The 121896-nt window shown below is 44.3% G+C and overlaps 1 long non-coding RNA gene across 1 annotated transcript; it reads right to left on the bottom strand.

Annotated features, from left to right (window-relative positions):
* Positions 1 to 22513: 22513 nt before the first annotated feature.
* Positions 22514 to 71448, bottom strand: LOC142658692 (uncharacterized). Its single transcript, XR_012850155.1, has 6 exons — positions 71365 to 71448; positions 34644 to 34782; positions 30858 to 30900; positions 26422 to 26563; positions 25779 to 25919; positions 22514 to 23347 (listed from the first exon to the last, which is right to left on the bottom strand). It is a non-coding gene; the product is annotated as an uncharacterized LOC142658692 (long non-coding RNA).
* Positions 71449 to 121896: the final 50448 nt, after the last annotated feature.

Below are 121896 nucleotides of genomic sequence, written 5' to 3'. Positions count from 1 at the left end.
ACAGAGGGCAGGGATCTCGCGGCTCAAGTCAGATTCCCACGCATGCGCCGTAGACCGGAACTGGAGGACGGACACCGGAACTCTATATTCACCACTAACTCAATCATATATAAAGCATGACAATGTCAGTACCTAACACACTACCCCCTGAGGAAGCTAGATTGGCGAAACGCGCGTCGGGGCGCAACCATTTCAGGCTGCAGTGTGGGGCCATTACAACGTTCATCTTTATGGGTAAGCCTACCTTTACACTCCTTATGTTATATACAGATCTATTGCGATCTATATAGGCTATGCACACCTGACTCTCTCTCTCTGGCAACTCTATTCTCATTACGACACTTTGCTCCTGGTCTACTTCTATTTATTTAAATCGTAAACTAACTATGAAAAAAATCTTTTGCATTTTAGCAATTTTTGAAACATATGGTCATTGAGTGACTTTCTCTCTCTGTAAATTTTTATAACTTTGCTGTCATCATTTATTTATAGTTACGCTCGTATCATACTATCTAGACTGTGCTACCTGTGATCCATATCAGACAGTGAATTACTGCCAGGGAATTCTGTTTTGGTGGGCTCAATACCCCAACTTCTATTTTTCTTGAAGCCACCACACTGCGTTCCTTTCTTTATTCGGATCCTTCTTTGAATTTTATATATCAGTATTTTGTATTGTATGTCCTAATAAAATTTGTTAATTTATTATCATACCTGTGGCGTAATGACTTCTTTTTCTCTAAGTCTTCTATTATTAAAGAAATGTAGAGGCTCTTTTGTAAATCTGTTTTATGTGATGGGCCATTTATGGGTTGTCTACCAGTTTGGTTCCTTCTTCCCCCTCTAATATAGTTCCCCCATACCTCCCAACTTTCATGTATTGCAAAGAGGGAGAACAGATGCGTCGAGTGTTGCACGCCCCTGCAAATTTTTTCCCTGTTGAGCCATGCCTCTAACCCTGCCCAATCCTTGCTCAGAGACACCCAGTTCTGCCTACACAGTATTATGATCCCATAGTACCTCCCTACAGTATAATGCCCCCATAGAACCCCCCACATAGTATAATGACTCCATGGCTGCCCCCACTCAGTATAATGCTCCCATACAGACCTCCACACATTATAATGCCCCATAGTGCCCCCCACCCAGTATAATTACCCCATAGTTATCTACACACAGTATAATACACTGTAGTGCCCCCTACATAGTATAATTTCCCCATAGTGCCTCCCACACCGTATAATGCCAAATAGCTGCCCCCGTACAGTATAATTTATACAGTATAATCCCCTATTGCTGCCCCCATACAGTATATTGCTCCCATACAGTGTAATGCCCCCTTAGCTGCCACCATACAGTATAATGCCCCTATAGTGCCTAATAAAAAAAAAATAATACTGGCCTGACCTCGTTCCCATGACGAGTGGAGGAGATCCCCCTGCGCTGTGCTATGAGTGCATCGGCGCAGACAGGCGCTATGACGTCACTCCATCGTGCCTGTCTGTGCTGAGCCGCTCACGGCTAGCGTTATATAGTGAATGGTGATGCCGGGAGGTCCCAGCTTCACCATTAGATTCAACTGTATCTGCATCCTGAGGACACCGATACAGTTGAAACTGGGATAAACCTATAGCCGCCTGGCACAGTGGGACACCGCCTGGAATCTGGGACTGTCCCGCTGAATCCGGGGAGTTTGGGAGGTATGGATTCCCCTATTGCAGCCTATATTTCCAATCATGCCTCTCGGTTTTCAGAGGGGGGGCAGAGTCTCCTCACATTGTACTTTCTCTCCCCTGAGTTCTATCCAAGTGCAGCAAGTGATAGATCATTGACATAGAACTTCTATGAACGGATCATTGACATAGAACTTCATAAACGGCTGTTTGGACACATGGCAGGGTTTAGAAGGGAAAGGGCGCCATTTGGCTTTTGGAGCTCAAATTTAGTAGGAATGGTTTGCGGAGGCCATGTCTCATTTGCAAAGCCCCTGAGGGGACAAAACAGTGGAACCCCCCCTACAAGTGACCCCATTTTGGAAACTACACCCATTGAGGAAATTATCTAGCGGTATAGTGAGCATTTTGACCACACAGGTTTTTTGCAGAAATTATTGGAAGTAGGTCGTGAAAATGAAAATCTACATTTTTTTCAAAGAAATGTAGTTTTAGCAAATCTTTTTCCTATTTCCACAAGGACTGAAGGAGAAAAAGCATCGCAAAATTTGTAAATCAATTTCTCCCAAGTAAATCAATACCCCACATGTGGTCATAAATGGCTGTTTGGACACGGCAGTGCTTAGAAGGGCAAGCACGCCATTTGGCTTTTGGAGCTCAAATTTAGCAGGAATGGTTTGCGGGGGCCATATCACATTTGCAAAGCAACTGAGGGACCAACACAGTGAAAAGGCCCAAAAAGTGACTCCATTTGGGAAACTACATCCCTTGAGGAATTCATCTAGGGGTGTAGTGAGCATTTTGACTCCATAGGTGTTGTATAGAATTTATTAGAATTGGGTAGTGAAAATAAAAACAATCCCTTTTCTTCAATAAGATGTAGCTTTAGCTCAAAATTTTATTTCCTCAACAAATAAGGGAAAAAAGAACCCCAGCATTTGTAAAGCAATTTCTCCCAAGTATGGCCATACACGATTTGTGGTCATAAACTGCTTTTTGGGCACACGGCAGGGCACAGAAGTGAAGGAGCGTCATTTGGCTTTTGGAGTGCAGATTTTGCTGGATTGGTTTCTGGTTGCTATGTCGCATTTGCAAAGCCCCTGTGGTACCAAAACAGGAGAAACCTCTGAGAAGTGACCCCATTTTGGAAACCACACCCCTCCAGGTACTCACCTAGGGGTGTAGTGAGCATGTTACCCCACAGGTGTTTTGCAGAAATTAGTGTGCACTCGATACTACAGAGTGAAAATGTAAATTTTTCCATAGATATGCCAATATGCGGTGCCCAGCTTGTGCCACCATGAAAAGACAGCTCTCTAATTATTATGCTGTGTTTCCTGGTTTTAGAAACACCCTACATGTGGTGCTAATCTTTTCCCTGAACATTTGACAGGGCTCAGGATTGAAAGAGTACCATGCGAAATTGAGACCTAATTTGGCCATTTACAAAGTATTGGTTCACAATTGCAGAGGCTCTGATGTGAAGTAATAAAAGAAACCCCTGAGAAGTGAAACCAAATCTCGCCGTAATCTCGCTAGATTTGGTTTCACTTGCCGGAATCTCACAAAAAAAGAGTCCGAAGTGTCAGGATTCTGAGTACACATGACGTCCAGGCTGGATGGTCATGTGTATTCATTATTAGGACACTGTAGTAATGTTAGGGCTTGTGTATGTAGCTGCACATAGTGATATAACTATATTGCTAGTGCAGTGTAAATGAATGGAGAGGAGTGCACGATGCTGATTGGTCAGCGTCATGCACTCCTCTGTACAACGCCCACTTGGTCGAAAGTAAAAGTACGCCCACTTGGGCATTAAGAAAGCTCATTAGCATAAACCAAAATCGCTCCTAACGTTGTGAAAAAAGATCGTTTTTTTAAATAAAAAGCATTACTGTCACCTACATTACAGCGCCCATCTCCTTATGTAGGAGATAGGGCACTTATAATGTGGTGACAGAGCCTTTTTAAGTAGTTTGCACCTTTTTTATATTGACATATGAGTTTTAGGTCAGGAAAAAAATATTTTTGCTTCCTGCTCTGTAATGACATCTTGCTGTAGGGAACCACAGTCTCTAAATAGATCTGAACAACAATCAACTGGTTAAAGCGGAATACAATTTATGCATAGTCTTTGCTTAGCTTTACGCCTTCTTTTCGACTTTTACAAGTCATTTGTTGTGCAGAAACCTCTTCAGAACGTCATAGATCGCACTTGTACACGCGACTGTCATATAGTAATACATGTATTGTAGTACACAGTCTCTGTCAACATTTATGGGTCCCTTTTAACCCCTTCCCGCAAAGCGCAGTACCATTACGTCACGGTGATAGTGTGGGCTCAGGAGCTGAGCCCGCACCATCACCGCCGGGTGCCAGCTGTATGTTACAGCTGGCACACTGAGGGATCGGCCAGGACTGGAGCTTGCGTCTGATCTGGCTGATTAACCCCTCAGATGCTGCGTTCCATAGAGATCGCAGCATGTGAGGAGTTTTTACCCACCAGCACTACAGCAACGCGATAAATGGCCGGGGGCTGCAATGGCAATCAGAGGCCTAATACTTATCTCCCGGCTTCCAGTACCATCGTCAAGATGGCACTGGCTCAGAAGCTAAGCCGGCGTCATCAGCAGTGGGTGTCCGCTGTATGTTACAACAGACACCCTGCTGTAACGGCAGGAACGGGAGCAAGCTCCGATTCCTGCCATTAACCCCTTCGATGCAGCAATCAAATGCGATCGCTGCATCAATGTGGTTTGTAGCAAATCGGCAGCCGGCCATGTGATGACAAGGCTGCCAACTGATACTATCCCTACAGGAGGCCTAACAATGGCCTCCTGTCTGCCATTATGGAAGCCGATTAGGCCCCGACCGGACTCGGAGCCTGATCGGCTTGCTGTCAGTGAACAACTGACAGTTCTAATACATTGCACTACATAGGTAGTGTAATGTATTAGAACATCAATCAAACAGTTGCACCTTCAAGTCCCCTAGTGGGACTAAAAAAAAGTAAAAATAAAAGTTTCAAGTAATAACATAAAACACTATCGCCCTTTTTCGCTTATCAAGTCATTTATTATTGAAAAAAATTATAAAACCATACATATTTGGTATTGCCGCATCTGTAATAACCTGAACTATAAAAATATTATGTTATTTATCCCGCGCAGTGAACGCAGTAAAAAAAAAAACGAAAAAAATAATGCCAGAATTGCTTTTTTTTTGTTCACTTTGTCTTCCAAAAATTGAAATAACAAGTGATCAAAAAGTCGCATGTATCCAAAAATGGTACCTATAAAAACTATAGCTCGTCTCGCAAAAAACAAGCCTTCGTACAGCTCCGTCAAAGAAAAAATGTAAAATTTATGGCTCTTACAACTTGCCGACAGAAAAAATACATTCTTTTTACAAAAGTAATTTTGTTGTGCAAAAAGTTGTAAAACAAAAAAGTGCTATAAATTAGGTATCGCCGGAAATGTACTGACCAGCAGAATAAAGTTAACATGTAATTTATGACGCGTGGTGATCGCTGTATAAAAAAAAACCTATGGCAGAATTGCTGTCTTTTGATCACCTTGCCTCCCAAAAAAAGGATAACAAGTGATCAAAAAGTCGCATTTCCCCCAAAATGGTACCAATAATAACTACAGCTCATCCCGCAAAAAAACAGTCCCCATACCACTACGTCTGTGAAAAAATAAAATGAGTTAAGGCTCCAATAGGTCAGGAAAGAAAAATATGCAGTTGTGCAGGCCGATGGGAACATTTCTTCTGTTTCAAGTGGCGATTTAGCAAGGCCCTAAAATTAGGGAACCAGGAAGGGGAGGGCCCAAACATATCTGCTGAAAGCGATGGTGTCCGTATTATACCAGGACAACACTTCTCAGCAAAATTCCACAAACTGCAAAGGTTCGGAGTGTGGACCAAAAGGGGGATAAGAGAGGTCATTTATCAGTGCGACACCAGCCTGTGCAGAAAGGATTGCGTCACAACGTAACAAATATTTATGGATTATTTTATTGTTTACCCCATTATTATACCACCTGACTATGCCCCTGATGTACTCTGCCCAGCTCACATAGGCCCCACATTATAAACTGAAATACCAGTAAAACTCCAAACAAAACTACCAAGCAAAATCTACGCTCCAAAAGCTAAATGCCGCTCCTTCCCTTCTGAGCCCTACAGCGTTCCCAAACAGCAGTTTACTTCCACATACTTCGCCATGCCTGGGAGAACTTTTAACAATTTTTGGGGTTTGTGTCTCCAGCGGCATAAGCTGGGCACAACATATTTCCCAATGAAATGTTACATCTGGGGAAAAATGTTAAGTTTTACTTTGCACCATCTACAGCGAAACTTTCTAAATGCTGTTTTGAATACTTTGGGTGAAGTTTTTAAAATGGGGTGATTTATTCAGGGGTTTCTAATATATAAGGCCCCCAAAGCCACTTCATAACTGAACTGCAAAACTAAAATGTACTGCACTGTAAAAATAGCCTTTTGACATTTTCTTGAAAATGTGAGAAATTGCTGCTAAAGTTCTAAGCCTTGTAACGTCCTAGAAAAATAAAACAATATTCAAACAACGATGCCAATCTAAAGTAGACATATGGGGGATGTTAATTAGCAACAATTTTGTGTGGTATAACTGCCTATTTTACAAGCAGATCCATTTAAATTTAGAAAAATGCTAATTTTTGCAATTTTTCACTCAATTTTGGTGTTTTCCACAATGAAATACTGAATGTATCTGGCAAATTTTGCCAGTCACATAAAGTACAATGTGTCACGAGAAAACAGTCTCCGAATCTCTTGGATAGGTGAAAGCATTCCGAAGTTATTACCACATAAAGTGAAACATGTCAGATTTAAAAAATGAGGCTCTGTCAGGAAGGTCAAAAGTGGCCAAAGCGGGAAGGAGTTAAGGAACGCCAGCTAGAATGGCTTGACATCTGCAACAAAAAGAAAACAGATTAGCTTCATATTAAAACACCAATGGATCGACATGCTATCTAAAGAAAATATCCTCTACTGCTGTACATTAGGAACCAAAATGGTCTGGCTGCCAGGCACAAAATTGCACTGCAGCCGCAGACTTAGTTCCTGGTCCTCAGTGGTGGTAGTGTTTAAAGGAGTGACACTAGACGCTGCGGAGGAAGAGCTACGCATGTGCAAACTGCGCTGAACAGCGCAAGAATGACATAAGACACCATTCAAGTGATGTTGTTGCGCAACTGAACCATACCAAGGAACATATGCACACCGGCCGAGGAGTACGTGCATGATGTCAGATGTTAAGTTCCCAAACTGGAAGGTCTGTCGGAACAGAACGCAGTTTTTCCCATTTAAAACAACGGGCAGATGTTTGGAGGCGTTCTGCTTCCGATTTTTCGGCCGTTTATGGCCCGAAAAATGGCTGAAAATAAGAACATAACCTTAGAAGGATGAAACTTCCTTGGGAAGGAAGTTGGGATCTAACTTGAAAATTGATTTGCCATCCAAATTTCTGAGAAAGTGCTCCTGAATAGATAATGCTGAAAATGTACTCACTGTTATTTATTTTTGTCAAAACTTTACCTAGTCTGAATGGAAAATGTAAGAAATTGATAATCTGGATGGATTGTCAGGAGGTAATACACATCTCTCAGATCTACTGTCGCCATTGATGCTTCATTGTTTGTCAGTTTTACTGCTTATTTGATGTTTCTATATTAAATTCTATAGTGTATGGGTTTGTGCAGTAACTTCAATATTTTTCATTTGGCTTCTTTACTAGGATCAATGTGGAATAATGTCCTGTCCCTAATTTTTGCAAGAGTCCAGATGGATTACTGCCAGCTGCATCTTCTTGATGACACCATTTCCCAATACTTTATGACGCCACTTAGTCCCTTCTACACTTCTGGCATTATTGCTTTGATGAAGAGCTCTGATTGGGATTAAAAAGGATGTATCTGTTCTGAGAAAAATTAAAAAAATAACTGTAGATGAAATTATAATACTTTTCTCAAATATATATCATTAGCAAATCTGAGGATTACCCTTGGTATTAGGGCTTATTCAGATGAGCTTGAAACTCGTCCGTGTGATGACTATTAAAAAAAACATCTGTCACATGGACGCATGGCGTCATTCACACGGCGTTGTTTTTTTTTTTCCAATTCAACATTTTTATTGGTTTTAATACAAACAGTTAGAAAAACATTCGGAGAAAATGTGTCTCCATAATAAAAAGAACATGACAAATAGGGCACAGCCCATGAAGAGCACACAGTACGACAGCCATCTGAACAATCATAACGGGAAGGAGCATTGCTTAAAAGTAAAGGGAAAGTAACATACAATAAGTCAACTTACTACACATCCTAAAATGCAATGGCCATAGCATGTGAGCACAATCACAGGAAGCAAATGACCACATGGCCGTTGTTTTAACAGACCGTGTGAAGGGTCCGTGGAACAATAGAACATGTCCTATTTTCATCTGTTTTCACGGATCCCTCTATAGACTCAAGTCTATGAGGGATCCGTGAAAACGGATCCCGCACGGATGCAACGCGGACGTGAAAAACTGCAGTTTTTTCACATCCCAGTTTGCACTCATGTCTGTATCTGCCCTTACAGGGACACCATATCAACTGTAAGGGAGAGGCAAAGTGGAATGGTGAAGTGGAGTATTGTGCTCAGATCTGGCCAACAAATCAATTCACCTTTTTCACTATTTTGTCAATTTGACATTGTATAGAATACAATGGGAGAATTGATTCCCCTATTTTTCCCATAAATTCACCAAAAGGGCTTGTCCACACAACGGAATTGCTGCAGAAAATTTCTGCAGCAATTCCGTTGAAAGTAGTAGAATTTCCGCTGCGGAAAAAAACGCATAATTTCCTGCGTTTTTTTACTGTAGAAAATGGTGAGTATTTTGCGGCATTTTTCACAATGCTGGGAGAGGGTGACCTCTCTGAAAAATGCAGCAATTGTCTACTTCCGGCAGAAGGAATTGACATGCTGCGGTCCGAAAAACACGCACCGCACGTTAATTTCTGGTCTGAATTTTTAGGCAGCGGGTGGATGAGATTTGTTAAATCTCACCCACTTTGCTGCTACTGTATTATGCTGTGTATTTTCCAGACGTAAAATATTTAGCAATTCCGCTCCATGTGGACAAGCACAAAGACAAATCTCAAACCTGTTGAATAAATTCCCCTATGCCTTGTAATTGGCATCGAATCCGCAAAATGCAAATCAGATGCAAATTTTCCTCTCCTACAGCCAGGAGCATAAACTTTATTCACAATAGTATGAAAATTTACTTAACTGAAATTTTTGTTTCCTGTAGCCCGGAGGCAGCCAGCACTGCAATGAGTTAAGATATATCTTTAACCCCGAATTATACAGAAGACAAGATAATTAGCATTGAATAAATTAACTGGTGCTCACTAAAAAGCTAGAGGTCACAAGAAACCAGATGTGAAGTATGCAAAAATGAACAATTTATTAAGTGATATTGTGCAATCTTCCTTTTGGAAGGAAACAGGGATCCATGGCGTAAGGCAGGGTTCACAGAAGTACCCAAAGCTAGTGTTGCTTTGGGATTTGACCAGTTGCCTTCCCAGGCGCGTGGTTAGGCAGATGTGCTGTGGCGGTCTGCTTTTTCTGACTAGTGCAGAGCAGGGGGTGTTGCAGCAGGAGGGAAAAGACTCATAAAGTGCTCAGTTTGTGGTCCAATCTAGGCTCAGGAGTCTCCAGGGAAACAAGATGACCCACTATGAACACATGAAAAAGAATCTACAAAGAACTGATGTAACAAATAATGCGAAAGTTGATTCTATAATGCCATTGCCTGATACAATGACTTAACAATTGTGATGGTCATGAATTGTCATGTGCTGGGCACAGTAGTCCTATGCTCAATGTAAGTGATTTTGCACAGCAATGCAACAGTGAAAAATGTGCAGCTTTCCTAACTGAAAGGCTGGGTTCACACGACCTATTTTCAGGCATAAACGAGGCGTATTATGCCTCGATTTACGCCTGAAAATATGGCTACAATACGTCGGCAAACATCTGCCCATTCATTTGAATGGGTTTGCCGACGTACTGTGCCGACGACCAGTAATTTACGCGTCGTCGTTTGACAGCTGTCAAACGACGACGCGTAAAATGACTGCCTCGTCAAAGACGTGCAGGGCACTTCTTTGAAACGTAATTTGAGCCGTATTTCATTGAAGTCAATGAAGAACAGCTCAAGATTACGGGCGTCAAAGAGGCTTCGCATAATGCGAGGAGGAGCTTTTACGTCTGAAACGACACAGCTGTTTTCTCCTGAAAACCGTCTGTCTTTTCAGACGTAAAAGGAACCTAGCATGTGCACATACCCTAAGGGTATGTGCACACGATAGCAGGCATTTACGTGTGAAAAGACAGACTGTTTTCAAGAGAAAACAGCTGCCTTGTTTCACAAGTAATTGCTCCTCCTCGTAATATACGAGGCATCTGTGACGCTCGTAAATCTTGAGCTGCTCTTCATTGAGTTCAATGAAGAACGGCTCAAATTATGTTGCAAAGAAGTGTCCTTCACTCCTTTGCCGAGGCAGTCAATTTACGCGTCGTCGTTTGACAGCTGTCAAACGACGACGCGTAAATTACAGGTCGTCTGCACAGTACGTCGGCAAACCCATTCAAATGAATGGGCAGATGTTTGCCGACGTATTGTAGCCCTATTTTCAGGTGTAAAACGAGGCATAATACGCCTCGTTTACGCCTGAAAATAGGTCGTGTGAACCCAGCCTCAGGGGAGAGGACACTGGTTTCAGGCTTTCTGCAACAGAAAGCCGTAAACTCACCAGACTTCCCCAAGCACAGACCTGACAGCAGTGGACAGGGCCGCAATCAGGCGGGTTCTACTGGTACTCCCGTCAGGGGCCCGGCCACATGGATGAAGAAAAGGGGCCCGCTGGGCTGCCGTCGCCCCCTCTCGGACTGTCGCCCCCCCTCGGACTGTCGCCCCCCCCTCGCAACGCTCACGGGCCCCCACTCGCAACGCTCGCGCCCCGTGGCACACCCCTAGCAATGCTCGCGGCACCCCCTGCATACCTGTTGTAGCTTCACGTACTGGACGGGGAAGATGCAGCATGTGCTGAAGCTCCGTGTGGAGATCCTGCCCGCCAGCCAGCTCCTCTACACTGCTGACCAGACCTGCAGGCTGGTGAGTGTTTTCTCCTATCCATCCTGCTTCCCATTCCCCCTGACCCCATTTGTAGAATATATAAAGTATGTTAAAATGTTTTTTGGTATTTTTTTCATTTTGCTAGCGGTTTTTTTGCCGCGATTTTCGTAATCGCGGAAAAAATGGCGCAGTTTTGCCGCGATTATATAAAAATCGCTGCAAAAGCGTGCGATTTGTGCCGCAATTACGAAAATTGCATGAAAAAAAAGAAAACAAACCATGAAAAGTGCTGTTAGGCTATATTCTCACAGTGCGGTCAAATCACTTCTTTGCCGCGATTTTGCAAAAATTGGGGCAAAAAAATGGGATTTCACCGCACTGTGTAACTAGACTAAGGCCTTATTCAGACGGCTGCGTTCGGTCCGTGACATACGGAGCGTGTATCAGCCGTATTTCCCAGACTGACCACAATTCATGGAGCCATGAGGCTGGGTTCACACGAGCACATTAACGTCCGTAATGGACGGACGTATTTCGGCCGGAAGTCCCGGACCGAACTCAGTGCAGGGAGCCGGGCTCCTAGCATCATAGTTATGTACGATGCTAGGAGTGCCTGCCTCTCGGTGGAACTACTGTCCCGTACTGAAAACATGATTACAGTACGGGACAGTTGTCCTGCAGAGAGGCAGGGACTCCTAGCATCGTACATAACTATGATGCTAGGAGCCCGGCTCCCTGCACTGAGTTCGGTCCGGGACTTCCGGCCGAAATACGTCCGTCCATTACGGACGTTAATGTGCTCGTGTGAACCCAGCCTTATGGTTATCAGTGTTGCTGGGAGTCCTTGCCTCTCCGCGGGAATACTGTCCCATACTGTAATGATGCTTTCAGTACGGGACCGGGGACAGTATTCCCACGGGACGGGAGGAACTATGATCATAGATAACTGTGATGCTAGAAACCCGGCTCCCTGAACTATGGTCGGTCTGGGAAATATGGCCGATACACGGTCCGTATATCACAAACCGAACATGGACGTCTGAATAAGGCCACTTACTTGCCTCCTATTTTTGGTGCGGATTGCGCACTGAAAATTCACTACAAATTACAATATAAGGCCTTATTCACACGAACGTGTTATACGTCCGTGATACGCGCGTGATTTTCACGCGCGTCGCACGGACTTATGTTAGTGAATGGGGTCGTTCAAACTGTCAGTGAATTTCACGCTGCGTAAAACTCATGACATCTTATACTTGCCCGTGTTTCGCGCAGCACGCACCCATTGAAGTCATTGGGTGCGTGCAAATCGCGCACGGAACACGGAAGCACTTCTGGGTGACGCGCGTGATTTGCGCTACAGTAGGTAAAGAAGTGAAGGGAAACATAAAAGCCCCTCCTTCTTTACTGTGTTGTAACATCAAAACAGAGTGTCATAATGATGCCGGCTGCGCGAAAATCACGCAGCCACGCACCATATACAGATGCCACACTGAACTTTTGCGCACGCTAAACGCAGCGTTTTTTGCACGTGCAAAACGGACACGTTTGTGTGAATAAGGCCTAAGGCGATATTTAGACCAACGTGTGTGAAATCAGACGTGAAGAACGGCTGTTTTTCGTGGCCGATTTGCAGCCGTGCGGGACCCGTTTTGACACATCCCTCATAGACTTGAGTCTATTGAGGGATCCGTGAAAACGCACAAAAATAGGACATATCCTATTTTCTTTACAGGCCCTTCACACGGTCCGTTAGAACAACGACCATGTGAATAACTCCATAGAAATACATGGAGCTATGTAACGGCCATTAAAAAAAACGTCCGTCACACGGACGATTAACATGTTAGTCTGAATAAGCCCTAACTCATGTGAATGGGGTTTGTCAAAACCTCATGCACATGCAGCATTTCACCCCCCAAATAATTTTTTTTCAGCTTCCCAGTACATTATGCGGTACAATAAATGGTGCCATGAAAAACTAGAACTTGTAACGCAAAAAACAAACCCTCAAGTAAAAAAAAATATAGCTTTTGGAAGGTGGAGAGGAAAAAACAAAAGTTAAAGGGAAGTAGGAGGGAAGGGGTTAAATAAGCTGCATGCCTATTAGGGTATGTTCACACAATTAGCAAAAACAGTCTGAAAATACAGAGATATTCAAGGGAAAACCGCTCCTGATTTTCAGAAGTTTTTTAAGCAAACTCGTGTTTTTTGCTGTGTTTTTTACGGCCGTTTTTGGAGCTGTTTTTCTATAGAGTCAATGAAAAACGGCTCCAGAAACATCTGAAGAAGTGACCTGCACTTCTTTTTCGCGGCCGTTTTTTTACGCGGCCGTTGTAAAAAAAAACGGCCCGTCGGAACACAACGCCGTTTTTTTCTCATTGAAATCAATGGGCAGATGTTTGGAGGCGTTCTGCTTCTGATATTTCGGACGTTTACAGCCAGAAAAAAACGTCCGAAAATAAGCTGTGTGAACATACCCTAATGTTGCAGAATTGTATCGTATTTCATCCTTTACAATGTAAAGGGTTAATTTGCTGTAAATCCCCAGCAAATTCTGTAACGCACACATTAAGGAATTTGGTGCACAAAATCCGCATCAAAACCGCAGATAATTCCGCAGGTAAAATCTGCACCTAATGGTGCGTTTTTTGATAAGTTTTTAGGTGCGGTTTTTACATTTTGATGCGGAAATAGGTGCAGGTTTTATGCTGCAGATTTTCGCATGCGGAAACGCAAGATAAAGTGACATGTAACATATTTTCAAATACGCACCGCAGGTAAATTTTTGTGCAGAAAATGCGACATGTAGATGAGATTTCTTGATCTCATTTACTTTGCTGGTCCTGTATTACACTGCGGATTTGCCGCACGAAAATACCTGCGACAAATTTGCACGTAATAAGTATTGTGTGCATTTGGCCTAACAGAGTTTTTTTTTAACTCCCCCTAAGGCCCCGTTCACACATGTTGGATTTGATATGGATTCCGATGACATGCCGATAACTCTGCATCCCATGCATATGAGGTTTCCGCAACCCAGTTCACATGCTGTAAAAAAAATTCCACGTGTATTTTTGTCCGCACCATGAAAAGAAATCCGCCACAGCAATAAGTAGCATGCGACTTATATTGCATGGAAAACCCGAGAATGAGCAACTTTGAATGACAATGGGACTTAGGCCTTGTTCACACAGTATTTTGCAGGCAGAAAAATCTGCCTTGAAATTCCTTCAGGCTTTCTCTGCCTCCCATTGATGTCAATCGGAGGTCAGAGACGGAAATGCCTGAAGAAAGGGCATGTCGCTTCTTTCTCTCGCGAGCGTTTTTTCCGCTCGCAGGAAAAAGACGCCTTCGCCTCCCATTGAAATCAATAGGAGGCGATTTCGGACGTTTTTTGCCGCGGTTTCCAACGCGGTTTCCGCTGAAAAAAATGTGGCAAAAAACTCTGTGTGAACAGGGCCTTATTCTCGTGCGGATCTGCTACACGCTTGTAGCATCTGCGCCAGAAATCAAAGGGAAAGCCTCCGATTTTTGCTGTGGAAAAACACATTGAAATTTAATGGCAACGTAAGAACGGAGCATTAGTTCTCCTTACATCCTCACAAGCGCTTCCCCCTCCCTTCCCCCTTCACATCGTGTTGTTGCCCTAAGTTTATCGTGTATGTCAGGAAATCTCCTACCTTACAGTATAAACAACGTAGACGATAATTCACAGGGCTCCATTATGTCATTTTAGCCTCCGTCGGGCTGGTGGACGTCGGTTTACCTTATTTTTGAAGGATGAAATGGTGTAGTAGACTTTGTTATTCCGGAGTCCCCAGGCAGCATCACGAGTGCTCTACCCGTGGACTTTGTCCCTGGGAAAGCTCCTGACATCACTGTCCATATATGTAAAGTGACATCAGGGGATTCTCCAGGGCCGGAATCCCTGGACAGAGTGTTGCCGACGCTCCGGCCGTGTACTCAGGCTTTGCAAAGCTTCGGACGTCACTTTACGTATATGGACATCAGGAAAAGTGCCAGAGTCCCTGGGCAGAGAGCTAGTAGAAGGCTCCAGCTCTGTTCATGGGCAGTGACTTCAGTAGTTTCCCCTGGGCCATTCCCCAGGTGACGTATCCCACTGTATGCCATACTGTCCGATACGTTTCAGCTAAATAGATCAAAATCCCGAGCATTAACCGGTCACTGCCGGCTCCATGGTTTCCTTCACTATAATTGACATCAGCACCAAAATCAGTTAATGCGTATAACGTACAAATGTGAGTGCCACAATTTCCGTTGCCCATCCCCGGTAATGGAGGGGGGGGGCCCAGACATCTTGGCTGTATGGGGCCCAGAAATTCCTGATGTCAGTTGACATTCACACGTGACTTCTCTGGTTGCCATGCCCTGGTCTTGTAATGTGTTAATGGACCAAGAACCAGAGGGTCGATGTGCAAAAGTCATTATGTTAAGTGTAAATGGGTTTTATGGTACGGACTTTTAGCTCTATCATTTTGATAATGATTATTGGCTTGCGAACATTTAACCCCTTAATGACCAGCCTGTTTTAGACCTTAATGACCAAGCCATTTTTTAAGTTTTTCCATCGTCTCATTCAAAGAGCTATACACTTTTTATTTTTGCCTCGACATAGCTGTATAAGGTCCTGTTTTTTGCGGGACAAGGTGTAATTTTTAATAGCACCATTTTGGGGTACATAGAATTTATTGATTAACTTTTATTAACTTTTTTTGGGGGGGGGGGAATAGAAAAAAAACAGCAATTCGCCACACTTTTATGCGTTCTAAATTTACGCCGTTTACCGTGTGGTGTAAATAACACCATAACTTTATTCAGTGGGTTGTTTCGATTGCAACGATACAAAATTTGTATAGTTTTTGTATGTTTTACTACTTTTACACAGTGAAAACACTTTTTTATCAAAATTATATGTTTTTGTGTTTCCATATTTGAAGTGCCTTCATCCACAGTGATGACACGGTGTACCTCTATCCTGGAAGGATGCTGCAGGGACACTGGCACTTGGACTGTCGACCTCGGATCCGATCTCATCCGGATAGAAGGAGCCAGCCCTGCGCTGCTCGCCAACCGAACTTGCCACCACCGATCTCATCTTCCATACTTTCACAAGTGGACACTCGTCTCGTCCACATGCCGGCGTTCTGGCCCACACATCACCAGGGAGGGCCGCCTTACGCCGTCCGCTTTGTTGCAAACCCGATGGGAGAAGGCCAGAATTCCTCTCAGGCGTGGGGACCTGGGAAGAGGTAGCCCCTCCAGACGCCTGGCCTGGAGGGGCTCCTTATGCAGCGCCGTGCCCGACTTCCAGGCTCAACCAGAGAGGGGGGGTGCGAGTACCAAGTGCGGCGCGGAGCACCTTCTTGGTAGGCCGCTTAGTGGGCCAGGACGGTTAATTCCCGCTGTCTTGCGGGAGCATTGAGACCGTCCCCCTGCAGAGCTGGGGAGAGCTGCATGCAACACTGCCGGAGCGACCGATAGGCCGTCGCCCGGCGTAATGACACCTGGGATCCCAGCCAGTCAGGGCCGTAAAGGGCGCAGCAGCACAAAGCTGCTCTAACAGCACTTCAACAGACGCCATTACTAATGCTTCAGCTGGGCTAATACTTCCGCTGTACTTGCTGTCTGGGACGCACTGCTTCAAAGAGAGGGAGAAGAGCCCGTTAACTGCCACCCCTCCTCTGCTCCCCCTCCATAACCCCTCCTATTCTCCTCCCTATATCATCCCTAATAGGCTGTCGCCCCCATTACCAAAACCCTCCCTACTAGCTCCGTCATGGAGGCCTTCCCTTAGTCTTTTAGGCATCAGTAAGGCTTGTACTTTACACCTTGTCCTTGCAGTTTAAAGAGAACCATTCACCTGCCCATACATGTGCAGCTGAGTGCATGTTATGGGCAGGGCTGCACAAACCCTGGGGCACTTTAAATTTTTTTCCACCCTCCTTCGTTATTTAGATATCGGTGCCGTTATATTTGGCACCCGATATTTAAATAACCCCCTGAACTGTCAATGGGGCGTGTAATGGCAAGGGGGCGTGTAACATGGCTTTGACACTGTACAATCAGCTATGGACAGTGTCACAGCAAGAGCTGGAGAGAGGAGAGCATGTGCGCTAGAACGCTCTCACTCTTTAGCTCTCGGCAGACAAGGACAAAGGCTGATCTCTTGAGAGGGATCACACAGTCTTGTACTTGCCTGCCGAACTGGTAAGGGGGCGTGTAATGGCAAGGAGGCGTGTCACTGCTACGGACAGTGCAAGAGCTGAGGAGAGGAGAGTGCGCATGCGCGCGCACGCTCTCACTCTTCAGCTCTCGGCAGACGAGGACAAGACTGTGATCTCTTGCGAGAAATCACACAGTCTTGTACTTGTCTGCTGAACTGCCAAGTGGGTGTGTCACTACTACGGACAGTGCAAGGGCTGGTGAGAGGAGATCGCGCATTTGCACGCAAGCTCTCACTCTTCAGCTCTCAGCAGACAAGGACAAGACTGTGATCTCTTCTCTCCAGCTCTTGCACTGTCCGTAGCAGTGACACGCCCCCCTTGCCATTACATGCCCCATTGACAGTTTAGGGGGTTATTTAAATATCGGGTGCAAAATATAACGGCACCGATTTCTAAATAACGGAGGAAGGTAGAAAAAAAATGTCAAGTGCCCCAGGGTTTGTGCAGCCCTGCCCATTACATGCTGCACTCACATGTATGGGCAGGTGAAAGGTTCTCTTTAAAATATGTGTAAAAGGAGGAGTCAGATTAAGGAACAATAAACTATATAATATTCCTTGAGCAAACGCTCGTTCATCGGCTAATCGTATCGTTTTAGAAAACGAAAAGATTATCGCAGTTGGCAGCACGACATGATAATAATATATGGGGAGGAGCAATCGGAGTAACGAGCGCTCGTCCCGAACTGTCTAGTTGATTGGCGCTTGTTTCACCGGCCAAAATTGGCCGGTGTAAGAGGACCGTAACTGTTTTGCATGTTTTTTTTATGTCATCTTATTTTGTTTCTTATACACTCCTCAACATTGAAAATAATAACAATAAAAAAACTATTCCAGAATTGCTTGTTTTTGTAGTTTCCTATTCCAAAAAATGAAATAAAATGTGATCAAAAAGTTGTATGCGTCCCAAAATGATACCAATAAAATCTACAGCTTGTCTTGCAAAAAACGAGCTCCATCAACCGAAAAATTATGCCACTAGTAATGCGGTGATGAAAAAACATCCCCATGTGCAGGCCGGAGGGGAACTTTCCTTCAGTTTCAGGGCCATAGTATTTAGGAACTAGGAAGCTGGAAGCTGGAAGCGAGGGCGCCCGTGTTATACAGCACAACACTTTCCCAGCAAAATTTCTCAAAACTACAAAGGAGGAAAAGTTCCCAAAAGGTGCAGAGTGTTACAAATGGGGGATAAGAGAGAAAAACGTTTATCAGTGCGACAATGGCCTGTGTATAAGGGATTGCTTCACATCGTACCACACATCTATGGATAATTGTACCCCAATAATACCCCATTATTATACCCTCTTATTATGCCCTGAAGTTCTCCACGCAAATTACATATGTCCCCACATTATAAACTGAAATACCAGTAAAACTCCAAACAAAACTACTACCAAGCAAAATCCATGATCCAAATGGTGATCCTTACCTTCTTAGCCCTACAGTGTGCCCAAACAGCAGTTTGTGTCCACAAGTTATGGGGTAAGATTGTCTAGTGGCACAAGCTGGTCACACTATTGTGCGGTGAATAGGCAGATCAGTGGAAAAATTGCAATTTTCACTTTGCATCATCTACTGCGTATCAATTTCTGAAAAACACCTGTGGGGTCTAAATTCTCACTACACTCCTTGATAAATGCCTTTAGGGGTGTCGTTTCTAAAATGTGATCACTTTTTATTTGGTACATAAGGGGTTTTGTGAATGCAACATAGCGTTCGCAAACTATTCCAGCAAAATCTACGCTCAAAGTCAAATACCACTTCTTTTTTCTGAACCCTCTCATATATGTAAACACCATTTTATAACCACATATGGGGTGTTACCATACTCAGGAGAAATTACTTTACAAATGTTGGGGTGCTTTTTCTTCTTTATTCCTTGTGAAAATGAAAAATGTTGATCTAAAATGACATCTTATTGGGAAAAAAATTAATTTTTCATTTTCACGGCTTAATTCTAATTAATTCAGCAAAAAACCTTTGGGGTCAAAGATTCCTCAAGGGGTATAGGTTTCCAAATGGAGTCACTTCTGGGGTGTTTCCACTGTACCAGTACTGCAGGGGCTCGGCAAATGTGACATGGCGCTCAGAAACCATTCCAAAATCCAAATGGTGCTCCCTCCCTTCTCTTAGTCCTACCGTCTGTCCAAACAGCAGTTTATGACCACATATGGGGTATTGTTGAAATGTTGCACCTTTTTCACTGATGGGTGAATAAAACTTCTTATATTTTTGACTTGTGGAGTGCTGCCTCCTTCTCTATATTTGTATACCATTGGGGATTTACAAGTCGGATCCCTGGAGGCTTGCACCCGGATACCCTGGAGGTTCTTGTTCTGCTGTGCTGCCCATATCTCTCTTTAGCCAATTCTCCAGATACAGAATGAAGCAGACTCCCTGGTCTCTGAGTGCTGCTGTAAAGACCACTGCTGCTTTGGTAAAAATTCTTGCGGTTGAAGACAGGCTAAAAGGGAGACAAGTTAACTGAAGATGGTGGAGATCCGTACCCACCTTAACTGCTATGCGAAATAACCTCCTGTGAGAATGTAGGACTGGAATACGGAGATAGGCATCCTCAAGGTCTATTCTAGTGAAGGAACAGTCTTGCTCTATCATGGTGCCCTTATCAACGCCATACTGAACTTTTTTCTAACCAAAAATCTGTTGAGAAAGGTAAGGTCTATGACCAGCCTCCAGGTTCCCACTTGTTTAGGGACAGCAAAAATTTCAAAAATAGACTCTTGAAAACGTCTGAGATGAGGAAACTGTTTGTAAGGAGCCTTTTCTAATGAATTCTTGTAGAAGTATGAGAATTATTGTGGGTTTTTGCCATAATTTATGAAAAACCGATTAGCTGTTTTTTGAGGCGTTTTTAAGGCTTTTCAATATTCAGCCCACTAGGGGTCGTACTACTATTCCAGGCCTACAAAAACTCCTCCCAAACTCCTCCAAGTGCCTTTTTGGTAATTGTACTGGGTACTGAGGAACAGAGATTATTGATTTATTGCACAGACCATTGTTTGCGTGTTTTTTCTATTTGAAAAATCAGTTCCCCAATGTTGGCCGGGACATCTCAGCAGCAACAACCAGGAATTGAACCACCTGAAAGGAGAATTTAAAGTCCGAAGGAGACATATTGGTGCATTGATGCAAATCCTTATCAATGTTATGCGACAACGAAGAATATGATCTTTTGTTTTTTTATTTAATAAAAGTACATTTGGTTCAATATTCTAATGGACATATTTTTCTTACTTGCTGGTTATCAGGAGCAAGAAAGATGGCGGAGAAGGTCTTGGGTTCACCTAATTAATGAACTACGCAATGAAAAGGGTCACATTGGTCAACTTTATCAAGAGTTGAGACGGTGAGTTATTTTGAAAATTATATAAAATTAAAAAGTACATAGATTACTTTTTCTCCCAAACATTGAGTTTACTCAGCCCATTATGGTTTAAGTTCTCATATAGTGTGTCTTGCATCACTCTGAAATTGTTGCATCAGACTGTGAATGATTGAAATTAAATCAGCAAATGTGTAGTAAATTTACTTTTTTTAATTCAAGCCCTAATTTTTTGTAAAAACAAACCATGTTTTATCTAGAACTGCATTTTTTAATTTAGTTTTTAAAACAAAAAACCATGGCCCTTGGTTTTTAAATGAAAGAAATTGCACATGTTTTAATCAACTATGTATGTTGCACACGCTATGTGTTTTCAACTATTAGTTGAAATGCACAATGTTGTTTCTTTGTCGTAGTCAAAATATGGTAATTGAGGGTCTGTGTGTATGTTTTAATGTATATTTTTCAACAGATTTCCAGTCAAATTTATCGAATTTGTTTGCATGCCAATGGGCACATTTGACAATCTAACAGATCTGTGAACAGACCACCTATGCAGGCAGGATACAATAATGCGAGGGCCATTACTCCTGTAGAGAGGCTACTGATGACATTGCGGTCAGTTTTTTCCGCTTTGACCCTTTTGATCTAACTTTACCAATAAGGCCTTCTTGAACAAATATAGTCATGTATGTATTTTTTATAATAATCTTAAAGTCAGGCTGATGTAACTTGTTTATTATTACAATTTTTTTTTAAAGTTTTCTTTCAGATTTTTTGCTAACTGGGGAGAGTTACTCATCACTGCACCTGAAATTCCGGGTAGGAAAATGCCAGGTGATCTGGCAGCATTTACAGCCCATAGCGATGCCTTGTCCAACCCAGGAGATTTGGTTGCAGATGGCAGCAGGCTTTCAATCTGTGGCCAATTTCCCTAATTGCATAGGCGCCGTCGATGGTAAGCATGTATGTGTGCAGCAACCACCGCATTCAGGATCACATTAGTTCAACTACAAGAAGTATTTTTCTGTGGTCCTGATGGCAGTGGCTGATGCCTGGTACAAGTTTATGGCTATTGACGTCAGCGCCTATGGAAGCACTGGTGACTCCCAGGCGCTACTGAGCTCGGATTTATGGAGGCAAATACTGCTAGATGAAGTGACTCTACCTCCTCCAAAACCTCTTCCGGGTACACGCATCCAGTCCCACTCGTGATGGTATCGGATGAGGCCTTTCCACTGATAGCCAAACTGCTGCGCCCATACCCACGGAGGAGACTAGATGCCCGGAGGAGAGTCTTTAACGCTTCGTGGAGTGCAGCTTTGGGATCATGGTGAGTAAATAGAGGGTCTTCATCTGTGCACTTCAGTTGGATGCCGCCACAGTTGATGTGGTCATTAAAGCGGCCTGTGTTCTCCACACCTATGTGTGTGATCACGATAGGGCTGTCATAGAGGTTGAGACACAGACAGCTTTGTGTGACCAATGCATTAACTGGGGCTTTGGTAGGCCATCTAACCGTGGAGTACAGGTGAGAGATGCCTTCACGGACTACTTTATAAGTCCTGAAGGTGCAGTGCCCTGGCACTATTCCAGCCAGACTGATCAGCTGCCGATCCAGGAGTTAAACACTGTAAGAAATTTGAAGGAAGATTACTGGCTGCCATGTCGTGTCTATCAGTTCTTGTCAGTTCTATTTGCCTGTGGACTTGCCATAGTCCAAAGGCAAATTTTTTGTTGTTGATTGAGGAGTGTATTTCCTTCACCCCTTCCAAACACCAATATGTGGTGAATTGTTATCCTTTGACATAAAAATTTTGAACATGCTTAATTTTTTGATTGTGTGGTTGTTTAAATGTTAATAATATGAAAACAGTTTTAATTTAGTGTTGTGTTTTTTTGTTTTTGTTTTTTATATAAAAACGACATTTTAGATTTTCAATAGTAGAAAACTTGAAAAATAACACAAAAACACGTTATTATGGTAAATCAAAATAAAATCTTTTTACTGATTACAAAATGTTTAAACAAATAAAATAATTTAATTTTAGATTCCATTCCCCACCCCCTCCCAATCAACATATAGATAATACCACCCCTGATTTTAAACTTATATTACAATATATACATGTTTTATACACAACACCACCACCCAGACTAAAAATAAAATCAAAATTGGGTAAAACGGGCAGGAGAATCTTGGGTGGAGCCAGGGGGATAACTTTGGGGATAGCCACTGCTGGTGTATTGGGAGGGTGGGTAAGGGTAAAAATTATTATAAAACTGTGCACTAGCAGAGGTCATGGAATGGGAGGGAGAAGGGTAAATGTTAGGAAAGGCGAATGAAGTTTTGGGAAGGAGCCTCCCTATGGCCAGTGACCGTCCAGAGATTATTTGAAATCTCTGATTTCGGGCAGGGGGTGAGCTGGCTCGGAGACTGTCACCGCTGCGTGAATGTATGACATTAAATTATGTCTTTGTTCGGATAGCATGTGGCGGCAGAGAGATGCAATCCCATATCCAAAATAATCACATTCATCATTGCCGTCGACCCTCCGGATAAAGGAGATGGCCTCTGACTCGACCTCGAGCTGTCTGTCCAATGTCCGGAGGGTTCTCAGAGTCCCTCCTCGGGTGGATGATGTACGGGGGGGACGGGACATGATGTTAGGGTGACCACAGGTGAAGGGGCGGCAGCAGCTGTTACAGATGTAGAAGCTGCTGCTTCTTCATCTTCCCCCTCTGGTGGTGTGGCCGCCCATGAAGGCCCCGGCAGATCTTCACATTCCCCCTCTGTTTCCAGATGGCCAGCATCAGATGCTCTTGGAGTGGGTTCCCTCTCCCTCTGCTGCTGTTCCTCTTGATCATCAGGGCACTCAGCCCTACACTGTAGTACATTGCCTGATGATCTATGGGAATCCAGAAAATAACTATTATGGCCCAGTTTTTAACAATAACATCACTTTCATCCCTTTTCTTTACTGACATTTTTGTTTTTGTACAAATGTTTAATCCTTTCGAACACACCTTGCACACGACCTAGTTTGGGCTGTGAAAAACGGTCCGAGTGTCAGCCCCATTTCCCGGCCTAACCACGGTAGAGGTGAACGTGACTCCTCGCATCAGATTTTTTATGATGCTAGGAGTTCCTGCCTCCCCACGGAACTGCTGTTCCGTACGGAACAAAATGATACAGTGCTTCCATGATATAATGCAATACTAATGAATTGCAGAATATTATTATATTGAAAGTCTACTATGAATGCCCACCATAGGCATAGGGGAACAAAGATGGCAGCCATGATAACCATGATAACCATTGTAAACCTGGATTTGCATTGGTGGGGTGTGCTTTCAATGTTACAGGGGGAATACCTCCTGCTTCAAACCACTTGGTTATTATTGACCATGGCATTTAGGTGGATAAATGAGCGTATGAAAAACATAGCTATCTATCTATCTATCTATCTATCTATCTATCTATCTATCTATCTATCTATCTATCTATCTATCTATCTATCTATCTATCATCTGTCTAAAAAGAAAAATACAAAGAAGAGCAGCACCAAGGAGGAGATTAATTCCATTTTGGAAGGATTGTGTGTGCAAGCCTCAGGGCCACGACCTCCGGTCCCAAAATTTAGAAATCCAAAGAATAGGCAGCACTCCACATCATAGTATCAAAGTGAAAAAAAAAAATATTCACCCATATGGCAAAGTGTGACATTAATTTTCCTGGCCTCTTCACAACATGCTGGGGCTGAAACGTCGCACTTTGCCATATGGGTGAATACATTTTTTTTCACTTTATATATATATATATATATATATATATACATATACATACACACAGCGCATGTTGTGAAGAGGCCAGAAAAATTAAGTTTACCATTAACCCCTTAATGACCAGCCTATTTTAGACCTTAATGACAAGCCATTTTTTACGTTTTTCCATCGTCGCATTCCAAGAGCTATAACTCTTTTATTTTTGCGTCGACATAGCAATATAAGGTCTTGTTTTTTGCGGGACAAGTTGTACTTTTTAATAGCACCATTTTGGGGGACATATTATTTATTGATTAACTTTTCTTAACTTTTTTTGGGGGGGGAATAGAAAAAAACCTGAAATTTCGCCACTCTTTTTCGCGTCTTAAATCAACGGCGTTTACCGTGTGATATAAATAACACCATAACTTTATTCAGCGGGTTGTTACGATTGCAACGATACCAAATTTGTATAGTTTTTGTATGTTTTACTACTTTTACACAGTAAAAACACTTTTTTTTTAAAATTATTTGTTTTTGTGTCTCCATATTTGAAGAGCCGTAACGTTTTCATTTTTTCGCCGATGCGGTTGTATGAGGGCTTTTTTTTTGCGGGAAGACTTGTAGTTTTTATTGGTACCATTTTTGAGTAGATGCGACTTTTTGATCACTTTTTATAACATTTTTGTAAAGTCAGGATTCACAGAAAACAGCAATTTTTCCATAGTTTTTTATTAATTTTTTTACGGTGTTCACCGTGCGGGTTAAATAATGTTATAGATTTATAGTCGGGGTCGTTACGGACGCGGCGATACCAAATATGTGTAACTTTTTTACTTTATTTTGGTTTTTTAATAGTAAAGCATTGTGTAAGGGAAAAAGCTGGGTTTTTCATTTTTTTCAAATTTTTTTTTTTCATTAACTTTATTAAATTTTTTTTTTACTTCTTTACTAGTCCCACTAGGGGACTATAATATGCGATTCTCCGATCGCTATTGTAATACACTGCAATACTTTTGTATTGCAGTGTATTACTGCCTGTCCGTTTAAAACGGACAGGCATCTGCTAGGTCATGCCTGCGGCATGATCTAGCAGGCAGTCGCTCCAGGCAGACCTGGGGGCCTTTATTAGGACCCCGGCTGCCATTAGAGACACAGACACTCGGCGATCGTATCGCCGGGTGTCGGTGGGAGAGAGAGGGAGCTCCCTCCCTCTCTCCAAAACCACTCAGATGCGATGCTCGCTATTGCGCACCGCATCTGAAGGGTTAAACGGGTGAGATCGATACTAATATTGATCTCACGGCAGAGCAGGGACGCTCCCAGCCCTCAGCTGCCTCTAGCAGCTGAGAGCAGGGAGATTTGACACTCCCTGCTCTGTTTACATTATCCTGATGCAGTGCCGTAAAAAGGCATATGCATCAGAATAAAGCCCGTTAGTGGCCGCCGTTAAAAGGCGTATTGGCGGTCACCAACGGGTTAAGGGCCTGCTCACATCAGCGTTGTCTTTCAGTTAAGGGAACCCCTCAACGGAAAAAGAACGTTGATGTGAACACAGCCTAAAAAATAACTTACTGGCCCTGTTGGGTAGGAGCAGCTGCTGATGGTACGGACATGGTGAACTTTGGGAGGGAGAGGACCCACTCCTTTCTGCCTTTTTCAAATGCCTCTGGACACGGTCCCGTACACTCTTCCACTGATTCTGTAGATCTTTCTCTGTCAATTAAAAGTATTTGAATAAGTTAAAATTACATTTCAATATCCGTGTTTTCTTTAGCGGTGTATTGACAATTACCAAATGTGACATACAAACACAGAAAATAGCTAATTTAGGGTTTGTACACAACTGCGCTAGGGTTCCGTTCCGACTACGCTATTGATTCCGTCAAAACGACGGAACCCTTACACAACGGAGACAAACGGAAACAAACGGAAACCATTGCCACTGGATCCCTCACCATTGAAATCTTTTGGTTTCCTTTGGTTTCCGTTTGTGTCAGTCACGGTCCCGTTCTGATGGAACGTCGGAACGGGACCCTGGCGCAGATGTGAACAAAGCCTTATGCGTGTGTATGCATGTAACATTTGGCATGCTCCTCAGAGGCGTTCTATACTGTCCTCACAAAAACATGTTTTTTCCCTAACACGCATTATTTTGGCTATTGTGCATCTTAAAAATCTGTTAAAAAAAACTATTAGAACTTTACAAAAAACTCACCAATATCCCCCTGCTCCTGTTGTGTGCGGTTCGCCCAGTCTGGGTACAGCGCCAAGCATATTTCTTCCCAGGAATCCTGACGGAGCGCACGGTTTCTGTACCCGGACACACCTTTGTTCCAGAGAATGGGGTGGGCCTGCACCTGTAAAAAACAAACAAAAATAAATAAATTAAAGACACACAGGCGTATAGCCACTGTGACAGGGACTGTTACCAACAAGGGGTTAATTCAGTTTCTGTAGAGTAGGCAGGTGATGCAGCTCTGATCCCCCTACCAGCCCTTTCTCTGTCCCATCCTAACTCCTGGGCTTTTTAGCAGCGTATTGGGTTACAGAGAGGGGTGATTATGTTAATAGGGGAGAGCATATAAAATCATCCTCCCCCCTCAGACTTCCTCTTTGACCTTTGGATCTTCTCCCTCCCTCTCCTGTTATTGTGGTATCTTGCGGTGATGGTGGTGTAGGTTTTTATTTCCTATATATGGTGATGGTCAATTGTTATGTGTTACCTTTAGGGTATGTTCACACAGCTTATTTTCAGACGTTTTTCCGTCCGTAAACGGCTGAAAAACGGCCGGTAAATTGGAAGCAGAGCGCCTCCAAACATCTGCCCATTGATTTCAATGTGAAAGATGGCGTTCTCTTCCGACGGGCCACTTTTTTACGCGGCCATTTTGAAAAACGGCTGCGAAAAAGAAGTGCATTTCACTTCTTGAGCCGTTTTTGGAGCAGTTTTTCATTGACTCTATAGAAAAACAACTCCAAAAACGGCCGTAAAAAACTACGCGAATAACGCGAGTGGCTTAAAAAACTTCTGAAAATCAGGAGCTGTTTTCCCCCGAAAACATCTCCATATTTTCAGACTTTTTGATTTTGCTTGTGCACATATCCTTATATAAATAAAACAAAAACTAAGTAAGATAACTTTATATTTTGTATATGTGGAAGTTTGTAAAAAACAAAAACAAAAAAAGAAGGTTTTGTTGACCTCATCTTTTAGGTCATTGATTTTGTTAATAAAAGTTATTTAAATTATTTAGTAAAAAAAATAAAGCTGTGGCCGACCCCCGGGTCAACCCCACATTTAAAAGAATTATGTGTCGGTTGTTTTATTGGTATTCCTACACTACAATTTGTCCAGAGGGTTCTATATATGCTTACAGTCCTAACCCAAAAACACACAAAAAAGGGCATTGTTGTCCCTCTGGCCTTGTTATTGGCCTATGTCAAATAACAATACAAAACCATAGCGCAACATGCAAAGCTATTATTTACGCCACAACCACATACAACTTGATTTTTGCATATTAAAACAATGCGTAATGTCGGCTGCTGGTGTTGTTCATGGTATTAACTAAGGAACAAGTTTGTTGCGTTTTTCAAAGGAAAGGAATGCTAATAACAAACAGAGAAATGCACATACACTAACGTTTAGTAATTAAATTTATAGAAAAACAATGAAAATAAATAGTTGTGATATTATTAACCCCTACCCGCACCAGGACGTAACTGTCCGTCGTTGCGGGAAGTTACTTCCCGCACGAGGACGTACAGTTACTGAGTTAATCCCGGTGCACACTGTCGGCGACAGTGTGCACCGGGAACCAGGAGGTCAGCTGTCGCCGACAGCTGACACTCCCCTCTTGCCGACCAGCGGTCCTTTGCCGCTGATTTCGGCGCATTAACCCCTTAAATTCGGCGATCAGGTGCAATCGCCGAATTTTAGGGGTTTCTAACATATCGGCAGACCCCCGTCCGAAATCGCGGGGTCTGCCGATAGTTAGTATGGCAAACGGAAGCCAAACAATGGCTTCCGGGTCTGCCATGGACAGAAGCCCATCAGGACCAACCTTCAGCTGGTCCTGATAGGCTTCCTGTCAGAGTGACAGAAAGTCACTGTGCCGTTCCCGATGCACACTGTCGGCGACAGTGTGCGTCGGGAACTTGGAGATCAGCTGTCCCCGACTGCCGACACTCTCCAGTGTTGCCGATCAGCGGCTCATCGCCGCTGATTTCGGCAATTAACCCGTTACATGCGGGGCTCGATTGCGATCTCCGCATGTAGCGGGTTTGTAGCGCATCAGCAGCCCCCATGCAATCGTGGGGGCTTCTGATGCTTGTGATGGCACCCGGGGGCCAGACAACGGCCCCCAGGTCTGCCATGTATGTCAGCCTATGAGGATCAGCCTCTGCTGATCCTCGTAGACCAACTGTCAGAGTGACTGTGACGTCACACTGACAGTTGGAATACGTTACACTACCTAGGTAGTGTAATGTATTCTAGCAGCGATCAGAGCTGCTGGTCAAAAAAAATAAAGTGTAAAAAGTAAAAGAAAAGTTAATAAACAAAAATATAAAGTGTAAAAAGTAAAAAAAAGTTAATAAAAATGTTTTATAAAAGTGTAAAAATAAAAGGTTTTGTTTTCCTATAATAAGTCATTTATTATAGGGAAAAGATGAAAACGTTAAAAAAAAAGTACACATATTTGGTATCGCCGCGTTCGTAACGACCCAATCTATGAAACTATAATGTTAATTTTTCCGCACGGTGAACGCCGCAAACAAAATAAACGGAAAACTGTCAGCATCGCTATTTTTTGGTCACCACCCCTCCCAAGATATAGAATAAAAAGTGATCAAAAAGTCGCATTTACCCCAAAATGGTACGTATAAAAACTACAACCCGTCCCGCAAAAAACAAGACCTCCCACAGCTTTTTTGACGAAAAAATAAAAAAGTTACGGCTCAGAATAGCGTGTCCCAGAAAATAAATTATTTTATAGAAACTTAATTTTATTGTGCAAACGCTGCAAAACGTAAAAAAAACTATACACATATGGTATCGGCGTAATCGTACCGACCGGCAGAATAAATTAAAACGTAATTTATTGCGCACGGTGAACGCTGTAATAAATAAAGAATTTAAAGCGCCAAAATCGCTGTTTTTTGGTCACCCTAGCTCTAAAAAAGATCCTGAGGGGCCAAAATGCTCACTATACCACTAGAAAAATTCCTTGAGGGGTGTAGATTCCAAAATGGGGTCACTTTTGGCGGGTTTCCACTGTTTTGGTCCCTCCGGGGCGTTGCAAACCCGACATGGCACTGAAAACCAATCCAGCAAAGTCTGCACTCCAAAATCCAAAAGGCGCTCCCTTCCTTCTGAGCCCTGCTGTGGGTCCAAACATCAGTTTACGACCACATATGGGGTATTGCCGTAATCGGGAGAAATTGCTTTACAAATTTTGGGGTGCTTTTTCTCCTTTATTCCTTGTAAAAATGAAAAAATTCTATGTTTCCACAGAAAAATAGGTGATTTTCATCTTCACAGACTAATTCCACTAAATTCTGCAAAAAAACTGTGGGGTCAATATGCTATCTATACCCCTAGAAAAATGCCTTGAGGGGTGTAGTTTCCAAAATGGGGTCACTTTGGAGGGGTTTCGGCTGTTTAGGTACCACAAGACCGCCTCAAACCTGACATGGTGCCTAAAATATATTCCTAAAAAAAGGAGGCCCCGAAATCGACTAGCTGCTCCTTTGCTTCTGAGGCCTGTGTTTCAGTCCATTAGGACACTAGGGCCACATGTTGGATATTTCTAAAATCTGCAGAATCTGGGCAATAAATATTGAGTTGCGTTTCCCTGGTAAAACCTTCTGTGTTACAGATTTTTTTTTATTACAAATGAATTTCGGCAAAAAAAATGAAATTTGTAAATTTCACCTCTACTTTGCCTTAATTCCTGTGAAACGCCTAAAGGGTTAAAATATTTTCTGAATGTGGTTTTGAATACCTTGAGGGGTGCAGTTTTCAAAATGGGGTGATTTATGGGGACTTTCTAATATATAAGGCCCTCAAAGCCACTTCAGAACTGAACTGGTCCCTGAAAAAATAGCCTTTTGAAATGTTATTGAAAATATGAGAAATTGCTGCTAAAGTTCTAAGCCTCGTAAAGTCCTAGAAAAATAAAAGTACGTGAAAAAAAATGATGCAAACATAAAGTAGACATATAGGGGATGTTAACTAGTAACTATTTTGTGTGGTATTACTATCTGTTTCACAAGCAAATACATTTAAATTTAGAAAAATGCTAATTTTTGCAAATTTTTGCTAAAATTTGAAGTTTTTCACAAATAATTATTGAATTTATCGACCAAATTTTTTCACTAACATAAAGTACAATATGTCACGAGAAAACAATCTCAGAATCGCTTGGATAGGTAAAAGCATTCCGGAGTTATTACCACATAAAGTGACACATGTCAGATTTGAAAAAATAGGCTGTGTCCACAAGGCCAAAACAGGCTGTGTCCTAAAGGGGTTAAAATGAGTGTGCATGGCCATTTAAGTGGCATTTCAACTAAGTGAATGCTGCAAACAAAATAAAAACTTAAACAAGCTCTGGAAATGAAGACCGCTAATAAGGATTGTACAGTTACCTGGTACACATAGGCCGTGCGCTCTGAGGGTGGCTAATGGCATCTGTAAATACCAAATTTAAACTGTTTGTTAGTAAAATGTTTGCTTAGGGCACATTAATAAATATCACTGAGGCATATAAAGTTTAAGTTGACTCCACAGACCCTACATGAACACATTAATAAGTGGCTTTGCACAGAGGCGTAGCTAGGTTCTCCAGCACCCGGGGCAAAGATTCAGTTTGGCGCCCCCCCCAACCTCTTTCCTGACATCTCCTTTCCCCTCGGCGTGTTTGTTTTCCCTACCAATCAATGACTCCCGATCACAGCCAATTTCTGCAGTTTGCCGCTCAGATGTCTTCAGCTTCTCACTTTTCCAACATTTCTACACCTATAAATAAAGATAAAGTTCTCATTATACCACACACTACGCCCCTAAATATAATAGCACCATACACTGCACCTCTAATTATAATAGCACCATACACTGTGTCTCACACACACACACACACATAGAGCCCCCTGTAGATAGTGCCCCTATAGCTCACCCCTGTATATAGTGTCCCACAAATAGCTCCCCCTATAGTGCTCCACAGATAGCCCATCCCTGTATATAGCCCCCTGTAGATATAGCCCACCCCTGTGTAGTGCCCCACATATAGTCCACCCCTGTATATAGTGCTCCACATATACTCCACCCCTGTATATAGTGCTCCACAGATAGACCACCCCTGTATTTAGCCCCCTGTAGATATAGCCCACCCCTGTATATAGTGCTCCATAGATAGCCCACCCCGGTATATAGCCCCCCTGTAGACAGAGCCTCCCCACATAGATAAAGCCCCCTTGTAGATAAAGCCGCCCCCCTGTAGATAAAGCCAACCCCGTAGATAAAGCCCCCCTTGTAGATAAAGCCCCCCCAGTAGATAAAGCCACACACTTTTTTATTACAATAAAATAACAAGCTATTCAAACTCACCTTAATCCTGCTCCCACGCTGGCCGGCAGCAATGGAGACCTGCTCTCTTCTGCGCAGGTCTCCCGGGGTTGAACGAAGCATCTATGAAAGACGCTGATTGGCTGGGCAGAATGACTTTCCCTGTCAGGCAGCGCCTTTCAACGACGGAAGCCCGATACCGCTTCACTCGTAGAAAAGAGCTGAATGGCCGGGCACGGAATGTACCCGGCCATTCATTGCTTCTAATTGTACCTGTGTCTTATAGACGCAGGTGCAATTATAGTGCAGGAGGAGGTGGCGCTGCCCACCCCTAGCTACGCCCCTGGCTAGGCACATGTTGTACCTTCAAATAGTGTGTAAAAATGAAATATAACAATGTTTGGCGAAAAAAAAAACCATCAATACACAAATTTAAAAAACATAATTTGATTAATGTGGTCCTTACCTCGGAGATCAGTGCATCCACATCTATGTTCATCCTCCTGTATGTTCTGGGTGCCATTGGGAAGCTCCTTAACTTTAATTTGCCAAATGGCAGTATGCCAGATTAATAAAATACCAAAGAAAATTGCTGCTTTGGCAACACCCCTTTGGTAACACCGATTTGGGAGTGTTTCCAAAGCAGAGGCGTTTTTCAAAGCGTATTTTGAGGCGAAAACGACTCAAAAAATGCACCCAATGTTTGCCCAACGATTGGCAACGTCTTTTTACGCCTCCCATTGAAGTCAATGGGAAAAATGTCCGTCAAAAACGGCTCAAGAAGTGACATGCTCCTTCTTTTGACGGAGCGTCTTTTTATGTGCCGTTTTTTAAAACAGCGGCGTAAAAATACGCCTCGTCTGAACTAAACGCTGTATTTCCCATTGATTTCAATGGGAAGCTGTGTGTAGGCATTTCACTAGTGATTTTCAAGGCGTATTTCGAGGTGTTTAGACCCCGAAATATGCCTGGAAACACAACGTGTGAACATACCCTCAGCCTGTTGGCTAAGGCAGTGGCCATAAAAAAAATTAGTTGTTTTTTTTTACTTCTGTCAAAGGTTTAAATGGAGGGTTTGGGAGCTGTTTGAAGAATAAGATTCCAGACAGAAGAAAAGGTGTTTAACGTTCAGTCAAAGAATCTTAAAGGCTTTGGAGGAACTTCTGATGAGCTGTTGCTCAGAGAATCATAAACCAAACAAGTGTTGATGACTGGGAATTAGGGTATGTTCGCACGGCAGCGTCCGTAACGGCTGAAATTACGGGGCTGTTTTCAGGAGAAAACAGCCCCGTCATTTCAGCCGTAACGGCATGTGCAGGCGCTTGAAGGCTGCGTCCATTACGGACGTAATTGGCGCTGCTTTTCATTGGAGTCAATGAATAACGGCTCCAATTACGCCCCAAGAAGTGACAGGTCACTTCTTTTACGCGGGCGTCTATTTACGCGCCGTCTTATCGTGTGAACAGACAAACGTCAGCCCATTGCTTTCAATGGGCAGATGTTTGTGAACGCATTCAAGCCGTAATTTCGGACGTAATTCGTTGGTTAATACGCCCGATTTACATCCGTAATTAGTGTGTGTGAACATACCCTCACACTTCCAAGGACTTCTCATTGAGATCTGTCTGGAATCCATGCCGTAAGAAACAGCTCTGGATCATTTATAAAGGAGGTGATCTTCCCCCACAACATAGTCCAGGTGCAGAAGATTGTTTAAATTATATTATGAACCATTCAAATAGCTTGTCAGCAATCTAATAAATGGTGGTAACAAAATAACTAGACTGACCAAGGTCACATCTATCGCTCCCCATGATGTCGAGAAGGGAATGGACAAACCCTTCCTGAAGAAAGATATCTTTACTGAAAGAAAGCCACTCAAAAGATCTAAGTCTAGAAGGTGACTATGGCAAATGCTGATGATTTGTGCTCCCTGATAAGAGGAAGGGTTATAGAGATGGATGCTAAAATTCAATGCTAAAAAGTGAGAAAGTGGCAAGGGACTCTGATTAATATTTTTTTAATGTTAAGCAAATCTTTATATTGTTCCTTAAAGGGAACAGGTCACCTGCCCAAAAAAACTGCAGCTGACATCTAAGTTAGGCTGGGTTCACACAACCTATTTTCAGACGTAAACGAGGCGTATTATGCCTCGTTTTACGTCTGAAAATAGGGCTACAATACGTCGGCAAACATCTGCCCATTCATTTGAATGGGTTTGCCGACGTACTGTGCAGACAACCTGTCATTTACGCGTCGTCGTTTGACAGCTGTCAAACGACGACGCGTAAAAATACAGCCTCGTCAAAAGAAGTGCAGGACACTTCTTTGGACGTTTTTGGAGCCGTTTTCTCATAGACTCCAATGAAAACAGCTCCAAAAACGGACGTAAAAAACGCTGCGAAAACGGTGCGAAAAACGCGAGTTGCTCAAAAAACGTCTGAAAATCAGGGGCTGTTTTCCCTTGAAAACAGCTCCGTATTTTCAGACGTTTTTGGTCACTACGTGTGCACATACCCTTAGATTGCAGGCGCCTCACAGGTTCTAACGCTTTTTATTTGAAATTTTCTAGCCCCCATCATTGCTGAGATATCGGTGCCATTAGTTTTGGTGCCCTATATGCAAATACGGTCTTTGACTGGCACTTGATAAGGGGTAACTGCCAACTTGACAGTCAAAGGCCTCATTTACATATCGGACACTAGAACTAACAGACGATATCTCAGGAATGGTACCGGCTAGAAGAAAAAAATAAAAAGCATCAGAATCTGTGAGGCGCCTGCAATCTATCTGAGATGTCAACTGCAGTTTTTTTGGCAAGTGACAGGTCCTCTTTAAAACCACGGTGTTATTTAAGGGGTAACATTTACCTTCTGACAATATACTGTAAAACTTCCAGATTTAGTCTCCGCTCTCCTGGATTGAACCTCTGAGGACTGAGCAAGTCTGCTGTGCATTTATTTTCTCCACGAATGTAAATATCATATACGCGCTTCAGATTCCTTTTACCTGAAAGGAAAGGTGTCACAAATTTTATTTATTTTTTTTATTTGAAGTGTTTTATGGTATGGGACTATTATTTTTTATTATTTTAATGTGTTCCCTAATGTAATTTTATTTATTTGCATGTTTTTACTTTTGTGGGGGAACCCATCTCTATTAGCATCTGTGTATTTGTCTCTTCACCACACATACACAGGTTCTATACGGCACACCCGGAGCATAGGAGACTTGGGACGGGAGCCGACCTGATCTCCCAGGTTGGCGCTGTTCTAGCTGTGGTGTAATGACAGGGCTAGGGAAACAGACAAGTGAGCCCTAATCTACCCGCCACTCAGTCCCTGCCTACTTGCAACAACCCGCCCTAGGCGACGGGGTACAACTGGGCGACGGTCCCTACACTCAATAAGTGCACGAAAGACAACAGACAAGGAAACACAGAACAAAGGGAAACGGGGCAGTTGCCCACGGCAACACCGTGAGCAACAAGAGTAGTAAACGAGCCGAGTCAAACCAGGAGAGTACGAGGTGCCAAACGTAGAGCAGGAGAGTAGTGAACAAGCCGAGTCAAACCAGGAGTGTATGAGGTGCCAAACGCAGAGCAGAAGAGTAGTCAGTAAGCCAGGGTCAATACGAAGCAGGGACAAGTAGTTCAAGAAGCTGCAGCAGGGCCAGGAAACCAACAGAGAAGAATCACAAGCAAGGAGGAACAGGAAAGGCAGGTATAAATAGACAGAGGGCGGGAGCTAGCTCCGTCTGGCCAGGCTGTGATAGGCTCTCCCACTCCTAAGCCTGCCATCCTGAGTGGTGGAAGATGGAGTCAGTCTCACAGACATAGAAGCAGGTGCAGACTGAGTGCCTATGGGCGTGGATACAGAAGCTGTGCCTGGCAGATCCTTAACAGTACCCCCCCTTTCATGAGGGGCCACCGGACCCTTTCTAGATGGACCTGGTTTATTGGGGAAACTAAGGTGGAACCTCCTGACCAATACCCCAGCGTGAACATCCCGGGCGGGTACCCAAGTCCTCTCCTCAGGCCCGTATCCTCTCCAATGGACCAGGTACTGGAGGGAGCCTTGGACCATCTTGCTGTCCACAATCTTGGCCACCTCGAATTCTACCCCCTCAGGGGTGAGAACAGGGACAGGAGGTTTCCTCGAGGGAGCCAAGGACGGGGAGCAGCGTTTAAGGAGGGAAGCATGAAACACGTCGTGTAATCGAAAAGATGGGGGCAACTCCAGTCGGAAGGAGACAGGATTGAGGACTTCAATGACCTTGTACGGCCCTATAAACCGGGGAGCAAACTTCTTGGACGGGACTTTAAGGCGCAAGTTCTTTGACGATAGCCACACCAGATCCCCGACCATAAACAAGGGGTTAGCAGAACGTCTTCTATCTGCCTGAGTTTTTTGTATGCTCTGGGACTCCTCTAGGTTCTTCTGAACCTGGGCCCATACTGTGCACAGTTCCCGATGAACGACCTCTACCTCGGGATTGTTGGAACTACCAGGTGAAACGGAGGAGAACCGTGGATTAAACCCAAAATTACAGAAAAAGGGGGAGATCCCTGACGAGTTACTGACCCGGTTATTAAGGGAAAATTCGGCGAAGGGAATGAATGAGACCCAAGAAAATACACAGTCAGAGATAAAACACCTTAAATATTGTTCTAGAGACTGATTAGTCCTCTCGGTTTGGCCATTAGTTTCACGATGGAAGGCAGAGGAGAAGGACAGATCAATCTCCAACTTTTTACAGAAGGCTCTCCAAAACAAAGAAACAAATTGTACCCCTCTGTCAGAAATAATATTGACAGGGACCCCATGGAGACGCAGGATGTGTTTGACAAACAAGGTAGCTAACGTCTTAGCATTGGGTAGTTTTTTGAGGGGCACAAAGTGGCACATCTTACTGAAGCGGTCTACTACAACCCACACCACCGACTTGCCTTGAGATGGAGGCAAATCGGTGATAAAATCCATGGAGATATGGGTCCAAGGTCTCTGGGGAATGGGCAAAGAATGTAGTAAGCCCGCTGGTCGGGACCTGGGAGTCTTGGACCTAGCACAAACGGCGACGTAGGCCTTAACGTCTTTGAGCAACCCAGGCCACCAATAGTTTCTGGCAATGAGGTGCTTGATACCCAGGATGCCTGGAGGACCAGATAGTGCGGAGTCATGATTTTCCCTAAGTACCCTTAGCTGGAATTGCAGGGGAACAAACAGCTTGTTCTCAGGAAGGTTTCCGGGAGCTGAACCTTGATCAGCAGCAATTTCAGAAACTAAATCAGACTCAATAGAGGAAATGATTATACCTGGAGGCAAAATACAATCAGGATCTTTCTCCGAAGGAGGGCTGGCCATGAAGCTACCCGACAGTGCATCAGCCTTAATATTTTTAGACCCAGCCCTATAGGTAACCAAAAAATTTAATCTGGTAAAAAATAACGCCCATCGAGCTTGTCTCGGGTTTAGCCTCCGAGCCGATTCTAGGAAAACCAGATTCTTGTGGTCGGTAAGGACCGTTACCTGGTGCCTAGCCCCCTCCAGGAAGTGGCGCCACTCTTCAAATGCCCATTTAATGGCTAAGAGTTCGCGGTTGCCAATATCATAGTTACTCTCAGTGGGCAAAAACTTCCTGGAGAAGTAGGCACAGGGACGGACATGGGTGAGGGACCTGGTACCCTGGGACAAGACAGCCCCCACTCCCACATCGGACGCGTCAACCTCCACGATAAATGGCTCCATTTGGTTGGGCTGAACCAACACCGGGGCCGAGATAAAGCACTTCTTAAGGACCTCAAAAGCCTGCACAGCCTCAGGAGGCCAGCGGAGGAGATCAGCACCCTTGCGAGTGAGGTCCGTAAGAGGCTTAGCGATGACCGAGAAGTTAGCAATAAATCTCCTGTAATAATTAGCGAACCCCAAGAAGTACTGTAACGCCTTCAGGGAGGCAGGTTGGACCCATTCTGCCACAGCCCGGACCTTGGCGGGGTCCATGCGGAATTCATGAGGAGTGAGGATTTGACCCAAAAATGGTATCTCCTGCACCCCAAACACACATTTTTCGGTCTTCGCAAACAGTTTGTTTTCCCGAAGGACCTGGAGCACCTTCCTGACATGCTCATTGTGGGAGGACCAGTCCTTGGAAAACACAAGTATGTCATCAAGGTACACTACAAGAAATACCCCCAGGTAATCTCTTAAAATCTCATTTATGAAATTCTGGAAGACCGCGGGAGCATTACACAACCCAAAGGGCATGACGAGGTATTCGAAATGACCTTCGGGCGTGTTAAACGCAGTCTTCCACTCATCCCCCTCTTTGATGCGGATAAGGTTATACGCCCTCCGTAGATCAAACTTAGAGAACCATTGGGCCCCCTGAACCTGATTAAAGAGATCAGGAATCAAAGGAAGGGGATACTGGTTCCTTACAGTGACCTTATTCAAGTTACGGTAGTCAATGCATGGCCTAAGACCACCATCCTTCTTCCCTACGAAGAAGAAGCCAGCACCTACCGGAGAAGTAGAGGGGCGAATGTAACCCTTGGCCAGGCATTCCTGGATATACTCTCTCATGGCTTCACATTCGGGACAAGAGAGATTAAATATCCTACCCTTAGGGAGCTTAGCTCCTGGTACCAAATCGATAGCGCAATCGTATTCTCTATGAGGAGGTAACACTTCGGAGGCCTCCTTAGAGAAAACATCAGCGAAGTCCTGAACAAACTCAGGTAGCGTGTTCACCTCCTCAGGGGGAGAAATAGAATTAACAGAAAAACATGACGTCAAGCATTCATTACCCCATTTGGTAAGCTCCCCAGTATTCCAGTCAAACGTGGGATTATGCAACTGCAACCAGGGAAGGCCTAAAACCAAATCGGACGATAATCCCTGCATCAACAGTACAGAGCACTGCTCCAAATGCATGGAGCCAACAAGGAGTTCAAAAACAGGGGTATGCTGTGTAAAATAACCATTAGCAAGAGGAGTGGAGTCGATACCCACTACCGGGACAGGTTTAGGCAAATCAATCAAAGGCATAGTTAGAGACATAGCAAATTCCACAGACATGATATTAGCAGACGACCCTGAATCCACGAAGGCACTGCCGGTAGCAGACCTACCACCAAAAGAGACCTGAAAGGGAAGCAAGATTTTATTACGTTTCATATTTACGGGAAATACCTGTGCGCCCAAGTGACCTCCCCGATGATTACTTAGGCGCGGAAGTTTTCTGGCTGCTTATTCTTACGCCTAGGACAGGTGTTCACTTGATGCTTGTCATCCCCACAATAGAAGCAGAGACCATTCTTCCTGCGGAACTCTCTACGCTGTCGGGGGGACACGGAGGCCCCGAGTTGCATAGGTACCTCCGAGTCTTCCGTGGAAGAACGAAGCAACAGAACCGCGGGAGGCATCATGGGGGAGTCAGAGGAGAAAACACATAAACGTACACGTTGTCGTTCCCTGAGACGTCGGTCAAGTCATACCGCTAAAGCCATAACCTGGTCTAGGGAGTCAGAAGAGGGATAGCTAACTAGCAGGTATTTTAGGGCGTTCGACAGACCCAACCTAAACTGGCACCTTAAGGCAGCGTCATTCCACCGAGAAGCTACGCACCACTTTCTAAAGTCAGAGCAATACTCCTCAACAGGTCTCTTACCCTGACGTAAGGTCACCAGCTGACTCTCGGCAAAGGCAGTCCTGTCAGTCTCGTCATAAATGAGTCCGAGAGCAGAAAAGAAAAGATCAACGGAGGAAAGTTCAGGGGCGTCAGGAGCCAAGTAGAAGGCCCATTCTTGGGGCCCTTCCTGGAGCCGGGACATAATTATACCCACCCACTGGCTCTCAGAACCTGAGGAGTGGGGCTTTAAACGAAAATAGAGCCTAAAACTCTCCCGAAAGGAGAGAAAAGTCTTCCGGTCTCCTGAGAACCGGTCAGGCAACTTGAGGTGGGGTTCAAGAGGTGAGGTGAGGGGTACTACCATGGTAGCATCAGGCTGGTTGACCCTCTGAGCCAGGGCCTGGACCTGTAGGGAGAGACCCTGCATTTGCTGAACCAGGGTCTCAAGGGGGTCCATAGTGGTGTGAGGGACCAGGGTAGAGTAGGTATATGGTCTTGTGATTATGTAATGACAGGGATAGGGAAACAGACAAGTGAGCCTTAATCTACCCGCCACTCAGTCCCTGCCTACTTGCAACGACCCGCCCTAGGCAACAGGGTACAACTGGGCGACGGTCCCTACACTCAATAAGTGCACGACAGACAACAGACAAGGAAACACAGAACAAAGGGAAACGGGGCAGTTGCCCACGGCAACACCGTGAGCAACAAGAGTATTAAACGAGCCGAGTCAAACCAGGAGAGTACTAGGTGCCAAACGTAGAGCAGGAGAGTAGTGAACAAGCCGAGTCAAACCAGGAGTGTACGAGGTACCAAACGTAGAGCAGAAGAGTAGTCAGTAAGCCAGGGTCAATACGAAGCAGGGACAAGTAGTTCAAGAAGCTGCAGCAGGGCCAGGAAACCAACAGAGAAGAATCACAAGCAAGGAGGAACAGGAAAGGCAGGTATAAATAGACAGAGGGCGGGAGCTAGCTCCGTCTGGCCAGGCTGTGATTGGCTCTCCCACTCCTTAGCCTGCCATCCTGAGTGGTGGAAGATGGAGTCAGTCTCACAGACATAGAAGCAGGTGCAGACTGATTGCCTATGGGCGTGGATACAGAAGCTGTGCCTGGCAGATCCTTAACATGTGGACTGCGCATGCTCTGTGGCATGCACTGTACACCTCGACCCTCGATGTGAAAATGCACCATTTTATTGAAGAGCGGCAGTCCCTACAGTCATTCAAGGAGCTGCCGATAATTCAAATGAATTGTCTATCCCCGCCTGCTGTGAATGCAGGACTGCCCGGCAATTCATTTGTGTATGGATAGGCCGTCAATTTCTTATGATTGGAGAGTTCAATCTGACCGGGGTCACCAGCAGTCACATTGAAATTAGGTCACTGAGCTACTTTCAATATGACCACTAGTAACCCCGGTCACATAGCTAATGCAGGGAGTCTTTAGGACACTCACTTTAGGAGTCCCTTCATTAGCTTCTTCTGACGCATGGGACCTCCATGATGCGCCAGAATTATTAATAACTATTAATATTTCTGATGCATCTCTAGTTCCCGTGCGCCACAATAGAAACTAGAGTTCATTGATCTCTAGATTCTATTGAGGTGCAGGGGAGAAAACAAAAGTCTGCTGTAGGTGAGAATAATTATACTACTAAACTTATTTTTTTTTTTTTATGCAGGTTCCACTAGACCGTTTGGACTTCGTCATAGATTTTATATAAAATGGTTAAAAAGGGTTGTGTGGGGGAATGTTTATTTAAAAAAATATATATTTTCTTATGTCTCTGTGCATTTTATAATACTTTATTAGAGCTTTAGTAATGGAAGTTATCTGTATGACGTCCGTTAAAAATCAATATATAATTGAAGAAAACTTTGTGCGGTCCCCCCCATTTTCATAACCTGCCAGATAGAATAAAGCAGCCACAGCCTAGCATTACCAGGGTGGTAAGGGCCACGGTTTTCCTGCCTCATAATACCAGCTTGCGGCCGCCCCAGTGCCCGACTTTCACACCAGATAGTTGGGTACTTGATCAAACCTGGCACTTCCCAAGACCCCTGGTGGTGGTGGGTACCGGGGTAATAATGGGGGTTAGTGTTAGCATTTTCACTGGCTTACACTAAGCCCTGCCTTAGTAATGGATGTTGTCAAACAGACAACTGCCCTTACTAAAGCGCTAATAAAGTATTAAGAAAACAGAGATAAGGGTGTATTCACACAGTGCGGATTTGCCAAGCTTTTAACGCAGGGCAGAAAACCGCATCGAAAAAGGCATGCGTTTTGCCACGATTTTGCAAATTGCGGTAAAAATGCATGCCTTTTTCAATGCGGTTTTCGAAATGAAGGAAAAACACGGCAAAAAAAACGTGTTAAAACTGCACTTTGTGAATATACCCCAAGAAAATATTTTTTTATTGAAATAAAAACTCCCCCAGACAACCATTTTATTTAAAAAATAAAACGTAGATTATCGAAGTAGTCCAACGAATCTATGACGTAGTCAAAACGATCCAGTGGAACCTGCATACCCCAAAAAATTAAAGAAGCTCTGTCTCCAGTTTATAAGTGCCCTATCTCCTCGTTGGGCATTTAGAACAAATTAGCTAAAAACAAAAAATTGTCATAACAGCTGTCAAAGATAAACATATTTTTTTTTTAAAAACAACTGTTTTCTACGTTCCATCGTCCTTCAGATTAGGTAGGAGATAGGGGATTTATAATTTGGTGACAGCCTCTTCAACCCCTTCAGGAGACCCAGCCTGTTTTGGCCTTCAGGACACAGCCGATTTTCTAAAATCTGACGTGTCACTTTATGTGGTAATAACTCTGGAATGCTTTTGCCTATCCAAGCGATTCAGAGACTGTTTTCTCGTGACATATTGAACTTTATGTTAGTGAAAAAATGTGGTCGATAAATTCAGTATTTATTTCTGAAAAACACCAAAATTTAGAGAAAATTAGCAAAAATTTGTTTTTTCTAAATTTAAACATATCAGCTTGTAAAACATATAGTAATGCCCAGAGGCGTAGCTAGGTTCTCCAGCACCCGGGGCAAAGATTGAGTTTGGTGCCCGCTCCTTTTTTCCGACATCTCCTTCCCCCCTCGCCATGTTTGTTTTGTTCACCAATCAATGACGTGTCATTTCTTTTCCACATTTCTTTTATGTAACTCAAGCATAAAAACATTTGTACACTTTACAAGCAATATAGTTCTATACACAACACCAGAACCAAGCTTATTACATATATGCAGCACCATAACAAAGCTTATTACATATATACAGCACAAGAACAAAGCTCATTACATATATACAGCACCAGAACACAGCTCATTACATATATACAGCTCCAGAACCAAGATTAGTACATAAATACAGCTCCAGAACCAAGATCATTACATATATACAGCACCAGAACAAAGCTCAGTACATAAATACAGCTCCAGAACCAAGCTCAGTAAATATATACAACACCAGCACAAATACAGCTCAATTTAGTGCAACCCCTGCCGTATAGGTTTACACTAAATTGTTTCCAGCTCCCAGCATGGCCCGAACAAAGGTAAGGATATGCTGTGAGTTGCTGTTTCACAAAAAAAAATCACATCATAATCATACCACCCATCATCTCACTGAAGATCATACAGTGACTACAGTACTGATGCAGAGGCAGAATAAACATTTACATTAAGTGACTCACCAGTGACGTCTCAGATTCTAGTTCTTTTTCTCCATCCAGTCCAGACCTCTATGATGACTTCTCTCGGTCACAGCCCATTTCTGCAGTATACCGCTCAGATGTCTTAAGCTTCTCACTATTCAAACATTTCTACACCTATAAACAAAGATAAAGTTCTCATTATACCACACACTATGCCCCTATATTTAATAGTGCCATACAATGCACCTCTAATTATAATAGCACCATACACTGTGTCCCACACACACACCGTGCCCCCTGTAGATAGTGCCCCCCAGATAGCCCAGCCCTGTATATAGCCCCCCTGTAGGTATAGCCCACCCCTGTATATGGTGCTCCACATATAGCCCACCCCTGTATATAGTGCTCCACAGATAGCCCACCCGTGTATATAGCCCCCCTGTAGATATAGCCCACCTCTGTATATAGTGCTCCACATATAGCCCACCCCTGTATATAGTGCTCCACACATAGCCCACCCCAGTGTACAGCCCCCATGTAGATAGAGCCACCCCATAGATAAAGCCCCCTCCGTAGATAAAGCCACCCCCCGTAGATAAGGCCACCCCCCCCGCCCCATAGATAATGCCACACACTTTTTTATTAGGATAAAAAAACAAACTATACAAACTCACCTTAATCCCGTTCCCACGTCGTCCGGCAGCAATGGTGACCTGCTCTCTTCTGCGCAGGTCTCCTGGGGTTGAGCAATGCAAGTAGCGCGATGACGTGATCGCGCCACTTGCGTCTATGAAAGGCGCTGATTGGCAGGGCAGAATGACTTTCCCTGTCAATCAGCGCCTTTCATCGTCGCAAGCGGTGCAAAGTATCATGTCGCTTCACTCGTAGAAAGGCGTTTAATGGCCGGGCACGGAACATACCCGGCCATTAATTGCTTCTAATTGTACCTGTGTCCTATAGACGCAGGTACAATTATAGTGCAGGAGGGGGTGGCAGCGGCTGGTTTCAGTGGCGCCACCGACCCCTCAGAGAGGCAGCAGGCTGCCGACATGGACGGTGCAGCCCTGGCGCACCCCTCTAAGTTGCGGACGGGGCACATGTCCCGCCTGGCCAACCCGAGCTACACCCCTGGTAATACCACACAAAATAGTTACTAGTTAACATTTCCCATATGTCTACTTTATGTTTGCATAGTTTTTTGAACATTTATTTTTCTAGGACGTTACAAGGCTTAGAACTTTAACAGCAATTTCTCATATTTTAAAGAAAATTTCAAAAGGCTATTTTTTCAGGGACCAGTTCAATTCTGAAGTGGCTTTGAGGGCCTTATATATTAGAAAGTCCCCATAAATCACCCCATTTTTAAAATTGCACATCTCAAAGTATTCGAATCAGCATTCATAAAGTGTTTGAACCCTTAAGGCATTTCACAGCAATTGAAGCAAAGTAGAGGTGAAATGTACATATTTTTTTTTATTTTGCTGAAATTCATTTGTAATACATTTTTTTTTGTACCACAGAAGGCTTTACCCAAGAAATGCAACTCAATATTTTATTGCCCAGATTTTGCAGTTTTTAGAAATATCCCACATGTGGCCCTAGTGTGCTAATGGACTGAAACACAGGCCTCCAAAGCAAAGGAGCACCTAGTGGATTTTGGGCCTCCTTTTTTTTTTAGATTTTAGGCTTGAAGAGGTCTTGCGGTGCCAAAACAGTGGAAACACCCCAAAAAGTTACCCCATTTTAGAAACTACACCTCTCAAGGAATTTATCTAGGGGTATAGTTAGCATTTTGACCACACAGATTTTTGGCAAAATATATTGAAATTAGTCTGTAAAAATGAAAATCTACTTTTTTTCTGAAAAAATTTAGAAATTTTTAATTTTTACAAGGAATAAAGGAAAAAAAGAACCACAACATTTGTAAAGCGATTTTTCCTGATTACGGCAATACCCAATATGTGGTAATAAACTGCTGTTTTGAACCACAGCAGTGCTCAGAAGGGAAGGAGCACAATTTGGATTTTGGAGCACAGATTTTGCTGGAATTGTTTTCGGTGCCATGTCACGCTTGCAACACCCAGGAGGGACCAAAACAGTGGAAACCCCCCAAAAATGACCCCATTTTGGAAACAGCACCCCCTCAAGGAATTTTTCTAGGGGTATAGTGAGCATTTAGGCCGTGGAAATTAATATCAAAATTTTTTCCACTTAAATGTTGAATTTTCTCATTTTCACAGTGGATAAAGGAGAAAAAACACCCCCAACATTTGTAAAGCTATTTCTCCCGGGTACGGAAATACCCCACATGTGGTCATACATTTTTTTTATTACAAATGAATTAACCCTTCCAAGACTGATCCATTTTTTGCTTTCTTATTTTAGTTTTTCACTCCCCGCATTCCAAGAGCCATAACTTTTGTTTTTTTCCGTCAATAGAGTGGTGTGAGGGCTTATTTCTTGCGGGAGGAGTTGTAGTTTCTATTGACACCATTTAAAGTACCATAAAATGTACTGGGAAATGGAAAAAAAATTATTTGCGGGCTGAAAGTGGAAAAAACTGATTCCTCCATTTCATTGGGGTTTCGTTTTTACGACTTACGCCATGTGGTTAAAAGCGAAAACTTTACTTTATTCTGGGCTCAATACAATTACGGTGATACCAAATCTATATAGTTTTTTTTATATTTTACTACTTTTACAAAGAAAAATCTATGTGTGAAGTGGGTTGCATGAATGATGCCATGTTTAGTCATATTCAGTTAACCTGTGGATGCATTATACAGGACTAATCTGTGGGCTATACCATTCCACTGTCACAGGGGCCTCATGCACTACAATGCATGTGAGCAGAATTTCGTAATACATGTATATTAGAAAACTGTATGATTTCCTATTCTACAAATAAGTATTTTTTATTTATAAAAACTGGACAACCCCTTTAATAATAAGATGTCCTGCACGCTCCTTTGTCTTTTTCCTATGTAAATAAAACAGACTGCCTTTACTTTCCTTAGGATATTCATCTTCTTCTTCTGCTTCTATAATCTCATTAATAAGTGTAACGTCCGTGGTCGCTGACCACAAACTCCTTCCATCCTGCCGACACCTTTCTCTCCAGAGATGCCAGCACATGCGGCCGTCCTGTTCCGCAGTGACCACTAGGGTGCACTCGCAAGCTCAGTCCAGCCTTAAAGAGCCAGAGCGCACACATGTGTGAGATTGAGCTGATTGCTCCCAGAGCACCCTGGACTATAAGATGGGCCCTGCCTCTTCCTTCATTGCATGAGCATTGTTTGTACCTACCTGTGTCTGTCTTTGCATATGGTCCCTTGAGTGTTTTCCAGTTCCAGTGTTCTCGTTCCTGCTACCTGTCCTGTGTTACCGTGTTCCTGTGCTGTACCGTGTTGGAGTCGTGTTGTGTCGCCTACTACACACGCTGTGTTCCACCGCACCTGTTGTCTGCCTGCTGCCAGAGTTCCATCCGGGCCTCAACCATCGCTACTGTCTGAATTGCTACAGGTACCTTATCCGAACTATAGACATTGATTTTGTACCCTGTTTGGCCAGCTGCTATACCGCTACGGCGGTACGGCCCAGTGGGTTCACACCCCCGTCATGACAATAAATTTGGCGGATTTATCCTTTTTTTATGGTTCAATCTTTTTATTGGTAATTTCAAACAAACAAAACATGATCAATAACCACATATTTACATATATGCAAAGTGAAGATACACAGTACTGTTTCGTTGAGTTACTGGAATACAAATTATATATCAATAACTTGGGAATTGATCAAAAGAACAAGTACCGATCAGGTATATTCATACCTAAAACAGCATTAAAAACAGTAGAAAAAGAAAACATAACATTACAGGTATACTTTGTAGATCTTTTCTCCAGGTATTTCTTATAGAAACTGCAGGGTCGTATCACATCAATTCTCATACGTTTACAGGATTTATCCTTTTTAGAAAACTATTCTCTACTGGGCCATATTTACAGCTCACGCTGCCCTAGGCACTAAGATTAAATACGCCCCCAATTACACTCGCCAACTAACGCCATCATTTGTGATAATTGGTCAGTAGTCACAAAGGAGAAGATCAACAGATACACAGATTAGCCCTACCCCCAAATAATAGTAATAAATACAGTGACTAAATATAACCAGTGAATAAATAAAACCGCCATACATTGATTAGAAAACACCACCATATCATGAGGGGATAACGCCACCATACCGTGACTGGATAGCACCACCATACCGTAACTGGATAACACCACCATATCACGACTGGATAACACCACCATATCACGACTGGATAACACCACCATACCGTGACTGGATAACACCACCATACCGTGACTGGATAACACCACCATACCGTGACTGGATAACAGCACCATACCGTGACTGGATAACAGCACCATACCGTGACTGGATAACAGCACCATACCGTGACTGGATAACACCATCATACCGTGACTGGATAACACCACCATACCGTGACTGGATAACACCACCATACCATGACTGGATAACACCACCATACCGTAACTGGATAACACCACCATACTGTGACTGGATAACACCACCATACTGTGACTGGATAACACCACAATGCGGTAACTGGACAACACCACCATACCGTGACTGAATAACACCACAATACAGTGACTAAATAATACCTCCATACTGTTGCTGAATAAAGAAACACTACAGGGATATTAAAATTACCACTATACTGTAAGTTAATATTGCCACCATACCAAGATTGACTACAATGATCAAGTAGTCATTAGATGCCACAAAGGCAGTTGGCAGAGTATCACCACATTGCAGACTGAACAAATTTATGAAATGCTGATCAGACGCAGTCAAAGGCAGAAACAATTATTTCTAGTGACTCACAGATGACATCTTCTGTGATTGAAATTATTCGCTTTCCACGTCTTCTCAATTTGGCCCAGAACGCCATGATGACTTTGTACAGGTAAAACTCATCTCTGCAAAGTTTGATGCATAAAAACAAACAACAATAAATTGAAGGCTATGTTCACACTTGTGTTGTGCTGTCTGTTTCTGGAATCAATTTGTGTATAGGTTCAGACAGCACCAGATACGTGGAAGGGTGAGGTTTTGCACGGATAGGGGCCCAACCCAAATATAAATATATATTTATGTTTCTGGAATCAGTTGTACAACAGATACCACCGGGGCCCAATGGACCCTATTGAAGTATAATGGGATCCTTTGGATTTTTTAGGGACTGGACAACCCCTTTAAGTCCTCTCAGCCTGACTTGAGTTTTGCACCAATGGCTTAATCTGGGGCTTTACTTAGTTCTCTCCTTATATTCAAACAAATGACCCCTGATATCTGGGACATGTGACTTTTTACATTTACGTGATATTTCTATTCCATCCAAATTCATATAATATACATAAAATACATAGTATTTAGCACACATAAAAACGATAAAACAGTACATCACATTATAGAGTTAAAATCCGAAAAAGAGTTTCTACGTCCCCCTCAAAACATAATACACAAAGCCAAAAGCTTCTCTTTACATAGACAGTCCACAAATACCTTACTTTGCAAAAGGCAATGCTTCAAACTAACATGCTTAGATCACCCAAAGAACTATCAAACCGACCATGCCCGGTGATTGACAGACTATCCACCCAACAAACATCAGTCTCCATTGTGAACTGCATCCATAGTCTCATGTTTTTTTCTCCAGAGAACTTTCAAACAGACTGTGCCCAGTGATTGACAAACTATCGAACATGTTGCGAATTTTGCAGCAGAAAAGCTGCGATTCCACCACAAAAATTGCAACTAAGAAGAAAAAAAGCTTATACTTACCCTGCTCTTCGTAGTCATGGCGACGCCTCCCTCTGTTTTGACCATAGAACAAAATAACGGCACCAGGACTTCAGAGTAAATGAAACAGGGTGGATTTATTCCCCTCAAGTGAGCGACGTTTCGGTTCATCACAGAACCTTTCTCAAGCTTGTTTCATCTACTCTGAAGTCCTGGTGCAGTTATTTTGTTCTTTGGTTGTTTTATATTCAAGTTGGGGAATTGATTCATCCTCTGGTAACGAGCACATGGCCTAATATATATGGTATGTTGGAGTGCTATTTTCATCTGAATTTGGACCGTATATATATACATATATATATATATATATATGTATGCATATCTATTATCTCATCAGATATAGGTGTGTATTCACATATATACCTGTGGGAAAATGCTTATGACAGTCGGCTCCAGATTTCCTCTGTTTCCCCTGCCTCTTACACACCGGGTGGAGCCATTAGGGTATGTTCACACGGCCTATTTACGGACGTAATTCGGGCGTTTTTGCCCCGAATTACGTCTGAAAATAGCGCCTCAATAGCGCTGACAAACATCTGCCCATTGAAAGCAATGGGCAGACGTTTGTCTGTTCACACAAGGCGTATATTTACGCGCCGCTGTCAAATGACGGCGCGTAAATAGACGCCCGCGTCAAAGAAGTGACCTGTCACTTCTTTGGCCGTAATTGGAGCCGTTATTCATTGACTCCAATGAATAGCAGCGCTAATTATGGCCGTAATGGACGCGGCGTTCAAGCGCCTGCACATGCCGGTACGGCTGAAATTACGGGGATGTTTTCAGGCTGAAACATCCCCGTAATTTCAGCCGTAACGGACGCCCTCGTGTGAACATACCCTAAACAGTGAACACATGCTGTATTGTATCTCACGACACAGGTGGTTCTCAAAGCCTGCCCCCTCCTCCCCTGTATGTGCATGAGTATGTGATGTCATACAGAAGTGCACAGACAGGTTATAAGAAGGGCCACAGCCCTACACATCTCTCTTGCTTCCTGCACCCATCCAGAAGTATTTCTCTCTTGTTTCTGCCTCACCAACCAAGGAAGGACCACATGCACCGCTGAGTATCCTCCCCTTCTCCATGTGCTTTCTCTCCACCTATACAATGAGTATTTCCCCTGGACATTATACTACCCTTCTCCCCATAAGCCATTTTTTACATTTTTCCATTGTCACATTCGAAGAGCTAAAACTTTTTTATTTTTGCGTCTGCATAGCTGTATAAGGTCTTGTTTTTTGCGGGACGACTTGCAGTTTTTATTGGTACCATTTGAGAGTAGATGCGACTTTTTGATCACTTTTTATCACATTTTTTTAAAGTCAGGATTAACAGAAAACAGCAATTTTTCCATTGTTTTTTATTTTATTTTTTACGGCGTTCACAGTGCGGGTTAAATAATGTAACAGCTTTATAGTCGGGGTCGTTATGGACGCGGCGATACCAAATATGTGTAACTTTTTTGCTTTATTGTAGTTTTTTTTAATAGTAAAGCATTTTGTAAGGGGAAAAAGTGGGTTTTTCATTTTTTTTTTTCACTTTTTTTTTAAATTAACTTTATTAAACTTTTTTTACTTTTATACTAGTCCCACTAGGGGACTTCACTATCCTCCGATCGCTATTATAATACACTGCAATACTTTTGTATTGCAGTGTATTACTGCCTGTCCGTTAAAAACGGACAGGCATCTGCTAGGTCATGCCTGCGGCATGATCTAGCAGGCATTCGCTCCAGGCAGACCTGGGGGCCTTTATTAGAACCCCGGCTGCCATAGAAGACACAGACACTCGGCGATTTTATCGCCGGGTGTCGGTGGGATGAGAGGGAGCTCCCTCCCTCTCTCCAAAACCACTCAGATGCGAGGCACGCTATTGTGCACCGCATCTGAAGGGTTAAACGGGTGAGATCGGTACTAATATCGATCTCACCCGGCAGAGCAGGGACGACCTCAGCCCTCAGCTGCCTCTGGCAGCTGAGAGCAGGGAGATTTGACGGCTCCCTGCTCTGTTTACTTTATTCTACAGCAGCGCCGTGGAATAGCGGCGCTGTAGAATAAAGCCCATTAATGACCGCCGTGAAAAGGCTAATCGGCGGTCATTAAGGGGTTAAAATACTCCTCTGAGGTATATTGCGAAACTCAATTACAATAATATCATTCAAAAGGGGTGTAGGCTTCAGGTTAACCAATCAGAGGCAATGTGACATTACTCTTTAAAATCTAATATTTTCATCAGATGCTGAGGTCAGGTTTGCAGGTGACTTATTACTCTTAGCAAGAGTACAATAGATTGTTCTTCTAAGATGGGGGAGTTTTACTCACATATGTGAATGTGTCTCCCTCTCTTATCTTACTCCCTCCCCTTTCCTTCTTTCCACAAGCTTCGCATGAGAACCAAGGACACATAGTTAACTTAGAAACATACAAAATCAGCAATAATATACTTGTCTTAAAGAGAGAATGATTTTCTTATTCACTACAAAAGAAACAAAATGGAGACTCAATGCAAGATGGCTTCTGCACAAAATTACATAATTATACATTATTTTAATCACTTTCACAGGGTGTACTGATGCTATATTGTGAATATATATTTACTGTGTTCTGTGTTTGGTGTTTTTATATCTAAGTGTGATTTTTATTAATAAATATTACTATTATTATACTATTGTGTCGTGAACCTGCACACACGCATACTTAGTGGCAAAGCATATAGTTAGCGTTAATACAAGGAAAAAAGTTGGGCATCTAGGCATAACCCTAGTGACCCTAGTATAAAGGAGGTAGTAAGAGTGGGTGACACGAGGCCCGTGAACCACATTATGATACCAGTTCTTTAACAGGGGCCCACTAATTGTGTGTCACCCAAGGACCCACATAAACCTGGAGCTGGCCCTGTCACTATGACACAGCCTGCTGTTAGGGCAGCACATAGTGTGCCCTATGTCTTTACTTGCCGGCAAGGCCCTGGCGTGTGCGCACCCAATCTGGGAACGACAGGGACCCGAGACTTCCAGGGGTTCGTGCGGTTATTCCCTACTGTATCCGAGGAGCCTGGACGAGTCTCGTCGGCAGCCACTGCTATCTTTAACCTTCGCCAGGATGACTCCGTGGGCGAGTACACCATCCAGTTCCAGACCCTGGCAGGAGAACTGTCCTGGAACAGTGAGGCATTGGTAACTTCCCTCTGGCAAGGCCTATCGTCCGAGATAAAGGACGAACTTGCTGCTTGAGATCTTCCATCTGCCTTGGACGACCTGATTCTACTTGCTACTCGAGTGGACATAAGGCTCAGAGAGAGATCTCAAGAGGTTCAACAGGAGAGACGGCTTCCTAGACTGGCACCCAACTTCCAGCAACCCCTCTTGCCTTCTTCTACTGCTCCACCTGAGGTTCCGATGCAGGTGGACCGGCTTAAACTGTTAGTTCAGGAGAAACAGGGCAGGCGCACTTCTGGACTCTGTCTTTATTGCAGCCTCGCTGGCCATGTCGTGCGTCTGTGTCCCCAAAAGCCAAAAAACCCCAATGCCTAGGATTGGTTGGAGAGACAACCCTGGGCGTCACAGCATTTAATAGAGAACTCTCCTCCAAACTGTTCATTCCTGTGACCATCGTCGCTGGCGAGAGGCCCCATCCGGTCTCTGCCTACCTGGACTCTGGCTCTGCAGCCAATTTCATCTGCCAAGACCTTGTGGATCTTGATATAATCAAAGAAGAAAATAAATAGAAAAAGGAAAAAAGAAAAGAGGAAGGGAAAAAGAAGGGGGAGGGGAAATAGATCAGGAAATGAACACTGGGAAGACAGGCACTCGGCTCAGCATAATTATAAAAATATCAAAATTTATTAGCAAAATTAACTAGATATGACAAGGTAGCATCAATTGCAGTCCTATGTCTAAATCACAAAGTAACACAACACAAAAAACAAAACACATACATGAATTACAAACATACATAGACGTCACACACCCGGCCGGGTCAAAAATTTATTAGCCCACCTATAGGAGCATGTGTATTATCAGTGGCGGATTATCATTAGGGCGGAACCGCACAAGACCGCACGTGCCCCCTTATGCCTGGTGGCGTCGCTAGCTCCGGAGGGGGCCCCGTGCTAGCGGCACCCACATTCATTTGTATCTGAGTCCTCAGATACAAACGAATATTATAGGCTGCAGGCCACATGAGGCTTGCAGCCTATCAGGCGCTGGGAAGACTCTGCGCTTGCGTCTAGTCCGGAGGTTTCACATGCGTCCAGATTGAGCAGCCGCCACGAGAACGCAGCAAGGTAAGTAAAATATATATTATTTTTTTTAGGTGGGGGTAGCGCTGTGCATATATTCAAGGAGGGGGGGGGGATTGCTCCGTGACACTATATACAAAGGTGGGGAGTTCTGCGTTACACTATATACAAGGGGGGAGTGCTGGGTGGCCCTATATACAAGGGGAAGGGTAGCGCTGTGTGGGCCTATATACAAGGGGAGCACTGTGTGACACTATATACAAAGGGGGGAGCACTGTGAGCACTATATACAAGGGGGAGAGCTATGTGGCCCTATATACAAGGGGGGAGCGCTAAGTAGCCCTATATACAAGGGGGGAGCGTTATGTGGCCCTATATACAAGGGGGAGCGCTAAGTGGCCCTATATGCAAGGGGGAGCTCTGTGTGACCCTATATACAAGGGGCGGCTGTGTGGCGCTATCCACAGCGGTATGTGTTTGGCGCTCTTTACAGGGGGGCTCTGTGGCACTATTTACAAGAGGGAGAGGGTTGTATGGCGCTATCTATAGGGGGCTCTGTGTCACGCTCTCTACGGGGGGATGTGTGTGGTGCTAGCTATAGGGGGTGTGTAATATCTACAGGGGCTGTGTGTGGCGCTTTCTATGGGGGTGTGTAATATCTACAGGGGCTGTGTATGGTACTATGTACAGGGGGCTGTGTGTGGCACTATCTATGGGTGTGTGTAATATCTACAGGGGCTGTGTGTGGCACTACGTACAGGGGGCTGTGTATATGTGGTGTTTTACAGTGTTTGGTATTATTATATTCAGGCGCGCAGTCTTTGGTGCTATTATATTTAGGGGCACAGTATGTGGCACCATGATAATTTTATTTTCGTTTATAGGTGTGGAAATGTTGAAAAAGTGAGGAGCCGCAGACATCTGAGTGGCAAATTCTGCAGAAATGGGTCATGGCCAGGAGAAGTCATCATGAGCTCTGGACCGGATGGATAAGAAAAGAGGAAAAAAACTACTAGCATCTGAGACGTCGTCACCTGTGAGTCACTAGATATATAGAGAATCTGTCCCCTCTCCTGACATGTTTATTATAGGAAATCCTTGTATTTCACAAAAAGTCTTTCTGCAGTCCAGGACTGATAGACAATTCCCCTTGTCAGGAGAATGTGTCCCAGCACAGTGTGATACTGTCAGTATGTAGGGACACAGCCCTGTGACAACGGAAATCGTAACACTCATTTGTTAATGCTTGCTCAAAAAGGTAGTATTAAAAATAGTTACGGCGTGGCAGGGCGGCAGTGCGGAAGGGGGCCCCAAGTTTGGGTAACAACCCAGGGCCTATGGTCTACTTAATCCGTCACTGTGTATTATGCCCAAACCACGTTGCATATAATCGCAACCAAGATTATTGCATAAGTTGCAGCCATATAGAGATGCTTGGCCAAATTTTAAACACATATGATTAATGCAATCCAGTAAAGGGAAAACAGGGGTGAATGATCCAACTGGTGTATACCACGTAAGCATAAATAACCGATCAGCTGCAGGTGTATAGTGAATGTTCGTACCACCCAAGTAATAATTGTGTCGACCAAAACGGCATTAGCAGACATCAGAAATTGACCATAATATAGTACTGATTATTGCAGTATAGCTCCAATAACATATGGAGGAACTTCAGCTGCAGTCAGTCAATGCATATTTTTACAGCATATACTTATCTCTGTCAGACGCAGTCTCTGCGATGTTGGTCAGTGCGTCGTTTTCCACCGGCAGTTATAGCAGTGGCTAGGGATAGGGATTGTCCATCTTAGTTGTATGTTTCCTTTTCCTTCACCTTGTGGATCTTCTTCAGTTGCCCACTGTTCTGCTGGAAAGGCCGTTGATCGTTGCTTCGGTAGATGGACTGCGATTGCCTGACCCAGTTTTGTCTGTGACTACTAGTAGGAGTTCTTCACTCTGTTTGTCCTGCCCAAGGCCATCAACCCCGTGCTGCTGGGTTTGCCTTGGCTCCGTCTACACGCCCCAGTCCTGGATTGGATCTCCGGAGAAGTTCTTCAGTGGGGTCCTAAGTGTCTCGAACGCTGTCTGGGGCATATCCATCTGCCTCAGTCTCCTCCGCATGAGTCATTGGCAGGGTTGCCTCCTTGTTACTCTGTTCGCAGATGTGTTCAACAAGAAGGAAGCAGAGATGTTGCCACCACATCGAGCATATGATTGTCCTATCGACTTGGTTCCTGATTCGTCTCCTCCTAGAGTATCTCCTTGTTTGAAACCCAGTCTATGTCGGCCTACAATAAGGAGAATCTGGAGAGGGGCTTCATACGTAAATCCTCATCCCCGGCCAGAGCCGGGTTTTTCTTTGTCAAGAAGAAAGATGGATCCCTCCGACCCTGCATTGACTACTGGGGTCTCAACCAGATCACGGTGATGAACAGGTACCCATTGCCTTTGATTTCAGAACTGTTTGATCGCATTCGGGGGGCAAATGTTTTTTCTAAACTAGACCTGCGGGGGGCCTACAATCTAATCTGGATTCGTCAGGGTGACGAGTGGAAGATTGCATTTAATACTCGTAATGCTCACTGTGAATACTTGGTCATGCCCTTCGGCCTGTGTAATGCTCCCGCCGTGTTTCAAGAGTTTGTCAATGACATTTTTCGTGATCTCCTCTATGTCTGTTTTGTGGTGTATCTCAATGACATTTTGATTTTTTCCCCAGATCTTGTAACTCATCAGAGTCATGTCCGCCAGGTGTTGCTTCGATTAAGGGAGAATCATCTTTATGCCAAGCTGGAGAAGTGCATGTTTGAGAAAAAGTCTCTACCTTTCCTTGGCTATATCCTCTCCGATCAGGGTCTCAAAAATGGACCCTGAGAAGGTAAAGGCGGTTCTGGAATGGCCACGCCCCCCAGGCTTCAGGGTCATACAACGCTTCCTGGGATTCGCCAACTTCTACCGGCTGTTCATCCCCAACTTCTCTTCATTGACAGCTCCCATCTCTACCCTCACTAAAAAGGGCATGAATGCCAAGGTGTGAACTCTGGAAGCAGAAGCCGCATTTAAAACCTTAAATCACGTCAGCCTCTATTCTTCATCACCCTGATGTATCCCTACAGTTTTCATTAGAGTTGGATGCTTCCTCTGTCGGTGCTGGTGCACTTTTGTTCCAGAGAGGTTCGAAAGGCAAGGCTGAGGTATGTGGCTACTATTCTAAGCTGCTTTCTTCCGCAGAGCGCAACTACTCGATTGGGGATCGGGAGTTACTGGCCATCAAGCTAGCCCTGCAGGAATGGAGATACCTACTGGAAGGCGCAACTCATCCTATCCTGGTTTTTACGGACCACAAGAACTTGACCTATCTTCAGACGGCTCAACAGCTGGATCCTCATCAAGCCAGGTGGTTACTGTTCTTTGCCCGGTTACGGTTCGAACTCCACTACCGACCTGCTGACAAAAATGTGAGGGCTGATGCCTTGTCTAGGTCATTTGAGACAGAGGACACTGTGGAGTCCCCTCAGAATATTATTGATCCTTTCTGCATCTTCTCTGTTAACCCTCTGCAAGTTAGAGACATTCCTCCGGGAAGAACTTTTGTACGTCTGGCAGACAGAGGAAGAATCCTTTGCTGGGGTCACAGTTCCAAGCTCGCAGGTCACGGGGGTGCCCGTAAGAACAGAGACCTAATTGCCCGTCAGTTCTGGTGGCCCACGCTGCCAAAACACGTAATGGGCTTTGTTTCCTCCTGTACGGTATGTGCAGCAAATAAAGTTGCCCACTCCAGACCAGCAGGTCTGCTTCAGCTGCTGCCTGTGCCCGATGCCCCCTGGCAGCATGTTGCGATGGACTTTGTCATGGATCTGCCTCCCTCTGCTGGATCCAGTGTGATCTGGGTGGTGGTGGATCGATTTTCCAAAATGGCTCATTTTGTTCCCCTGACTGGCCTGTTTTCTGCTGCTCGACTAGCCGACCTCTTCGTTCAACACATCTTCCGTCTGTATATTGTCTCTGGAGAGAACTCTGCGGCCTCCTCGGTGTAAAGTTGGACTTCTCCTCAGCCTATTATCCCCAGTCCAATAGCCAAGTCGAGAGGGTTAACCAGATTATGGAGAACTATCTGTGGCACTTTGTCTCCAGGCGGTATGATGACTGGGTGCACATGAGTTCTCCTATAATAACCATACTAGTGAGTCCACCACCTCCAGTCCGTTCTTCATTGTCTACGGCCAACATCCTCGAATACCTCTTCCTGCCTCTACCATGTCCCAGGTGCATGCAGCTGACTCTACTTTCAGGGACTTTCTGCAGATATGGAAACAGACCCGATCTTCTATTCTGCTGTCGGTGGACCGCATGAAGAGAAAGGCAGACACTAGAAGACGAGAGCCTCCTCAGTTTCTTCCAGGTGCGAAGATCTGGCTGTCTTCCAGGAATATCCGGCTGAGGGTGCTGTCTTGCAAATTTTCTCCCAGGTTCCTCGGACCCTTCAAGATTCTGCTACAAATTAACCCTGTGTCTTACAAGCTTCGGCTGTCTCCTACCCTCAAGATACCTAACTCCTTCCATGTCTCCCTGCTGAAGCCCGTGGTCCTGAACCGCTACTCCAGGACTCCTAGTTCCGCAGTGGTTCCTGGCGGCTCGTCAGGCACTTTCGAAGTAAGGGAGATCCTGGCCACCAAGAAAGTGGGAGGAAGGATGTTTTATTTGGTGGATTGGAGGGGATTCGGTCCAGAAGAGAGGTCTTGGGAGCCAGAGGAGAACATTGATGCTCCAGTCCTTGTGAAGAATTTTCTCTCCTGCTCTAGTCCCAAGAGGACGGGGCGTAAGAGGGGAGATACTGTTACGTCTATGGCCGCGGCCCGTCGCTCTCACTTATCCTCCGACGACCGCGGCCATGGACACATGAGTTCTCTGCGGCGTCTCCCTCCTGTGAGACGCTGGCACTCACTTCCTGGATCTGAGACTGTCTCCCGCAGGGCGTGCGTGCCCGCACGTGCACGGCCTTAAAGGGCCAGTGCGCGCACAATTGCAGGAAGTCTACAATCAGTCCAGAATGCTGCTGGACTATAAAAAGGGCTCTGCCCTCTTGATCATTGCCTGAGCTTTGTTGTGTACCTAAAGTTTGTATTGCAAATGGTCTCCTAGTGTTTTCCAGTTCCCAGTGTTACCCGTTCCTGCTGCCTGTACCCTGTATCCCGTGCTATCGTGCATCTGTTCCGTCTAGAGTTGAAGTTGTGTCTTCCGCTGCATCTACTGTGTCACACCCCGCTGGGTGTCAGTCTACTGCCGGAGCCTTATCTTTAGCCAGAATCACCGCTACTGTCTACACTGCCTCAGGTACCCTTTCTGGATTATAGACTTTGTACTGTACCTGTTTGGCCAGCTGCTATCCTGCTACGCGGTACGGCCCAGTTGGTCCACACCCCACGCCGTGACAGTATTGACCCAGAATTGTGCTCAGTTTCTTACGCTTCTTTTGATTCCACAATTGTATTTGTGCGCAAGTTTGGTTGAGGGCACCCTGCTGGCTAAGACAGATATTGAGGCAGCGTTTCAATTGTTGCCTGTTCGTCTAGACAGTTTTAGATTGTTGGGTATTCATTGGGACAAACAGTATTTCGTTGATTGTTGTTTACCGATGGGGTGTTCAATATCCTGTGCGTATTTTCAGGCATTCAGCACATTTCTCAAATGGGTGGTGAAGCAAGTGGCTGGGGGGTCTTCCATGCTTCATTATTTAGATTACTTTTTGCTTATTGGCCCCCACGATCTTGAATATGTTCGATTTTGTTGCATACCATGGAGGCTGTGGCACGACATTTTGGAGTCCCTTAGGCTCCTGGTAAGACTGAGGGCCCTGCCTCCGTGATAAAGTTTTTGGGTATTGTTATTGATACGGATCCGATGGAATGCAGGCTTCCTGTAGATAAATTGGAGGAGTTGAAATGTGTGGTCAGCCAGTGTCGGAGAAGTAAGAAGGTACCACTTTGTCAGGTTCAGTCTTTACTGGGCAAGTTGAATTTTGCATGTCGAATCCTGCCTATGGGGCGGGTGTTCTACAGGCGCTTGGCTACAGCGGGCATGGTGAATCCTCAGCATTTTGTTCGCCTGTCAGGGGATGTTCGGGTGGATTTGGAGGTGTGGAAATCCATTTAGGGCTCGTATAATGGGCATTCTGTGTGGATTGATCCTGTTGTGCGTAGCGATGCTTTGGAGCTCTTCACTGATGTATCTGGGGCGTGAGGCTATGGGGCTTACTTCAGGGGTAATGGTGTGCGGGCCCTTGGCCGGAGTCTTGGTGGACGGCGGGGTTGGTCTCCAACCTGGCTCTTCTGAAATTGTTTCCGATTGTGGTGGCTACAGTGGTCTGGGGTGAGCAGGGTTAGGTTTTCCTGTGACAACCTGGGCGTTTAACAACCAATCGGCTAGTTCCCCACCGGTGCTGCGGTTACTACGGTACTTAGTTCTGCAGGGGTTGGCTCTTAATTCTTTGTTTGTAGCAGTGCATATAAAAAGGTGTTTGTAGTTCTGTGGCTTATTCGCTCTCTCGCCTAGTGGGACAGGTTTCGCCTGTTGGCGCCGGAAGCAGAGGAAGGCAGTATTCCTTGTCTCGAGCGGCTCTGGAACATGGTCTTGGGTCAGCATCTGGATTGATTCAGCGTTCTTTGAGTGAGGGTACTTGGCGTGCATATAAAAAAGTATGGTGTGAATGCTCATCTTTGTTGGTGCAGGTTGGTGCACACGTCACAGAGGATGATTGGGTTGCTGTGGTGTTGTATTTTGTTGGATTGTAGCATGAACAAGGCGTGTCTGTGTCGGGTGTGAATGGCTGCCTGGCAGCTTTGGCCTTTTGGTTTAAATTGCGTGGAGTAGTGGACGTCACCAATAATTTTTTAGTTAGAAAGGCTATAAAAGGTTATCGGAAGGGTCATTTGTGAGTGGATATGCGACATCTGGTGTTGTTTGAGTTGTTGGCATATTTGGGTACATGTGTGTCAGTAGTAGGTGCTTCAATGTATGAGGTTTTGCTTTTCAGGGTGGCTTTTTCCTTGGCATTTTTCGGTGTATTTCGAATATCTGAATTGATGTCAAAATCTAAATATCGGGAGGGAGGTTTGTTGTGGGGTGATGTGCGATTGATTTGGCAAGATGTCTGGTTCCTATAGTCTGCCCGGTGCGGTGTGTCCGGGAATTTCTGGAGGTACATCCAATTGACCGGGGGCCATTGTTGGTGCATTTGGACGGATCCTTTTTGTCTCAATATCCGTTTGTGATGATTTTTCGCAGATGTTTTATTTTGGGAACTAGCACCCCTTTGTGCAGATGATATCCGTCAATCGTCGTTAAGGGATTAAACAGCTGGGGTCGGAGTTTCCTCCTATCCCAGCTGTTTTCAGCAGGCTTGTATTCACCAGGCTTGAACATGAGCTGGAATAACAGCTCCTACTAAGGCTATGTTCACATCTACAAAAACAGATATAGAGGAAGCCAGAAAGGCGAAAACCCAGGGTCGGGTTGCAATATTTGAAATGACACAAGAACTTATCTTATGCTTTTATCTATATCTGTTTTTGTAAGTGTGGAATAAACTCGTGGAATTTGTAGTTTCCAAAAGGTAGTGCACTATCTCCTTTTTCTCCCTTGTTGGAGATTTAGAACATCAAGTACGAGGATATACAAAGCAAGCAGTTGCATTTCTGCAGTTTCATTTCTGTGTGGAACCACAAGTACCAGCGAGATACACACACCAGTGGAAATTTGGATCGTTCTTTCTGCATGCTAGCTGGGGGAAGGTCAAACCCTTGATGGACACTTCAGACTTTACATCCACAACTGTCTGAGCGGTAAAAAGCTATCAATTTGTCTCTGTTTTTTGTGGTGTTGAGGATTTAACCTCTTTTTTACCTTACCTACTTTAGCTTTCCATCGGAACGGAGCCATGACTAACACAAACTGAAACCATAGGTTTCCGTTTCCATCACCATTGATTTCAATGGTGACGGGTCCGGTGCCAATGGTTTCAGTTTGTCTCCGTTGTGCAAGGGTACCGTCGTTTTGACGGGATGAATACCGTAGTCGATGTAAACGAAGCCTTAGAGAATAAGAGAGAGACTTCGGACCCGCCCATTGTCAAACAACAATGGGCAGTCGGGAAAGGGTTAAAGTCCATGCTTATCCAGCATACAAGACTTGCAGCATATGAATAAAACAAACACCTGGCCCGTCCGGGCACTAACTTAATAGCAGGATTCCTCACTTATAATAAACAATGAGTACAATGTTCATTGGATTAGGCTTTCCATACTGCCTTGTGTGGATTCCAGTGCTCTGACACTCTCTGCCCTAACTGCACAGCTTTTGTGGCTCAGTAAGGGCTTGTCCACACGTTTCTGCAGCATTTCTGTTAAAACTTGCAGACATTCCGCTGCGGGAAATACTGCACCAATTCCTTATTTTTCTTTTTAGGGCTTGTCCACACGTAACGGAATTGCTGCATATTTTTCCCCCGGAATTGCGGATGGAAAATATGCAGCAGAATACAGTAGCAGCAAAGTGAGTGAAATTTAACTAATCTTATCCACACGCTGCGTAAAATTTCCGACCAGAAATTCACCTGCGGTGCGTATTTTTCGTACCGCAGAATGTCAAATCCTGCTACGGAAAGTGGACTAAATTGCAGTAAAAAAATGCAGAAAAAGGAGCGCTTTTTCCGCAGCGGAACGCCTGCTAGTTTTAACGGAAATGCTGCAGAATTCTGTTACGTGTGGACAAGCCCTAACAAGCCTACTAGCTTCACCTGAGTTGACTAACACCCGTAATGAACTGGGGTCTAGAAGGACAGGTCCCACTACCAATCCTACCAGCCATTCCATAGAAATCCAGTCCCACCGCACACATGTTACAAAAGCCTCAGCAAACTAGGTTTACTGAGGAAACCCAGCTTTCCTGGATTCATTTATCTCACCCATGTCAAAAAACTGAGTTCTACACCCATTCCAGTACTTTTTCTGCTGTGTGCTGACAATATATTAGATAGATAGATAGATAGATAGATAGATAGATAGATAGATAGATAGCAATGGTGCGGGGCAAAGCCGTAGTGGAATGCGGCTTGACTGGGATAGAATCAGGGAGGCTTATAAGTTATTGTAAGGCTTAACGCTTGTCATGGGTTTTTATTGTAAACCAGCAGGTGGTGTGGGTGGGCTCTGCAGGGGCCAAGTTATATAAGGGGCTGAATATAGGAAGTGATTCAGTTGGCGAGAAGAAGAGAGAAGTTAGAGGAGAGTAGTTCAGGCCTGAGTTTCTCCTGTGTGCACTGTAGATTCCTCCATGGAGGTTTTCTTGGCTGCGGTTCGTGAGGCTGTTCCACGGCGTGGATAGGAGTGGGTGCAGACCATGTTGATGGCTGCAGTGTCCACAGTTGGGGAAGCGGCGTCAGAAACGGGTGCCAGGTTCCGGGCCCGCCCATGAGTTCGGCGCCATTTTGGGACTCCCCAAAGGGTCACTCCTGCCGCAGCCGGCCGGAGATGATCTGCTACCGCGAGTCTGCAGGTGGGGAGGAATCCGTCACAATGGCGGGGCTCAGCGGGAGGCGGGAGGGGGAACCCCCCTCCCTCCGGACGACATGCAATGGAGAGCAGCGCAGCTGATTTCCCTGGTAAGTTACCGGCCGGTGAAGCAGCTAGGCAGGGTACCACCCCAACATCTGACCGGCCTGCTGCTTCCGCTGTCGGAATGTTTGAGCAGGAGTGTAGGTCGGCAGCCTGCTCTTCGTAACCAGGGGGCGAAGCCTAGCTCCCCTGGTGTGGAGCACGGGAGTGCTGGCAGGGATGACCGTGAGGACGGGGAGTTCCTGGAGGAGGCCAAGGACAGTGATGATGGCTTCCCTGATGCCCCTCTATGCCAGGAGGGGCTTCCCATGATGACAGTCGGTGGCTCTGCCAGTCGGCCTACGAGGATTTTGGTCGCTGTCTCAATGGCTGTTGGGGGTCCTGCCCAGGGATGGCCAGGTGAGGTGCCATCGGGTTCTGGGTGGGTTGGGGGGACTGGATTGCCTTTGGGAGTTGGGGGTGTGTTGGGCACTGATAGGGCTGTGCATGATGTGTTGTCTGGGGTGCTTGTCTTATGGTCTCAGCTTGGGGGTGGGACGCAGGGCCCGAGTGGTTCCCCAGAGGTTGTGTGGTCGGCACTGGGGCAGTTGTTTGGGTTGCCTGTGTTGGATAGGGTGTTTGCAGGTGTTAAGGGTCCTGCAAGATCCATGGTGGTTGCTGATGCAGTTGCGCCTGTGGCGATTGCTCATGGGGCGGCATGTGCTGGGAGTGCGGTGGACATTCAGGTGGACAGAGCGGCTGGTAGCAGGATGTCCGCAGGTGAAGGGGCACCAGTAAGCGGAAACGGCGGAGGATGTGAGGTTGGCGGATGCGACAAAAGGGGAGGTATACGTGTGCTTTGAGGGTCCTCTTCGGGCACACATGAAGTAGGAGGTCAAGTAGAAGATCTGGAAAGATGAATACGTTGAGATCTTCTCTTTGTTGCCTTTGGAGAAGTTTAACTTGGATTGTGTTAAGCCAGACGAGAGTACAAAGGATGCGGAGGAGAAGCGACGGTATTGCTTCATTCCTCGTACTTTTGCTAACTGGCTTCAGGCCTTTGCGATTTTGGCTACTGTGGTGGGGGCGAAGACGCCAGAGAATCATTCTGCGCTCTTTTGCTACATGGATGGGATCGGCGAGGCTTATCGGGTGTATAGGGGGGGTTGCTTGGTTGCGCTATAATGAGAAATTCCAGAAGCGTAAATCTGTTCGGCTCTCGCCACGGTGGGAACAAACGGGTATTAGTTTGTTGATGTGGCTCATGGCCGCACCAAAAGGTTATGGGGTCCTCGGTTGGGACAAGAAAGGGCTGCTGTTGGCAGTTCAATGAAGGACACTGCAAGTTCCTGTCCGACTGCCATTACGAGCATGAGTGATCTGGCTGCGGTGGCACACATAGCCTGTCCAGATGTTTCAAGCGCTGTAAAGGAAAAGGACAGGTGGTTGGGCAGAAGAGGGGCGACACCGATGACGATAATAAGGATGCTGCCTTATCTAGGGAGGTATCTAGATAGAGCGTCGGCGGAATTTTTGCTGGCAGGGTTCATGGAGGGTTTTCGTATGCTGAGTCACCAGGACGGACCTTTGACCTTCCATAAGATTTTGGCGTCGGCTCTGACTAGACCGGGGGTGGTAGCGGAAAAAATCAGAAAGATGTGGACCTCGGTAGGATAGCGGGCCCGTTTAGTGACCCACCTTGGGTGAATCTGCAGGTTTCTCCTTTGGGACTTGGCCCGAAGAAGTAGCCCAATAAATTTCACCTCATTCCTCACTTATCGTTCCCGTTTGGCGGGTCGGTCAATGATGGCATTGATCCTGCTTTGTGTTCAGTTTCATATACGTCTTTTGATTCTGCGGTTTCTTGGGTTCAGACATTTGGTAAGGGGGCACTGTTGGCTAAAACCGATACAGGCGGTGTTTCGGTTGTTGCCAGTTTATACGGATAGTGTTCCATTGTTGGGGTTTTGTTGGGAAGGGGAAATTTACGTGGATTGTTGTCTTCCTATGGGCTATTCTATCTCAAGCGCATATTTCGTGCTGTTCAGTACCTTCTTGGAGTGAGTAGTGAAGCAAGAAGCCGGCTGGTTCTCAGTACTCCACTCCCTGGACGATTTCTTGTTCGTGGGCCCCTTGGGATCTAATGTTTGCTCCATATTGTTACATATGCTGGAGCACGTGGCAGAGTTGTTCGGGGTACCGTTAGCACCCGAGAAGGCGGAGGGTCTAGCGACGATGGTAAAGTATTTGGGCATCATTATTAATGCTGTCCGCATGGAGTGTCGGTTGGCGGATGACCAGCTCCTTTATCTGAGAGAATGGTTGCTAGGGTACGGGGGGCTGGTAAGGTGCAGCTGCAGCTCGTTCAGTCTTGCTTGGGAAATTGTGTTACGTGGAGCCTTGGGATGGTTTTGCATGGGCTGCATGTGGGGATTACATGTCATGTTTTGTTTACTGTTTTTTAGGCACTGATGTCTGCCTGGCTTGGATTGTCAGCCACTCAATTGTTGACCGGGGTGCCCTGCGGGCGGATGTCCACCCAAACGGCCGTCAACTGGGTTTTGCAAGGTCGGAGATGCAAGTGCAGTGGCTGGGGCTTAGGGGCATACTACGGAACAGAGTGCTGTCGGAGGTACAATTTTGCGCAGGTCTGGATAGACCTCCTAATGATTTACTCTTGCACACAGGGGGTAATGTTTTTGCGCTCAGGCCTTCCAGGGAAATAGTTCGGGATGTAAAGCTGGATTTGTTGCGGCTATGGTCGGCATTTTCAAATATTGGTTGCTTGGTCAGATATTGTGGCGAGACGGGCCTGGCAGCAGGCGTGGTCGGTTGACAACTTGAAAAAAGCTAGGGCGAAGATTAACAAGGAGGTCGGTCACTTTGTTCGCCAGAATGATGGTATTATGGTCCGGCACTGCGATTTGGAGACGCCATCTGCTGAGTTTCGCAGAGCCGACAGGGTCCATTTGAATGCAATTGGCATTGATATATGGTGCCTGTATTTGCAGGAGGGTTTAGAGCTTGCCCTTCATGTGTGGCGGGACGGCCGACAGTAAGGTGTCACTGTAGCCAATCTGTGACAGGGAGAGGGGGTTCCTTGGAGTCAGAAAATTGATGGTCAGGTGTACGAAAATGGTCCGTGCATGAGAATGGTGTAAAATACACCAGGTGGAGTTCCAAGGGGCGTGGAGTCCCCAGGAGCAGTTTATAAATTGTATACGGTGCCTTTGGGTCAGGTGTGGATGGCTAAGGGCAAAAAGAGATTTGGAGACTACCTTCAAGGGTTAAAGGTGAGGGTTCAGAGCTAAGCCGACTGAAATATTCGATCTTTTTAAGCCAAGATAGATATAATAGATAGATAAATAGATAGATAGATAGATATGAGAATAGGCATCACATCATAGTATCAAAGTGAAAAAAATGTATTCACCCATATGGCAAAGTGCGACGTTTCAGCCTCAGCATGGGCCTTTCTCGAGCAAAAGAGAAAGGCCCATGCTGGGGCTGAAATGTCACACTTTGCCATATGGGTGAATAATTTATTTTTTTCACTTTGATACTATGATGTGGAGTGCTGCCTATTCTTTGGATTTCTACATTTTGGGACCGGAGGTCGTGGCCCTGAGGCTTGCACACAGGGCCGGCCTTAGGGTAGATGGCGCCCCGTGCGAAATTATCTTTCGGCGCCCCACGCCATTATAAAAAATGCCCCATAAAAAAGCATAATTCCTCCCCACAGTATAATGCCCTATATAGTGCCCCCACACAGTGTAATGCCCCTTTAGTGCCCCACACACAGTATAATAATAATATTTAATAATGTAATATATTATAACGCCTTCAAGGACACAGTATTTTGTCCTCTAATTGTGCCCACACAGTGTTATGCCCCCTAAGTGCCACGCACATTATATTGCCCCCTGTAGTGCCCCTACACAGTATGATGTCCTCCACAGAGTATAATGCCCCCACAGCCCCCCTAGTAGAAAGTGCTCCCTGTAGACAGTGCCATAATCCCCCACCTCCTCCTTGTAGACAGTGCCATACAGACCCCATCTGCCCCTTGTAGTGCCATACAGCCCCCCATCTGCCCCTTGTAGTGTCATACAGCCCCACCTCTCTCTTGTACACAGTGCCCCCCACCGCCCCCTTGTAGATGGTGTCATACAGCACCCACCTCCCCATTGTAGAAAGTGACATACAGCCCCCACCTCCCCCTTGTAGAAAGTGCCATACTGCCCCCCACCTCCACCTGACAGGATCCTGGCGTAGGCCGGCTTGATCCAGAGATGTCATCACGCCGACTGCGCAGGGATCCTGTCCCTGCGCCTCATAGGCTGCAGGCGCCTCTGTAGCCTGCTACAGAGTTTCCCAACCTTTTCGGACTTGAGCCACCCCTGGAAAAAAATAATTCCTCAGGGCCCCCCTACCAAAAATTGTTTCGAGAAAGACAGAAAATAGCTTAAAATAAGCACTACATTCTTAGGGTATGTTCACACAGCGTTTTTTGTAAGGCAGAAAAAATCTGCTTTTGAATTGACAGCGTTATTTGATGGGGTTTTTTTAGCGTTTTTTTTAAGCCGTTGAAGCGAATGCAAAAGACGCAGCAAAAAAATCTCCAAACGAGCACCACAGCTATTTTCTTCCTACTATTAATTTCAATTGGAGGTCAGAGGTGGAAACCACTTGAAGACCATCAGCCCCCCACTCACAGTAAAATAACCATCAGTCCCCCCATTCACAGTAAGGCTGGATTCACACACACTATTTACGGACGTAATTCGGGCGTTTTAGCCCCGAATTACGTCCAAAAATGCGGCTCAAAAGCGTCGCCAAACATCTGCCCATTCATTTGAATGGGTCTTACGATATTCTGTGCCGACGGTCATTTTTTTACGCGCCGCTGTCAAAAGACGGCGTGTAAAAGAGACGCACCCGCGTCAAAGAAAAGCCTGTCACTTCTTGAGACGTAATTGGAGCCGTTTTCCCTTGACTCCATGGAAAAACAGCTCCAATTACGTCCGTAATGGACGCAGCGAAAAGCGCCTGCACATGCCATTACGTCTGAAATTCCGGAGCCGTTTTCTCCTGAAAACAGCTCTGTAATTTCAGCCGTAACGGAGGCTGCCGTGTGAACATACCCTAAAATGACCATTAGCCCGTCCACTCACAGTAAAATGACCATTAGCCCCCCACTCACAGTAAAACTACCATCAGCCCCCCACTCACAGTAAAATGACCATCAGCCCGCCACTCACAGATGCCCCCTGTAGATAGTACCACACAGCCCCCTGTAGATAGTGTCAGACAGCCCCCTTGTAGGTCGTGCCACACAGCCCCCTTGTAGGTCGTGCCACACAGCCCCCTTGCTGCACAGCCCCCTTGTAGGTCGTGCCACACAGCCCCCTTGTAGGTCGTGCCACACAGCCCCCTTGCTGCACAGTCCCCTTGTAGGTCGTGCCACACAGCCCTCTTGTAGGTCGTGCCACACAGCCCCCTTGTAGGTCCTACCACAGTCCCCTGTAGATAGTGTCACACAGCCCCCTGTAGGTAGTGCCACAAGGCCCCCTTGTAGGTTATGCCACACAGCCCTCTTGTAGGTCGTGCCACACAGCCCTCTTGTAGGTCGTGCCACACAGCCCTCTTGTAGGTCGTGCCACACAGCCCCCTTGTAGGTCGTACCACAGTCCCCTGTAGATAGTGTCACACAGCCCCCTGTAGGTAGTGCCACAAGGCCCCCTTGTAGGTCGTGCCACACAGCCCTCTTGTAGGTCGTGCCACACAGCCCTCTTGTAGGTCGTGCCACACAGCCCCCTGTAGGTCGTGCCACACAGCCCCCTGTAGGTCATGCCACACAGGCCCCTATTGGTCGTGCAACACAGCCCCTTTGTAGGTAGTAGGGATGTCACGATGCCTGAATTTGGACTTCGATACCGATACTTCGTGTAGTATTGCAATTTCGATACCAAAACGATACTTTGCCAACAGTAATTAAAAAAAAGTTCTTTCCATTTTCTGATGTGAGGCACGTGGTGTGATGAATTTAACCTCCATGTGTCTCAAATTAATAGTAATTAACCCCATTATGTTTCTCAGTCATAATGGGTTAATGTGTGAGGTACATGATGGGGTTAATTACTATTAATTTGAGGCACATGAAGGTTAAATTCATCGCACCTCGCGCCTCACATTAATAAGTGAAAAGTTTTTTTTTATTCTTTTTTTACAGCGTACACATCATAAATGACGCAAAAAAATTGTTGTGCAGGTTATTACGGCCGCGCCAATACCGAATGTGTGTATATTTTATGTATTGAGACTTATTTTAAGGTTTATTGTAAAAAAAAGGTGTATGTGTATTTTTGAAAATTTAACATTACTTTATGTTTTTACTCTATTTTTAAACTTTAATATACTGGCATATATCAGATATTTGCCAGTACATTAGCCTGTGGACAGATAGTACACAGGCATTTGTTAGGACATACCTAAGAATGCCCTAACAACAGGAAATATGGTAAGACGGCCCTGGGGTCCTTCAATGGACCCTGGGCTGTCTGCCCATATATGGTATGGCCCTCAATCGCGTCACAGGAATTCCCTGTGACGCGATCCAAGGGTAATCCCACCTCGTCACTGTATGCTGCAGTCAGCTTTGATCGCAGCATTCAGGAGAATAGCGGCGGAGATGAGCGGTTTCTGTGATCTCCGCCGTTATAGAGCGGGGCTGCGGCTGTGTAATACAGTCATTGCCCCGCTCCTGACAGAAGTGCGTGCGCGGTCAGCATGAGGTAATGCGGCCGGCGCTGCACTAATGAGACAGACACCGAAGACAGAACACTGGGGTGTTTTGCAGTATGTCCGCCATGTTCTGCTTTCAGTGCCTCCGCTCATTAGTGCAGCGCTGGCCGCATCGCATCATCCTCGCGGCGCGCTTTTGTCAGGACTCAGGAGCGGGGCAATGGCTGTATTACACAGCCGCAGCCCCGCTCTCATTCATCATGTATTACTATACTTACCGGTGTGGCTCGAACCATTTGGGGATGTTTTTCAGGTGAAATTCCCTGCGGTTCTCAGGACGTATACACTGTGTAGTTTTACATATCCACCCTGTGTGTTCCTACCCTTATAATCAAGTTGTTCTCCCCCACAAATATTATCACTAAGGGCTTATTCAGACGAATGGGATATACGTCCGTGCAACGCGCGTGATTTTCACGCGCGTCGCACGGACCTATATTAGTGTATGGGGCCGTGCAGACATGTGCGTGATTTTTACGCAGCGTTGGTCCTCTGCGTAAAAGTCACGACATGTCCGTTCTTTGAGCGTTTTTCGCGCATCACGCACCCATTGAAGTCAATGGGTGCGTGAAAACCACGCATGCCACACGGAAGCACTTCCATGTGAACAGCGTGATTCGCGCAACAGCTGTGAAAAGGATGAATGAAAACAGAAAAGCACCACGTGCTACAAACATCCAAATGGAGTGTCATAATGATGGCGGCTGCGTGAAAATCACACAGCTGCGCATCATACGGGGCTGACACACGCAGCTGTCAAATGCATTTTGCGCAGGCAAAACGCCGCGTTTTTTGCGTGCGCAAAAGGCACACGCTCGTGTGAATCCAGCCTAAGAGTAAGGCCACACAGAGCGGCCCTGACACGGGCGCAACGCAGCGAACAACCACGACGGCACCATGTAGGAGCGGCTGTCCAATACCTCGTTAAGGGGTATTCCGGTTACATTCGCATGCGCACTGCCGCTCCATTCATTCTCTATGGGAGCGCCGAAGATAGCCGAGTGCAGTGTTCTGCTTTTTCCGGCGCTCCCATAGAGAATGGATAGGAGGTAAGTTGTTGTAATTTGCAAAATTGTGCGTCCATAAAGGGTGTATTAATTCATGGCCGCACGATTTTGCAGATAAAGGGACGGTTTACCAGCGTTAACGTGCGGCCATGAATTAATACACCCTTTATGGACGCACGATTTTGCAAATTACAACAACTTACCTCCTATTCATTCTCTATGGGAGCGCCGGAAAAAGCAGAACACTGCACTCGGCTATCTTCGGCGCTCCCATAGAGAATGAATGGAGCGGCAGTGCGCACGCGAGTGTAACCGGAATACCCCTTAACGAGGTATTTGACAGCCGCTCCTACATAGTGCCAGCGCGGTTGTTGGCCACGTTGCGACAGTGTGAGGGCCGCTCCGTGTGGCCGTACCCTAAAGAATCCTTTCTCCCCATACATAACGCTAAGTTCCCCTCCCCCATGATTCATAATAAGCTCCTACACCACAAAATAAACTATACAGAAGTCCCCCTCCCCACAAAATACATGTATAAAGAATCCCCCCACACTCCTATAGCACTTAGAGCAATGTCCCCTCCCCCACAAAATCGATCTGTAAAAAATACACACAAAGTACCTCTAACCTAGTCTCCCCTCCCCCACAAAATCGATCTTTTTTAAAAAAAAACATCCTGTTACACATCACATAAAGCCCCCTCTCTCCCCCTCCCTCACACAGCACATAAATAAACATAAATAAAGCTAAAGCCTCTGCTCTTACCTGACTCTGGAGCTCCGTGGAGGAGTCTTCACTGGGGCAGCAAGCACAGCAGGAAGGAGCTGCGTGAGGTGCTGAGTGTCTGTGAGTACAGGCTGTGCCGATTGGTGGAGCAGACAGAAGCACCTGCTGCTGCTCCTCCAATCAGCGCTCACTTCACGCAGCAGTGCAGAGGGAGGAACATTTCTCCTCTCTTCTGCTCATACCCACTGGCGCCCCCCTTGCAGCATGGCGGCCGGCGCCCTGTGCGACCGCACGTGTCGCACATAGCTAAGGCCGGCCATGCTTGCACACACAATCCTTCCAAAATGGAATTAATCTCCTCCTTGGTGCTGCTCTTCTTTGTATTTTTCTTGATAGATAGATAGATAGATAGATAGATAGATAGATAGATAGATAGATAGATAGATAGATAGATAGATAGATAGATAGATAGATAGATAGATAGATAGATAGATAGATAGATAGATAAAAATGTCCACAGTTTCAATAATTGTTATTTTATAAATAATGACAGCTTCCTAGGATTATCAAAGAAAATATACTGTGCCCATGGTGGTCATATTATGCTTGTGATCTAGATCACCGCAGGAGAATCTCTGCTTATGTAGAAATCACTTGGATTAGAGATTAGGAAGGTCAAGAGTGAAACTGACAGCAGCTTGATTTTCTCTCACTGTGCTGATAAATATTTTATTATGTGTATTCTTGGTGGAGTACATATCCTCCACAACTGATTTCTCTTGCTTTAACCCCTTAACACACGGCCAATTTTAGCCTTGAGGACAGAGCAATTTTTTTTACATTTCCCTCTTTGCATCCCGACGCTCATAACGCTTTTATTTTTTGTACGACGTAGTTGTATGAGACTTTGTTTTTTGCGGGACGAGTTGTACTTTATGTACGTACCATTTTTGGTACAAATACATTATCGTTTAATATTTTTTGTTTTACACCATACACCGATCATCATAAATAATGTTATACATTTGTTGTACAGGTTGTTACGGTCGTGGCGATACCAAATATGTCTATTATTTCATGTTTTGGGACTTATATTTTAAAAAGTTTATTTATTATAAAAAATGTGTGTTTCTGTGTATTTTATTTACTTTTTATTTATTTATTTACCATTATTTTTTTTTTACATTCATTTAACTTTTTTTTTTAATCCCATAAAGAGATTTATCATTTTTATTTTTATTTTGTAACTGCAATGTACTGGCATATATCTATATGCCAGTACATTAGCCTGTGTACTGATTGTACACAGGCAGTTGTTAGGGCATACCTCAGTATGCCCTAACAACAGGAAATATGTTCAGACAGCCCTGGGGTCCTTCACTGGACCCTGGGCTGTCTGGCCATATGAGTTGTGGTCTTTGATCGCGTCACAGTTATATTCTGTGACGCGATCAATGTGCAGTCCCCCCTCCTTGAACGCCGCGATCAGCTGTCATCGCGGCGTTCAAAGGGTTAACAGCGGAGAGAAGATGTTTCTCTCCTCTCCGCTGTCAGAGCGGGGCCGTGGCTGTGTATTACAGCCGTTGCCTCGCTCTCGATCGCGCGCACAGACGCGCGCAGAGACGGCTGTCACACAGGACGAGTATGCTCGTCCTAATGCGCGAAGTGCTCGCCGCTCAGGACGAGCATACTCGTCCTGTGTCGGCAACCAGTTAACAGTGTGTTTTGTCAATATTCTGACCATTTCATTAGATGGACAAACTACAACTCCATTGAGAGCAAATATATATTTTAAGTGATAATCAGCATTAACGCCCCTTTCACACACCAATTTGAGAAGAAAGCACTTGTTTTTTTCAATTTTTTTTTTAAATAGTACGAAAACATTTAGCATTGTATACATTTGTTTTTATGATAATGAATACCATGGCTTCCAGTGTTATTCTATGCAGCAATAAAAAAAACTATCCAGATGTTTACCTGTGAAACATATGTAAAAATGGAAACTCCATTTGGCATATATTAGGACAACAGAAACTAAGGGAAATTTACAGTAAACATTTGGATAGCATTCTTCTGATATAGCTGGTAAACATGGTGTTAAAGAGTATGCCTAAATGGAGAACACCAGAAACAAATATCCCTAAATTCTTAATTATAACCATGTATTAGACCTAATGCGTAGTGTCTCTAGGGACCTGGGCATAAAAACCCATAATGAACATGGTGACCTAAAGATTGGAGTCTGACACACCAAAGTAAAATTAAAACTATGTAACTTTATTGAATCAATATAAAACAACACACATTTAAAAACAGAGATGATTTCCACAGTGCGGAAAGACAACCAGATTATACAGAAAAAGTAATTGTAACCATGTAAATAATAGGTGACACTGTGTAGCAATAAGAAGATAAAGTTCCAACACCTAACATATCTACAGTGTAAATTTCATTAATGTTATTATTACATGAAAAGGTAAGAGGACCAATACCATGAGTAGTAGAAAGTGGATTAAACTCAGATAATATAGTAAAGAATATAAATAGCAATGTATGCACCAAGTAGTAATTGTAACTTTACATCAAGCTGGAGATAGTTCATTATGGCATGGTTACATTTCAGTCAAAGGATCCTTCATTCCATCTCCTAATAGGATATATGTGATACTGTTTGTGTGGCACTATCTTCAGGGGGCACAGTGTGCGGCATTATCTACAGGGGCACGGTGTGTGACACTATTTACAGTGGGCCATGTGTGTTCGGTGCTTTATCTTTAAGAAGAATAGTGTGTGGAATCAGGGGGCAGTTCCCTTTTAGGGGACACAGAGTTAGGCTCTACCTTCAGAAGTCACTGTGTGCGTGGTGCTGTATTTGGCAGTGTGTGGCACTATGTTCAGGGCCACTGTGTGTGTGTGTGTGTGTGTGTGTGTGTGTGTGTGTGTGTGTGTGTGTGTGTGTTTATGGGTGTGGTGCTCTATCCTCAGGGACACTGTGAGTGGCACTATCTGCCGGGGGCACAGTGTGTATCATTATCTAAAGTGGCGACTGTGTGTGTGCAGCTTTATTTTCAGGGGGCATGTGCCAATATTTTTAGGCTGTGTGTGTGTAGCTCGATTTTCAGGGCACCCAATATTTGACACATTTGTATTCAGGGAACAGTGTATGGTGCTATTATATCCACTCGTATAGTGTATGGTGCCACTATATTCAGGGGCGCAGTGTGTGGAAATATGAGGAGTTTCTGTTAGTGTAGGGGTAGCGAATGTGCTGCAAAAGTTAGTAGCCAAAGTCACCTGGGCGGCAAACTCTGCAGAGGTGAAACGTAGCTGAAATAGGTAATCATGGTTGTGTGAGCTGAATGAAGGAAAAAACGAAAGAGGACTAGTCCAATCAGAGATGTCACCTGTGAGTCACTGAATGTAAGCATTAATTTTGCCTCTAATTGTGTTGGATCAGTACAATAGTCACTGTATGTCTGCAGAGTGATGATATGTGGTACGATTGTTTTTTGTGAAACAGCAACTCACAGCATACCTTTACCTTTGTTCAGGTCATACTGGGAGGTGTCCTTTCACGCCATTCAAATTTATATGGGAGGGGTAAACCTGACTTTGCAAATGATCTCTTTATTGAGCCTGGTTCTAGTGCTGTATTTATGTACTGAGCTTGCTTCTGGTGCTGTATATATAATATAGTTACATTGACGACCCCTTGGAAACAACTCCCTGTGCTGAAAAGAATAGGACATTTGAATAGGTAATGTACCTTTAAAATGTACCAAAATAAAAACAGGTAACTCTGTGAACATGATTGACTGGCTCTGTTGAAGTCTCAACTGGGATGAAACGCGTTAGCTAATTGCACGGTGGTGAGAGACGTCATCACACCGTATACTTCTGGCGTGGTTGTATGCAGCACCACGCCACCATTCACGCTATGGTAATCGCTACACTGGCCCTTTCTTCATACTTATACAAAGTTGCAGTTTGCACTTTAAGCTTGGATGTCTCCATCACGGATGAGAGAAAAAGTATATTTCCTCAAGAAACAGAGCCTCTGCTGTAACCTGGTGCACTTTACTTAAAACGAATGCATGCTGCTTTTCACCTGCCTTCGAACCTGGGAGTGATACGGCATTGGGTCCGGATAAGGAAAGAACCAGCAACAGATGAGAATAATGGAACTTTTCCTGACCATCTAAATTCTCACGAAAAATACCCTCTTGCAGAATAATCTTGATTTCTGTAAACTGCTCAGTATCCATGCATCCCAGAAGGGCTAAATATGCTGTCACTTTTCTTTTGGGATAGATAGATCGTACGGACTGATCAATGCATATTGGATTAATCTATGCATGTGTATATATACACTACCGTTCAAAAGCTTGGGGTCACCTAGACAATTTTGTGTTTTCCATGAAAACTCACACTTATATTTATCAAATGAGTTGCAAAATGACTAGAAAATATAGTCAAGACATTGACAAGGTTAGAAATAATGATTTTTATTTAAAATAATAATTTTCTCCTTCAAACTTTGCTTTTGTGAATGAATGCTCCATTTGCAGCAATTACAGCATTGCAGATCTTTGGCATTATAGCTGTTAATTTGCTGAGGTAATCGGGAGAAATTTCACCCCATGCTTCCAGAAGCCCCTCCCACAAGTTGGATTGGCTTGATGGGCACTTCTTGCGTACCATACGGTCAAGCTGCTCCCACAACAGCTCTATGGAGTTGAGATCTGGTGACTGCGCTGGCCACTCCATTACAGATAGAATACCAGCTGCCTGCTTCTTCCCTAAATAGTTCTTGCATAATTTGGAGGTGTGCTTTGGGTCATTGTCCTGTTGTAGGATGAAATTGGCTCCAATCAAGCGCTGTCCACAGGGTATGGCATGGCATTGCAAAATGGAGTGCTAGCCTTCCTTATTCAAAATCACTTTTACCTTGTACAAATCTCCCACTTTACCAGCACCAAAGCAACCCCAGACCATCACATTACCTCCACCATGCTTGACAGATGGCGTCAGGCACTCTTCCAGCATCTTTTCAGTTGTTCTGCGTCTCACAAATGTTCTTCTGTGTGATCCAAACACCTCAAACTTCTATTCGTCTGTCCATAACACTTTTTTCCAATCTTCCTCTGTCCAATGTCTGTGTGCTTTTACCCATATTAATCTTTTCCTTTTATTAGCCAGTCTCAGATATGGCTTTTTCTTTGCCACTCTGCCCTGAAGGCCAGCATCCCGGAGTCACCTCTTCACTGTAGACGTTGACACTGGCGTTTTGCGGGTACTATTCAATGAAGCTGCCAGTTGAGGACCTGTGAGGCGTCTATTTCTCAAACTAGAGACTCTAATGTACTTGTCTTGTTGCTCAGTTGTGCAGCGGGGCCTCCCACTTCTCTTTCTACTCTGGTTAGAGCCTGTTTGTGCTGCCCTCTGAAGGGAGTAGTACACACCGTTGTAGGAAATCTTCAGTTTTTTGGCAATTTCTCGTATGGAATAGCCTTAATTTCTAAGAACAAGAATAGACTGTCAAGTTTAACATGAAAGCTCTCTTTTTCTAGCCATTTTTAGAGTTTAATCGAACCCACAAATGTAATGCTCCAGATTCTCAACTAGCTCAAAGGAAGGTCAGTTTTATAGCTCCTCTAAACAGCAAAACTGTTTACAGCAGTGCTAACATAATTGCACAAGGGTTTTCAAGTGTTTTCTAATCATCCATTAGCCTTCTAACACAGTTAGCAAACACAATGTACCATTAGAACACTGGAGTGAGTGATGGTTGCTGGAAATGGGCCTCTATACACCCATGTAGATATTGCATTAAAAACCAGATGTTTGCAGCTAGAATAGTCATTTAGCACATTAACAATGTATAGAGTGTATTTCTGATTAATTTAATGTTATCTTCATTGAAAAAAACTGTGCTTTTCTTGCAAAAATAAGGAAATTTCTAAGTGACCCTAAACTTTTGAACGGTAGTGTGCATGTATATATATATATATATATATATATATATATATATATATTGCTAGTAGGAGATTTTCTTACAGGTGTAGGTTGCAGAGATTTCTTTCATTACATCCTGAGATTTAGTCTTCATTGTATATAGGTAGTCTTTGTATGTATCCATTGGGATTATACGTATGTGCATACGTGTGATTTTTCTTGACATATAATTATATGAAATATACTCTGTTGAAGCAATTATTTATACCTGGCCAGGTAGTTTTTTAATTGTCTTTGTATTTATTGTTCTAGGTATTAGCCTATGGGAAATGGTTTCTCATTTCTTTTTATATAAATAAATTTGCTACATATATATATTTTCTATACCCTTACGAGTGCTTGATATGTCCTGGATAGTCTTTTTGTTTATTGTTTTTTTGTATTTGCTGTATTTATCTACAGAGCTTGGTTCTGGTGCTGTGTATATATATGTAATGAGCTTGGTTTGGGTGCTGTACATATGTAATGACCTTGGTTTGGGTGCTGTATTTATGTAGTGAGCTTGCCTCTGGTGCTGTATATTTGTAATGAGCTTGCTTCTGGGGCTGTATTTATGTAGTGAGCTTTGTTCTCGTGCTGTATTTATGTACTGAGCTTGCTTCTGGTTCATGTATGGAGTTTTGTTCTGGTGCTGTATTTATGTAGTGAGCTTGGTTCTGGTGCTGTATATTTGTAATGAGCTTGGTTATGGTGCTGTATTTATGTAGTGAGCTTTGTTCTGGTGCTGTATATATGTAATGAGCTTGATTCTTGTGGGGTTCTGGTGCTGTATATATGTAATTAGCTTTGTTCTGGTGCTGTATTGATGTAGTGAGCTTTGTTCTGGTGCTGTATTTATGTAATGAGCTTTGTTCTGGTGCTGTATATATGTAATGATCTTGGTTCTGGTGCTATATTCATGTACTCGGATTGGTTCTGTATATGTGCAATGAGCTTGGTTCTCGTACTGTATTTACTGAGCTTTGCTCTGGGGCTGTATTTATGTACAAAGATTGGTTTTAGATCTGTACTACTGTGCTGAGCTTGGTTCTGGATCTGCATATATATATATATATATATATATATATATATATATATGTATATATATATTTATATATATGCAATGAGCCTTGTTCTGGTGCAGTATTTATTTTCTGAGCATTGTTCTGGTGCTGTATATATGTAATGAGCTTCGTTCTGGTGCTGTACATATGTACTGAGCTTCGTTCTAGTGCTGTGCATATGTACTGAGATTGGTTCTAGTGCTTTACTTATGTACAGAGATTTGTTCTGGTGCTGTATTTATGTACAGATATTGGTTCTAGAGTTGTATTTATGTACTGCGCATGGTTCTAGAACTTTAAATATGTACTGAGCCTGGTTCTGGAGTTATATTTATGTTCAGAGCTTGGTTTTGGTGCTGTATATATGTAGTGTGCTTTGTTCTTGTGCTGTATTTATGTACTGAGCTTGTTTCTGGTACTGTATATGTGAACTAACCGTAGTTTAAAATATGAGCTTTGTTTTAGCACTGTATCTATGATTTAAGAATGAATCTGATACTGTATCTGTACACTAAACATTATATTCAAAGGTTGTGGCAAAAAGCCAAAAGATTTGCCGCGTCATGCTGTTCTCCACCCTTCACAGTGCACAGCCTAGTAAATGGGCTGTGAACACCAATGGTACAGAATGTGCATACAGGTATAGGTATTTACATAATGGTGAGTTTAAAAGAAACCTGTCAAATTGAAAATACAGACCAATATATACACAATATATAAACTTTCCAAACTTGTGTAGCTTTCCGCCTAGAATGTTTAACTGGATTGCCACGCTATGTAAATACATTAGCAAAGATACCTATTACCCAATGCTTATTATATTGAAGGGAACCGGATTTGTGCATGGAAAATACAGAGGAATACAGTAGCAAGTAAGTGGATGAGATTTTTACAAATCTCATGCAAATGCTGTTGAAATTTTTTGTGCACTATTTGAGCTTCAGTACAGATTTTTTTAAATCTGCAGAATGTCAATTCCTGCCGTGGAATGACCACAGATTTGTTCTGGATTTTCCCCATTAAATTCAATGAGGAGATTAAAAACTACAATAAAATCCTAGTGATGCAGCTTTTGCTGCAGATAATCTGCGGATCTGCTGCAAAATCCAAAAATGCAGATTACGTTTAAAATATTAAAAAAGCAGTATACTTACCTTACCAATCACCTGGTGCTGCCGTGTTGACTCTTACATGATCCCCTGCCAGGCTCTGTTTACTGATCTAAAATGATGACATGTCATCTCAACATGTGACCGCTGCAGCCAATCAAAGGCTGCAGCGGTCACATGTCATTGCTGGAGTCGCGTGAACAGAGTCTGTCGGTGAACCAGGGAAGTGTCACCACGGGAGCACCAGGGGATTGGTAAGGTGAGTATACTTTTTTCCCACAAATAGGTCTCTGGAGGTTGAGATACTGGAGTGTGGCTGGATCACGGGCAGATTATATCAACGCCCGCTTCCAAGTATTTTTCTGACAAATGTACAGTTGTTGCCTAATAAACTGGATGAGCTGCAGGTGCACATTGTCATTCAGAGAGATTTGCGATACTGTTGTGCGCTCTGCTTTACCGAGACATGGTTGCACAAGGATATTTACAGACTCTGCAATACAGATTGGTGAATTTACCCAGTTTAGGTGTGAACGTGTGGAAGAACTGACTGGGAAAAGTGAAGGTGGAGGCGTGTGCATGCTTAATAACAAAAAATGGTGTGGTGATGTGGCTATAGTGTCCAAAGTATGCGGGACTAATTTGTAATACTTAACCATTAAACGTCGTCCTTTCTATCTACCGTGTGAATTTGCATTGGTTACTATTATGGCTGTCTATATCCATCCACAGGCAGCAGGAGACATTGTATGACCACATTACTTATCTAGAACATAGATTCGCAGAGGCGCTGCATGTTAATTTTGGGGATTTTAATCACTGCAATTTAAAAACTGTACTATTAGCATATAGTGGTACCGATGACAGGAGGAAGGATTTTTCAAGTATTTTTCACAAGGAGCAATGATTGTTCCCATACAGTTCCATCATGTCTGCTGCACTGTTTACATAGGGAGATGTGCTGCTGTTATACACCTATTAGACTACCTTTTGCAGTATCAGAAATCCAGGCATTGGGAAATCGGATCATTGTGCAGTGCTTATGCTTCCGGTCAGTGGCGGATTAAGTAGACCATAGGCCCTGGGCTGTTCCCCAAACTTGGGCCCCCCTTCCCCACTGCCGTGTCTATAGTGAACACCACCTTTTTGTGCAAGCATTGACAAACGGGTGTCCCTACATACTGACAGTCTCCAACCATTGCTGACAGTATCACAGAGATATGTAGAATACAAGGATTACCTGCAACAGACATGTCAGGAGAGGGGAGAGATTCCCTATAGATCAAGTGGCTCACAGGTGATGTATTCTCTGATGGGAGTCGTTTTCTTTTCTTCTCCATCTGACGCAGATCGTTATGGCGACTTCTCCTGATGAGACATCTTTGCCCATCACTTCTGCAGCCATTTCCAACCTCTATAGAAACACACAAATTTAGACACCAAGGCCCAGGACCATACATTAAAGGGGTTGTCCGGGAACAGACCGTATTTTATACTGATGATCTATCGATGTGCCCGAACAACCCCTTTTACTCAGACTAATAAATTTGGACCCCAGACTAGATCATAGAATACATACAGACCCAGACCTTCAAAACTATTGCAGTCCCCAGACCAGACAAATACAGACCCCAGAACAAGCACCCTAAATAAATACAGACCTCAGACAGGACCCCTCAATACGGACCTCAGACTCGACCCTCTACACTAATAATGACCGAAACCTGACTCCCTTAATACAGACCCCAGACAAGACCCCCTAAACAAATACAGACCCCAGAACAAGCACCCTAAATAAAAACAGACCTCAGACAGGACCCCCTCAATACAGACCCCAGACTCTACCCTCTACACTAATAATGACCCAAACCTGACTCCCTTAATACAGACCCCAGACCAGACCCCCTAAACTAATACAGACCCCTAAATAGAGACCCCTAAACTAATACAGACCATAGACCTGGCCCCCTAAATTCAGACCCCATAAACTAATACAAACCACAGACCCCTAAATACAGACCCCAGACCTCAAACTAATACCGACTCCCTAAATACAGACCCCAGACATGAACCCCTACGCTAATAATGACCCCAGACCTGACTCCCTTAAGTAATAGACCCCAGACCAGACCCCCTAATCTAATACAGACCCTAGACCAGGCCTCCTAAATACATACCCCATAAACTAATGCAGACCCCAGAGCCCTAAATACAGACCTCCTAAATACAGACCCCAGACCTGACCCCCTACACTAATAATGACCCCAGACCTGACTCACTTAAGTAATACAGACCCCAGATCAGTCCCCTAAATACAGACCCCTAAACTAATACAGACCCTAGAACAGGCCCCCTAAATACAGACCCTATAAACCAATACAGACCCCTAAATACATACCCCAGACCTCAAACTAATACAGACCCCCTAAATACAGACCCCAGACCTGACCACCTACACTAATAATGACCCCAGACCTGACTCTCTTAAGTAATACAGACCCCAGACCAGACCTCCTAATCTAATACAGACCCCAGACCAGACCCCTAAATACAGACCCCTAAATAAAGACCCCTAAACTAATACAGACCCTAGAACAGGCCCCCTAAATACAGACCCCATAAACTAATACAGACCCCAGACATAAAACTAATACAGACCCCCTAAATACAGACCCCCCAGACCCCTTAAACTAACACAGACCCCTAAATACAGAGACCCTAAACACCTTAAACTGATACAGAACTCAGACCTCCAAAATACAGACCCTAGACTCCTTAAACTAATACAGACACCAAACTTCCTAAATTCAGACCAGACCCCCTAAATACAGTCCCCAAACCAGACCCCCTAAATACAGTCCCCACACCAGACCCCCTAAATACAGACCCCTTAAACAAATCCATCCCCTTATACTTACATAGCAGCTCGCCTCAGTCTTCTCTGTGGAATTGTGCTTCTGCTCATGGACCTGCGGTCATGTGGCCAGCAGGTCTCCAAGCAGTAGTAAGAATTTAGAGATGAGGTCATGTGACCTTATATCTAAAGTTCCTTTTGCAGGACATATACAATACCGTTTCATTGCGGTTTTTGACGCGATTCGCGGCAAAAACGCAACAAAACTACATTGTACTTTGGGCGGCCATGGGCCCCCCAGGAGCCTTTGGCCCCGGGCGGCCGACCAAAACGCCCTATGACGATCCGCCATTGCTTCCGGTGTATAGACAAAAATTTAAACAGGTAGCATCAACTATAAAGTCTGTGAATTCAAGGACTGAGGCGACAGAAGATAACCCCTTATAGACTATTCTCAAACTGATTGGACAATACATTAAGATTCTGGTAGTAATATTCATGACATTGTTGATATGGTTAAATGTAAAGGTGTATCCAAATCAGAAACCTTGGATAAGCTAAGAGGATAGGTGTAACTTGAGGACTAGGTCAGTGGCCTTTACTATGGGGATGTTAATCTGCTGCGGAAGGCCAAATATGACCCAAGGAAATCTATTGTGATGGCAAAGTGAGAATATGAGGTTAGGCTGCAGGATTTGCTGAGTAGAAATCCTGAAGGTATGTGGAAGTGTTTGAAACAAGTGACAGGGTGGAAAACGAATGTGAATACTTTTATGTCAGAAAATGTAGGGTTAGCAGACCCAATTAACTGATTTTTATCTATGTATTAAAACCTGAGGGCAAAGTGATACTGTGGAATGGGATGCTGTGGGTACTGGAGGGCCAATACAGTTAACTCAGGAAGAGGTATTTAGAGTTTTGAGAGATGTGTAGGTGTTAAGAAAGCGGCTGGGGCAGATAATATTCCATCGAAATGTCTTCATTTGTGTGCCCATGATCAGGCAACTAATTTTACTAATATTTTTAAACCAATCTCTAAATCAATGAATGGTTCCTGGCTGCCTTAAGAGGCCGGTCATTGTACCAGTGCCAAAAAAGGCAACTATGAATGATTATCGTCCAGTCGCCCTAATACCTGTACTTATGAATTGCTTTGAAAAACTGGTCCTGTCATTCATTATTAAGGTATTTGACCGGTAGTGAGAAAAGCCTTCAATTTGCATATAGGGGAAACAGGTCCACAGTGGATTCGATAGCATTGACAATCTGTATGATTTTAAAACATGTTGATTCAGGTTATAACTATGCAAAAGTTTTGTTTTCTTTTAACTTCATGGTTCCCTCGCTTCCTGTGGCTAAACCAGGGAAACTGGGGTTGCCACGGGTACTTTGCAAGTGGCTGTTAACTTTCTTCACTGATAGACATTACATGGTTAGGGTGGAGGGCCAGGTATCTTACCCCAGGAAGTCTATTATGGGGGTACCACAGGGTTGCTGAGTCCTGTATTGATCTCCTTTTTTATACTTTTGTGTGTGGGACAAGTCATAAAAATACTATCTTAATAACCGCTTAGTGACCACCAATACGCCTTTTCACGGTGGTCACTACGGGGCGTTAGGCTAAGCCACCACCTTTTCACTGCAGCGCTTTAGCCTACTGTAGCACCGAAACAAACAGCTAAAGCTCAGTTCTCTCAGCTACCGGAGGTAGTTGAGGGCTTGGAGCAACAACCAGAGACCATAAAGAGTGGTCTCTGGTCAAGTGATCGCCGTTATTCGTTAAATCACAGCGGCCACTGCAAATTGTCGGTTTGTTACCCTCTCCTCTCATGGAATAATTCCTTAGAGAGGAGAGAAAAAGGGCAGTAAGTGTTAAAAAAGGTCCCCGAACAGAAATTACCCCCCTTCCACATCCGATCCCCCCTCCCACAAGATGGTGCACGCATGCGCAGATGCTAAGCTGTGCCCAAGCTGCCTATGGCAGCAGCTGGCACAGCAACCATCAGGGACCATTCTGACAGCTCCCTGATCAGGTAATCCCTGTGATAAAACCTATCACAGTGACCACAGACTGTTATTTTCATAACACAGCCAGGACTTGGTCAGTTCTCTAGGACCTTCCGTTCTCGACATATTCACAAAAGCAAATATGACACCACTGGTTTCCACATCAAGGACCTTCCTCCATATCACATGATCTGTATTAGCCAATAGAAGCTCGCAGGTCCTTTTTTCTTAGCCACACTCACATACACACAGTTTTAGACCAGGTTTCCATAACAACCAAGCCATTTTTCTTTACTCGACGTGTTACTCGCTGTAAATGAACTGTAGCTATACTGGATTTGAGCATTCTCATGAATTGAAACACTTTCATACCAGTCATGCCTCCAAAAAGGAACCCTGCACTTAGACGAAAGACTCCTTTGCCAAAGCGCATGGCTGCTGCCTGAGCTGCTGAAATCTCTTAACAGAACTAAGCCTGTGAATTTCAGCATTCTTATAAATTGAACCCCTTTCAGACCAGTCATGCCTCCAAAAAACAACCTGCACTTGGACTTTATTCGATATGTTGGCTTCATATCAGTAGGAAATTAACCACACACACAAACTACAAACAAGTGGACCCGTGTGAAGCCGGGGAACTCTGCTATTCTATATTATAAAAGTGAATGTCTGTTTGTCGTCCTACATAGGCATCCAAACACCTGAACTATTTGATCCCAAATTTTAGACATAGGTACATCAGGTGTTCAGGAAGGTTTTCGTAAAGATCCCTTTATGTGGTTCTCTGTTATCAGCCATTATCACATGATTACAATCCACTACTATAAAAGCGAATATAGACATTTGCTTTTATAGTAAAGATATTTTTATCTGGCAGTAGCAGGTAGTGCACTTTACAATATAATCCTAGATGGGAAGGTACAGGGGAGCTGCAGAGACTCCTCTTGCCCAACTGCAAGCTGATCAAATGCGTAATACTGCTGCTTGAGCTGCTGAAACTTCTCAGCAAACTCAGCCCTCAGCAAACTGACCCTAATATATATATATATATATATACATATATATATATATATATATGTATATTGTAGCGTCCATGGCCACGGGTCGACGGGTTTACTCACCTTCCGACGCCCGCAGCCATGGATCCGTGATCGCTGTTCCCCATCTCCTTCCTAGGAGAAGCCAGTGCTCACTTCCGCTCTGTTCTGCTGTGTCCCGTAGGGTGCGCGCACATGCTCGTGCCCGTCCTTAAAGGGCCAGCGCGCGCACAAAGGAAATTGTCATCATCATCGACTGCCATGATTTCCTGGTCTATAAGAAGGCCCCAGGCCTTCTGATCCTTGCCTGAGCGTTGTTAGTTTTCCCAGTCTGTCTTGCAAATGGTGCCTTAGTCTTTCCCGTTCCAGTTGTTACCCGTGCCTTGTTACTTGTTCCTGTATCCCGTGCTGTTCTTGTTCCTGTGCCAATTAGTGTTGGAGTCGTGTCACGTCCTGTGTCATCTGCCACGCCCGGAGGAATCCGCCACGTCCTGTGTCATCCGCCACGTCCTGTGTCATCTGCCACGTCCAGAGGAATCCGCCACGTCCTGTGTCATCTGCCACGTCCAGAGGAATCCGCCACATCCTATGTCAACTGCCACGTCTGGCGCAACCTGCTGCACCCTGCTCTATCTGTGCCAGAGCTGCGGCCACTGTCTGGACTACCCAGGTACACTTGTGCGGGACATTGTATTGCTGGGGTTTCCTGTTGTTTGGCCAGCTGCCTCCCCGCTACGGCGGTACGGCCTAGTGGGTCCACTGACCCGCCTCGTGACAGTACGCTCAGGCCATGGACCCCGCTGGTCGACCTGAGACCTTGACGACACAAGCCATGCTGGCCGAGATGGAGGATCTCCAGTCACGACAAGACCAATTCCTCCTGTCGGTGAATGCCATAGCTCATCATCTAATTGTTCCTACCACACTCTTCACGGCACCCATTCCTGCTGTTCCTCCTGCTACACTTCCTGTCTGTACCGGTACAGATCCCCTGTGCTTCCTGCCACTACCTCCACGCTATGACGGAAATCCGAGGTCCTGCAGGGGATTTTTGAATCAATGCCTGATCCACTTCAGACTACATGCCAGGTCCTTCTCTTCGGATGACGTCAGGATTGCCTTCATCATCTCTCTCCATGGAATGGGCTAATCCTCTGTGGGAACATCAGGGACCAGAGATCCATAATTTGCAGTGCTTCTTACAGACCTTCCGCTCGATCTTTGAGGAACCTGGGAGAGTTTCTTCTGCTGCTGCAGCCTTGCTGACCCTACACCAGGGAGACTTCTCCGTGGGCGAGTATGCCATTCAGTTCCGTATCCTGGCTGCTGAATTGACCTGGAACAACGAGGCTTTGGTGGCCACATTCTGGCAGGGACTGTCTTCAGGGATTAAGGACAAGCTGGCTGCTCGCGATCTGCCATCTACCCTGGACGATCTTATCCTACTCGCCTCCCGGGTCGACATGAGTGTCCGGGTGCGTTCCCAAGAGGTTCTCCGGGAGAGAGAACTTCCTAGGCTGGATTCTACTTTCCAGCAATCCTCCTCAGTCGTCCCACCCGAGGATCCTATGCAGAGTAACTATGTCAAATTGTCTATCCAGGAGAAACAACGCAGACACACTTCTGGACTTTGTTTGTATTGCGGCCTCGGGAGCCATATTGTGCATCTGTGTCCCCAGAGGCCAGAGAGACCCCATTTCCTAGGATTGGTTGGAGAGACAACCCTAGGTGGAACGGTACCTAATAAAGCATTCTGTTCCAAGTTGACTATTCCTGTGACCCTAGTATCCGGCGAGAGGATGCATCAAGTTTCTGCCTACCTTGACTCTGGTTCTGCTGCAAACTTCATCCAGAAAGAGCTAGTGGATCATCTTCAGTTGCCCACAGTTCCCCTAGAGACATCTTTGGCTGTTGCCTCAGTTAATGGACTGCCTCTGCCTGATCCCATCGTTTCTAATACCAAGCCGTTGAAGCTCCAGGTTGGAGTCCTTCATTTTGAACTAATTTCTTTCCTTGTTTTACCCAAAGCCATCAATCCTGTTCTGCTGGGCCTGCATTGGCTTCAACTACATGCCCCAGTCCTGGACTGGAATTCTGAAGAGGTTCTCCAATGGGGCTTCAAGTGCCTTGATTGTTGTCTGTTGCAGATCCATCCTGTCAAGCCTCCTCTGCCTCAGTCATTGGCGGGACTGCCTCCCCAGTTTGCTCAGTATACAGATGTTTTCAGCAAAAGGGAGGCTGAGACGCTGCCTCCACATCGGACTTATGATTGCCCCATTGAACTGGTTCCTAATGCCCCTCTCCCCCGTGGTCGAGTATATCCCCTCTCCTTGCCAGAGTCTCTATCCATGTCGGCCTATATCAAGGAGAATCTGGAGAGGGGTTTCATAAGAAAGTCTTCCTCCCCGGCCGGGGCTGGATTCTTCTTCATTAAAAAGAAGGATGGATCCCTCCCACCCTGCATTGACTACCGTGGTCTCAACCAGATCACGGTCAAGAACAAATACCCGTTGCCACTTATATCTGAGCTGTTTGATCGCATACGAGGTGCAAAAAAAAATTCTAAGCTAGACCTACGGGGTGCTTATAATCTAGTCCGGATTCGCCGGGGTGATGAATGGAAGACGGCATTTAACACCCGGGATGGGCACTACGAATACCTAGTGATGCCCTTCGGACTGTGTAAACGCTCTCGCAGTGTTTCAGGAGTTTGTTAATGATATCTACCGAGATCTCCTCAATGTCTGTGTTGTTGTTTATCTCAATGATATTTTGATTTTCTTCCCAGATCCGACGACTCATCGGAGACACGTCGTCAGGTTCTACTACGATTAAGGGAGAATCATTTATACGCCAAGCTGGAGAAGTACGTTTTTGAGAAGAGTTCTTTGCCCTTCCTCGGCTACATCATCTCGGATCAAGGTCTCAAGATAAATCCTGAGAAAGTGAAAGCTGTCTTGGAGTGGCCACGTCCTCAAGGCTTAAGGGCCATACAGCGGTTTCTGGGATTCGCCAATTTCTATCGGCAGTTTATTCCAAACTTTTCTTCTCTGACGGCTCACATCTCTACCCTTACCAAGAAGGGTGTGAACACCAATGTGTGGACTCCAGAGGCAGAGTCCGCATTTATTAGCCTCAAGAGAGCCTTCACTTCAGCTTCGATCCTCCATCATCCTGACTTATCTCGGCAGCTCTCACTGGAAGTGGATGCTTCCTCTGTTGGTGCAGGTGCACTTCTGTTCCAGAGGAGCTCCAAAGGAAAGGCAGTAGTATGTGGCTACTATTCTAGACTTTTTTCTTCTGCTGAGCACAATTACTCTATTGGAGATTGGGAGCTACTGGCCATCAAATTGTCTCTGGAGGAGTGGAGACATCTTCTAGAGCTGGCTGCTCACCCCATCCTGATTTTCACTGACCACAAGAACCTTACCTACCTTCAGTCTGCTCAACGACTGAATCCCCGTCAAGGTGGATGCTGTTCTTCACCCGTTTCCAGTTTGTGCTCCACTACCGTCCCGCGGACAAGATAGTGAGGGCCGATGCCCTATCCAGATCGTTTGAGATGGAAGACACGGTGGAGTCCCTTCAGACTATCATAGACCCGTCCTGCATCGTCACTGCCAATCCTCTGCAGGTTAGAGACATCCCTCCGGGGAGGACTTTGTTCGGTTGACAGACAGGAGAAGAATTCCACAGTTCTAAACTGGCTGGGCACGCTGGTGTCTGTAGACCTGGTTGCTCGTCACTTCTGGTGGCCCACGCTACCTAAAGATGTTATGGACTTTGTCTCTTCTTGCACGGTGTGTGCTTCTAACAAAGTTACTCACGCCAAGCCTGCCGGCCTGCTTCAAACTCTGCCTGTACCCAATGCCCCCTGGCAGCACATTGCTATGGACTTTATCACAGACCTTCCCCACTCAGCAGGATGCAACACCATCTGGGTGGTAGTGGACCGGTTATTTAAGATGGCACATTTTATCCCGCTGACCGGCCTACCTTCTGCTCCTCGACTGGTGAGTCTCTTCATTCTACACATCTTTCGCTTGCATGGCTTGCCTCTTCACATTGTGTCCGACCGGGGGGTTCAGTTTACTGCGAAGTTCTGGAGAGCCCTTTGTAAACTCCTGGATGTGAGATTGGACTTTTCCTCAGCTTATCACCCCCAGTCCAATGGGCAAGTCGAAAGGATCAACCAGATCTTGGAGAATTATCTCCGCCACTTCATCTCTTCAGAGCATGATAACTGGGTACAGCTTCTTTCATGGGCCGAGTTCTCATACAACAACCACACAAGTGAGTCCACCACTTCCACTCCATTTCACATTGTATACTGTCAACATCCTAGAGTCCCTCTTCCAGTGTCAACCACATCTCAAATACCCGCTGCTGAATCTGCATATGGGGACTTCCTGCAAATCTGGCAACAGACCCGGTCCTCTATTTTGCTGGCAGTCGATCGCATGAAGCGAAAAGCAGATACTAGGAGAAGAGAGCCGCCTCAGTATCTTCCGGGTACCAAAGTCTTGCTGTCCTCTCGGAACGTTTGTTTGAAGGTGCCCTCATACAAGTTTGCTCCCAGGTTCCTTGGTCCTTTTGAAATTCTGCAACAAATTAACCCTGTCTCCTATAAGCTGCGGTTGCCTCCTACCCTCAGAATCCCCAACTCCTTCCATGTGTCCCTCCTGAAACCAGTGGTCCTGAACCGCTACAGCAAGACTTCTAGTTCCACAGTTGCTCCCAGCGGTCCTTCTGATGTATTCGAGGTAAGGGAGATCCAGGACTGCAAAAGGGTAGGAGGAAGGACTTTCTATTTGGTGGACTGGAGAGGGTTTGGTCCTGAGAAGAGGTCATAGGAGCCAGAAGAGAACCTCAGTGCTCCTGATTTTATTAAAAAGTTCCTCTCTCGCACTGGTCCCAAGAAGAGGGGCGTAAGAGGGGGGATACTGTAGCATCCATGGCCACGGCCGTCGGGTTTACTCCCGACGCCCGCAGCCATGGATCCGTGAGTGCTGGTCCCCATCTCCTTTCTAGGAGACGCCAGCACTCACGTCCGCTCTGTTCTTAAAGGGCCAGCACGCGCACAAAGGAAATCGTCATCATCATCAACTGCCATGATTTCCTGGTCTATAAGAAGGCCCCAGGCCTTCTGATCCTTGCCTGAGCATTGTTAGTTTTCCCAGTCTGTCTTGCAAATGGTCCCTTAGTGTTTCCCGTTCCAGTTGTTACCCGTGCCTTGTTACCTGTTCCTGTATCCCGTGCCAATCCGCCACGTCCTGTGTCATCTGCCACGTCCGCAGGAATCCGCCACCACCTGTGTCATCCACCACGTCCGGAGGAACTCGCCACGTCTGGCGCAACTTGCTGCGCCCTTCTCCATCTGTGCCAGAGCTGCGGCCACTGTCTGAACTACCCAGGTACCCTTGTGCGGGACATTGTATTGCTGGGGTTTCCTGTTGTTTGGCCAGCTGCCTCCCCGCTGCGGCGGTACGGCCTAGTGTGTCCACTGACCCGCCTCATGACATATATATATATATATATATATATATATATATATATTTTTATATATATATATATATATATATATATAGATATATATATATTAATATATATATATATTAGGGTCAGTGCTGGATTAGGGTTCGTTCTAGATTAGGGTTAGGGTTTAGGACTGTAATATCTGTAAGGCTAGATTATACTAAAATAGAGTGAAAAACACGGCGCCACATGTTCGTATCAAATGTGATAAAGATGAGCAAAAATGATCATAAATGCTCACCTGTAAGGATGTAAAATATCTGCAAGTAATTGTAATGCAAAGCTGCTGCCGATCCAAACGCAAAACTCCAAAGAGATGCCAAAATTGACGATAAGAGATAAAAAACAGGATATTAAGGCGCTGCTTGGTGTAAAAAATAATAAAATTTATTTGAGCAGTAATAGGCAATTGCTACGCGTTTCAACGCCGGACTGGCGTCTTCCTCAGGCAAGTTAAAATGACAGTAGAGTAGCACGTATAAATACAGAAAGGATGCAAGTCTTAATTGGGTTAAATTCAGACCAGAGTCATGGTCAAAAAAACCGCCAAAACGGCAGGTCAGAGTTCAGCCTAAACATATTGCTAAAATAACTCAATTCTTGTAATATGTCACTATCATCAGCATAGTTAGAGCGATCAAATGGTACATAGTTAAGTGATTAATAAAATTGGAATAGTTAAAACATAATGGCATAAAGTATTTCATGGGAACCAATGGAAATACATATCACGGACAAATAAAATACATAAAGGGAGGCTACAATAAAGGAATAGGGGAATTCAGGCATTATACAAAATAAAATTGCATTGAAAACACTACAAGAGCAATATAAGTATATAAATAATTATATAAAAAATATATAAATACGTATGATGATGAATGCAGGTAAGTTATGTTTGTGTATGTTCGTGTTATACTGTGTGATTACACTGTATCTAATCCTCCTACACTGTGCATTCGCTCAAAAAATGGCTGCACACAGTGTAGGAGGTTTGAACATTCAACCCCGTCCTTTCTCCTGGCACTAGCCAGGATAAAGGAGGGGGCATTGCGTGAGCACACTAGAGCGTGTGCGTCTACACCAATTTTGCAGCATAAAGCAATGAGGTTGCTTTACCACATTGCAATGCTGTAATTTTGGGATTTGCTCCCTCTAGTGACCAGCACATGGAAATGTTATAAATTAGAATCTAATTTATAATATTTCCTGACTTGTGAAAAAATTAAAAAAATTAGAACAATGTGTAATCATTTATTGACTAACAGTTTAACTAAAAAAAATATATATATATTTTTCTAGCGACGCATTCCCTTTAACACATTATCACGTAACTGTACTTGATAAGGGTTAAAAGGAAGTATGGAGCGAGCTCACGAGCTGAGCTCACTCCATACACAGCGGGTGACGGCTGTGTTACACAGCCGACACCTCACTGCAATGGGCGGAATCCAAGTTCACTTTGAGTCCGCCCGTTTAACACCTTAAATGCCCCGATCAATTGCAACCACAGCATTTAAAGTGTTAGGGCATATTGACATGCTTAACAAAAAAAAGTCTAAAAAAATACGGAGCTAATTTCAGAGAAAACAGCCTCTGATTTTCAGGCGTTTTTGAAGCTGAGAATGTAATTTGGAGCTTCTTTTGAGGCTTCTTTTCAGACGTTTTTTGAGGCGTTTTTCATATTGTTCAATGGAAAATGAGCTCCAAAAAACGCCTCAAGAAGTGACATGCTACTTCTTTTTACGGAGCGTCTTTTTACGCTCCGTTTTTTGACAGCGAAGCATAAAATGACAGCTCGTCTGCACAGAACATCGTAAGACCCATTGCAAGCAATGGGCAGATGTTTGCCGACGTACTGGAGCCGTCTTTTCAGGCGTAATTTGAGGCGTAAAACGCCTCCATTACATCTGAAAATAGGTCGTGTGAACCCAGCCTTAGAATCAGAGGGCCCCCCTCAAACAAGCCATCGCGCCCCCATGACGATCGGCCGGTAACAATGGCTGTCATGGTAGCCTGGGGGCCTAACGAAGGCCCTCAGGTCCGCCATCTTTGTTCTCCTTTGAAGCTCTGCCTCCGGCAGGGCTTCAAAGGAGACAGTCAGAATCATGATATACTGCAATACATTAGTATTGCAGTATATCATGCAAGCGATCCAACGATCGCTGCTTCAAGTCCCCTAGGGGGACTAATAAAAAATAGTAAAAAACTGTTAAATAAAGCTTTTTTATATGTTCCAAAAAAATGTAAGTACTAAAAGTTCATAAAACCCCCTTTTCACATTTTTTCCCTAAATCAATGCTAATAAAATTAAAAGTTAACATAACTGGTATCGCCACGTCCTTAAAAGTCTGACCCGCTTGGTGAATGGCGTAAAAATAATTTTTATATATACATATGTATATATATATATATATATATATATATATATATATATATAAAACACGCAAATTGCTGTTTTTTGGTCACCTTAGTGCTACAAAAAAATTCAATAAAAAGTGATCAATGAATCGCATATACCCCAAAATGGTATCGGGGAAAACTACAGCTCACACCGCAAAATTTGAGCCCTCACACCTCGAATTGATGGAAAAATAAAAAATTTATGCATCTCAGAATATGGCAAAAAAATTGCATAATCGCTGTTCTTTGCCCGTTTCACCCCACAAATAATTTTTTTTTCAGATTCCCAGTACTTTATGCAGTACAATAAAGGGTGCCATGAAAAACTAGAACTTGTCCCGCAAAAAACAAGCCCTCATATGGCTATATAGATGGAAAAATGTACAAATTAAAGCTTTTGGAATGTGAGGAGGAAAAAACAAAAGTGAAAATCCAAAAAATGGCTGAGGAGGGAAGGGGTTAAAGGCTGTCTTTCTTTTCGTCAATTCATCCCATCCAAACGAGCGAGATATGGGGTGAAATTATACAAAGTTTGCGAGAGCACGGCGGGTTACACCTGCGGTTTTAAAATATATGAAGGCAGGAACCGCCAAATTCATCCCCCAGGGTGCCCAGAAACTATTGGCATCTCTGGCAAAATAGTGTGGAACCTAATGTAACTATTCCTGCACAAAGGGTACCACATCTATACAGACAACTTTTATACAAGTGTTGCCCTTTATAAATCCCTCCATGCTACAAATACAGGGGCCTGCGGAACAGTACGGACAAAAAAGAGTGTGATTCCCACAACAGTTGGTGTCCAGGATTTGGGAAAACAGTGGAGTGGACCGACAGGAAGGATGTCTACATGCCATCCATTGTGCATGCGGACACCACTGTGACAATTAGACAGAGGGGACTACCACTGCAAAGCAGGAACTTGTCTGTGTAACAGACTACAACAAATTTATGCGGGTGTAGGCCAGGGCCGGCGTCAGCACTCGGTGAACCCGGGCAAGTGCCAAGGCCCACTTGGGGGGGGGCCCACTCGGCTGCCGAATGCAGACGCAGCCATCATGGCTCCTTCAGGAGTGGAATCCCCAGCCAGAGCGTTGCCGATACTCTGGCCGGTGATACCGCTCCTGGAGGAGCCCCAGACGTTGCTGTCCATATATGGACAGTGAATTCAGGGGCTCCTCCTGGAGTGGAATCCCCAGCCACAGCATTGCAGAAGCTCTGGTCGGGGATTCCATTCCTAGAGGGAGCCCCTGACGTGACTGTCCATATATGGACCGTGAAGTCAGTGGCTCCTTCTAGAGCGGAATCCCCAGCCAGAGTGTTGCCGATGCTCTGGCTGGGGATTCCGCTCCTGGAGAAGCCCCTGATGTCACTACCCATATATGTGGAACAAACAACCAAAGCACTCAAGCATATTAATGAATGTAATATTTTTTATCTTGTTTTTTCTTCACAATGGTATTTTTAGAACAAATACTTTTCTTCAAGTAGTGTTTTGAAGGCACTTATTTTACAGGCGATTTATTTGGATATTTCAGCCAATCCAGTCCTTTATCACAATCACTTTAACTAATGTACAAAATAAAGAAAACATAAAGCATAAGTAATAATATATACATACAAATATACAAGATATGCAAAAAAAACAAAATGTTCACTAGATGTTTGGAAAATACATATAGTGAAGACATATTCCACTTACGTTGACGTCCACTATTGAGAGATATGTTACAAAGCAAATAAATAGATGACATGATGAAGCTACAACATAGAAGCATCATCAAGAAACCAAGAAAAGCACACAAAACATATATCAGTTTAACGGTATTGCCTATAAATAATAGGATGCAAAAGATATCGCATGCAGCAAAATACAATGAATTGTAATAACTTGTTAAACATAGAAATAAGACATGTTTGGTAGATGGAGGGGTAATGTCAAAGTACCCCTCAGGACCATACCATAAGATACCGGTGGTGTGGATAGGTAAGTAAATAGAAGCAGTAAAGACACTGGCGTAGCTATAGGGGTCGCAGCGGTCGCAATTGCGACCGGGCCCCGAAGCCAGGGGGGCCCACAGCCCCCCGCACCACATCAATAAAGTGTACTATAGTAACTCGGGCCGTGGGCCCCTGTTACTATAGTAACGACTTTACTTACCTTCCTGGTTCCGGATCGCAACGGAGGTCCTGACGTCAAGCGCTGTGCATGACGTCACAGCGCTATGCGCCGCGCACAGCATCGAGACGACAGAACTACCGCCGCGGCTCAAGAGGAAGGTAAGCTTGGCCCTGACTGGCGTGGTCCGACTCCCGGGACCCGCCAATCAGCTGTTTTGAAGGGGCCGCAGCACTCGTACGAGAGCTGCTCCCCTTCATTCCGGTCACTTCATTCCGGTCACACTGTGAATCGGTGTCAGCGATTCACAGTGTGAGCGAGTAGTGAAATGAAGGGGAAGCAGCTCTCGTACGAGTGCTGCGGCCCCTTCAAAACAGCTGATTTGCCGGTCCCGGGAGACACATCAGCTATTGATGGCCTATCCTGTGGATAGGCCATCAATGTTTAGGGACTGCACAACCCCTAAGCCTACGATGTAGCAGGCTTAGGGGGCCCATGAGACAGGATCACAGATTGTGTGATCCTGTCTGCTGGGCCCTGTATCTAAGCCAATCACATGGTAGGCTTAGATACATAGCCCATGTGTGATCCTGTCTGATGGGCCCGTATATAAGCCTACCACACTGTAGGTTTAGATACAGGGCCCCAGCACACAGTAATCTTATACTGTATAAGATTACTGTCTGCTGGACCCTGTATCTAAGCCTAAGTTTTGGTAGGCTTAGATACAGGGTCCCACAGACAGTATCACACATGGGCCCTGTATCTAAGCCTAACACATGTGTTACTAATTGTTTTTCTTGTATGTTTTCTTACAGGTTCGGTCGTTGGACTACGGCGGATTCCAGGACTACTTTGATGGCTTTTTTTTATTATGAATAAAATGGTTAATGAGGGTTGTGTGTTTTTTTTTTTATTTCAATAAAATATTTTTTCTATGTCTTTGTGTTTTTTTTAAACTATATTACTACCGCCTTAGTAATGGCCGCCGGCTGATTGACAGCGTCCGTTGCTAAGGCGGGGCTTAGTGTTAGCCGGTGCAGAGGCTAACACTAACCCCCATTATTACCCTGGTACCCACCGCCACCAGGGGTGCTGGGAAGAGCCGGGTACCATCCAGTACCTGACCATCTGTAGTGATGGTCGGCCACTGGGGTGGCCGCAGGCTGGTATTATCAGGAGGGGAAAGGCCAAAAACAGTGGCCGTTCCCACCCTGGTGATGCTAGGCTGCTGCTGCTTTATTGTAGCTGGCTGGTTATGAAAAATGGGGGGGACCCCACGTCATTTAAAAAAAAATAAAAAAAATAATAATTGGAAAGAACGATGTGGGGTCCCCCCCAATTTTCATAACCAGCCAGATACAACACAGCAGCAGCAGGCAGCATTACCAGGGTAGGAAGGGCCACTGTTTTTGGCCTTCCCCAGCCTAATACTACCAGCATGCAGCCCCCCCTGTGCCAGCCTGTCACTACAGATGGTCGGGTACTGGTTTGTACCCGGCTCTTCCCAGTAACCCTGGTGGCGGTGGGTACCGGGGTAATAATGGGGGTTAGTGTTGGCCTCTGCACCGGCTAACATTAAGCCCCGCCTTAGTAATGGAGGTTGTCAATCAGCCAGCAGCCATTACTAAGGTGGTGATAATAAAGTTTAAAAAGATTCAAGCACATAGAAAAAATATTTTATTGAAATAAACATACACAACCCTCATTAACCATTTTATTGAGAATAAAAAAAACACCGTCATTGAAGTCCTCGTACCCGAAGTCCAACAACCGAACCTGTAAAAAAAACACAAACACACAAAAATAATCAGTAACACATAAAGTAGCAAAATTATTATTCTTACCTTTCCTGGGTCCAGCGCTGGAGCCGCAATGTCAGCGAGCTGAGTCCTGTATCAAATCCAATCATGTGTGATACTGTCTGCTGGGCCCTGTATCTAATCGTATCATGTGTGATACTGTCTGCTGGGCCCTATATCTAATCGTATCATGTGTGATACTGTCTGCTGAGCCACTGTATCTAATCCTATCATGTGTGATACTGCCTTCTGAGCCACTGTATCTAATCCTATCATGCGTGATACTGTCTGCTGAGTCATTGTATCTAATCCTATCATGTGTGATACTGTCTGCTGAGCCAATGTATCTAATCCTATCCATAGTTCATAGGGTCGTAGTGCTATAGATATGCTATGCTGTCTCCCACACACACATTTTTTTTTTGGGCGGACACATATGTATTGGGGCTATTTCCCCTGACATTTTAAGCCCTGAGGGTATGTTCACACGGCAGCGTCCGTTACGTTGCATGTGCAGGCGTCTTTCGCTGCGTCCATTACAGACGTAATTGGAGCTGTTTTTCCATGGAGTCCATGGAAAACGGCTCCATTTACGTCTGAAGAAGTGACAGGCACTTCTTTGACTTGGGCGTCTTTTTTACGCGCCGCCTTTTGACAGCCTTTTGACAGCGTAAAAAAATGACCGTCGGCACAGAACATCGTAAGACCCATTCAAATGAATGGGCAGATGTTTGCCAACGCTTTTGAGCCGCATTTTCGGACGTAATTCAATGCTAAAACGCCCGAATTACGTCCGTAAATAGGGTGTGTGAACCCAGCCTTAGTGACGCCCCGGCTGCTAGTGCTGCATTGTTGGGTCACTTAGGAGACCCAGCGATGCAGCTGAAAGCTGCGGACCGTCGGCCATGAGGAGTTTGCGGGGGGGGGGGCCAATAAGAACTTTTGCCCATGAGCCTTTAGCTACGCCCCTGAGTAAAGATGTATGTTATTAAAGGAGAATCCTATTACCGGTTTGAAGGAGATGTAGGACTTGGTACAGAGGTGTCTGCCAGACGCTCTATATGCAATGCGGATATCTGTATTGTGTGTCCCTTTAAATCGTAGCCGGAAGTAGACATTCACTGCATACCCTGATGTACTGCGCATGCGCCTGCGTAATTACGTGGTTTTGTCGTATCGGCTGTTGAAACGCACACAGGAGGTTACCATGGTGCTGTGGAACGCACAGTTTGGATAAAAGTGTCGGCCAGAAGAATGAACATACTGAGGTAAGTTAACTGGTAGATAACGATAGGAAAATCGAAGGATCAATGGTGTATATTTTTGTCTAGGTATATGAAAAGTACCAGCAGCAATTATGGATTATGGAGGAAAATAAAGTATGTTACATAAAATCTAAAGGGAAGGAGGAAAAGAGGGAAGGGAAAAGAAGGAAAAAATGAAATGCATATAGGAAAAGGAAAAGGATGGGTGTTGAAAAAAGGTGACGGAAAAAGGAAACCGGTTTTATGGTAGCTGTATCTCTTCGCACAGTGATTTGTAAATTTCTTAACGAGCCTGAAAAAAAGCAGATAAATTAAATGGTTAATGAAAATAAAATGCTTGGTAAAAATTAACATAACATAACTACCCATATATTGACAGTGACGTTAGGGGCTCCTCCCGGAGAAGAATCCCCCGGCCAGAGTGTCGGAAATGCTCTAGTTGGGGATTCCACACCTAGAGGGAGCCTATCGAAACCTATAACACAGTTTCCAAATACTAATATTAACATTAAAAAAAAGGGGTCTTTTTAGGTAGTCAGTTTCTTTATATTTTCTTTTTAGTTTGTGGGCTTTCCAAGTAGGGATGATTTATTTTGGGAGAGGTAGATTAAAAAAAATTCAGACCGTGAAACAAATTTTACCCCTTGTGATTTTTTCTATTTATTTGTGGATAATCAAGTCCTGGAATTAATTGTCCAGTACAAAAGCCCACATCTATGACTATGTCCTGCCACACAAAACGGCTATTTCCATTCATATTACTGTAGGGTTATATGGGCATGATCTTTTTTTTTATTTGGAGGATCTCTAATAATCGAGCTGTTCCTTATCAATACACTGTGGGCTTTATTACATTTTTGTTCGGGTTTTTGCTGGATTTCTTACACCTGACAATACTTTTAGAAATACTGACATTATTTTGGGGACTAGTGATCCTTTACTATTCATATAGATGTTTTAGACACTGCCCCTTTATATATTCTTTAGGTGAATGTTTGCTTTGTGCACATAGTGGTTCCTACTTTGACGGGCAGGGGCCTGTTATAGTGTACTACGTCGCTTGGCATGTTCGTCCCTTATATAGGGGTTGATGGGGCTACAGAGACGTTGTAGGATCAGTCACTGTGAAAAATAACTTGTCAGTATAGCCCTACAGGGTAATTTTTTGAACAAACTTGAGTTTGCCATATAGTTAGATACATTTCACTCCAGTACAGATTATTTTTTCTGCTATCATTTGTTAAATATCAGACCAGAATGCTGTTCACAATGGCATCAGAATGATACAAATGTAAGATAACTGCTTTGTTAGCAAGACAATCATATGGACCGTTAAATGCATTTCTAGGCACATACTGTATCTCCCTTATGAGAAAATAGCGTCACTTTTCTACTGTATGGCCCCAAAGATTAGAATGCAATATTTTTCTAACACACTAGCCGATTTACCCAGATATTTTTTTTACCACTTCATTTAAAAATGTTTTAACAATTTGAAGAAAACTTTATATACCCCTATTTTCTGAGATAATTCCCATTAATTCCCATTAATTCCTAATTTTTGCATTGTGTATCTCTACACCCCTAGATAACTACCTTAACCCCTTAACGCTCAGTGACGTACTATTCCGTCATGGAAACCGCCCCGTTCGCGCTCCATGACGGAATAGTATGTCACGGGAGTAACGGCCAATTCGGCCGTCCTCCCGACACATACAGGAGCTGTGACAGCTGCTGTCTCGTACAGCAGTTGCCGCAGCTCCTACAGCGGGTGCCGATCGCTGTGTCGCCGCTGATTAACCCCTTAAAAGCCGCGTTCAATAGTGATCGTGGCTTTTTAGAGGTTAAGCTACCATCGCCGGCAATGGTGACTATGGCAACCGGACACCTAACAATGTCGTCCGGCTATGCCATCGACGGAAGCCTAGTGGGTCCTGACAAGGTCAGGACCCACTATGCTTGCTGTCAGTGAGTAGCTGACAGCTCTAATACACTGCACTACGCATGTAGTGCAGTGTATTAGAATAGCGATCAGGACCTCCTGCCCTCAAGTCTCCTAGTGGGACAAAGTAATAAAGTTAAAAAAAAGTTAAAAAAAGAAGTGTAAAAATAAGAAAATAAAAGTTTGAAAAGTGCTAAAAGTAAAAATCCACCTTTTTCCCTTATCAGTCCTTTATTATTAATAAAAATATATAAACAAACAAACTATACATAATTGGTATCGCCGCGTCCGTAACGGCCTGAAATACAAAATGATTTCGTTATTTATCCCGCGCGGTGAACGCCGTGAAAGAAAATAATAATAAACCGTACCACAATCACAATTGTTTGGTCACTTTACCTCCCAAAAAATGTTATAAAAAGAGATCAAAAAGTCGCATGTACCTAAAAAATGGTAATGATCGAAACTACAGTTCGTTACGCAAAAAATAAGTCCTCGCACGGCTTTATTGATGGAAAAATAAAAAAGTTCTGGCTCTTAGAATAAGGTAACACAAAAAGTAAATCATTTTTTACAAAATTTATTTTATTGTGCAAACGCCATAAGACATAATAAAACTATAAACATATGGTATCCCCGTAATCGTATCGCCCGGCAGAATAAAGTGAATGTGTAATTTATAGCGCACGGTGAACGCTGTAAAAAAATAGATTAAAAAATACAATAGTATAATTGCTGTTTTTTAATCACCACGCCACTTAAAAATAGAATGAAAACTGATCAAAAAGTCGCATGGACCCTAAGAAAACTACAATGAATTCCTCAAGGGGTCTAGTTTCCAAAATGGGGTCACTTTTGGGGGGTTTCCACTGTTTTGACACCACAAGACCTCTTCAAACCGGACATGGTGCCTAAAAAAAAGGAGGCCTCAAAGTGCACTAGGTGCTCCTTTGTTTCGGAGGCCGATGCTTCAGTCCATTACCGCACTAGGGCCACATGTGGGATATTTCTCAAAACTGAAGAATCTGGGCAATAAGTACTAAGTTGCGTTTCTCTGGTAAAACCCTTTGTGTTATAGAAAAAAATGGTATAAAAAGGATTTTCTGACAAAAAATATAAATATGTAAATTTCCCCTCTATTTTGCTCTAAATGCTTGTGAAACACCTAAAGGGTTAATAAACGTTCTAAATGCTGTTGTGAATACTTTGAGGGGTCTAGTTTCTAAAATGGGGTGTTTGATAGGGGTTTCTAATATATAGGCCCCTCAAAGCAACTTCAGAACTGAACTGGAACCTAAAAAAAATAAATGAGGCAATACTTCGCTTCTTACATTATGCTGATAATGAGCAGTGCCCACCCCGAGATGACCCCAGTTTTGTCCGTTTGTATAAACAGAGACCCCTATTAGACCGTTTCAGTGCCAGGTTTTCCCAAGCATACACCCCCGAGAAGTGTATTTCTATTGATGAGTCCCTGGTAGATTTTAAAGGGAGGCTTCAATTCCACCAGTACCTGCCGAGTAAGAGGGCAAGGTATGGTCTGAAGATGTACAAGCTGTGCGAGAGTGCATCAGGGTATACCTACAAATTTAGGATATATTAAGGGAAGGGCACCAGTATTCAGCCCCCAGAATTCCCCCCCACCCCCCCCCCCCCTTACTGGGAGTTAATGCAAAAATTGTGTGGGATTTACTTGGAGTTAATGCAAAAATTGTGTGGGATTTGGTGCACCCACTGCTGGACAAGGGTTACCGCCTCTACCGGGATAATTTTTATACCAGCGTCTCACTCTTCAACTGCCTCGCTTCCAGAAGTCCTGCGGCATGCGGCACTGCTAGAAGAAATCTGAGAGGCCTCCCTAAGACTCTGCTTGGGCAAACACTCAGAGGGGATGAGAGCAGGGCACATTCTAGCAGCAACATATTGTGTGTCAAGTACAAGGACAAGAGAGATGTCCTTGTATTGACAACAATACATGGCCACACCAGTACCCATGTACCTGTACGACGTACCAGTACAGAGACCCCCAAACCAGACTGCATCCTGGACTACAATAGGTAAATGGGAGGGGTGGACTTGTCAGATCAAGTCCTGAAGCCCTACAGCGCCATGCGGTGTGGTATAAGAAGCTGGACGTGCACATCCTTATCAAGAACCTAATCTTTAGGGACCAAGACGGTGGACACCCAGTACTTCTGGAAGCGAGGCCACCCGCATAGTACCAGGGCAGCACTTTCGAGAACAAGTTCCCCAAACTAGCAAGAAGGGAAAAAGTCAAAAGAGGTGCAAAGTCTGCTATAAGAGGGGGATAAGGGAGGACACAATATGTCAATGTGACACGTGTCCCGAAAAACCAGGGCTCTGTATGAAAGTTTTTTTAAATTTATCATACATCCCTTCGATTTTTCATCTACCCTGACACACTCCGCACAGCTTATCCCCCTCATCTTTCCTTTCTGAGCCCTGCTGTGTGCCCAGGCAGCTGATAACAGCCACATGTAGGGTATTGCTGTACCCAGGAGAACCCACATTACAGTTTATGGCGTGTTTATCTCCGGTGGCACATGCTGGGCACAATATATTGGACACTGAAATGGCATAGATATATAGAAAATTGCAAATCTCACACCACCATCTGCTGCGCATAATCTTTTACACAATACCTGTGGGGTCAAAATGCTCACTACACCTCTAGCTGAAAGTCTTAAGGGGTGTAGTTTTTAAAATGGGGTCACTTCTCGGGGGTTTCAACTGTACTGGTACCTCAGGGGCTTCTGCATACATGACTTAGCACCAGAAAAGCTCCAGTAGGTCAAATGGTGGTCCTTTCCTTCTGAGCCCTCCCATGGGCCCAAACTGCAGTTTATCACCATAAATGGGGTATTGCTGCACTCAGGACAAATTGGGCAACAAAATGGGGTATTTTGTTCCCTGTGAAACTAAGAAATTTTGATCAAAAATGACATCTTATTGGAAAAAATGTCATTTTTTTAATTTCACAGCCCAATCCAAATACGTGCTGTGAAAAAACTGTGCAGTCAAAATGGTAACCACAACCATAATTGAATTCCTTGAGGAGTGTAGTTTCCAAAATGGGGTCACTTCTGGTGGGTTTCCATTGCTTTGATACCTCTGGGGCCTTGCAAATGCGACATTGCACCCGAAAACCAATCCGGCAAAATCTGGACTCCAACAAACACATAGTGCTCCTTTGCCATTTGGGCCCATGGGAGGGCTCAGAAGGAGTTTATCACCACAAATGGGGTATTGCCGCACTCAGGACAAATTGGGGAACAAAATAGGGTATTTTATTTCTTGTGAAAATAATAAATTTTATCAAAAATGACATCTTATTGGAAAACATTACATTTTTTAAATTTCACAGCCCAATTCAAATACGTGCTGTGAAAAAACTGTGTGGTCAAAATGGTAACAACAACCATACTTGAATTCCTTGAGAGGTGTAGTTTCCAAACTGGGGTCACTTTTGGGGGATTCCTACTGTTTTGGAACCTCAACACCTCTTCAAACCCGGCATGTTGCCTAAAATATATTCTAATAAAAAAGAGGCCCCAAAATGCACTAGGTGCTTCTTTGCTTCTGAGGCTTGTGTTTTAGTCCACGAGCAGACTAGAGCCACATGTGGGACATTTCTAAAAACTTCAGAATCTGGACAATACATATTTAGTAGTGTTTCTCTGGTAAAACCTTCTGTGTTACAGAAAAAAATGGAATAAAATTGAAATTCAGCAAGAAAATGAAATTTGCACATTTCACCTCCAAATTGCTTTAATTCCCGTGAAATTCCTAAAGGGTTAAAAAACTTTCTAAATGCTGTTTTGAATACTTTGAGAGGTCTAGTTGTTTAAATGGGGTGTTTTATGGGGGTTTCTAATACATAGGCCCGTCAAAGCCACTTCAGAACTGAACAGGTACCTTAAAAAAAAGGCTTTTGAAATTTTCTTAAAAATATGAGAAATTGCTGTTTATGTTCTAAGTCTTGTAACGTCCAAGAAAAATAAAAATTTTTTAAAAAAACAATGCCAATCTAAAGTAGACATATGGGAAATGTGAACTAGTAACTATTTTGGGTGGTATAACCATCTGTTTTACAAGCAAATGCATTTAAATTCAGAAAAATTCTATTTTTTCAACATTTTCTCTAAATTTTGCAATTTATCACAAATAAACACTGAATATATCGACCAAATTTTACCACTATCATGAAACCCAATGTGTCACGAGAAAACAATCTCAGAATCACTTGGATAGGTTTAAGCATTCCGATGTTATTACCACATAAAGTGAAATATGTCAGATTTGAAAAATGGGCTCTGAGCCTTAAGGCCAAAACTAGGCTGCGTCCTTAAGGGGTCTAATTTTCTAAATGGGGTAATTTATGAGGGATTTCTATCATTCTGGCAGCTCAATACCTCCCCAAATGTGCAGTGTGTCCTGAAAGCCACCAGGTGCCCCCTTCCTTCAGGGCCTTGCCGTGTGTCCAGGCAGTGCATTAAGGCCTCAATGGGGGTATTTTTGAACACAGGAGAAACAGGGTGATACATTTTGGGGTGTGTTTCTTCATTCTCATGTTCGCTTTACATAAAAATCTGTCTTTAAAATGACAAATTTGTGAAAAAAAGTAAAAATTTGAATTTTTTTTCACGTGCTGTGCATTAATTCCTGCAAATCCTGTGGGGTCAAAATACTCGCTACACCCCTAAATTAATACCTTAAGGGATCTAGTTTTATAAATGGGGTCATTTATGGAGGATTTCTATCGTTCTGGCAGCTCAATGTCTCTCCAAATGTGCAGTGGAGCCTAAAACATTTTCAACAAAATATGTGTCCTGAAATCCACCGGATGCTACCTTCGTTTTGGGCCCTGCCGTGTGTCCAGGCAGTGCATTAGGGCCACAATGGGGGTATTTTTTAACAGAGGAGAAACAGGGTGATAGATTTAGGGGGGTGTTTCTTCATTCTCATGTTCGCTTTACAAAGAAATCTGTCTTTAACATGACACATTTGTGAAAAAAGTGATTTTTTTTCACCTGCTTTGCATTAAATTCAGCAAAAAACTGTGGGATCTAAATACTCCCTACACCTCTAGATATATACTTTAAGGGTTCTAATTTTCTAAATGGGGTCATTTATGGGGGATTTCTATCGTTCTGGCAGCTTAATGCCTCTCCAAATTTGCAGTGGAGCCTAAATCATTTTCAAGCAAAATTTGTGTCCTAAAAGCCACCGTGTGCTTCTTTCCTTTTGGGCCCTGCCGTGTGTCCAGACAGTGCATATTTTTAAACACATGGAAGAAACAGGGTGATAGATTTTGGGGTGTGTTTCTTCATTCTCATGTTAATTTTACAAAGAAATCGTTTTTTAAAATGACACATTTGTTAAAAAAGTGGAAAAAAAACTTTTTTGCACCTGCTTTGCATGAGTTCTTACAAAAAAAACTGTTGGGTCAAAATACTTACAACACCCCTTAATAAATAACTTACGGGGTGTAGTTTTAAAAATGGGGTAATTTCTTTAATTAAAAAAAGTGTACAGTATGTATGTATGGATGTATGTATGTATAAATGTGACATATTGCAGTTCAAAATAGGGAAAAATTTTACATTTTACAAAATCTCTTAAAAGTTAGTCTTTTTTTAATTAACTAATGCAAATCATATCAGTCTACTTTTACCCCCTAAATAAAGTACATCATGTGACGAAAAAACTATTTCAGAATTATTTGGATATGCAAAACCATTGCAGAGCTAATCTCCGATAAATTTATACATGTCAGATTTCCAAAATATGGCTTAGTCATTAACCCCTTCCCGCAAATAGATGAGCCTGGTATGTCAGGATTGTAGGTAATTTTTAGTGCAATCCGACGTACCAGGCATGTTCTGAAGATGAAGCGGGCACAGGGGCTGTGCTCAATTCATCTTCAGTGGGTGTCAGCTCTAATATACAGCTGACATTCCACTGCAATGGAGGCGATTTTAGTTACTTCCGATCGCCGCCGTTTAACCCCTTCAATGCGGCGGTCAATAGCAATTGCCGTATACAAGTGGTTGATAGAGGGAGGGGGCACACTCTGTACCCCCCGCCCCCCAAAAAGCAATTGTGGGTTGCCTATGGTTGCTATGGCAACCAAAAATCCTAGGAATGGCTTTATGCTCGGCCATTTACGGAAGTCGATCATGTCTTGCCTCTAATAGGCTGTCAGTTGAAAAATGACAGTTGCAATACACGGTACTACATAAGTAGTGCAGCGTATTGTACAGGGGATCAGAAGATCAGGTCTTCAAGTCCCCTAGTAAGTGTAAAAATAAAAATAAAGTAACAAAAATGTTTGAGAAAAATAAATAAATACAAGTTTTAAGTAATAAAAATAAGAATTGCCCTGTTTCCCTGATCAAGTCCTTTATAATTGGCAAAAATATGGCAACAAAAAAAAATACATAGTAGGTATCGCCGCGTTCGGAACGGCCTGAATTCTAAAAAAAAATAATTTTTCCTCACCATGAACACCGCAAAAAATAAAAACAAAAAACAACAGAATTTCTTTTTTTGATCACCTTGTCTCAATAAACATGTAATAAAAAGTGAGCAAAAAGTCGCAAGTACCCACAAAAACTACAGTTCGTCACGCAAAAAACAAGCCCTCCCACAGCGATATCAACTGAAAAATAAAAAAGTTATGGCTGTCAGAAAATGTCAACACTAAAACATTATTTTATTTTGAAAAGAGTATTTTTATTGTGGGAATGTAGTAAAACAAATTTGGTATCGCAGTAATCGTATCGACCCACAGAATAAAGTTAACATGTTGTTTATACTGCACGGTGAACACTGTAAAAAAGAAAACAAAAATTTTAGAATTGCTGTTTTTTGGTTTCCTTTTCTCCCAAAAATTGAAGTGATAAAAAAAAAAAAATCGCATGTACCTCAAAATGGAACCAAAAAAATTACCGCTCGTTAAACAGCAACCAAGCCCTCACACAGCTCTGTCAACAGAAAAGTAAAACGTTATGACTTTCAGAACACAATGATGCAAAATTATGCTAAATGATGGCCAACACCAATTTTTTAGGTCCAGTAGTTTTTCACTAAAAACTCCACATCATCAATTTCTAGACGCCACAGGCGGACCCCGTAGATATAGTGGAGATGAGGAAACTTTAGGGCCTTGTTCTGCTTATAGGGCTAGTGAAGAAGTAAAAGATTAGGCAACACTGGAGTGCAGATATTTTGTATAATACCCAAAAAATCTGACCTGTGCATAAAGGACTGGTTCAAAGTGTACCAAACAAATTCATAGATTATTAGTTGTATTATTCATTCACCCCAAGAGTACATCATCCTATTATGTCCTGATACAGTCCGCCCTGCTTACATATACCCTAATGTACTCTGTCCGGCTTACATATGCCCCTACATTATAAGCTGAAATACGAGTAATACCTCAAACATAACTACTACCAAGCTAAATCTGCACTCCAAGAGCCAAATGGCGGTTCTTCCGAGCTAGGCAGTGTGTCCAAACAGCAGAACCTGCTTAACAATTTATGGGGTGTGTGTCTCCAGTGGCACAAGCTGGGCACAACATATTGGGCACTGAAATGAAATCTGTGGACAAATGGCAATTTTCAATCTGCAACTTACACGGTGCACTAATTTCTGCAAAACACTTGCAGGGTCAAAATGCTCATAATACTTCTAGATTAATTCCTTGGGGGGATGTAGTTTCCAAAATGGGGTAATTTTTTCAGGGCTTCCACTGTACTGGTACCTCAGCTCAATGCAACATGGTGTCTGAAAACTAATCTTGTAAAATCTCCACTCTAAAAAACATATTGCACTCCTTCCCTTTGGAGCCTTGCTGTGTGTCCAAATAGCAGTTTACAACCACATATAGGATATTGCCTTACTATTTTGGGGTGCCTTTTCTACTGTAATCCTTGTAAAAATGAAAAATGTTGAGCTAAAACTACATCTTATTAGAAAAAATGTAGATTAAAATTTTCCTGGCCTAATTCTAATAAAATCTATAAAACACCTGTGGGGTCAAGATGCTCACTAATTCTTTGAGGGGTAAAGGCTCGAAAATGGGGTCATATCTAGGGAATTTCAACTGTACTGGTTCCTTTGGAAGCCTCTGCAAATGCGACATGGCGCCCAGAAACCAATTCAGCAAAATATGCGTTTAAAAAAGCCAAATGGCGCTCCTTCCCTTCTGAGCCATGCCGTGTGTCCAAACAGGATTTTGCGATCGCATATGGGGTATTGCTGTACTCGGGAGAAAATGCTTTACAAACGTTACAGTGCTTTTCTCCTTTAGTCCTTGTGAGAATGAAAAATTTTGAGCTAGAACTACTTCTTATTGGAAATTTTTTTATTTCTTTTATTTTCACGTCCCAATTCTAATTAAAAAAACTTGTGAGCACAAAATCCTCACTATAGCCCTAAATTAATTCCTCAAGGGGTGTAGTTTACCAAATTAAGTCAACTTTCAGGGGGTTTTGCTGTACTGGTACCTTAGGGGCTCTATAAATGCAACATGGCACCCAGGAATAAATCCAACAAAATCTGCGCTCCAGTGGCGTAGCTATAGGGGTCGCAGTGGTCACAATTGCGACCGGGCCCCGAAGCCAGGGGGGCCCACTCTCCCCCACACCACATCAATAAAAAGTTACTATAGTAACTCGGGCCGCAGGCCCCTGTTACTATAGTAACAGACTCTACTTACCTTCGTGGTTCCGGATCGCAGCGGAGGTCCTGACGTCAAGTGCTGTGCGCAGCGCATGACGTCACAACGCTATGCGCCGCGCACAACATCGAGAGGACAGGACTTCCGCCGCGGCTGAAGAGGAAGGTAAGATTAGTAGCCCTGACTGCTAAAGCTGACTGGCGGGGTCCGACTCCCTGGACCTGGCAATCAGCTGTTTTGAAGGGGCCACAGCACTCGTACGAGAGCGGCTTCCCCTTCATTCCGGTCACACTGTGAATCGGTGTCGGCGATTCACAGTGTGAGCGAGTAAGTGAAATGAAGGGGAAGCAGCTCTCGTACGAGTGCTGCGGCCCCTTCAAAACAGCTGATTGGCGGGTCCCTGGAGACGGATCCCGACACATCAGCTATAGTAGTAACTATTTTGTGTGGTATTACTATCTGTCTTACAAGCAGCTGATTGGCGGGTCCCGGGAGACGGACCCCGACACATCAGCTATTGATGGCCTATCCTGAGGATAGGCCATCAATGTTTAGGGACTGCACAACCCCTTTAAGCCTACGATGTAGCAGGCTTAGAGGGCCCATTAGACAGGATCACAGATTGTGTAATCCTGTCTGCTGGGCCCTGTATCTAAGCCAATCACATGGTAGGCTTAGATACATGGCCCATGTGTGATCCTGTCTGATGGGCCCTGTATATAAGCCTACCACACTGTAGGTTTAGATACAGGGCCCCAGCACACATTAATCTTATACTGTATAAGATTACTGTCTGCTGGACCCTGTATCTAAGCCTACCTTGTGGTAGGCTTAGATACAGGGTCCCACAGACCGTATCACACATGGGCCCTGTATCTAAGCCTAACACATGTGTTACTAATCGTTTTTTTTGTGTTTTCTTACAGGTTCGGTCGTTGGACTATGTCGGATTCCAGGACTACTTCGATGACGGCTTTTTTTTTATTATCAATAAAATAGTTAATGAGGGTTGTGTGTTTTTTATTTTATTTCAATAAAATATATTTTCTATGTCTTTGTGTTTTTTTTTAAACTATATTACTACCGCCTTAGTAATGTCCGCCGGCTGATTGACAGCGTCCATTGCTAAGGCGGGGCTTAGTGTTAGCCGGTGCAGAGGCCATCACTAGCCCCCATTATTACCCCGGTACCCACCGCCATCAGGGGTGCTGGGAAGAGCCGGGTACCATCCAGTACTTGACCATCTGTAGTGATGGTCGGCCACTGGGGCGGCCACAGGCTGGTATTATCAGGAGGGGAAAGGCCAAAAACAGTGGCCCTTCCCACCCTGGTGATGCTAGCCTGCTGCTGCTTTATTGTATCTGGCTGGTTATGAAAAATGGGGGGGACCCCACGTCATTTAAAAAAAATAAAAATAAAAAAATAATTGGAAAGAACGATGTGGGGTCCCCCCTCCCCCAATCTTCATAACCACCCAGATGCAACACAGCAGCAGCAGGCAGCATTACCAGGGTGGTAGGGGCCACTGTTTTTGGCCTTCCCCAGCCTAATACTACCAGCCTGCGGCTGCCCCGGTGCCTGGCCGTCACTACAGATGGTCGGGTACTGGTTCGTACCCTGCTCTTCCCAGTACCCCTGGTGGCGGTGGGTACCGGGGTAATAATCGGAGTTAGTGTTGGCCTTTGCACCGGCTAAAACGAAGCCCAGCCTTAGTAACGGAGGTTGTCAATTACTAAGGCGGTGATAATAAAGTTTAAAAAGATACAAGCACATAGAAAAAATATTTTATTGAAATAAAAAAATAACCCTCATTAACCATTTTATTGAGAATAAAAAAAACGCTGTCATTGAAGTCCTCGTATCCGAAGTCCAACAACCGAACCTGTAAAAAAACACAAACACACAAAAATAATCCGTGACACATAAAGAAGCAAAATTATTATTCTTACCTTTCCTGGGTCCAGCGCTGGAGCTGCAATGTCAGCGAGCTGAGTCCTGTATCTAATCCGATCATGTGTGATACTGTCTGCTGGTCCCTATATCTAATCCAATCATGTGTGATACTGTCTGCTGAGCCACTGTATCTAATCCTATCATGTGTGATACTGCCTTCTGAGCCACTGTATCTAATCCTATCATGTGTGATACTGTCTGCTGAGCCACTGTATCTAATCCTATCATGTGTGATACTGTCTGCTGAGCCACTGTATCTAATCCTATCATATGTGATACTGTCTGCTGAGCCAATGTATCTAATCCTATCCATAGTTGATAGGGTCGTAGTGCTATAGATATGCTATGTCTCATATACACACACACATTTTTTTGGCGGACACATATGTATTGGGGCTATTTCCCCTGACATTTTAAGACCTTAGTGACGCCCCCGGCTGCTAGTGCGCATTGTTGTGTCAGTTACGAGACCCAGCGATGCAGCTGAAAGCTGCGGACCGTCGGCCATGAGAAGTTTGCGGCGGGAGGGGGGGCAATAAGAACTTTTGCATCGGGGCCCATGAGCCTTTAGCTACGCCCCTGCTGCGCTCCAAAAGTCAAATGGCGCTTCTTCCCTTCTGAGGCCTGCCGTGTGCCCAGGCAGCAGTTTATGACCACATATGGAGTATTTCCCTACCTTGAAGAAGTTGCTTTACAAATGCTGGGGTGCTTTCTCTCCTTTGTATGTTAAGAGAATGAAAAAAATTCAGCTAAAACGACATCTTATTGGAAAAAAAAATAATTTTTCATTTTCACTGCCCAATTCTAATAAAATCGATGAAACACCTGTGGGGTCAAAATGCTTACTACACCCTTGTGGGGTGTATTTTCCAAAATGGGGTATTTTTTTAGGTGTTTCGTTTGTTTTGGCACCACAAGACCTCTTCTAAACTAACAAGGTGCCTAAAATATTTATGCTCCCCAAACTCCACTAAGTGTTTCAGTCCATTAGCCCACTAGGGCCACATGTTGGATGTTTGTAAAAGCTGCAGAATATGTGCAGCTGAGTTGTGTTTTTCTGTTAACATTTGGTGTGTTCTAGAATAAAATTGGATTCAAATTTGTAAATTTCACCTTCAATTTGCTTGAATTCCTGTGAAATGCATAAAGGGTTAAGAAACTTTCTAAATACTGTTTTGAATACTTTGAGGGGTGCAGTTTTAAAATGGGGTAATTTATGGGGGTATCCCAAAATATAGGCCCTCAAAGCCACTTCCGAACTGAACTGGGGCCTATAAAAATAGCCTTTTGACATTTTCTTTAAAATGCCACAAATTGCTGCTGAACTTATAAGCCTTGTGACGTCCTAGAAAGAGAAAAGAATGTTTAAAAAAATGATGCAAACATAAAGTAGACATATAGGAAAAGTTAAGTAGTAACTATTTTGTGTGGTATTTGTGTGTCTTACAAGCAGATACATTTAAATTTAGAAAAATGCAAATTTTTTAAAATTGTCTCCAAATTCTGGTGTTTTTTTACAAATAAACAATGAATTTATCGAGCAAATTTTACCCCTAACATAAAGTATAATTTGTCACGAGAAAATAGTAACAATATATGCCACAGTGAAAAAGGCCTGACAGAATATTCATTTTTTAAGTGTTGTAAAAAGAAACGGTTTTAGTGTTGAGGTTTTACAAAAGTTTTATCAGACAGCCATTGAGAGTATTTTGACTTATGCCATTACAGTCTGGTTTAGTATGGCAACAGTGAAAGAGAAGTGTTTATGTAGGGTAGCTAAAACTACTGGAACCATTAATGTGCTGTAAGGGTATGTTCACACGCTGAGTCAAAAACGTCTCAAAATACGGAGCTGTTTTCAAGTGAAAACAGCTCCTGATTTTCAGAAGTTTTTTTATGCCACTTGCGTTTTTCATGCCACTTGCGTTTTTCACTGCGTTTTTTACGGCCGTTTTTGGAGCTGTTTTCAATACAGTCTATGAAAAACGGCTCCAAAAACGGCTGAAGAAGTGACAGGTACTTCTTTTTCGCGGCCGTTTCCCCATTGAAATCAATGGGCAGATGTTTGCAGGCGGTCTGCTTCCGATTTTTCGGCCGTTTTTCGAGCGTTTACGGGCCGAAAAACGGCCGAAAATAGGCCGTGTGAACATACCCTAATGTTTTGCTATAATCCGGTATTTATGAGGACAATGTGTGAGTAGAGCAGCTAAAATCTTAGGGGACAGTTCACAACTGTGGAAGACGGTATTGTGTTTTTAAAGCACGAACAAGCAGGTGATAAAATATTCCATCACCCAGTGAGAAGAACTTAACTGTGACTTTACACACTGCTCTCTCTTTTGGCAATTGCAGCCAAAGGACTCACTTTCCAATTCCAACATGATAAATGCATTTTCCAATAGGGAAAAAGAGTGATAACCGGGGCCATCACAGAACAACTGCTATAAAAATCTGTAGTATAAGACATACAGAAATCTATTACAACTGCAAAAGATGGACATGACTAAGGACCTTACAGTGACAGCTTGACAGCATTTACAAGATGTGAACGTTACATAACACATTACACCTTCGAGGCAACAATTCTTAACATAAGACAGAGCAGAGTTATGAACCCATATACCTGCACTTACAGCATGGGTTGTGGACATATGAACTGCGACGTTTATATATACTCTGAAAGATAATGAAAGACAATATTCTAAGAGACTAGTTACATAACAGACAAAAAAAAGGTGTCATGTTTTTTTTTAAATACATTTATGTGTTTATTTTATTTAATAAAATACTATATTGACTTTATTTTTTCACACACAAAGTTTTTTTTTATTAACACTTTCTTACTTTACTGGAGGCTGCCATGTTTTTTTTTTAAACATATTTTTATTGAATTTTTTCACCACCCAAAAAAAACACAAATCATACAGTAATGCATTGCCATAATAATAAACATTACAAAAAATGTATAAATGAACATGTGATAGTGAATGCTTCCCAGCAAACTAGGTTTGATCTTGGAAGTTATTCCCCATGGGCCATCAGCCCTCCTTCATCTCCTCTATCTCCTCTATCCTTCCCTTCCTTTAACCCCACCTGTCGGGTATTCCTGTAAACATTGTTACATAACTTTGCATATCTGCCTAACTTACATAACTAAACAATACACAGAACAAATAAGAAATTGGAGCATACATAACAATTGGAGCTTCGTGAAGCAGTTCACCAACTCAGGCAGCTAGTCCGCAAGACTAAAGAAATCCCAGTGGATATATATGCTTTACTCCCGTGATATTTTCAGTGCCCCTAAAGTGCCCTTAAGATCTTCAATCAAGTACCATGACGTTCCCGTAAACGGATCTATGATGTCCCTTCGTTCTTCACTGGTGAAATATTTTGTGAGGAAAAGCTTCCATTTCTCAAAGAATTTTTTGCTCTGCGTGTCTTTATTCTGTAATATACCAATGCGGTCTAGATAAAACAGTTTCCTCAACCCCTGAACCACCATGTTCTGAGTCGGTACTTCAGCTACCAGCCAGTTTTGGAGTATGCACCTCTTTGCCACTATCAGTGTGGCATGGGCCATGGGAGCTAAATGTGTCGTTTCTGTCTCTTCTAATTCTCCATCATGTTGTATATGGAATAAGACCTCCATTGGCCCTAAATTCCCATGGAACCTGCCCACCTGCTGCAATAAGGATGTTATCTCCCCCCAGAATGGCTGAATATGTGCACACGCCCAAAGGCCATGATACATGTCTGTCTTTGAGATATTACATCTAGGGCATGACGTTTTCCTATCTGGTTGTGAGGCGGAGGGGGCCAGGGTAAATGCATATATTGCTTGGTGAATGATCTTCAGATGAGTTTCCCTCCAGTTTTCGTTGTGCACGTGTGCCCTGAAATCCACCAGCCCTTTTTCAATATGCTTTTCAATGCCTGGTAAATTAAACAGTTTTTCCCATCTCCCAAAGGCCTGCCCCGGGGACATCTTCACTAGTGTTGGTCTGAGTGTACTATATAATTGGGAAATGGAGTGTCTGTGATTGTCCGCGAACCATGAATCAAACAGGTTGGGGGGGACCTCATCCGCTACATCCGCTAGTTTAGTTTTACAGTGATTAACTATTTGTAAGTACTGTAAGTGCTGATGCCGAACAAAAACATATTTATTCTGGAGCTCCTGCAAGGTTAACCACCTCTTATCCTGCGCGTGGAACATATCCCCCAGAGTCGCTACCCCTTTCTCCCTCCATTCTGACATTAGTTTGTTAGATCTTCCTGCTGCAAACTCTGGGTGCTGCCATAAGGGCATATGTTTTGAAATGCGATAAGAGAGGTTATAGTGTTTGCGCAATACCTTCCAGGCAATGATGGTATCTCGTAACAGAGATGATTTCTTGACGATCTTTGGGAGACAAGTGAACGTTGTGTGTACCAGAGCCATGAGATCCCAAGGTTTTGCTAGCTGTCTCTCCAGTCTAGTATTGGAGTGGAACTCTGTGTTGTGTTTCCAATCTAGCAGATGTCTACTCAAGCAGGCCAGGTTATAACCCCGAATGTTAGGGAAATTGACCCCTCCTTCCGCCTTCCTCATCATGAGTTTCGTGAGCGCTATTCTTGGTTTCTCCCCCCCCATATGAATTTGGTAAATGATGAGTTGAGTGTATTGATATCTGAGTGCTTGACCAGAAGTGGGATAGTCTGGAGCGGGTAGAGTAATTTCGTAAATCCTGACATTTTGACCAAACAGCTCCTTCCCATCAGTGATAGAGGTAGACTGTGCCATCTCAGAAGATCTGCTTGGATATCTTGTATAAGGGGGGGATAATTTAGATCATACAGCGAGTTGGGTGCCCGACCCACTTTAATACCCAGATAAGTAATGTTTGACTTAGCCATCTCAACATCCAGGGAGGCTAGGGACCGCCTATATGTTGGGTCCTGCGTTCCCAAATCTAATAACTGGCATTTTAACGTGTTAACTTTGTACCCTGAGTAGCTCCCAAAGTCGTTCAATGCCTGGAAGATACGCGGAACATCTTTAAGGGGGTCTGCGAGAAATAACAAGATGTCATCTGCAAACAACGTTTCCTTGACCTCCATCTCCCCCACCCTTATGCCCGTATATAAATTGGATGACGCCAGATAACGTGCCAGCGGCTCCAAAGCCAGATTGAACAGCAGTGGCGATAGCGGGCACCCCTGTCTTGTACCTTTACATAGACGGAATGGTTTAGACAGAAAGCCTGGTGTGGAGATTCTAGCCTTAGGGTCTTTGTATATGTGGTGTAATAATATCCTGAATGCCCCCGTTATTTCCATCTTATCCAGGACAGCATCCAACCAATTCCAACGGACATTGTCAAAAGCTTTCTCCGCGTCAAGTAAAAGTAAAGCCGAATGTTCCCCCGGAAATGGGTTATGCTGTACTCTATCTAGCACTGCCAGAACCGTCCTGATGTTGGTGACCGCCGACCTACCTTTAATAAAACCTACTTGTTCTGGGGCTATGAGGAACGGCATTATATTCGCTAACCTATCAGCTATGATTTTGGAAAGGAGTTTAGCGTCCACGTTTATGAGCGATATGGGTCTGTATGATCCTGGTAGTAGGGGGTCCTTTCCAGGTTTAAGCAATAATTTCACATAAGATGTGTCTGCTGATGGTGGTAACCCCTCCTCTCCCAGAGCATTGTTAAACAAGGAGACCAAAGTCTCCGTAATCTGTTCCCGCATTACTTTAAAAAATTCGCCGGTCAGTCCATCTGGACCAGGCGCCTTACTATTTTTAAGGTTTCTTATTGCCTCATCCACCTCCCCCCTTGTGACCCTGGCATTTAGAAGTTGCAACTGTTCCGCGGAGATGACCGGTAAAGTGACCTTGTCCAACAGTGTGTCTGTCAGCGGAAGGGAAGATGTATCAGAGTACAGCTCCTCATAAAATTTAGCCAAGATGGAATTAATACTAGTTGGATCGCATGTTTCTCGCCCATTATGATCCCTTAATTTCGCTATGTGCTGCACTGAGCGCTTTCCTCGAGCCATATTGGCCAAAAGTTTACCCGCCTTACTTCCGAACTTATGTAAAGTAGCTTCAAAGTCTCGAGTATATATTGTTTCTTTCTGAGCTGCCCACTCGTCAAAAGAGTGTTTTGCCTGAATCCAGGCCTGTCTGGCATCTAATGTAGGGTGTGCCAAATATGCTGTATAGGTTGCCCTCAGTGAAGCACTAGAAGCATTAAATTTTTGTGTTATTTCCCGTTTTTTGCTGGCAGTATACGCCATTATCCTTCCCCTCAGCACTGCCTTGGCCGTATCCCAGTACAGTGAGGGGTCATCTCTGTGTTCTGAATTCGTCGACGTGTATTCTAACCACCACCCTCTTAGCTGTCTCACAAAGGTGTCATCAGTTGCTAAATGAGCCGGGAATCTCCATATGAAGTCTGATCCTCTGGGATATATTTCCTGAAAATCTACTCGTACCGGGGCGTGATCTGAGATCACTAGGTCCCCTATCTCAGCGGCTCTCAGCCTCGGTTGTAGTGTTGGGGATATTAAGAGGTAGTCAATCCTGGACCAGGACTGTTGAGCGTGGGAGTAATGTGTAAATTCCCGGGCATCCGGGTTACCCCTTCTCCAGGGATCTATTAAGTGTATTCTTTCCATCAGAGGTCCCAACACTCGGTCCTGTTTTCTGGGAGCCCCTGTTGGAATGGATCCCGTGCTTTGTGAACTGTGTGTGCGTCTATCCTCCTTGTGATCAGAAACTGAATTAAAGTCACCTCCCACTATTTTGTGCTGGACATTATCTGACATAAGGGCCCTTTCCAAACCATTGAAAAACTCAATATTATCACTATTAGGTCCATACACATTATAAATGCTTAATACCCCACATGGTGTGCTTAGAGTAATATGGAGCAGTCGCCCTTCCTTATCTGCATCAGTATGAATTACCTCGTGTACCAGGTTTCTATTTATTAAAATAAGTACCCCCGCTTTACGGCCACAAGCTGAAGAGCCGTATACTTGGCCCACCCACAACTTTTTCATGCGGTGGAAGTCGCTCTCCTCCAAATGTGTCTCCTGAAGAAGAGCGATGTCCGTATGGAGTTTTTTTAAGTGACGGAGTACCATCATTCTCTTGTTAGGGGACCTAAGCCCCTTTACATTCCACGAGGTCAGCTGCATAAAGTGGGCGTTCCGAAAAGGTTCACAATTGACTGGTCATAAATATCTAATTCTAGGCAAGCGTGCTTTGCTGCCTTGGTAGCCGCCCGGCGGCGTCTGCTCCAGATTGCTCCCAACATTACAATAACAACATTTACATTCGGTGCCAGAAAATTGGCACAACCTTTAACAACAAAATGCCCATCCAGGAATGTCACCAGCATTTCCTGTGAGACAAACTTTAAATTGGCATACATAACTTCACTTTTTTCTGGTCTGTGACCCCTCCCCCCCTCCCCTTCCCGCCATCTTTTCGTGATATATTGGAACTTAACATTTTAATTTTTAAAGTATCAAAAAATAAGTTGGGCTTCCTATACAACACGGGTACAAGTGCTTATGCCTATTATAGCAGGAATTTTGTCGGCATAATATCCCACCAGAACCAATTGCCACATTAATATATAAGGCACAATCAAATGCGCTCATGGAGCCTCTATGCGATACTTATCAGTCCGGGATGGTTGCAAGCCGGTTTTCTGAGCGTTGTCGATGTGGCATCTTCGACGATTCTGCCCGTTGTTGCTTGGGTGAGGAAGTGGAATTGCGGGCGATATCTGACCATGTACAGTCCCTCGATGAAGAAACTGGTGTACGGGGACCTTCACCTCCTGTATCTTGACTCGCCGTCTCCTCTCCCGATTGTCTAGGGCCTCGAAGTCCAGGGATCTTGTCTACATATAATGCCGCCTCCTCAGGATTGTGGAATACCTTGGTGGCGCCATCCGTCTGCATGATCCTCAAAGTGGCCGGATACTGTAGCTGAAATTTAATTTTGCGTTTGTAGAGGGAGGTGCAAACCCCTCCAAATGCTCTCCGCCGCCTTGTGACTTCTGCCGAATAATCTGCAAACAGGATGACTTTTGCCCCCCTTATATGCAAAGGGGTATTGCGGTTCCTGAAAGTGCGCAAAAGTTCCTCTTTGTCATTGTAATCCAAGTACCGCATGATCACCTGGCGCGGTCTGCTTTGCGGCTCTCCTTTGGCGTTGGCGCTCGGACCAGGGGGGCCCACTCTGTGTGCCCTTTCCACTCTGCAAGATCTGGTCAGACCTAGCGCTTCTGGTAACTCCGTCTCGCAGATGCCCTGGAGGAGCTGCGGTCTAATATGCTCAGGCAGTCCCACTATCCTTAAATTGTTTCTTCTGGACCGATTCTCAAGATCTTCTAAGCGGTCTCTGAGTTTTGTGTTATCTCGCATTAGGTCTCTAATGCAGGTATGTGCCCCTGCTGATTCATCCTCCATGAGGCCAACCCGCTGCTCCAATTCATCTAGTCGATTGCCATGAGATGTCACCTCATTTTGGAGTTTTTGGAGCGTTGTTGTGACTGTGGCTATTAAGGATTCTCTGATGTCGGGGGCCAGTTGGGTAGCTACCTCAATTGCCAGCTTCCGATAATCAATCTGTGAGTCAGTCATTACCGACGGCGATAGCATTTCCCTCTGAATTTCTGGGCTCTGAGACCGGCTCTGTGAAAGTGGTGGCTGCAGCGGCGCCGCCATCTTGGATGGCCCCTCACCTCGTGTGCTGTGCTCGGCCGGACAGGAGATCTCTCTGCTGCCGCTCCGGAGGAGATATCTCTCCATAAACCTCCCGGTTCTTGTCCCCCACCTCTCCTCCTAATGCCTGGGTGTTTATATCCTGCGGGTGTGTGGCGTAGATGGGTTAGGGGATCAGGGCTTCAGGAGCTCATGCAGCTCCGTCCTCACATCCCAGCGCCGGAACCGGAAGTCTGCCATGTTTTATTTCATCGGTGTATGTGTCTCTTACGGCAGCTACAGGGCATAGGACATAATGAACGGCAAGCGCAGTTCAGATCGACCCAGCATAGAAGCTGGTTTGTAGGGAGAAAGCCGGTGCCATTTTGAAGACCGACCGCACTGCAGGTAAGGTGTTTGTGTGTGTGTGTGTGTGTGTGTGTGTGTGTCTGTTTGTTTGTCTGTCTCTCTCGCAACCCCCCTCATTCGACCCCCCCTCACGATATCCCGTCCACCTGCTGTAAGTGTGTGTGTGTGTGTGTGTGTGTGTGTGTGTAGCAGAGCTGTGTGTAGCAGAGCTGTGTGTGTGTGTGTGTGTGTGTACACAGAGCGATGTGTGTGTGGTGTGTAAGATGTTATGTGTGTGTGTGTGTGTGTAGCAGAGCTGTGTGTGTGTGTAGCAGAGCGCTGTGTGAGTGTGTGTGTGGCAGAGCTGTGTGTGGGCGCACGTGGCAGAGCTGTGTGTGAGCGCACGTGGCAGAGCTGTGTGTGGGCGCACGTGGCAGAGCTGTGTGTGAGCACACGTGGCAGAGCTGTGTGTGGGCACGTGTGGCAGAGCTGTGTGTGGGCGCGTGTCCCAGAGCTGTGTGTGGGCGCGTGTCCCAGAGCTGTGTGTGGGCGCGTGTCCCAGAGCTGTGTGTGGGCGCGTGTCCCAGAGCTGTGTGTGGGCGCGTGTCCCAGAGCTGTGTGTGGGCGCGTGTCCCAGAGCTGTGTGTGGGCGCGTGTCCCAGAGCTGTGTGTGGGCGCGTGTCCCAGAGCTGTGTGTCGGCGCGAGTGGCAGAACTGTGTGTTCACGCTCGGAGCAGAGCTGTGTGTGTGCGTAGCAGAGCACATATTCTGCAACTTTTAGAAACATCCAACATGTGGCCCTAGTGGGCTAATGGACTGAAACACTTAGTGGAGTTTGGGGAGCATAAATATTTTAGGCACCTTGTTAGTTTAGAAGAGGTCTTGTGGTGCCAAAACAAACGAAACACCTAAAAAAATACCCCATTTTGGAAAATACACCCCACAAGGGTGTAGTAAGCATGTGTGCAGGTGTGTGCGTAGCAGAGCTGTGTGTATGCATAGCAGAGGTGTGTGTGTGTGTGTGTGTGTGTGTGTGTGCGCGTGTGTGGCAGAGCTGTGTGTTGTGGGCAGGGTGCTTGTGGGCGGGGGGGTGATGCAGGGTCCTCTAGTATTTATTGTGGGGACAAGATAGAAGTCACTGTAGGTGAGTAGGAGTATTTATATTTTTCATATTACTAACTTATGTTTTTTGTTTCGCAGGTTCCGCTGGACATATTGGACTACATCGTAGATTCGTTGGACTACTGCAATGATCTACGTTTTTGTTTTTCAATAAAATGGTTAGCGAGGATTGCGTGGGGGAATTTTTATTTCAATAAAAATATTTTCTTATTTTGAATACTTTATTACCACCTTAGTAATGGCACTTGTCTGTTTGACGACGTCCATTACTAAGGTGGGGCTTAGGGTTAGCCTGTAAAAAGCTAGAACTAACCCCCCCCATTATTACCGTGGTACCCACCGCCACCAGGGGTGTCAGGAAGAGCCAGGTACGATCTAGTACACGACCATCTGTTGTGGTGGCCGGGCACTGGGGCAGCTGCAGGCTGGTATTATTAGGCTGAGAAAGGGCCAGAAACCGTGAGCCTTCACACCCTGGTAGTGCTAGGCTGCTGCTATGTTGTATGTGGCTGGTTATGAAACCTGTGGGCAGGAGCAGCCGCCTAGCATTACCAGGGTGGGAAAAGTCACGGTTTTTGGCTCTCCCCAGCCTCGT

Source organism: Rhinoderma darwinii, chromosome 8, assembly GCF_050947455.1.
Source record: "Rhinoderma darwinii isolate aRhiDar2 chromosome 8, aRhiDar2.hap1, whole genome shotgun sequence".
In the NCBI taxonomy this organism is placed as follows: Eukaryota; Metazoa; Chordata; class Amphibia; order Anura; family Rhinodermatidae; genus Rhinoderma; species Rhinoderma darwinii.
Note: the sequence above shows the minus strand (reverse complement) of the source record. Positions and strands in the feature narration are given on the sequence as shown.